This window comes from Poromitra crassiceps (assembly GCF_964638095.1).
Source record: "Poromitra crassiceps genome assembly, chromosome: 30".
Taxonomy (NCBI): domain Eukaryota; kingdom Metazoa; phylum Chordata; class Actinopteri; order Beryciformes; family Melamphaidae; genus Poromitra; species Poromitra crassiceps.
The window spans coordinates 16,084,831-16,224,830 of NC_139652.1; the positions used below are offsets into that span (position 1 = coordinate 16,084,831).

At 44.4% G+C, this 140,000-nt stretch overlaps 3 protein-coding genes across 3 annotated transcripts in view; all 3 read right to left on the minus strand.

Moving 5' to 3' along the window:
• LOC310800365 (ethanolamine kinase 2) overlaps nucleotides 1-20,524 on the minus strand; it is a gene marked incomplete at both ends in the record, with an annotated part of 48,277 nt that extends 27,753 nt beyond the window's left edge. The window contains 3 exons of the mRNA XM_083662970.1: nucleotides 2,795-2,941; nucleotides 4,963-5,237; nucleotides 20,399-20,524. Of these exons, the coding sequence (XP_083519096.1) occupies nucleotides 2,795-2,941; nucleotides 4,963-5,237; nucleotides 20,399-20,524 (548 nt within the window). The remainder of the gene's footprint in view (nucleotides 1-2,794; nucleotides 2,942-4,962; nucleotides 5,238-20,398) is intronic.
• A 25,891-nt stretch (nucleotides 20,525-46,415) lies between these two features.
• Nucleotides 46,416-109,854, minus strand: insc (INSC spindle orientation adaptor protein; the record flags this gene model as incomplete). Its single annotated transcript, XM_083663113.1, has 12 exons — nucleotides 46,416-46,581; nucleotides 49,053-49,129; nucleotides 50,757-50,912; nucleotides 51,686-51,752; nucleotides 52,078-52,256; nucleotides 57,828-57,999; nucleotides 65,478-65,603; nucleotides 82,697-82,810; nucleotides 83,997-84,120; nucleotides 84,233-84,285; nucleotides 84,861-85,227; nucleotides 109,796-109,854. The coding sequence occupies 12 exons, from the start codon at nucleotides 109,852-109,854 to the stop codon at nucleotides 46,453-46,455; spliced, it is 1,623 nt and encodes a 540-aa protein (XP_083519239.1). The 3' UTR covers nucleotides 46,416-46,452.
• Nucleotides 55,988-57,352, minus strand: LOC310800634 (spermatogenesis-associated protein 6-like; the record flags this gene model as incomplete). The annotated part of the gene is made up of 2 exons (XM_083663262.1): nucleotides 55,988-56,606; nucleotides 56,853-57,352. The coding sequence occupies 2 exons, from the start codon at nucleotides 57,350-57,352 to the stop codon at nucleotides 55,988-55,990; spliced, it is 1,119 nt and encodes a 372-aa protein (XP_083519388.1).
• Nucleotides 109,855-140,000: the final 30,146 nt, after the last annotated feature.

The window sequence follows — 140,000 nt, forward strand, 5'->3', positions numbered from 1 at the left end:
GGAGCAGTAGACTGTGTGTTCTGTTAGAGGAGCAGTAGACTGTGTGTTCTGTTAGAGGAGCAGTAGACTGTGTGTTCTGTTAGAGGAGCAGTAGACTGTGTGTTCTGTTAGAGGAGCAGTAGACTGTGTGTTCTGTTAGAGGAGCAGTAGACTGTGTGTTCTGTTAGAGGAGCAGTAGACTGTGTGTTCTGTTAGAGGAGCAGCAGACTGTGTGTTCTGTTAGAGGAGCAGTAGACTGTGTGTTCTGTTAGAGGAGCAGTAGACTGTGTGTTCTGTTAGAGGAGCAGTAGACTGTGTGTTCTGTTAGAGGAGCAGCAGACTGTGTGTTCTGTTAGAGGAGCAGTAGACTGTGTGTTCTGTTAGAGGAGCAGTAGACTGTGTGTTCTGTTAGAGGAACAGTAGACTGTGTGTTCTGTTAGAGGAGCAGTAGACTGTGTGTTCTGTTAGAGGAGCAGTAGACTGTGTGTTCTGTTAGAGGAGCAGTAGACTGTGTGTTCTGTTAGAGGAGCAGTAGACTGTGTGTTCTGTTAGAGGAACAGTAGACTGTGTGTTCTGTTAGAGGAGCAGCAGACTGTGTGTTCTGTTAGAGGAGTAGTAGACTGTGTGTTCTGTTAGAGGAGCAGTAGACTGTGTGTTCTGTTAGAGGAGCAGTAGACTGTGTGTTCTGTTAGAGGAGCAGCAGACTGTGTGTTCTGTTAGAGGAGCAGTAGACTGTGTGTTCTGTTAGAGGAGCAGTAGACTGTGTGTTCTGTTAGAGGAGCAGTAGACTGTGTGTTCTGTTAGAGGAGCAGTAGACTGTGTGTTCTGTTAGAGGAGCAGTAGACTGTGTGTTCTGTTAGAGGAGCAGCAGACTGTGTGTTCTGTTAGAGGAGCAGTAGACTGTGTGTTCTGTTAGAGGAGCAGTAGACTGTGTGTTCTGTTAGAGGAGCAGTAGACTGTGTGTTCTGTTAGAGGAGCAGTAGACTGTGTGTTCTGTTAGAGGAGCAGTAGACTGTGTGTTAAGTTAGGCGGCTCAGTCACACACATGCCTCACAATATAGCACCATCTATTGGGCCTCTGAATGTGGTGCAGTCTGGCCCCTGGAGATGCATACTGTACAGTACTGTTTATCCTTAGTGACTCTTTGTCTTGAAGAAATAATACTAACGCATAAATGCATTCAAAGTGCTGCTGCTGTTACACAAAATGTGTGTGAAACTGAAACATTACTCCTAAAAAGATAGTAAGTAACCAAAGTCATTGGTGGACAAAATAACATTTACAGACATTGAGAGATTGAACACAATAGTCAAGTTCTGGTAATTATATTTGTCCAAAATCGATACACATCATCTTGGAGTAGAAAGAAATGACCAATGATATGTTGTTTGAGAAAATGTTGGTGGTCTGTGTCTTGTCTCCTCCCTGATGTCAGAAAGGTTACCAGGGTCACACTGTCTGTCCCTCAGATCTCTGAGGGACGTCTGACTGTGTTACCAGGGTCACACTGTCTGTCCCTCAGATCTCTGAGGGACGTCTGACTGTGTTACCAGGGTCACACTGTCTGTCCCTCAGATCTCTGAGGGACATCTGTCTTTGTTACCAGGGTCACACTGTCTTTCCCTCAGATCTCTGAGGGACGTCTGACTGTGTTACCAGGGTCACACTGTCTGTCCCTCAGATCTCTGAGGGACGTCTGACTGTGTTACCAGGGTCACACTGTCTGTCCCTCAGATCTCTGAGGGACAGACAGTGTGACTGTGTTACCAGGGTCACACTGTCTGTCCCTCAGATCTGAGGGACAGCTAACTCTGTGAATCCAGGAAGCTAATACACCAGATGCGTTACGGCTGTGTTGCGGATCCGATAAAACTGCCAGATCGACTCTCACCTGAAATGACTCACCTGTCCTATTTTGGTGGGATGGCGCATACATCTGACAGATGACATGAGTGTGGGTCTGTTCATCTGTTCTGGAGCTGGTGGACATTAGCCTTGAGACTTGTTCTTATCATGAAAGAGAGCCTCTCTCTGTTATGGATGAGCCACTCTGCCACTAATGACTGTCCGTTTGCCTGAGCTGGAGAAGAAGCAGCAGTTGTTCCAAAGCAGACTCAGTCTCTGCGTGGACCTTCTCTCCACACACATAAACAAGGCTGAAGGCTTGGCTGATAAGGGAAGGCTCTGCAGGAAGTGTCCCCTCTCCCCTCTCACCACATGACCTCTCACCTCTCACCACATGACCCCTTTTCAGAGATAACACAATGTCATTGTCACTCCCCCCCCCCCCCCCCCCCCCTCCTCCTCCTTCGGGCCAATGGCAGCTCACACAGCGCTCACCTTGGTTGTGACTCTGAGCAGCACAACTTGAACCCGACAAGTTGAACCCCAAGAATATGTGTTAGTTAAAAGACAGCTGAACTGTATTGGTGGAGACTGAGGAGAACTGAGGGCCAATTTGAAGCGAGGAAGTGGACATTTGGCATTTGTGAGAAAAATAAAATGTGTCAAAGAAGGATCCGGTGTCTAAATGATCTCTAGAAGGCTAGTTAATGTTGCTAGTTTCTGTCCAAGGACTGTCTGGGCAAATCTGGACTAGAACCACAGAAGTGCTCTTGAGCAAGGCAGTTAGTCCACAGCTTGTTCCAGTGTGACTGCTGATGGCTAACAGCAAAAGATTGTGTTTGGACTGTGAGTGTGAATGACTGTGTATCTGTTGAAAAAGCTATTGTGCTCAGGCATCTTTTATTGGATAAATTCTAAAGGAAAAAAGATATTCAGACCCTTTGACCAGAGTTCTACCTTTTTGCTCACCTTTGCTGGACTGGGCGGTCGTCGTGGTTGATATTGTTGTGAATCAGCGTGAGGAACTGGGACATTTTGCTCCAGAGGAAAGGTTCAACAGGCACACCACATTTGGGCTGGATGGAGTGGATTCTCCCCATCTCCGCTGCGATCAATCTGCATGGAGAAAACATTTTCCCAGATGAGCCAGCAGGGCTGTTATTGCAAAAACAACCATTATCAGAGACCAAACACAACTCCCTTTCCATTTAGCGCTGTTATCTTGTTCAAAAAAAGGGGGCGCCGTTTCATTTGTGACCTTTTGACCTCTTGAGTGCTCGTTGTCGAGGCGTCTTAGTTTTCGGGGTATTCCCCACACAGGGTATCAGAGAATGCCAGGTGATTGATGTGTGTGTGTGTATGTGTGTGTGTGTGTGTGTGTGTGTGTGTGTGTGTGTGTGTGGGGGGGGGGGGGTTCTACTGTCCTGTGCTTAGAAGAACCATGCTGGCTTCTTATCACCAGAGTGATGAATGGAAGGAGGCATGACTCAACAGCATTGCTCAACATGAAACATGACTCAACTCAAATAATAATAATACTAATAGTTTGTCTTGTAAAATTTAAAAATTTAATAAAAATATTATTGAAAAAATAATAATACTAATAGTAATAGTAATAGTAATAATAAATAAATAAATAAATGAATAAATCGCCAGAATAAAACGTTGGCATTTTACATGTATGAAAACAAAACATCGAAAGAAAAAAAAGGTTTCTAAAACGTGCCATTTTACGTCTACAATCTCAACGTAAATTTAAAACAAAACGCAGGTTAATTAAAAAACCTCGCCGATGCAACTAAAACAACTTTGATTATTTTTAGGCAAGTAAAACAACTTGGTTAGGTTTAGGCAACTAGAGCAACTTGGTTAGGTTTAGGCAACTAATGCAACTTGGTTAACTTGGCTAGGTCCACCAACCCCACCCCTACAGTACTCCCGTGACGTACTTCAACATGAGACAGTCGTGAAGCTCAATGACATACATGTCAGTGTTTCCCATACATAAAGGAATTTGTGGCGGGCCGCCACAATAATATTTTGACCGCCACAATAAGATGTTGACAAATTTTATTTTTTATTTTTTTTCTTTATTTTTTTTACACTGCACCTGAACGCAACATGCAAGATATCCGCTGAATAAGTGTCCAATAAATGTTCATGTCATTCTGGCCAATACTTCTGTTATAGCATTTCAGTCTGGAATATGGAATATCTTTCAATAATCTATGATTTAGCTGCTAAATTGTCAAATACCGCCATCTGCTCGCTACCCAGGCACTTATGTATGTACTTAACCTAACTAACTTAACCTAACTATCCGGTGTGCACAACACTGTCAGCCTAAACTCCGGCTGACACCCCAAAAACCTACAATCCGCTACAGAAAAATGTATATTGTTTGTTTATTAACTGGCCCCTCGCCTTCTCTCATTTCACGAAAGTGGCAAAGCAAGTTGAGTATCCCTGACCTATAGGGAGAAATTTAGTTTGTCATTGTAAACCCACAGCACAGTAATGATGACATGTTCTTCATAGATCTAGCCTTTTAATTTTGCTCTTAAGCTTTCTCAAAGTACATCAAATTCATGTATTTTACTTTAAAATGTTTAGAAAAATCTCACCTAGGGGGTGTGCGGTCCCCCACCACAAATTCTCAAAATCCTGTGGGAAACACTGCATGTATAACGTTAATATTCACGTATCTAGAAACGTGACATTTTATTATGGCGACTAGGGATGAAATTATTACCGGGTTTAATGATAAACCGTGACAAAATTCCTGACAGTTAGTAGTAGTACCATTTGCAATTTTAATTATCATTGAAACCGTGTTACTGTGATTACAGCGCTTTGAAAAACACCAAATGCTGTCATTAACCAACATTAGCAACAGTCTCCCAGACGCAGACGTGCAGACTTGGTGAAATGATTTCAGTGACTGTATCAGTACACATTTTAACAATACCGCGATAATACTGATAACCGTGAACATTTTGGTCCCTATAATCGTGATATGAAATTGTAATGCCATTTCATCTCTAATGGCAATGGCGCTGGATCAGCAAACCCCCCTCCTGAATACATGGACTTTATAAAAGAAAGAAAAACTAAACAGCCAGGCTTCTGGCAAAGACCTGTAGACTGCGGGTTGGCGGAGCAGCTCGTCGTCCAGCACGGCTCCCCTCACAAACTCGTAGCAGATGCCGTTCTGGAAGCTGCAGTAGATGTTTGGGCCACAGGCGTGAGCGTGGAGGATCTGGAACATCTCCACCTCGCGCTCCCGGTCCACGTACAGCTCCGTCATCTTCCCGTACAGCCGCACCAGAACGCAGCCCGGCTCCGCCTCCTCCTCCTCCAGCGAGCCCACGTAGCAGCCCATCAGCTGGTTGGTGATGCCCTCTGTGAACAGCTGCAAGTGAAGCCAGATCAAGGGCAAAATGAACACAGAACATCAGAGATGGGAAGTAACTAAGTACAAATACTTTTCTACTGTACTTACACTCAGGTATTGACTAAATGTATACTTTACTATTTATTTTTCTGAAAACTTTTTACTTTCACTCCCTGTATTTTAACACAAATTCCTGTACTTTCTACTCGTTACATTTTAAAAACAGCTTGTTACATTAGTTTTAATGGACAACAGGTAATGATGTAACATTTGTTTGTGTCTCTTGTCTCGTGCTCTCCCAGTACAGCTTTCTTGTGCACCTTTTTTGTGGAAAATCCATATCACACATCACACAAGGATAGTCTTATACACCTAGTGAAACCTATTGAAGTAAGCCTCGTCAAAATGTGATCATTGCTCTTGCTTTTGGTTGCTTGTTTCCAGGGGCACTAATGTCGCCACGGCAGGTCAGAGTCTTGGGCTGTTAGTTGAGTGAGTTTTGGTCATTGAGTGATAACACTAATACCACTGCAGGTCAGAGTCTTGGGCAGCTAGTTGAGTGAGTTTTGGTCATTGAGTGATAACACTAATACCACGGCAGGTCAGAGTCCTGGGCTGCTAGTTGAGTGAGTTTTGGTCGTAGAGTGATAACACTAATACCACTGCAGGTCAGAGTCCTGGGCAGCTAGTTGAGTGAGTTTTGGTCGTAGAGTGATAACACTAATACCACTGCAGGTCAGAGTCCTGGGCTGCTAGTTGAGTGAGTTTTGGTCGTAGAGTGATAACACTAATACCACTGCAGGTCAGAGTCCTGGGCAGCTAGTTGAGTGAGTTTTGGTCGTAGAGTGATAACACTAATACCACTGCAGGTCAGAGTCCTGGGCTGTTAGTTGAGTGAGTTTTGGTCGTAGAGTGATAACACTAATACCACAGCAGGTCAGAGTCTTGGGCTGTTAGTTGAGTGAGTTTTGGTTATAGAGTGATAACACTAATACCACAGCAGGTCAGAGTCTTGGGCAGCTAGTTGAGTGAGTTTTGGTCATAGAGTGATAACACTAATACCACTGCAGGTCAGAGTCCTGGGCTGTTAGTTGAGTGAGTTTTGGTTATAGAGTGATAACACTAATACCACAGCAGGTCAGAGTCTTGGGCTGTTAGTTGAGTGAGTTTTGGTTATAGAGTGATAACACTAATACCACTGCAGGTCAGAGTCCTGGGCTGCTAGTTGAGTGAGTTTTGGTCGTAGAGTGATAACACTAATACCACTGCAGGTCAGAGTCCTGGGCAGCTAGTTGAGTGAGTTTTGGTCGTAGAGTGATAACACTAATACCACTGCAGGTCAGAGTCCTGGGCTGTTAGTTGAGTGAGTTTTGGTCGTAGAGTGATAACACTAATACCACTGCAGGTCAGAGTCCTGGGCAGCTAGTTGAGTGAGTTTTGGTCGTAGAGTGATAACACTAATACCACTGCAGGTCAGAGTCCTGGGCTGTTAGTTGAGTGAGTTTTGGTTGTAGAGTGATAACACTAATACCACAGCAGGTCAGAGTATTGGGCTGTTAGTTGAGTGAGTTTTGGTTATAGAGTGATAACACTAATACCACAGCAGGTCAGAGTCCTGGGCTGCTAGTTGAGTGAGTTTTGGTTATAGAGTGATAACACTAATACCACAGTAGGTCAGAGTCTTGGGCAGCTAGTAGGGGTGTCACAATATATCGTCCCACGAAATTTCGCGATAGTAAAACGTCACGATATGTATCGTTGAGATGAAATCTCATATCGTGAAAAAAAAAAAAACATTTTTTTTTTTTTTCAAAAGTAGACAAAGAAACGTCTTTGTTTGTTGAAGTTCAATGTGTGGAAAGTAGTTCAGTTGAACAAGTCTCTGAAGAGACACATGAGAAGTTATACAGGAGAGAAACCATTCAATTGAGTTTCTGGCAAAACTGTTTACTTGACAGGAAAAACTGAAGATGCATAAAAAATAGACTAAGAAAAGTCTTGTTTGAGTTTGAAGAAAAACTGAAGATGCATAATGAGAATTTATACTTCTGAGATACCTTTTAGTTCAAAGTAAATCTAAGTGACGGTGTAACTCATTCTATTTCAAGATAAGCCTTATCTCCAATCTCATGTTTTTTCTAGTTGTTATTGTAATAACAATTTCCCACAACAGCATGTTTTGTATTTGTGCATTTCAAATAAAATACTACTTTTCCAGTCATATATTGTCATTATTCAAGTTAAAAAAAATATTGTTAAAATCGTATCGTATCGTTATCGTGAACCCAGTATCGTGATACGTATCGTATCGTGAACTGAGTGTATCGTGACACCCCTAGCAGCTAGTTGAGTGAGTTTTGGTCATAGAGTGATAACACTAATACCACAGCAGGTCAGAGTCTTGGGCAGCTAGTTGAGTGAGTTTTGGTCATTGAGTGATAACACTAATACCACAGCAGGTCAGAGTCTTGGGCAGCTAGTTGAGTGAGTTTTGGTCATAGAGTGATAACACTAATACCACAGCAGGTCAGAGTCCTGGGCAGCTAGTTGAGTGAGTTTTGGTCATTGAGTGATAACACTAATACCACAGCAGGTCAGAGTCTTGGGCAGCTAGTTGAGTGAGTTTTGGTCATTGAGTGATAACACTAATACCACAGCAGGTCAGAGTCTTGGGCAGCTAGTTGAGTGAGTTTTGGTCATAGAGTGATAACACTAATACCACAGCAGGTCAGAGTCTTGGGCAGCTAGTTGAGTGAGTTTTGGTCATAAGAGTGATAACACTAATACCACAGCAGGTCAGAGTCTTGGGCTGTTAGTTGAGTGTGTTTTGGTTATAGAGTGATAACACTAATACCACAGTAGGTCAGAGTCTTGGGCAGCTAGTTGAGTGAGTTTTGGTCATAGAGTGATAACACTAATACCACAGCAGGTCAGAGTCTTGGGCAGCTAGTTGAGTGAGTTTTGGTCATTGAGTGATAACACTAATACCACAGCAGGTCAGAGTCTTGGGCAGCTAGTTGAGTGAGTTTTGGTCATTGAGTGATAACACTAATACCACAGCAGGTCAGAGTCTTGGGCAGCTAGTTGAGTGAGTTTTGGTCATTGAGTAATAACACTAATACCACAGCAGGTCAGAGTCTTGGGCTGTTAGTTGAGTGTGTTTTGGTTATAGAGTGATAACACTAATACCACAGCAGGTCAGAGTCTTGGGCTGTTAGTTGAGTGAGTTTTGGTTGTAGAGTGATAACATTAATACCACAGCAGGTCAGAGTCTTGGGCTGTTAGTTGAGTGAGTTTTGGTCATTGAGTGATAACACTAATACCACAGCAGGTCAGAGTCTTGGGCAGCTAGTTGAGTGAGTTTTGGTCATAAGAGTGATAACACTAATACCACAGCAGGTCAGAGTCTTGGGCTGCTAGTTGAGTGAGTTTTGGTTATAGAGTGATAACACTAATACCACAGCAGGTCAGAGTCTTGGGCTGTTAGTTGAGTGTGTTTTGGTTATAGAGTGATAACACTAATACCACAGCAGGTCAGAGTCTTGGGCTGCTAGTTGAGTGAGTTTTGGTTATAGAGTGATAACACTAATACCACAGCAGGTCAGAGTCTTGGGCTGTTAGTTGAGTGTGTTTTGGTTATAGAGTGATAACACTAATACCACAGCAGGTCAGAGTCTTGGGCTGCTAGTTGAGTGAGTTTTGGTTATAGAGTGATAACACTAATACCACAGCAGGTCAGAGTCTTGGGCTGTTAGTTGAGTGTGTTTTGGTTATAGAGTGATAACACTAATACCACAGCAGGTCAGAGTCTTGGGCTGCTAGTTGAGTGAGTTTTGGTTATAGAGTGATAACACTAATACCACAGCAGGTCAGAGTCTTGGGCTGTTAGTTGAGTGTGTTTTGGTTATAGAGTGATAACACTAATACCACAGCAGGTCAGAGTCCTGGGCTGTTAGTTGAGTGAGTTTTGGTCATAGAGTGATAACACTAATACCACAGCAGGTCAGAGTCTTGGGCTGCTAGTTGAGTGAGTTTTGGTTATAGAGTGATAACACTAATACCACAGCAGGTCAGAGTCTTGGCCTGAGAGTTGAGTGAGTTTTGGTTGTAGAGTGATAACACTAATACCACAGCAGGTCAGAGTCTTGGGCTGTTAGTTGAGTGTGTTTTGGTTATAGAGTGATAACACTAATACCACAGCAGGTCAGAGTCTTGGGCAGCTAGTTGAGTGAGTTTTGGTTATAGAGTGATAACACTAATACCACAGCAGGTCAGAGTCTTGGCCTGAGAGTTGAGTGAGTTTTGGTTGTAGAGTGATAACACTAATACCACAGCAGGTCAGAGTCTTGGGCTGTTAGTTGAGTGTGTTTTGGTTATAGAGTGATAACACTAATACCACAGCAGGTCAGAGTCTTGGGCTGTTAGTTGAGTGAGTTTTGGTTATAGAGTGATAACACTAATACCACAGCAGGTCAGAGTCTTGGGCTGTTAGTTGAGTGAGTTTTGGTTATAGAGTGATAACACTAATACCACAGCAGGTCAGAGTCTTGGGCTGTTAGTTGAGTGTGTTTTGGTTATAGAGTGATAACACTAATACCACAGCAGGTCAGAGTCTTGGGCTGTTAGTTGAGTGTGTTTTGGTTATAGAGTGATAACACTAATACCACAGCAGGTCAGAGTCTTGGGCTGTTAGTTGAGTGAGTTTTGGTTATAGAGTGATAACACTAATACCACAGCAGGTCAGAGTCCTGGGCTGCTAGTTGAGTGAGTTTTGGTTATAGAGTGATAACACTAATACCACAGCAGGTCAGAGTCCTGGGCTGCTAGATGAGTGAGTTTTGGTTATAGAGTGATAACACTAATACCACAGCAGGTCAGAGTCCTGGGCTGCTAGTTGAGTGAGTTTTGGTTGTAGAGTGATAACACTAATACCACAGCATGTCAGAGTCCTGGGCTGCTAGTTGAGTGAGTTTTGGTTGTAGAGTGATAACACTAATACCACAGCAGGTCAGAGTCTTGGGCTGTTAGTTGAGTGAGTTTTGGTTATAGAGTGATAACACTAATACCACAGCAGGTCAGAGTCTTGGGCTGCTAGTTGAGTGAGTTTTGGTTATAGAGTGATAACACTGATACCACAGCAGGTCAGAGTCTTGGGCTGTTAGTTGAGTGAGTTTTGGTTGTAGAGTGATAACACTAATACCACAGCAGGTCAGAGTCTTGGGCTGCTAGTTGAGTGAGTTTTGGTCATAGAGTGATAACACTAATACCACAGCAGGTCAGAGTCTTGGGCTGTTAGTTGAGTGTGTTTTGGTTATAGAGTGATAACACTAATACCACAGCAGGTCAGAGTCTTGGCCTGAGAGTTGAGTGAGTTTTGGTTGTAGAGTGATAACACTAATACCACAGCAGGTCAGAGTCTTGGGCTGTTAGTTGAGTGAGTTTTGGTTATAGAGTGATAACACTAATACCACAGCAGGTCAGAGTCTTGGGCAGCTAGTTGAGTGAGTTTTGGTCATAGAGTGATAACACTAATACCACTGCAGGTCAGAGTCCTGGGCTGTTAGTTGAGTGAGTTTTGGTTATAGAGTGATAACACTAATACCACAGCAGGTCAGAGTCTTGGGCTGTTAGTTGAGTGAGTTTTGGTTATAGAGTGATAACACTAATACCACAGCAGGTCAGAGTCTTGGGCTGTTAGTTGAGCGAGTTTTGGTTATAGAGTGATAACACTAATACCACGGCAGGTCAGAGTCTTGGGCAGCTAGTTGAGTGAGTTTTGGTTATAGAGTGATAACACTAATACCACTGCAGGTCAGAGTCTTGGGCTGCTAGTTGAGCGAGTTTTGGTCATTGAGTGATAACACTAATACCACAGCAGGTCAGAGTCTTGGGCAGCTAGTTGAGTGAGTTTTGGTCATTGAGTGATAACACTAATACCACAGCAGGTCAGAGTCTTGGGCAGCTAGTTGAGTGAGTTTTGGTCGTAGAGTGATAACACTAATACCACAGCAGGTCAGAGTCTTGGCCTGAGAGTTGAGTGAGTTTTGGTTGTAGAGTGATAACACTAATACCACTGCAGGTCAGAGTCTTGGCCTGAGAGTTGAGTGAGTTTTGGTCATTGAGTGATAACACTAATACCACAGCAGGTCAGAGTCTTGGGCAGTTAGTTGAGTGAGTTTTGGTTGTAGAGTGATAACACTAATACCACGGCAGGTCAGAGTCTTGGGCAGTTAGTTGAGTGAGTTTTTGGTTGTAGAGTGATAACACTAATACCACTGCAGGTCAGAGTCTTGGCCTGAGAGTTGAGTGAGTTTTGGTTATAGAGTGATAACACTAATACCACAGCAGGTCAGAGTCCTGGGCTGCTAGTTGAGTGAGTTTTGGTCATTGAGTGATAACACTAATACCACTGCAGGTCAGAGTCTTGGGCAGCTAGTTGAGTGAGTTTTGGTTGTAGAGTGATAACACTAATACCACAGCAGGTCAGAGTCTTGGCCTGAGAGTTGAGTGAGTTTTGGTCATTGAGTGATAACACTAATACCACTGCAGGTCAGAGTCTTGGGCAGCTAGTTGAGTGTGTTTTGGTTGTAGAGTTATAACATTAATACCACAGCAGGTCAGAGTCTTGGGCAGCTAGTTGAGTGAGTTTTGGTTGTAGAGTGATAACATTAATACCACAGCAGGTCAGAGTCTTGGCCTGAGAGTTGAGTGAGTTTTGGTTATAGAGTGATAACACTAATACCACAGCAGGTCAGAGTCTTGGGCTGTTAGTTGAGTGAGTTTTGGTTGTAGAGTGATAACACTAATACCACAGCAGGTCAGAGTCTTGGGCTGTTAGTTGAGTGAGTTTTGGTTATAGAGTGATAACACTAATACCACAGCAGGTCAGAGTCTTGGGCTGTTAGTTGAGTGAGTTTGGGTTATAGAGTGATAACACTAATACCACAGCAGGTCAGAGTCTTGGGCTGTTAGTTGAGTGAGTTTGGGTTATAGAGTGATAACACTAATACCACAGCAGGTCAGAGTCTTGGGCTGTTAGTTGAGTGAGTTTTGGTCATAGAGTGATAACACTAATACCACAGCAGGTCAGAGTCTTGGGCTGTTAGTTGAGTGAGTTTTGGTCATAGAGTGATAACACTAATACCACAGCAGGTCAGAGTCTTGGGCTGTTAGTTGAGTGAGTTTTGGTCATAGAGTGATAACACTAATACCACAGCAGGTCAGAGTCTTGGGCTGCTAGTTGAGTGTGTTTTGGTCATAAGAGTGATAACACTAATACCACAGCAGGTCAGAGTCTTGGGCTGTTAGTTGAGTGTGTTTTGGTCGTAGAGTGATAACACTAATACCACTGCAGGTCAGAGTCCTGGGCTGTTAGTTGAGTGTGTTTTGGTCGTAGAGTGATAACACTAATACCACTGCAGGTCAGAGTCTTGGGCTGCTAGTTGAGTGTGTTTTGGTCGTAGAGTGATAACACTAATACCACTGCAGGTCAGAGTCTTGGGCTGCTAGTTGAGTGTGTTTTGGTCGTAGAGTGATAACACTAATACCACAGCAGGTCAGAGTCTTGGGCAGCTAGTTGAGTGAGTTTTGGTCATAGAGTGATAACACTAATACCACAGCAGGTCAGAGTCTTGGGCTGCTAGTTGAGTGTGTTTTGGTCGTAGAGTGATAACACTAATACCACAGCAGGTCAGAGTCTTGGGCTGTTAGTTGAGTGAGTTTTGGTCATAGAGTGATAACACTAATACCACAGCAGGTCAGAGTCTTGGGCAGCTAGTTGAGTGAGTTTTGGTCATTGAGTGATAACACTAATACCACAGCAGGTCAGAGTCTTGGGCAGCTAGTTGAGTGAGTTTTGGTCATTGAGTGATAACACTAATACCACAGCAGGTCAGAGTCTTGGGCAGCTAGTTGAGTGAGTTTTGGTCATTGAGTGATAACACTAATACCACAGCAGGTCAGAGTCTTGGGCAGCTAGTTGAGTGAGTTTTGGTCATTGAGTGATAACACTAATACCACTGCAGGTCAGAGTCTTGGGCAGCTAGTTGAGTGAGTTTTGGTCATTGAGTGATAACACTAATACCACAGCAGGTCAGAGTCTTGGGCAGCTAGTTGAGTGAGTTTTGGCCGTAGAGTGATAACACTAATACCACTGCAGGTCAGAGTCTTGGGCTGCTAGTTGAGTGAGTTTTGGTCGTAGAGTGATAACACTAATACCACAGCAGGTCAGAGTCTTGGGCTACTAGTTGAGTGAGTTTTGGTCGTAGAGTGATAACACTAATACCACAGCAGGTCAGAGTCTTGGGCAGCTAGTTGAGTGAGTTTTGGTTATAGAGTGATAACACTAATACCACAGCAGGTCAGAGTCTTGGGCAGCTAGTTGAGTGAGTTTTGGTCATAGAGTGATAACACTAATACCACAGCAGGTCAGAGTCTTGGGCTGTTAGTTGAGTGAGTTTTGGTCATAGAGTGATAACACTAATACCACAGCAGGTCAGAGTCTTGGGCTGTTAGTTGAGTGAGTTTTGGTCATAGAGTGATAACACTAATACCACAGCAGGTCAGAGTCCTGGGCTGTTAGTTGAGTGAGTTTTGGTCATAGAGTGATAACACTAATACCACAGCAGGTCAGAGTCTTGGGCAGCTAGTTGAGTGAGTTTTGGTCATAGAGTGATAACACTAATACCACAGCAGGTCAGAGTCTTGGGCAGCTAGTTGAGTGAGTTTTGGTCATAGAGTGATAACACTAATACCACAGCAGGTCAGAGTCTTGGGCAGCTAGTTGAGTGAGTTTTGGTCATAGAGTGATAACACTAATACCACAGCAGGTCAGAGTCTTGGGCAGCTAGTTGAGTGAGTTTTGGTTATAGAGTGATAACACTAATACCACAGTAGGTCAGAGTCTTGGGCAGCTAGTTGAGTGAGTTTTGGTTATAGAGTGATAACACTAATACCACAGCAGGTCAGAGTCTTGGACTGTTAGTTGAGTGAGTTTTGGTCATAGAGTGATAACACTAATACCACAGCAGGTCAGAGTCTTGGGCTGTTAGTTGAGTGAGTTTTGGTTATAGAGTGATAACACTAATACCACAGCAGGTCAGAGTCTTGGACTGTTAGTTGAGTGAGTTTTGGTCATAGAGTGATAACACTAATACCACAGCAGGTCAGAGTCTTGGGCTGTTAGTTGAGTGAGTTTTGGTCATAGAGTGATAACACTAATACCACAGCAGGTCAGAGTCCTGGGCTGTTAGTTGAGTGAGTTTTGGTCATAGAGTGATAACACTAATACCACAGCAGGTCAGAGTCTTGGGCAGCTAGTTGAGTGAGTTTTGGTCATAGAGTGATAACACTAATACCACAGCAGGTCAGAGTCTTGGGCAGCTAGTTGAGTGAGTTTTGGTCATAGAGTGATAACACTAATACCACAGCAGGTCAGAGTCTTGGGCAGCTAGTTGAGTGAGTTTTGGTCATAGAGTGATAACACTAATACCACAGCAGGTCAGAGTCTTGGGCAGCTAGTTGAGTGAGTTTTGGTTATAGAGTGATAACACTAATACCACAGTAGGTCAGAGTCTTGGGCAGCTAGTTGAGTGAGTTTTGGTTATAGAGTGATAACACTAATACCACAGCAGGTCAGAGTCTTGGACTGTTAGTTGAGTGAGTTTTGGTCATAGAGTGATAACACTAATACCACAGCAGGTCAGAGTCTTGGGCTGTTAGTTGAGTGAGTTTTGGTTATAGAGTGATAACACTAATACCACAGCAGGTCAGAGTCTTGGACTGTTAGTTGAGTGAGTTTTGGTCATAGAGTGATAACACTAATACCACGGGAATCCGTGGATCCTCCACTTTCTTTTGACATCTTGTTTCACTCTTACTGGTGCAAACAAACTGGAAAAAATCCAACATTACTGCGGCCACTGTCACAGTACTTTTGTGGAGGCAGTGCCCTTGGAAACTGAGACTGATACAGACTCGTACAACATGAAACAAAACACAGATACATTCAAAGATACATAGAGATAGATGAATAGATGCATGTCAATACATATGCATAACACATAGGTCCATTGATCCACTGAAAAGCATTGCGTAGCCGCAGCCTTTCATTGGTTTTGAATTGGCTTATATTAAAGATTACACCTCCTACACAGCTCCTGCCTGTACTGCGTGTGTAGGCTACTACAGTACAATGCCACACTGGCCACTGTTTGCCTAAGGCCTCATCAGACATGTTCTGTCATTCAGTGGTTTCTCAGTAGTCTCTTATTCACTCCCTCGGTCTCCAAGGCCTTTTCCTGTGTCTCTGATGGGACCCGCATGGAACCGTTTTTTTCCATCTAGATGGAGAGCGAACAAATATGGCCGCCCCCTGACATCTGATGAAGTATTCATACTAGTGCATTGAGCACCACTTGGATGTATACCACCACGGCTTTATACGGGACATTGCGCTGGAATGCCTTTTGTCACTCTGATTTCTATGGCTGAGCAACAGATGAAAGATGTACATATTATACTGTAGCATTACATGACAGTTGATCAAATATATGTGACTTTAAACTTTTACAACATTTTAAACATGATCTGACAACCCTCCATTTAACACCTCCCAAAGTATGATTTAATCAATGTTTTAGACACTAATTAAACCTAATAAAATTATACAGTAATTGTAGTAATTGTCATATTTGCTGTATACCTCCTGGGACCTGGCTGGCAAATAATTTTTCCCCATAGTGGACATGATTCTCTGGTCTTAAAGGAACACTCCGCCCATTTTCAACCAGCTTTGTATCATTAGAACATCAGTAGTATATCAGAAAACTGTAAACGGTTTTGAAGTCTGTCATTTAATTTGACAGTTATTGAGTGTTAAAGTGTGGACCAGTGACATCACTGGTCCACACTAAGTCAAATTAATAACTGATTAACTCAAATCAACTCTCAATAACTGTCAAACTAGATGAATGATGAATAGTGAATGAGAGACTACTGAGAAACCACTGAATGACAGCAAATGTCTGACGAGGCCTTAGGCAAACAGTGGCCAGTGTGGCATATATATACAGTGAACTATATATACAGTGGCAACAATCTTCAGTTGGCAATCCTTGCCAGCTGAAAGGCCTGAACTTTGTTACACCACAAGGGACAATGCTTTAGAGAAAGTGATCTCTATACTTATTAATTATAAATTAATGAAATGGTTTCAATTGTTTGTGCTGCTAAGATTGAGTTAAATTGTAGAAAAGGAGACGTTTTCAGTGGTATACAATAAATGAACCCTCTGAATATGACACTTGTGTCAATGTCCAGTGTGATGGACAATAGGACAAGCTACCTTGCTTTTTACCTGATTTCGTAACATTTTAGGAGACACACCACACACCGTTCACTAAACAGGAGCGAATTCTTCTGAAAATTGTTGAGGGAGGTTGAAGAAGGACAAATGATACTCCCCGAAATGTAGAGGCTTTTGGACCAGAAGCATCTGCATCTCCACGTTTTCATCAGCATTTTCACATGAACCTACAACTGACATCCACTACACAAGATGTTCACATGAACCTAGAACTGACGTCCACTATACGAGAAGATGTTCCATTAAAACAAAAGTATTTCCGCCACCGCCACTTTTTCTGCCAGATCCCAGGAGGATCTTCCAAACAAACCAACACAATACATGATTGAAGGGGCTGCTGGGTGACTGAAGGAGAGCATCTACCCTTTGTGTACATTACTGGACCTGGTCTAGATTGAGAGGTCATCCACCCAATGTGCCGTCACCTAACAAATATAAACCCTATTCCTCTGAAAGATTGGACCTTGTGTTTGCACATGGGACCAGCATGGGATGATCCTGCTCAGGACACATACTCAGCCAGCACAATCCCCAGGGTTCCAAGAAGAAAATCCAACAAAGTCTACTCTTGTTGTCCAGTTACCTTGGCTTTATTGCACTGATGTTAGGGAATAATGTCTATAGTGCTGAATGCTACATAGGCTAAATACCAGTTAATAATGTCTATAGTATAATAATATATATAATAATAATAATATATTATAATAATTTAATATAATAATATAGTATAATAATGTCTATAGTGCTGAATCCTACATAGGCTAAATACCAGTTAATAATGTCTATAGTATAATAATATATATAATAATAATAATATATTATAATAATTTAATATAATAATATAGTATAATAATGTCTATAGTGCTGAATGCTACATAGGCTAAATACCAGTTAATAATGTCTATAGTATAATAATATATATAATAATAATAATAATATATTATAATAATTTAATATAATAATATAGTATAATAATGTCTATAGTGCTGAATGCTACATAGGCTAAATACCAGTTAATAATGTCTATAGTATAATAATATATATAATAATAATAATATATTATAATAATTTAATATAATAATATAGTATAATAATGTCTATAGTGCTGAATCCTACATAGGCTAAATACCAGTTAGCACTCAAATTCGTGTCACATTGTATTGTGCAGCATGACACCGATGTGTCATTGTAGCTGCAGACAGCTTTTATTACGAAAGAGAAGGCAAGAGAAAACTGTATGGACTAGGGCTGCACGATATCATATCATATTGCGATTGTACTGACAGCTATTGTGATTGTGATATGCGATATGATTTTAGTGGGAATGGCAATTTTTCTATTTATTTTTATTTATTTATTTTATTTAACCTTTATTTACCCAGGCAAGCAAGTAAGAACAATTTATTATATACAAAAGCAGCCTGACAAAAAGCAAGGGCCTTTTGGGGGAAGGGGGTGGGAGGCTGAAATAAAAAACAAGGTTATATAAATACAAGTAAAAAATTACAGTAGTAATAGGAGCATACTATATACAAACACAGGCTACAATATGAGAGAGAGAGAGAGAGAGAGAGAGAGAGAGAGAGAGAGAGAGAGAGAGAGAGAGAGAGAGAGAGAGAGAGAGAGAGAGAGAGAGAGAGAGAGAGAGAGAGAGAGACAGAGAACGAGAACTGGGGGTATGTGTGTGGTTGGGAGGAGGTCAACAGGTACAACAGTCAATTAGGATCTGTTGCAGGTTTTGCTTCAAAGCAGTGAGCGATGAGAAGGACCGTGAGTTTGAGGGTGTTTTGTAGAGTTTTTCCACACAAAGATAAAATCAAAATGTGATGTGGTTTTTACTGGGGTCTGTTACCAAACAAGCCTGTTCCCTTACATCTGGAGAGGCCAGGACGTCTCTGTAGCACCACAGCCACAATGCTTCATTTAATGTGATGTTGTGACACATTTTTCCCTTATCAAATAACTGCAGGTTCCTGTGATTTGGATATTGCACTTAGCCATATTGCGATTTCGATTGTGATTGGATTAATTGTGCAGCCGTAGTATGGACCATATTCATTAAGTTCAGTTATCCTTTATTGTTCCCATTGGGGAAATTCATCCTCTGCATTTGACCCAGTGCAGCGTCCGGTTGATTGCCAGTGCCTTGATCAGCGGCACTGACAGTATTAACCCTAACATACCTAACATTACCTTTGATGGTGGGAGGAAACCGGAGCATGCAGAGGAAACCCACACGTACACGGGGAGAACATGCAAACTCAGAAAGGACCTGGGATGGACCGGGTTTTGAACCGGGGACCTTCTTGCTGTGAGGCAACAGTGCTAATCACTGAGCCACCATGCCGCATACATACACAGATTGGTATTTCTTTGTGTACAAATGTAAACAAAAGCTGAGCTGAAACAAACTACAATACAACCATAAACTCCACCGTGACAGGAGTATAATAGGTTGCTGTTATCTTCTTTTTGGAGCACGTTTGTCACCTTGAAAAATGTATCGGCTTATCCAAGTCACTTTTTTTAGAGCTAATACTACCATGCTTCAGAGTAAAGGTTCCTCAGCAATACCAAAACCTGTGAGCTTGAGAAGGTGTGCAAAGCACCTTCCAGCAACTTCTGGATGACAGAAAGGTTGATACTTTGTCTAACATTCTATTTAACCCAGCTCCCAAAAGCTGCAGTGCATTTTGTGAAAACCAACCATGAAAGTCTTGATAACTGTGTTTTGTAGAACCACCATTGGGGGCGCTAGTAAAGGCACAGCCATGATCTAGCATCCCTTTGGGGTACCTCTTTAAGGTGGTATTATGCTCACCCTGCTGTGAAGGGCGCGGGGGTGGAGCGAGGCCCGGGCGCCTCAAATGACGTACATTTGTTGGGCGTGGTTATTCGCTACCCCCGTCGGCGCTCGCCGTGTGCCTGATTTTTTTTCTCACAGCGCGAGCAACGCACGGCTTCTCTCCAAACATGGCCGCTTTCAAGCCACTGAGCCCTGAACACTGAGCTGTGTTTTCGCCACATTTCTTGACCCATGTGGTAGGCTATAAACTTTGATTTGCAACTGTTCGTTTTTAGTCATTTCACCAAGTAAATGTGTTGTGTTGAGAGCATGATTGAGAGAGATTAAAAGCAGCACAGAGTAGGCAATCAGGGCTGAGAAGTAAAACGGCTTTCAGTAAAAACAAGTTTGGCGATTCCTTCATGTGCTGATGTACGGTCGTTTGAGAGTGAAAGTGCACTCAGTACTGCACATAATAGCGTTTCATTGCGACTTTTCACGGGCTGTTCTCACTATTACCATTGTACAATACATGCTGATCACTTCTGATAGTATAATAGCATCTTCCCCAGCGCGAGGTCCGCACAGTGACTCGTGGAGCTCCACCCCCACGGAGCTTGCTGGAGTATAAGAGCACCTTTACCCACCATCCACTCCCACAATGTGCTGAACTTTTCTCCATGCAGCCGTCTGGTTTCATTGTGCCAGCACACATCAGAGCAGCACATTTGATCTCCAGATGATGGCTGATGCATTCAGTGTGATGTCAATGATGAGTGTTCATCAACTCATGGTCTAAGGTGACCCGGAATATCACGACACTCCAGTGAAAGTCCAAACTTCAAAATCAACAGCCAACCAAACAAGAAAGATTCCTACTAGATAGACAGATACACACAGATAGATAATACATTGACATCCTTTACTCTTTCAGACTAGTATCAATAAATCCCAGAGACACTACTGATAACCCTACATTGTGAGACGTTAAACCCCAACATAACACGACACACCATAACAGTCACTTGCCTTCATCTGAATGTCCTGTGCCTTCCACTGAGGACGGAGTCTGCTGAGGAGGTCCAGGATGCCTCTACGAGGTTCCTGCTCATCAACACGAATGTCCAGATGGAGAAGCTGAGAACTACGATCCATCGTTAAAGCAGATGTAAGGCCCCAGAGCTTTTCACAGTCAAAGATCCAGGTCCAGAACTTGTTCAGAACCTCTCAGACCAAAGTCTTGTTCTGCTCTAAGACCAGATGAGCAGAGTACAGCCTCATCCACCACAGTCAAAACTTCATCCAAAGTTGGACCTTTGAGTTTAGGCGGCCCAATGTGAGTTAACATAAACAGAAGAGATTGAAATGAGGTGGACAAACAGCTCCAAATAAATCGATTACTGTCCGTTTGTACTGAAGAGAGAAGTCCTTAGTCTTAGTGAAGGTGAGTTAATCCGTTTGTACTGAAGAGAGAAGTCCCTAGTCTTAGTGAAGGTGAGTTAATCCACAACACTGATATACAGTAAGTGGTAATGTTTCAACTCTTGGCTCAAATCAAGTCAAGATGTGTGTCCACTTGTCCGTCCAGTGACTCAGCACACCGGCTTGCTTATCAGAGGCCAATGTTCCTATGGGCATCTCCATCCACACTGCTGCACCATGGACTACACACACACCATGGACACACACACACACACACACACACACAGACACACACACACACACACACACACACACACACACACACACACACACACACACACACACACACAGACACACACACACACACACACACACACACACACGTGTGTGTGTGTGTGTGTGTTACTCATTAACCACCGCTGGTTGGATCACTGGGGCAGATGCATTCTGTGTTGTCTGTTATGGTCTGTTATGGTCAACGTGTTGCAGATAATTCCAAGGTGACGAACTTGAATGATATTGTAGGTTTATTGACTGAACACGTAAACAAATAATTAAATATACATATATTTTGACTATATACTTGACATACTTTTATGAATATAATCATCTATTGTCCAAAAATGAACAAAAAGGACTGCAATTATTAAACTTTTTGTTGCTGGAAGCCCATTCAAATCTGCACTGTAGCCTTACAGTATATACAGTAGGGCCATTTCACATGACTACATGATGTGTACTGTACTGACTACATGACACAACGGATCAAACAATACATTGAGATACAGAAGGTGAAGACACCTTCAAAGGGATCCAAGCAAGGGATCTGTAAGAGTTTGTCCTTTTGAAAAGCATTTGTTCATATTTTTAGGTGTGCAAGACCCACCTCAGATACATTTTTGTTGAATGAATTATTACAGTAGGTCTCTGTTGTCTGTTGTTGAGATGAACCATTTGACCTGTGTTGCTGCTCATACATATCAGAAGAGGCCATTGCAGGTCAGGTGGTCATGGTTCAAGGTTTCCTCTGAACTCTGAAGTGACAAGGATGGTGCTAAATCCTCTGCAACACAAAGCAAGATACTCTACCTGTGTCGTTCTGACTGAATCACCTCCAACCCATTGGAAAGAGAAGACATTTAAATCTGTGCAACTACAGATGCAGCCACCTTGACAGGTCCCTGACACGGCCCATCTACTGTAGGTCCACATTAAACAAACTGAACAGAACAGAACAGAACAGAACAAAAACCAATTCAAGCCCTTAATAAACCATATAGATGTCCTTAGTTTATTGAAAGAAATGTCCCTCATGGTGGAACAAAGTTCAGTTCTTTGGCATGGCAGCCGTATCTTGTTGACTGGGGTTAAAAAGGAAATCGGCTCCATAAAGTGTAGTTTTGTGCAGAACAGCTTCATTTGTACTGCTGCTTGTTCTCATAGGTTAAAGGTAATTCAGTACATTTACTCAAGTAGGTCTGAGTAACTGCCACTTAGGCTAGTTTCCATTTTGTGAGACTTTATGCTTTTACTCCACTACATTTATCTGATGGCTGTAGTTACTTTGCAGAATATTTGTTATATACAAAACATACTGTATGATAAGCTCATAAAATATGATGCACTTTTAATGAATTCTTTTCCATTATGATATTGCTACGTTTACTTAAAGTAAAGGATTTGAGTACTTAGTCTACAGCAACAGGCAGGAGTGGAGCAGATGTGTTTGTGATGTGGTCGACACCACTGACCTAAATCATATGGACAAACCCAGCACTATTTTTTGGACTCAGGTTTTGCAGCAAAGTGTTGTCTGTCGCCATCTTGGGGTCCTTGCGCAGCTCACACAGCCTGCTATTGTGATTGGCAAGCTGCACCTCACTGTCAATCACCCCCTTATATATCTTTTATGTCTATTATTTACTCCAAACGGGCAAGTTCTATAAGAAATGACCCACCTACAGTTGTTATGAAAAGGATATAGACCAAAACCGTGTTTGGGTCCAGGCTGTAAAGATGTTTATTCACTGTTACAAAGTGGGGCATTTTAACATGAGGGTGAACGCGAACGATGGGACTGCCTCAAGTGGCCATTCAAGGAACTACAGCTTTCAGGGTTACTTCCGCCACTTCGTGGGAAAAGCTGACAGCTTCTGGTCGACACCAACGGGCAGTAGCCCATGGAGATGAAGTCAAGTCTACACTGTAGTCTACACTGGAATATTCTCATTCACAGTATTAAAAAAATTAATAATCAAATTAAATATAATGGAAGTACATGCAGTTGTTTATTTTAATTATGGATCATAATACAATGCAATTCCAAATGCACTTTTATTTTAAAAGTAGCCACACAGTGAGAAAAAAGAAAGTGAGAAAAAATAAATCATGTTTTGCAGAAAAAAGTGATGCATCGATTGAAGATGCATCGAGATGCATCGATAATCATACTCAAATCGAATCGTAGCCCTCTGAATCGTAATCGAATCGTGAGACCAGTGAAGATTCACAGCCCTAATTCACACGTGTCATTTTAGCTCCCAAATGAGTCGTACACGTCTCAAAAGTGTAGTAAGCAGCCTTGGAGTCAGATCACACACGTATTCGCCTGGAATGATTTTCTCTCGTCTAAAACTGAGCAGCCTTTGCAGAGTCAATTTCACAATTCCCCCGATGCTTGAAGCCCCACCATGTTGTTCTAACGGTAAAGGCGAGCGCCACTGCAGCATGTCCTACTGCATGTGTGTCATCAGAACTTATCATCATAACTTATCATCATGCCATTGAACTTCAGTCAGCTAAAAAAGTAAGCTCATGTCAAAAATCAGGCTAATCAGATGCCTCTCAGATGCATTACTCTTGGCTCAAATGTCAGGAGCCAGACTTTAAAAGGGTGGAGTCTATTGTCTGACCCAAGTCATCATGTCATCTAGAAGAGCCATTTAAATATCATGCAGTTAGCCCATTCAAACATGACCTTTCATGCTAGCTCAATGCCATGGAACATTTCAACACCATCACTCTGTAAACACAAAATGAACTCCATAAACATTGGAGCAGCATGTTTTCAGCCTGTTAAATTATTTAGATGTTGGGCCAATGTTTACCATTTTGCATCATTACAGTAATTGCTTAGAAGTCACGAATGCGGTGATCGTCTTGAACCGAATCTCTCTTTTTTTTTGCAAGCTTTTAGACGCAAATGAAATTCACTTGCCATCAAAGGGCGTCTCACCATCAAAGATGTTGTGTATTGAAAGAGAGATGAGTGTCTCGATTAAAAATGTAAGGGTCGGGCGGGCGGGCCGCAGAACGGAGTGGGAGAGTCAGTGTTTGCGTTAGTGCACGTACCTCTCAAGCACAGCTGAGCAAGAGGCGTGCTCAGACACTTCTCCAACAATGCACTTTTTACATCTATCTTTGCACATCTTTTTCCTTGATCCTGACTGTTAATGGGGAGGTGTGCAGGCCTTAAATAAGGTCTCATAACGTGGGCCTTTGAGCCTTGAAAATTAATGATTCATAAGAGGATCAACAAAGCGCCAATGTGTTCAAGAGAAAACATCAAAGAGTAACAAAATGTAGTTAATGTTGCTGGAGTTTCTCTTGACTTTTTGACATGAACATGTCCTTTTTAACTCGAGTCACTGAATTCCTTCTGAAATCATGTAGACAGATTTTTTTTTATGGTTGTTCGCTCTTGTTTATGCTCGTATGTCAGTTGGTGCTCTGCAAACCATTCTGATTTACAAGCATTTTATATATTATATACTGTATATATATAAAAGACAAGCATTCCCCATTCTGTTGTGATCTACACACATGCATTCTTTCAGTAGTTTGCACTGTGTTTCAGTAATGGACTCACAGTACAACATCTAAATCAGGGTTTTCAAAAGCTGTGTGTGGGCCTCTCCTCAGACAAAGCTTGAAAAAAGCATGCCCCCCTTTAGTTTACTTGCTTAGTTTCGCTCAATTCCTGGATGCCTATGGGGTCATGATTATGTTATTTGACCCCATAGACACTCAATAATTGAGCCAAGATAGCCTGATATTGCTGTTTGACATACTTCAGACTACACTAAATGTAACCTGTGTTCGATCCCCCGACCTCCCGCTTCCAAAGCGCTGCCCTAACCACTATTCTATATAAGCACCAGCTGTATGTTGCAGCTCCAGGACAGCTGATCCAGCTCCAGGAGAGGTGATCCAGCAGCATCCCTGAAGTATGCCATGAAGGAGCAGCCAGGGCGAGGCGTAGCTGCCGAGCTGTGTATGCGAGTTGCAGGGCGGGCGAGACCGCGCAGCGGGCGAACCTAGGAATCGAGCGAGCGAGAGGCCTAGTGTGGATAAAATGCCAATATGTTCAGAAATGTTACACATTTAGTAAAACACCCATTAGGGGGTATGTCAAAGATAAATGGAAAATCTGATCATCATCAGAATCATACTTCTTAACCTTCAGTCCAGATGTTTCCAAATGGCAAAAATCTCCCAAATGGAGATTAAAAAGAACATCTGTATTAACAACTTCAAATGAACGTGTCCTTCACAAGTGCAACACTATGCACCACAAAATAGCATGGACCCTTTATGCACCACAAAATAGCATGGACCCTTTATGCACCACAAAATAGCATGGACCCTTTATGCACCACAAAATAGCATGGACCCTTTATGCACCACAAAATAGCATGGACCCTTTATGCACCACAAAATAGCATGGACCCTTTATGCACCACAAAATAGCATGGCCCCTTTATGCACCACAAAATAGCATGGACCCTTTATGCACCACAAAATAGCATGGCCCCTTTATGCACCACAAAATAGCATGGACCCTTTATGCACCACAAAATAGCATGGACCCTTTATGCACCACAAAATAGCATGGCCCCTTTATGCACCACAAAATAGCATGGACCCTTTATGCACCACAAAATAGCATGGACCCTTTATGCACCACAAAATAGCATGGACCCTTTATGCACCACAAAATAGCATGGCCCCTTTCTTCCCAGTGCCTCTCACTGTCTTTCAGAACATTTTGAAAAGAGAAAATGTCCTTTCATCACAAAGCAAACATTTGTTGGTGTCCTTTCTCAGAGAGAGAGAGAGAGAGAGAGAGAGAGAGAGAGAGAGAGAGAGAGAGAGAGAGAGAGAGAGAGAGAGAGAGAGAGAGAGAGAGAGAGAGAGAGAGCTATGCATTTAACCTTTTTATGTGCTCTTACAATTGGGGCTCTCAAGGCCTTTCATTTGTGGAGTTCCTGTGGAAAAATCTGGGAGCGTGGGCTCATTTCATCTACCGGTATAATATATATTTATATTTCAGCTCCAATCAAAAACTCGCCAATATGCCATCTCTATGTACTTCCCCCCTCTGAGCCCTGCCTTAACACTATAATTTCCAGCGACATTTTGTGTGCAAATGCAGTAATAGACACATTTATCACATCAAAAGGGACTCAATTTTCTTTTCAATCATCCAGCGGTATGAATAGCACCACATCCTCTGCGGCCAACAATGAGGGGCCATTACTGTGAGCCAAAGGATGGCTTCAGCCTTCTCCACGCATCATTCACGGGGAAGTGTGTCAAACTGTGTGCCGACACCAACGCTTTGTTCTAGACAAATAGAGAAGGCTTTCAGACAGGCCAGCATCCAATTTTATTGTCAGACAAAATGTCATTTTTGTTTCCAGGGGCTCTGGTAATGATGGGGCTACCGAACAAGACGGTAGTTGGTCCATTTGTTACTGTAACTTTCCAGCCCACTCTCCAATCTTTTTTTTAAATAGTAACATTGGTCCACGGCCCCAAAAATGTCAAAAATGTCACAATTTCGCCTCAAAAATTTAAAAATTTGAATGTTTTTTTGGTGGGTTTTTGGTTAGGTTTAGGGTCTAGGTTAGTGTTAGAGGGTCTGAGGTGGTCGGGAGACCCTCTGAAGGGAGTCGGAGAGGGGTCGGGATTTTGTGTTATTATTATTATTATATGATGATAATGTATATGAAGAGTTCTAAAATCAGATCCCTCATTTGGGGGGGGGGGGGGGGGTGGCAATTTTACAAAATGACTAAACATTAAAACATTTCTTCATATACTGTATGAACCAAATCAAGTCATTGGATAAACAAAATGAGAGAAAGTAACGCACAGGTCATTGTTTGATAAAATAATAGTCTCTCCCCAGAATATCACGTTGAATCACTGCGCTCTGCATACTACATAAATGACTCTGTGCCACTTCACAGCCCCCGTGGCTGTTTTGAGGGGGGGGGGGGGGGGGGGGGGGGATGAATGACTGACAGGTTGTAGAACCAATAAGAGAGTTGTTCATTTACAAAAGTCCAGTCAGGTTGGGTGGGCATATCTATGTGGGTGGGTGCACCTGATCGCTACAGTCATTACTGATTGGTGGGTAGAGGATTCCGAACCCCACCAATCACATGGCCATGATTGCGACTGCAGTTTGGAGCTAGAAGTGTGATCTGCAGCATGCAGTAACGTAGTGTGTCAGCGTAAGAACTCTCAGGTCTGGTGTTGAGACTAACAACATAATGACACTTTTCTTCAGTGCAGACTGAGGTGTTAAGATCAAACTCAGGACCCAGAGGCTCTGCAAAAAATCTTCCACTTTTCCATTTTTTCCAATCATTTGTAGTCTTTCACAATACTTGAAGTATGGTCTGGATTTTGTTTTTGCTCTAATTATTCTGTGAGTTTGCAGTTTATTTTAATAATAAAAATGAAATAACAGGGTTACAAAGGGCTTTATAAAGGCTAAAACAACAACAAACAATCAAAACACAGACTGCAAAAGCAATTAGAGAAGGGAATATAACTCCTCACATAGTGAACACGTTTATTGAATAAATAGTATTATACTGTATGTCTGTGTCTTGTATCAAGGAGTAAGTCGCCCAAATGCTTCCACTCTGTCAAAGAAGGCAGCTGAGGATCAAGCCATTCAGCCAGTGTCAGTACCAACGTGCAGAGACCTTCTCTGTGTGTGTGTGTGTGTGTGTGTGTGTGGGGGGGGGGGGGGGGGTGTTTCCATGTGTCTGTGCGCACGTGTGTGTGTGTATGTGTGTGTGTCTGTGTGTGTGTGTGTGTTTTTGTGTCATCTCCTGCCACAGCACAGCTTATACACGGCACCTGCCTGCCAAACCGCCCGAGCCACAGCTGATGAGGTCATCTCCCGCGAACACGCGGCGGCCAGGCGCTGGACGCGGCCCTGAAAGCTTTGCTCCGTCTGATCTCCCTGGCAGAGTGCTGCTTCACCCGCTCCATCGCTCACCACACTCACCATGCAGCACTGTCTTGTATTAGCGTGCGCCCAGTCTTTCGGGCTTTGCTCATAAAATCAAATCGCTTCCCAATTTATACGCTCGGAGCCCAGCGGTGCTGCCTGACTGAGCGGGGACGGCGTACGCGAGGCGCAGTGCAGCGGTCGGAACAGTGTTTATAGAGCATGGCGGCGGCTAGCGCTGAAATGATCTTAGCAGTGCAGAACGAGCCACCAAACCACGTCAGCACATGCGCCAGAGGTATAGCCCGTTTGCTTTTATGGTAAGTAGTGTGCCGTGCTCCAGTTGTGGTCTGGCTACTGAATTTGGTTGGAAGTTGAGGAAATGAACAATCACACTCTGGGTTTTAGGCCCCCGCCAGTTGAAAATGCGTCGCTTGTTAATGGCTAATTGAGAATAATCAGTAATGCAAGTGTTAGGATGCTAAGCTAAGCAGTGATGCTTTTTTTTAGACGAATTCATTTTGCAGGCCAAAATGAGCGACAGTGGCTGCAGAAAATATATTGAAACATGTGATCGTTGAAGTATCCTGTATGTTCACATCAGTCTTTTTCTATGAAATATGTATATGATAATATCATAGGCTCGGGCCTCTGACCTTGGCTTGGGAGAGCACTGGCATCATTTCATCTTGGAATGAAAAGAGAGACTGCTGGCAATTACAAGCGTGTTAATTACATATTCACTTTCATCTCTGTCTGCCCCCAACCCAGCCGCTGGCTCTGGTTTGATGGAGAGAGAGAAAGGCCTTGTACTGTATTTAAAATCATCTGTCAAGTGGCCTGTCTAGTTCATATCTACTTGTCCTTACCTGCTTTAGCTACATGTGCTGCACCTGTTTCATCTTTGAGAGGGGGGCGTGGCTGCACCTGTTTAATCTTTGAGAGAGGCGGCAGGGGTGGGGGGGTGGGATCTTGGGTTTCTGTGACACCTGAAGGAATCAGCAGCAGAGGTGGTACATAACACAACATAAGATGTGATCGTCTATATCATCATAAAAAACACGTTATCGTGGTGAATTTCCATTGAGCCCATTATCGCGAATATCGGCACATGTGCATGAGTGACTCGAAAAGCTGTCTAGCTCACTAACGTGTGACTTACTGATTTCCTTTAACAAAACAGCACATAGAAAACTAACAAACAGCCAACATCACATAAGTAGAGAGCTCATCTTTGATTACAGCTTGTGCAAAAGTGAATAATAAAATAAATAAAATGACAAATAATCAAAAATAATCAAAAATACAGTAATAGCAAGCAACCAATAGATGACACCACAGTGGCGGCGTCCATTGTTTTTGATACAGTCTATGGTCCTATGATGCAATAAAATATGTGTCTTAACCAAATTTGAGGTAAAGTAATTCCAATTAAATATTTCATATAGTTTTTGTATAAGTTTTAATGCCATTTTAAGAGTTTTAAGTATATTTGGGCTGGCTGATTATCGGTATAATGTTGTGAATGGCAATTATTTTGAACAGGATAATTGTTACATGAAATTTTCATATCATAGTGACTGCAACCTAGACTGATTAATCTTGTCATAAGCAACAACAGTCATTATCTGATTCAGTGAGAGCCTGGTCTCCTACCTGCTCTATTTGTAAAGCGGTTTGGGATAACTCTTGTTATGATTTGGCGCTATATAAATATAAAATTGATTGATTGATTCTCAAACTTTTATTTTTTGATTTTGTCCAGAATCCCATGAGTATCTGTATTGTAGGTGGAGAGATATTGTAACAGGGACACTACAATCAAAACAGTCATCCTTCTACATTCAGTAATTATGTTAATTTCTTTTGAATGGAATAATGGTGAAGTTTAACAGTTCATTAATTTGCTGTGGAAACCTCATCAAAGAGCCTTTGTGGTCCTGGTCCCCACACCATTGATTTATAACACAGTGACATGAAGCAAGAGGCTATATCAGTCACTTGAAATGATTTTTTTTAACTCCGCTGTAAAACACATGCGCACGTGCTCTCTCTCTCTCTCTCTCTCTCTCTCTCTCTCTCTCTCTCTCTCTCTCTCTCTCTCTCTCACTCACTCACTCACTCACTCACACACACACACACACACACACACACTCACACTCACACTCACACACACACACACACACCCTCCCTCATAATAAAAGAGCCTTTATTCTGCGTACAAGTGTCTCACTGCACAGCTCTAATAGAGAGGGCTCCATTCAGCGGCGGCTGTAATTTCCCCTGTCAGCTCTGTACCTCCACACACACACACACACACACACACACACACACACACACACACACACACACACACACACACACACACACACACACACACACACACACACACACACACACCTCTGTGTTGGAGAGTGATTTACACTGCGATGGTAATGTAGCTGCCATGTTGTATGGGAGGGCAGCGGCGCAGAACAGCCCTGCCTGTCCGCGCTCACTCTCTCCCCCTCGCAAAGGAGGTCAAGATCCAGGGACTGGTTATACTGGAATAAATGGAATTAAGTCTGTGAGTAGCCACTTTACCACAGAGAGAGAGAGAAGTCTGTGAGTAGCCACTTTACCACAGAGAGAGAGAAAGCTGGCAAGAAGCGTTTCGATACTGGGAAAAACAAGACACACTCTAAATCAAAGAGCATTGTTCACTTTGTATTGTTCACTGATTGTGCCGTATCTTAACTATTGTGTGGAGATCTGGGGTAATACATACAAGAGTAATTTACAACCATTGGTAATACTACAAAAGAGAGCAATAAGGATTGTCAACAATGTAGCATATCGGGAACATACAAACTCTGTTTTTTTACACTTAAATACACTGAAGTTAATGGATATGGTAAATTTCAAAACAGCTCAAATCATGTTTAAAGCCAGAAACAATGAACTGCCGGGGAATATACAGAAGATGTTCTCTGACAGAGAGGGAGGTTACAACTTAAGAGGGGAGCTCAATTTAAAGAAACTACTTATTCACACTACCTTGAAAAGTCAGTGCATCTCAATCTGTGGGGTAAATTTATGGAATGGTCTGGAGTTGGAACTCAAACAAAGCACCAACATGGTACAGTTTAAAAGGGTGTATAAAAGAAACATTCTTAGGGGGTATAGAGTTGAGGAAGGGTTATGTTGATTGTATTTATTTTTATTTTTTTTAATTTAAGTAATTTAGTGATCAGAGTAGATTGTCTATATGATGCCAAATTCGTACACAGTATTGTATGGGTATAGTTATGAGTGTATTATTTATAAGTATTATTTATAGATATATAGTAGATAGGTAGATATATAGAAAATATATTTATATTTTATGGATTATATAATGTTATATACAGATAGTGATATATTTAAGAAATCATAGAAATTATGATATACATTTATATTTGTAATTATTAATATGGATATTGATGTTATAAGAAGGGGGGTAGGAGTATATAAGTCTTTACTTCTTCCTACTCCTTTTTGAACATGTTGAGGTTGATCAATGATTGCATTTTCTTTTTAATTGTTGTTTTTATTTTATTTTTTTGTTGCTTAATTTTTATATCATGGCTTTCATTGATATGTTTTTATTTTTTGTTTTATCTGCAAGTTCAAAATAAAGATTATCAAATCAAATCAAAGAGAGAGAGAAGTCTGAGTAGCCACTTTACCACAGAGAGAGAGAGAGAGATAAGTCTGATGTGGGTGGGGTGATATTCAGTGTGGGTGGGGTGATATTCAGTGTGGGTGGGGTGATATTCAGTGTAGGCGGGGTGATATTCCGTGTGGGTGGGGTGATATTCAGTGTGGGTGGGGTGATATTCAGTGTAGGCGGGGTGATATTCAGTGTGGGTGGGGTGATATTCAGTGTGGGTGGGGTGATATTCAGTGTGGGTGGGGTGATATTCAGTGTGGGTGGGGTGATATTCAGTGTAGGCGGGGTGATATTCCGTGTGGGTGGGGTGATATTCAGTGTGGGTGGGGTGATATACAGTGTAGGCGGGGTGATATTCAGTGTGGGTGGGGTGATATTCAGTGTGGGTGGGGTGATATACAGTGTGGGTGGGGTGATATTCAGTGTGGGTGGGGTGATATTCAGTGTGGGTGGGGTGATATACAGTGTGGGTGGGGTGATATACAGTGTGGGTGGGGTGATATTCAGTGTGGGTGGGGTGATATTCAGTGTGGGTGGGGTGATATTCAGTGTGGGTGGGGTGATATTCAGTGTGGGTGGGGTGATATTCAGTGTGGGTGGGGTGATATACAGTGTAGGCGGGGTGATATTCCGTGTGGGTGGGGTGATATTCAGTGTGGGTGGGGTGATATACAGTGTGGGTGGGGTGATATTCAGTGTGGGTGGGGTGATATACAGTGTAGGCGGGGTGATATTCAGTGTGGGTGGGGTGATATACAGTGTAGGCGGGGTGATATACAGTGTGGGTGGGGTGATATACAGTGTAGGTGGGGTGATATTCAGTGTAGGCGGGGTGATATTCCGTGTGGGTGGGGTGATATTCAGTGTGGGTGGGGTGATATACAGTGTAGGCGGGGTGATATTCCGTGTGGGTGGGGTGATATTCAGTGTGGGTGGGGTGATATACAGTGTAGGCGGGGTGATATTCAGTGTGGGTGGGGTGATATTCAGTGTGGGTGGGGTGATATTCAGTGTGGGTGGGGTGATATACAGTGTAGGCGGGGTGATATTCCGTGTGGGTGGGGTGATATTCAGTGTGGGTGGGGTGATATTCAGTGTGGGTGGGGTGATATACAGTGTAGGCGGGGTGATATTCCGTGTGGGTGGGGTGATATTCAGTGTGGGTGGGGTGATATACAGTGTAGGCGGGGTGATATTCCGTGTGGGTGGGGTGATATTCAGTGTGGGTGGGGTGATATTCAGTGTAGGCGGGGTGATATTCAGTGTGGGTGGGGTGATATTCAGTGTGGGTGGGGTGATATACAGTGTGGGTGGGGTGATATACAGTGTGGGTGGGGTGATATTCAGTGTGGGTGGGGTGATATTCAGTGTGGGTGGGGTGATATTCAGTGTGGGTGGGGTGATATTCAGTGTGGGTGGGGTGATATACAGTGTGGGTGGGGTGATATACAGTGTGGGTGGGGTGATATTCAGTGTGGGTGGGGTGATATTCAGTGTGGGTGGGGTGATATTCAGTGTGGGTGGGGTGATATTCAGTGTGGGTGGGGTGATATTCAGTGTGGGTGGGGTGATATACAGTGTAGGCGGGGTGATATTCCGTGTGGGTGGGGTGATATTCAGTGTGGGTGGGGTGATATACAGTGTGGGTGGGGTGATATTCAGTGTAGGCGGGGTGATATTCAGTGTGGGTGGGGTGATATACAGTGTAGGCGGGGTGATATACAGTGTGGGTGGGGTGATATACAGTGTAGGTGGGGTGATATTCAGTGTAGGCGGGGTGATATTCCGTGTGGGTGGGGTGATATTCAGTGTGGGTGGGGTGATATACAGTGTAGGCGGGGTGATATTCCGTGTGGGTGGGGTGATATTCAGTGTGGGTGGGGTGATATACAGTGTAGGCGGGGTGATATTCAGTGTGGGTGGGGTGATATTCAGTGTGGGTGGGGTGATATTCAGTGTGGGTGGGGTGATATACAGTGTAGGCGGGGTGATATTCCGTGTGGGTGGGGTGATATTCAGTGTGGGTGGGGTGATATTCAGTGTGGGTGGGGTGATATTCAGTGTGGGTGGGGTGATATACAGTGTAGGCGGGGTGATATTCCGTGTGGGTGGGGTGATATTCAGTGTGGGTGGGGTGATATTCAGTGTGGGTGGGGTGATATTCAGTGTGGGTGGGGTGATATACAGTGTAGGCGGGGTGATATTCCGTGTGGGTGGGGTGATATTCAGTGTGGGTGGGGTGATATTCAGTGTAGGCGGGGTGATATTCAGTGTGGGTGGGGTGATATTCAGTGTGGGTGGGGTGATATTCAGTGTGGGTGGGGTGATATTCAGTGTGGGTCCATTTCTCTCTCTCTTTCTCCACATGACACGTTACACATTAGATACACACACTCAAACACACACCACAAGAGGGCAGATACTAGGGGTGGGGGAAAAAATCGATTCACCTAAGTATCGCGATTTTTAATGTCACGATTTTTTGGATCGATCTTTTATTCCAGAATCGATAATCGCAAAAAAAAAAAAAAAAAAAAAAAAAAAAAAAAAAAATTGGGTGCTTGCAGTCAGGCCACTCACTGAACAGCAGACCAGGCGCCGCCTACTGGTTTACTAGTGGTTTTATTACTTTATTAGTTAGTCTGAAGTAATAATTACACTTCAGGGTTAAAGTGGGTGCATCTCATTGTAAAATTGGACTTCAAACGGCCCAAATCTGGCTTCAAACGGCCCAAATTTCACGCGCGTTGGCCCATATCACCCTGGCCTGCTTGGTATCTAATGCCCAGCCTGAATTATGATCCCAGTCCGCCCCTGTTTTTAACTATATCGCCCAGCCCTACTCATGATATATAATATACAGTCTCTAGTGTATGATTCAACTTTTCCCATGTTCTAATCTAGTGTAAAAAAGCAAACAAACTGAAAAAATAAAATAAAAAAATAAACAAAAATCGCAATAAATCGTAATATCGAATCGCAATAATCGTAGAATCGCAATACTTAAGAATCGCAATATAAATCGAATCGGCACCCAAGAATCGTGATAGTATCGAATCGGGAGATAAGTGAATCGCCACAGCCCTAGCAGATACACACACTCAAACACACACCACAAGAGGGCAGATACACACACTCAAACACACACCACAAGAGGGCAGATACACACACTCAAACACACACCACAAGAGGGCAAACTCACACATGAGACATTTACACGACTCAATTGACCATTGAATTGAAAATGATTGTCAATTCAATGTAATGTGCTTTAGGGATTAGCATCTAAACATCCGGAATACTGTACAGCTGTAATCAACAAAAATGACTGAAGAAGTAAACTTATTGTAAATGAAGTACATTTTCTTACCATTACAAGTGTGTGTGTGTGTGTGTGTGTTGCAGTACCCTCTTTAGAGAGATCTAGTTTACTGTGAATTGAGCACCTAAGGTTCATTTTGTGTGGGTTTTAGCAAACAAAATGTAGGTAGGCCTGTTAAAGGATGGCTTTACCGATAATCAACCCACTTTGTAGCATTAATAATCTCTGTAATATAACTAAGCACATGGGCAGTGTTTACCTTCTCTCTCTGTTTACCTCACAGAGATCTCCCATTTCCTCCTCTGGAAAAGCGCTCCATTGTGATGCCTTTTACGTCACAACAGAACTGCGGGAAGTTCTGCTTGAGATGCGGAATCTGCTCCGAGGGCGGCTGTTATCGTTTATTTTTTATTTTTTAAGTATGTGCACACATCAAGACCCTTAACAAGCCTTAATGACTTGCAGCTGGTGGGGGCGGAGTTTCTGCAGGCAGCAGCGGGAGCATTTTTCTCCATGAGGAAAACAAAGAGAGAAGGTAAACACTGCCCATGTGCTTATATTGCAGAGATGGTTAATGATACAAAGTGGGTTGATTAGCAGTAATCCTGTAATTAAAATCAATTCACTCCAAACGGAAACATACAAAGAATAAAGCAAAACAATAGAGTATTGGGAGTTGGATGCAGAAAATCAAATCACTATAGAACACAACACAGAAGAAGTCGCGTGCCTTCTGGCCTTCTGGCCACATTTTGGAGCGACGGGGCAAATTTCCACTTGTTAATACAGTTTTTGGAAAAAGACGCACCGCATGTCACTCAGAAACAAAAGCCCTGGAGAGCGAAGCGGCCGCTGCCAATCCAGAACCGTGTCAGAACACTCTGGAGCTCGTTACATATCCAAACATCACGGCTGTGTGGAGAACGGGTCGGCTACATGATCTCTCTGGTCAGAACTGTGGACACACACACACACACGCACACGCACATACACACACGCACACACACATACACGCGCACACACACACACACACACACACACACACACACACACAGCCATGGCTCAGCTACTGTCTGCTTGCAGGCATGGGCAGCGCTACAGAAACAACAAATGGACTGAGCTCTCAGCCTGAGACGCACGGTGCTGCTCGTCTGCAGGAGAAACAATCTCTCCGCAAATCCTCTGGGACGCTTAGGTGGAGCGAGAGGGAAGAGAAGAACTGGGGGGGGGGGGGCAGATAGAGGCGTTAAGGAGAAGTGTGTGTGTGTGTGTGTGTGTGGGGGGGGGGGTGTCGATGGGTCGGGGGATCTAAATTCTAAATGGAGACGGCGTGCTGTGTTGGCCTGTTAATGGCAAGGTGGACCCAACCTCGGGACTAGGGGAGGGTGGTGTGGTGTGGGAGGGTGGTGTGTGGGAGGGTGGTGTGGTGTGGTGTGGGGGTTGGTGTGGGAGGCGGTTGGGCTGTGTGTGTGTGGGGGCGATAGTGTGTGTGTGATTGTGGGTGACAGTACCCATTTATCTATGCATATACACAATATCTGCATTTGTGGATATGTGTGTATATGGGTGTGTCACGGTTATGGCATGGTCAAGCGCGTGCTGATTGGTTGTTTCTGGCTGTCAATCAAAAAGTGGGCAAAGCTTGAGTCTAGTGTTATGCCGCTGGAGTCTATATAGTGGCTGTCACGTCAGTCTGCCCCTCCCCCTTTCCAGTTTCAGACCCAAAGCCAAGATGGCGGAGGTCCACATTGATCACCGAAGCGATACTGTGATACAACGTATCTGTTTTCATGTACTGTTACTGTGTTGTTCATCAACATCATCGAGCGAGGCATCGTTATGACAGAGCGGGCTGTCCAGACAAGCAGATGTCTCCATGGTGCTATCTCAAGTCAGCTAACCAGGTGACCTGACACACGTGTGTGCGTGTGTGTGTGTTTTTACACTTAAGATTAGGGGTGCACCGATCACCGATTGCCGATCGCCTATGGGAAATATCTGCCCAACCGATCATCGACCGATCACCGATTCCCAATCACCGATCACCGATATATAAACTCCTCAAAGAAAGTTTGGAAACGTTATTTTAGGTCGATTATTTCCCCCCTTTAATAATACCAATTGGCATTGTATTTTATATTGTTGGAAAGCCTGATTAGTGATAGGGCTTTTTTTTATTATTATTATTATTATTAATAATAATAATATTATTATTATTATTATTATTATTATTATTATTTTTTTATTTTTTTTAATGTAAAAAAATATCGGCATTCAGCCGAAATATTGGCAATCAGTCAATCGCATATTTGAGGTCAAAATCGGCCGATACAGATTGCTTGCCGATCGATCGGTGCACCCCTACTTAAGATATATATAATATATATATATTCAAGGCAGTTTTCTGTACTGAAAATCATTCTGTTCCCTGAAGAGCATAGTGGTCTCTGACTGTCTACCCCCCTCCCTCTCTCTCTCTCTCTCTCTCTCTCTCTCTCTGCACACTAAAATGCAAAATACAGCACAGACATAATAAAAATAGGCTACCCTTTGAATCGACTGTGGCTGCTCAAATTTTAATCGCTATATTTCATTAATTCATTTATTTTTCCACGAGCGCGCTGCTTCCTGTCAAAATGAGCTACACGACGAGTTGTTAAAGAAAATGCCTCAAAATGGTCATTTTCCTAAATGTATGACCTTTGACTTTATAGCGTGGAAAATAAATAGTGACTGTGAGAGACAAAGAGGAGCTGCTTCAGTGCATCTTTATTTGAGTGGTTTCTGACCCACACGGAGCGGCCTCCCGCCGTGCCGGACTGACACAAACACATTAAGATGCACTCAGGCAACAATTGAACAAATTCATGGTCGTCCACCAGGACTTCTGTCCAACACACTGAGAAAAGAGTTTTTGTTTTCCTTGAAGGACTGTGAAAGTTACCCGTCTCTTACATTCTTCTGCTTTTGTGGTAAATAAAAATGTCCTATTATCTTCTCCCTCTGAGGCTACATGCCTTTACATCACAGGATCATTCCTCAGATGGACAAATCACCAGTTAGGCTACCTACCCTAGCCAACAGCAGTATGAAGCATGTCATTGGGGTTTTCAAGTGGGCACCTTCCTTCACCGATGTTTCGTTAAGTTAGGCCCACGACACCTCAAGCAGGCTTAACGGTGTAAACCAGCGTCCTGGAAACACCCCCCTCCATGCTACCACTGCACAACTCCATTTTACCTTGTATTAGTCTCGCTTGCCAGACTTCCCTCCCTTCCGGGAGATGAGTCTGGCAGCGTAGATCATTCTCAGTTCACTCATTGTCTGGACTTACGGGTGAAAAAAATGCTCTGTTTGGTTTAGCCTAGTCTCGCTTTCCAGACTCTCTCCCCACAACAGGGGATCCGATCGTTTTCAGCATATAGCAACGAGCTAGCATTGTTGATTAGGGGTGGGGGGGGGAATCCATACACCATAGTATCGCGATATTTTGCCTGACGATATTGTATCGATATTTATATCGATATAAAAAAAAAAATTGCAGGCCACCGGGCATCTGCCCGAAGTGCCCGATTTTGCAGTCCACGCCTGCAGTGGCGTATTGAGTCCAGAGAAGCTTAATAATGTAGCCTACATGTGGGGCAAAAACGAAACAAAACAAAAAAACACTGCATGTTTTACTTCCGGTGAGGTCAAGGAAAAGGTAGGAAAAGGAGTTAGACAATACATCGAAAATAAATATTGCAATATTCAATATATCGCAATATCGGCAATATCGCAATACTATCGTATCGTGACTCAAGTATCGTTTTAGTATCGTATCGTGGGCATCTGGTGATGCCCACCCCTATTGTTGATGTTGTTTCACAGCGGCGCAGGCATTTGAGATGGACCGATTCGTCACGGAGGGAGCGGAAAGGAAATCCATATATTATGGTTGTGCTGGTCTATGGTAAATGGTAAATGGTAAATGGCCTGCATTTATATAGTGCTTTTATCCAAAGCGCTTTACAGTCAGTAGGTACATTCACCCATTCACACACCGATGGCGGCAGGTTACCATGCAGGGTGCTGGCACACCAACGGGAGCAATTTGGGGTTCAGTATCTTGCCCAAGGACACTTCGACATGCAGACTGGAGGAGCCGGGAATCAAACCACCAACCTCTTTTTTCCAAAGCGATTAGTGGACGACCCGCTCTACCTCCTGAGCTACAGCCACCCCCTGGTCTAGCGCTGTCTAGCCTGGCGCTATCTTAGCCCTACTCTTAGCCCAGGGCTTAGATAGCCCTGGGCTAAGAGCATACTTCATCATAACTCTTCCTCCATACATAGTGCTTCCTGTTGCCAACACGTCTAAACCATTCAGCCCTACAGTATCCACTACAGAGGGACTGTGAACAAATGGATCATGGATGCAAGTGATGAGAATAATAGCATAGCCTGCCCTGTACACAGTATTATATACAGGGTGAGATAGAGAGAAACTCAGAGAGAGAAACTCAAAAAGTCAGAGCTACACTGACACTTGGTCCCGGTCATGGTCAAAACAAAACGATATGAAAGGAACCTGTGTTTTGAGGCCGTCTGGTTTGTTCTCCTCTGTGTCGATGCATATTTCATCAGGCCTCCTCAACAAAGCCAGACAGGAGCATCTTCTATCACAAAGGCCTCTGAACACTGTCCCATGCGTACGCTGGACAACGCACACGCATGCACACACACACACACACACACACACACACACACACACACACACACACACACACACACACACACACACACACACACACACACCCACCCACCCACCCACCCACACACACACACACACACACACACAAGGCTCAATTGTCTGGACGCTGGGCTGGAGTGTAACAAGTCCAGGCTCAGTGTAAGTGCCCTTAGGTGAAAAAGAAGCTACAGAGAAAGCAAGAAGACCCGCAACTGTGTCTCCAAGGAGAGGAAGGGTTTTTATGGGTGGGGGAAAAATAGTGTTTTTTTATCAAAGACATGGCAATACAAAGATGCCCCCAAATGTTTCTTATCACTCACTCATTTGGTAGCACTTGGCCTCATGAAACCTTAGAAAACAGCTGTATAATTACTGTAAACACATTTGTATTTATCAATCTAAATCAAAAATTGGTACATGTAGATTAATTTTTTTTACTTGTGAAAAACTGACATTTTGCTAACTGCAACAATATTCTGTGGTATTCCGCTCTACCGGTCCACATGCCTTTGGAAAAATGGAGGCTGAAATGGCAGATGTTGCCCTGGTCTTTGAGAAGACCTGTTGGTTCAAGGAGGACCAAGAAGTGGACTTTTGGGCCCAGATTCTGTGAATGTCTCTAAATGTCTCTATCCCTCTGTGAGCTTCAGACAAAGCTGTTTTCAATAGCTGGAGATCAGTGAGGCACTCCAGAGCTAAATGTAGCTACATGGACCCTGGCTGCGTTTTGAACCAGGTGGTTGCTGGCTGTAGTACACATGATGTAACAGCAATATCTCTTTTAATTTGTTTTTTCTTACTCTGTTTTCTCACCAATTGTACTCGGCCAATTCCCCCTGCTGCTCCGGTCATTGCTCCACCCCGTCTGCCGATCTGGGGAGAGTTGTAGACTAACACCATGCTTCCTCTGATACATGTGCAGTCATCAGCCGATTCTTTTCACCTGACAGCGAGGACTTTCACCGGGAGGACGTAACGCATGGGAGGATCACACTATTCCCACCAGTCTCCCCCCCCCAATGCTGGTTTACTCAATAGCAACACAGTAAATTTCAATACAATGAAAAATTCAAAACATTAGACATACAGTATGCTTCCCTTTATTCTATGCATGCCATACAATAATAATAATTCTCTTTAAATAAAAATCATTTAAAAACCCAGTTTGCTGTAGCAAATGTAATATTTGAGATTAATGGCAAATAAGTTGAAAGGAATAACTGCACCATACAATGGACTAAACCAGCCAATATATATCAGGAAAATTAGATCACATTTCCTTATGCCTCGACCAATTCTAAAATACTGGGAACTCTCACAATACTGTAACTCTTAGTAATAAAATACGAAACATAATGAAAATATGTAATAATTAATCCAACTGTAATAATTTAGGTAGTTATAAATGGTTATTCCGATAAATTGGCTGCTGATGAAAAGAAATCATAAAAAAAGAGGGCAGTTTTCTTTTTGACAAACCAACAGAAAATGCAACATGGTACTGTGCTTCCTGCTCCCAATGCTTCAGATGATGGCTTTTATCCCAGGTGTTGTACAGTAGTATCTCAAATCACATTTCTGTTTCATTTCTTTCTCTCTGCATTTGTGAAGAACCTCTCCAGCCAAAATCCATTTGAAATATTACAAGCCTTCAGATCACCACAACAACAAGAACAACAAAAACAACAACAAGAAGAACAACAACAAAAACATTGCACAATGTGTTTCATTCCATAACAAGATATACACCATTTGGATAAAGCACCTACACTTATAAAATTACTGTTTATATGAAATTAAAATTTGCTATAGAACAACGTAATGAGCTATCTGAAAACCCTTGTTTTTATAAAAACCAACATTTGGTAGAATGTGATTACTGTGATCTTCTCTCCCTTATTCTTCACCGTCTGCACCACCACGGACTTCAACTATATCAGAGTCTTGCCCGCCAGTTCTCTGATGACCCTGCTATATTTGGATGTATCTGCAGTGTTTCCCATACATAAAGGAATTTGTGGCGGGCCACCACAAAAGGATTTTGACCGCCACAAAAAGATGTTGACCAATTTTTTTTTTTTTTTTTTTTTTACAGTGCACCTGAACGCAACATGCAAGATACCCGCTGAATAAGTGTCCAATAAATGTTCATGTCATTCTGGCCAATACTTCTGTTATAGCATTTCAGTCTGGAATATGGAATATCTTTCAATAATCTATGATTTAGCTGCTAAATTGTCAAATACCGCCATCTGCTCGCTACCCAGGCACTTATGTATGTACTTAACCTAACTAACTATCCGGTGTGCACAACATTGTCAGCCTAAACTCCGGCTGACACCCCAAAAACCTCCAATCCGCTACAGAAAAATGTATATTGTTTGTTTATTAACTGGCCCCTCGCCTTCTATCATTTCACGAAAGTGGCAAAGCAAGTTGAGTATCCCTGACCTATAGGGAGAAATTTAGTTTGTCATTGTAAACCCACAGCACAGTAATGATGACATGTTCTTCATAGATCTAGCCTTTTAATTTTGCTCTTAAGCTTTCTCAAAGTACACCAAATTCATGCATTTTACTTTAAAATGTTTAAAAAAAAGTTGCGGGGGGTCATGCCCCCGCACCCCCCTAGGGGGTCTGCGGTCCCCCACCACAAATACTCAAAATCCTGTGGGAAACACTGATGTATCAACATGATGAAGGTGAATATCGTGCTGTGGTGGGAAACGTTGTCACACATGGTCTGAGCACAACCATCTGCAGCTCAATGTGACAAAGACAAGGAACTAGTGGATCTGAGGAGACCCTGACCCCGGTTTCCATCCATGGGGTCAGTGTGGACATTGTGGAGGATTACAAGTACCTGGGAGTGGGAGTGTACATTACCTGGGAGTGGGAGTGTACATTACCTGGGAGTGGGAGTGTACATTGACAATAAACTGGACTAGGCAGAGAACACTGAAGCCCTCTACAAGAAGGGACAAAGCCGTTTCTACTTTCTGAGAAGGCTGAGGTCCTTCAACATCTGCCGGACAATGCTGAGGATCTTCTATGAGTCTGTGGTGGCCAGTGCCTTCCTTCCTGTTTGCTGTTGTCGTGTGCTGGGGCAGCAGGCTGAGGGCAGCAGACACCGACATACTCAATAAACTGACCTGCAAGGACAGGGACGTTGTGGGGCTGGAGCTGAGCTCTCTGACAGCAGTGTGACGTTGTGGAGCTGGAGCTGGGCTCTCTGGAGCTGGAGCTGGAGCTGGAGCTGGAGCTGGAGCTGGGCTCTCTGACAGCAGGGTCAGAAAGAAGGATGTTGTCTGAAGAACAGAGGAGCACCTTCAGTGCAACACTGATCCCACCCAGATGCACCACAGAGTGTCACAGGAAGTAATTCCTGCCTGTGGCCATCAAACTATTGAACTCCTCCCTCAGAGCGTCTCTACCATCAGTCAATAACATAACTCCTCCCTCAGAGCGTCTCTACCATGAGTCAATAACATAACTCCTCCCTCAGAGCGTCTCTACCATCAGTCAATAACATAACTCCTCCCTCAGAGCGTCTCTGCCATCAGTCAATAACATAACTCCTCCCTCAGAGCGTCTCTGCCATCAGTCAATAACATAACTCCTCCCTCAGAGCGTCTCTACCATCAGTCAATAACATAACTCCTCCCTCAGAGCGTCTCTACCATCAGTCAATAACATAACTCCTCCCTCAGAGCGTCTCTGCCATCAGTCAATAACATAACTCCTCCCTCAGAGCGTCTCTACCATCAGTCAATAACATAACTCCTCCCTCAGAGCGTCTCTACCATCAGTCAATAACATAACTCCTCCCTCAGAGCGTCTCTACCATCAGTCAATAACATAACTCCTCCCTCAGAGCGTCTCTGCCATCAGTCAATAACATAACTCCTCCCTCAGAGCGTCTCTGCCATCAGTCAATAACATAACTCCTCCCTCAGAGCGTCTCTACCATCAGTCAATAACATAACTCCTCCCTCAGAGCGTCTCTACCATCAGTCAATAACATAACTCCTCCCTCAGAGCGTCTCTACCATCAGTCAATAACATAACTCCTCCCTCAGAGCGTCTCTACCATCAGTCAATAACATAACTCCTCCCTCAGAGCGTCTCTGCCATCAGTCAATAACATAACTCCTCCCTCAGAGCGTCTCTACCATCAGTCAATAACATAACTCCTCCCTCAGAGCGTCTCTGCCATCAGTCAATAACATAACTCCTCCCTCAGAGCGTCTCTACCATCAGTCAATAACACAACTCCTCCCTCAGAGCGTCTCTGCCATCAGTCAATAACATAACTCCTCCCTCAGAGCGTCTCTGCCATCAGTCAATAACATAACTCCTCCCTCAGAGCGTCTCTACCATCAGTCAATAATAGGGGTGTCACGATACACTCAGTTCACGATACGATACGTATCACGATACTGGGTTCACGATAACGATACGATACGATTTTAACAATATTTTTTTTAACTTGAATAATGACAATATATGACTGGAAAAGTAGTATTTTATTTGAAATGCACAAATACAAAACATGCTGTTGTGGGAAATTGTTATTATAATAACAACTAGAAAAAACATGAGATTGGAGATAAGGCTTATCTTGAAATAGAATGAGTTACACCGTCACTTAGATTTACTTTGAACTAAAAGGTTTCTCAGCAGTATAAATTCTCATTATGCATCTTCAGTTTTTCTTCAAACTCAAACAACAAGACTTTTCTTAGTCTATTTTTTATGCATCTTCAGTTTTTCCTGTCAAGTAAACAGTTTTGCCAGAAACTCAATTGAATGGTTTCTCTCCTGTATAACTTCTCATGTGTCTCTTCAGAGACTTGTTCAACTGAACTACTTTCCACACATTGAACTTCAACAAACAAAGACGTTTCTTTGTCTACTTTTGAAGATTTTTTTTTTTTTTTTTTTTTTTTTTTTTTTTCTCCACGATATGAGATTTCATCTCAACGATACATATCGTGACGTTTTACTATCGCGAAATTTCGTGGGACGATATATTGTGACACCCCTAGTCAATAACATAACTCCTCCCTCAGAGCGTCTCTGCCATCAGTCAATAACATAACTCCTCCCTCAGAGCGTCTCTGCCATCAGTCAATAACATAACTCCTCCCTCAGAGCGTCTCTACCATCAGTCAATAACATAACTCCTCCCTCAGAGCGTCTCTGCCATCAGTCAATAACATAACTCCTCCCTCAGAGCGTCTCTACCATCAGTCAATAACATAACTCCTCCCTCAGAGCGTCTCTACCATCAGTCAATAACATAACTCCTCCCTCAGAGCGTCTCTGCCATCAGTCAATAACATAACTCCTCCCTCAGAGCGTCTCTGCCATCAGTCAATAACATAACTCCTCCCTCAGAGCGTCTCTGCCATCAGTCAATAACATAACTCCTCCCTCAGAGCGTCTCTGCCATCAGTCAATAACATAACTCCTCCCTCAGAGCGTCTCTGCCATCAGTCAATAACATAACTCCTCCCTCAGAGCGTCTCTACCATCAGTCAATAACATAACTCCTCCCTCAGAGCGTCTCTACCATCAGTCAATAACATAACTCCTCCCTCAGAGCGTCTCTGCCATCAGTCAATAACAAAGCCTTGAACTACTCACTCCACCCACCTACAAATCAGATACTGTCTATCTCATAATAAAATAAAGCTCCATGTGCAATAACTGCCAAATACTGGCATTTGTGCAATATTTAAATAATCCCACGCTGTTACGGATGTTCACTTACTGACTGGACCTAATGCACCTTACTCTCTGTTATTATAACTATCATTACTATTCACACTGCTGTATATAATATATCATGTACCTCACATATTTCACATTTTACTAAATGGGTACTTGATAAGGATTGTAGGAGAAGGCACATTTTGTGACACTTTATTGTATATAGGCTACCGGATTTGATTTGATTGTTTTTATTCCTATTATATGCCTCTTGCTTCATGACTTGAGTCCCCCTCGGGGATCAATAAAGTTGTCTGATTCGGATAATTTTTTTATTAAAGCTGCACTAGGTAAGATATTTATGTCAAAATACACCCATTTGATCAGCCCTAAGCAACAGAGAAGAGCCTCCCATCCGTCCGTTTTAAACCACGCTGATCACATGACCTCACATTCTGTTTCCTTCTGCAGATCAGTCTGGCCTCTAGCCCCGCCCCCAGCCATTTGCAGAAATTACAAAGTGCACAGGCCAATCGGGGAGCTGCCTCGTCGTTGACAATATAACTGGCCAAAACAGTAATGGCGGCTCCCGTAGCAACGAGCGGTAACGTTAACGTTCGTAGAGTAAACACAGCCATAAGTGCAGCTATTGCAGAAATAGACTCAATAACAACAATTAAACAAGAACAGGAGTAGGCACCAGCGGAGTCTCTCTGCGGAAAATACGTCTTTGCCGTTCTTCTACTCAGTCCTTTACGCATCATAAAGCAGTAGGGTTTGTTTGTTGCTGGTTCTTCTACTCAGTCCTTTACGCATCATAAAGCAGTAGGGTTTGTTTGTTGCTGGTGAGTGGTGCAGCTCTCCCAGGCTTGCTCAGCATCATAAAGCAGTAGGGTTTGTTTGTTGCTGGTGAGTGGTGCAGCTCGCTCAGTGTTCAGTGGGCGGGGCCATCAGACAAAGCTCTCCTCCATGTTGGAGCACAGCAGGAAGGAGTCGACCAGCCGTGGTTTGATCAGCTGCTGCTGGTCCTTCGCCTCGATGCTGTCTGCACACCCTGCTGCCAGCCTCCTCAAGGCCGCCTGGGGGGAGCACACACACACACACACACACACATACACACACACACACGCACACACACACACACACACGCACATGCATGCGCACGCACACACACACACACACACACACACACACACACACACACGCACACACACACACGCACATGCATGCGCACGCACACACACACACACACACACACACACACACACACATCCATATTATGGTCGGGACGGGTATATCAGAGACCTTTAATATTAGATGGAGACACCCCACTCCAGGCTCCGCCCATTGTAAGAAATGGTCTCCTAAATGGGCGTGGTTAACAGCTTGTGATTGGCTGTCTGTCAATGGTATGAACCATCAGTTTGCTAAGGCATAGATACAGGAAGTCCAAAGGTAGAAGGGAGACACGCACATCCCAGCCTAGTAGGGCCGGTGCAGAACTTACAGTGATGAATGCAAATAAAATGGTCAAAAGTTTGCACACTGCAAGGGTGTTGCAATAAAAAACCTAATTGGAGCCCTTTGCAGTGTGCAAACTTTTTACCATTTTATTTGCATAGATACAGGAAGTGACTGGAAGAATAGTTTTAACTGGTGTTAGTTTGTATCTCTTTTTTATTCTTGATTGTTCTATACTGATGTTTTCCCATGTGTAGTATTGTATTGTATTATTGTGTACGTAGCGTAATTCTTTTTTCTGTTTGCCTCCCAACCGAGACCTCAGGACCACAATGGAAATAAGTTTAACGACTTTATTGTGATATCCTGATGAATTATTTTATACTGTATGATTGTTGGTGTATTGTATTTTATAATTTGTCAAATAAATTCAATCAATCAATCAACCAGATATACAGTAAGTTTAATACGTTTCACAATAAAAGCATATCTTGACGTCTGTCGGTTAAAGGAGAATTTCGGTTTTTTACACCACGGTCCTCATTTCCAGTTTAGAATATGATGTTTTACTCACCGAAATAGTTTTGCGTCATTCGGATGCCCAGGGAAGATTTTGAGCTCCGAGTACACTCTTCAAACAGGCTAGAACCGCTAGAACGTGAGCCCACGGGGCATTCTGCACGGCAGTGCACGCGCTCTCTAAATGACACTTTTTCTGTCAGATCACGGTTCATTATGGTTGTAAATATAATTATCTAGCTAATAGCTACAAGCTAGGCTAACAACAACACCGGAGTCAGCGTTGATCTGCCCCGGTGGGGTTACAGTGCGTATCGTCCCCCTCTGTGAAACCATTTCTTCAGAGAAACCACAGAAGGGGGACGATACGCACTGTAACCCCACCGGGGCAGATCAACGCTGACTCCGGTGTTGTTGTTAGCCTAGCTTGTAGCTATTAGCTAGATAATTATATTTACAACCATAATGAACCGTGATCTGACAGAAAAAGTGTCATTTAGAGAGCGCGTGCACTGCCGTGCAGAATGCCCCGTGGGCTCACGTTCTAGCGGTTCTAGCCTGTTTGAAGAGTGTACTCGGAGCTCAAAATCTTCCCTGGGCATCCGAATGACGCAAAACTATTTCGGTGAGTAAAACATCATATTCTAAACTGGAAATGAGGACCGTGGTGTAAAAAACCGAAATTCTCCTTTAAGAACACGCACTTAAGTAATACTAATTGATCAAAGTAGAATAAAGTAAATTCACACCCTACTAGGCCCGAGGCGGTATTATCATTACCACACATTGATCTTTCCAACTGTCACATGACTTGATGAGTGACATGAGTGACACGTGTGACATATCTCACATCATACATGATCTCTGATGGCTCACCAGCCTTTGAAGGTCAGAATTCAACACCTACAAATGCACTACTTAACCCTGGGCTAAAAGGATGAAATAGAATCACATGAATTTGAATAGACTGAGTAGCACGCTTACAGTGAAGACGAGGGCATTTCTCCATGCAGAGAAGCTGTCCAATTAAGCTCCTGACCATAATGCACTTAGGGTAAAAAAAATCCCCTCATCGGTCCAGGATCCAGTCTCTTAATGATTATGATCAGAATGAGAGAATGATAAAGTGCGAGCAGGAATATTATTCATGATATGTATATATTTAAATATGCAGCTTTTGAGACTTATGTGATATCGTCAGCTATTTCAACATGGCTTCAAGATACTGGGGCTATGATATATTTTCAATGTTCAATATTGCCCTGTGGATGTCATTAAATTGGACAGTTATTTGATGCGCTCATGTTATACATGCAGGCATGTGGTGTAATGGAGCTACTGCAGGTGCCTCATACTGATATCCCTACTTTATATTGGCAACTGTAATGGCTACTTTGCATGTTGAAATAACATATTTGTATTCAAAACAAGGAGTCATTTAGGCGGCATATTTGTGCACGGGTCTGAGCGCGCGCACGTGTGTGCGCACACACACACACACACACACACACACACACACACACACACACACACACACACACACACACACACACACACATTTTATACATACCAGGCAAGCGACCAGTACTGAATCGCTGTTATTTCTCTCAGCAGGGGACCGACACAGTTCAATAAGACGAGGAACAGCTAAAGACACAAGGACAAATTCAAAGTGACCAGCTCGTCCAATTCTTAGACATCTCTCTCAGCTGTCAACAGAGCCTAGAGGTGCAACCCAGCTAGCTACCAAATAGTACAGTACATGTTCAGACTAACACTATTTCTTGTAATATTGTCTTTGTGTCTTTGACTCAGGGACATTCTGCTTGAATCATACTTATTTCTAATGAGCTATTCTTTTAACTTAATTTTTTAGACCTGTACTCTTGCTGCGGTCTGAATAAAACTGAACAGAACTAGCAGCACATGTACTTGAGTGACCACTAGGGGTCCTCATTTCACCTTTGAAAGTGTCTTCCCCATAGATAGTATTATGCCGTCCCTCATGGAGAGAGTGTAAGAGGAATTTCCACTGATCAAACATGTGGCTTGATAAGTCATTCACAAAGGTGCTTCCTATGAGATACTGAATTATACAGGGGAATGTACAGACAGACAGGCAGGCAGGCAGGCAGGCAGACAGACAGACAGACAGACAGACAGACAGACAGACACACAGACACACAGACAGACAGACAGACAGACAGACAGACAGACTCTTCCTATATGAAAATGGCTCAGTGAAATGTGTTTCTGAAAGCATTTGATGCCTAAAGTAGGGCATGCAGTGTCTCCCTCTGCCTCTGTTTTGGGTTTACACTGGTTTGTTTAAAAGATTGTATACAATTTCGGGAGGCGGGGAGGCCCACAGTCTCAGACTTTTAAAACCCCTGGTTTAAAAGATTGTATACAAGTTCGGGAGGCGCGGGGCACGGACATCATTTGCATAACATAGTCTGGAGCAATACTTTATACAAATGAGGAGTGCCGCTCCATCTCTCGAAATGCCCCGCCCCCACAATGCATTGCATGGCTGCCTCCAATACACAATGAATGAGGAAGCTCACAATCTACACACACTGATTGGCCTACACACCAAGGGTCATATCTTATGCCTAGTGCGAGGGCAAGAGTTCTCTTTGCTAGTTTCTAGCACTCAAAATCTATTTATTTTTTTCTTTTAATGACCACTGGGTCACTGAAACACATCCTTTGATGTACTGACCCAGTCACTGGGTCACTGAAACACATCCTTTGATGTACTGACCCAGGGGTAATGAAAAGACAAAAAGTGAGTTTTGAGTGCTCGAAACTAGCAAAGATAACTGGCACTTGCACTAGGCATAAGATATGACCCCAGGTATATAGCTACTTATGATGTGGGTTTGAATCCAGCTGATTTATGCAGCATGTTGCATGTTTCCTCTGCGTCTTTAGTTTCACGTACCTCAGGGCTCGATTCAACATCCATTCAAGATTTTCTTCTCAATATACATGAGCGCATAAATATATATTGCGCATTTATGATAATTTCATAATTTGACTTGTTTTGTTTGGCTTAATTATTTCGTTTTTAACATATTGCTGTTGATACATTTGTCATTTGCCCCCTATTTATTTATTTATTTGCTTTCTGAATTATGTCTTCTCTCTCTCTCTCTCTCTCTCTCTCTGTCTCTCTCTCTGTCTCTGTCACATCTTACCAGCCTCTCTCAACACTACTATCTAATAAAATAGAAATGTCATGAAAATCTGATCAAAAAGCATAAAGTACCTTTTAGCTGGATGGCTGTTTGGGCCACGTCTGGGTCTCTGCTCAGACGGGCCAGTGTGACAGCGGCTTTCTGCTGGACGCGCTCGCAGGCAGCGCCCTCCGATGGACTGGGGGAGGATGGCTTCTCTCCCAGCAGTAGCAGCAGTCGCTCGACTCCTGACAGACACAACAAACAGTTTACCGAGGCAGGAGCCCAAACACCATGAAGCAACACTGTGTGAAAGGATAGAGATGGAACAAACACATTCAGAAAGGTCCCAGACAAAATGAAACTGTCACAACAGTCCCAGCCAAGTGCGAGGCATAAAACAGCACATCTGGGATACACACCACACAACTTGCACAGTCGGACACAAAACCACACACACACACACACACACACACACACACACACACACACACACACACACACACACACACACACACACCAAAATCAAAACTAGACACAAGACAGAAAGACAGACTCAAAGTGGGTCAGGGTCAAAGTCTCTAAAATTAAACAATAACCAAAGAGAGAAACAATAACCAGAGATCAAACGGAACACAAGAGAACAGAGGCAAAGATGGAGGAATAAAACAGTGATGGGAGAGTAATGGCAAAATTAAGAGATATTACTAATATAAGATGTTATAAGCAAAATCAATATAAAAGCACACACTGTCATAGTGGTAGATTTTCTCGTCTCTTACAGGCTTTACACATATATTACTGATGCTGCCATCTTGAGGAGTAAATAAGTATTACATTGATTTTTCTGTAACCTTATTGTCTCACAGCTTGTACTGTATGTCAACTTGTCAAGTAGTTCTAGTAATTTCTGGTGTAATTCGTTAATCCACCAACCGTTTTGTAACACATACAGTAAATAACCTTCACATTTTAATTATTGTTTATTTTATATTCATAAAATTGTTGGAAAATAGAGTACCTTTTTCTTGCTGGACTTCAGAAGCACACTGCTCCAAGACTGAGAGGTTTGCCAAGATTGTCACCACCTGAAAGGACAAATAATATTAACATGATAAATAGTTTGATACATATTCTTCATATATATTGTACTTTTTTTTTTTTATCTTAATTTGACCTAATAATAATAATAGATTTTATTTGGAGGCGCCTTTCAGGACACCCAAGGTCAGCTTACAATGCATATAAAAACAGTTCTGCATATAAAACCATAGACAAGAAAATTGAAAACGGAACAGCAAGCTCCAGCATGAATCAAAACATCAGAGACAGAGATGAGCAGACCGGTATGGACGGGGGGGTTTGTCAGTGAGTAGGCCAGTTTGAACAGGTGGGTTTTAGTTGCGCGTTCACCTGGTCTTTGGAGTAGGGCGTGTCGACTCTCTGGCGGTCCCTGCAGGCCTGCAGCAGGATCTGGATGGCGTTGAGCTGCAGGAGAATCTCACAGGCCATGCTGTCGAAGAAGGTGATGTTGGCCAAGGCTGCAGACGCCAGAAGAAAGACTTCACCACAGGAGGCGCTCTCACACAACTCTGGGAGGGAAAATAAAAATCACTAAGTAAAAACAAAAACATGCACACCTAGAGTAAAACAGTGGGTAGGGGGATGTTGGTGGTGGGAGGGGCCTGCTGAGGGAAGGGGGTGGGGCTAGGGGAAAGGGGCCGTAGCTGGATAGGAAGGTCTTAGGGTCATGGTTCCAGGGGTGGGTAGGGGGCGTGGCTGGACGGATGTGGGTTGTGAGTTGTTGGAGGAGTCATACAACCACAAGGTGGTTAATTCTAGTTTTATTTTAATCTTTAGCATTTATTGCTAATTTGTTGTTCACTAATGTTGTATATTGAATATTAATTAGTGTTATTGTATGAGAACGTCTTGTCTTTTTTTTCAAATTTTTTATTTTTAAATGCTTTTTATAACACAAAAACAAACAAAATTGAACAGTCTCAGCCAGGAAAAAGGAAAATATATATACACACTACACGTGTTATTATCAGCCACCTTAAGTGCTTATGTGTTTTACATAGGATCTCACACAAGGGGTCCACGGGAAACCAGCCAGGCAAGTCACCCATCACCCCTAGCCTAGTCAAGGTAGGCCAGAAATGGGTCCCAAACAGCCGGAAATCTCCCAGGTGAGCTAGTCCTCAGGAACCTGAGTCTCTCCATCCCTACAACCGAGGTCATGTCCACCAGCCACAGCTGAAAGGAAGGTGGAGAGGGGGACTTCCATTCCTGCAGTAGGAGTTTCTTGGCGACGATCAACCTCTGTGTCAGAGACTGCTGCACAACCGTAGGAAGGAGCAGAGAGGATTCAGAGCAGCCGAAGATGGCGAGTTCTGCCTCCGGTTGAAGGGTTATTTTATCCACCTTATTTTTGGCAGCCATTTTTGCCTGATCTGCATGATGGGTGCTTCTTCCGGTGTGATCCTCCCAGCCTTGTTGCTGACAGCTTGACACCCGTCTGGGCGAACGGAGCAAATCACTAATCAGGTCCAGCTTGGCAAAAAATCTCGTCGATAAATATCCCTTTAAGAGCGCAGTGCATTCATGGGTAATCGCCTGCTGTTGCTAATATTAGCCGCTAGTTAGTTATGTTAGCGTTAGTTTGTTGTTTATAACGTGGCTATATTCATAACGTTTTATATCGCGGATGCGTTATTTCGAATCCCACATAGGTTACGCCAAACCCCACATAGGTTACGCTAAAACACACATAGGTTACGCCTCGAATCCCACATAGGTTATGCTAAAACCACCACCGCAAAGCGTGTGGGTTTCAGGATGAAACAGTCTCGAGCCACTATCGTCATCTTTAGAGCACAATATTCCTGGAATGTAAGTTTAACTAAACAGTTACATGTCCTCTGCATTCTACATAAAATTAAGATATTACGGGTTGTTTTATTTGGTATGTTACATACTTATTGGTCAAGTTATGTTCAATTCAGCCAGGGTACAAGGGACTGAGTGTAGGTGGCCATCTTTTCAAATCAAGTAGCCATTTAGGAAATGGCAAGCTGCAACAATAAGTCACATTAAAGGAGAATTTCGGTTTTTTACACCACGGTCCTCATTTCCAGGTTAAAATATGATGTTTTACTCACCGAAATAGTTTGGCTTCATTCAGATGCCCACAGAAGATTTTGAGCTCCGAGTAGTCTCCTCAAACAGGCTATAACGAGAGCCTGTGGCCAGCGTGGGGCATGTGGACGGGAGTGCACGCGCTCTCTAAATGACACTTTTTCTGTCAGATCACGGTTCATTATGGTTGTAAATATAATTATTTAGCTAATAGCTAGAAGCTAAGCTAACAACAACACAGCAGTCAGCGTTGATCTGCCCCGGATGGGGTTACAGTGCGTATCTTCCCCCTTCTGTGGTTTCTCTGAAGAAGGTTTCACAGAGGGGGAAGATGGGCACTGTAACCCCATCCGGGGCAGATCAACGCTGACTGCTGTGTTGTTGTTAGCTTAGCTTCTAGCTATTAGCTAAATAATTATATTTACAACCATAATGAACCATGATCTGACAGAAAAAGTGTCATTTAGAGAGTGCGTGCACTCCCGTCCAGCATGCCCCACGCTGGCCGCAGGCTCTCGTTATAGCCTGTTTGAGGAGACTACTCGGAGCTCAAAATCTTCCGTGGGCATCTGAATGAAGCCAAACTATTTCGGTGAGTAAAACATCATATTTTAACCTGGAAATGAGGACCGTGGTGTAAAAAACCGAAATTCTCCTTTAAACCGCACCTTGTATGCACAATTATTTTTTACAGTGGGGCATTCAAAAATAAGGTGGATAGGCCTTAGAGTAACATCTTGTCTTTTTCTGTGTGGACCACAGGAAGCATGATCATCACTACAGCAATGACTAATGAGGATCTGTAATAAACAATAGACCCAACATAAAACATAAAACAGGCCTACCAGCGCAGCATTTACATTGCTGGACCAGCTACCTCATGAAGGAGAAAGTCATCTTTCTGTATGTCTTTATAAAAGACAGACTTAGCATAGCCACTTACAGATTCTGTTAGACACAGCCACTTGCATCAGCATGTTGTGCATTGTTGTTTTTTGATTGGTCATAGGCTAGCGACAGCCTTGACAACTGATTGACACGCTGTATGCGTGTCAATCAGTTGTCACTGATGAATTAGGCCAGACGGACCTAACTTCGTTTTAGTCGGCTGTCAACCAGAATATTCGCAGCTGCAAGCCGTGCAAGCGCGATGTGGAGTGAGGCAACATAAAGGAGAAGCCTCCGTTTACGTTATAAACAGACCTTCATGCAAAAATGGCCTGTGCCATTCCCCTCGCTTCTGATTGGCTTAGACAGGGCCGGTGGAGCTGAAACCCTCCCCTGCACTGTGATTGGACGGCAGACTGCTCTCTCTAAAAGCAGCCGCAGCTGTTTTCTCTGTTTAGAGAGAGGTCCGATTTGTCCCTTATAGAGCTTAGCTGATACTTTAGCATCTGCAAGCGACTCAGCCAAGCCTTAATAACCCAGAAAGAGAGACTCTGGTTAGGGAAGCTGTTCTGCTGAAGGGGATAGACAAAACCTTATTGTATTGGCACGCCATTTCCTCTGGGACTCTGGGACTTTAGGCCGGCATAACCTGTCACCGCCACGCCCTCCAACCAAGAGGGGCGGGGAGAAAATCAGCACCTTGTGGACCTGAAGGAACAACAGGTGTGTACCCAGCATGCAGTAACTAACTGTAGTGCCGTTAAGATGCACCTCCCACCTGTCAAGTGAAGGAAGGGGGGAAGCTTTCAACAGAGGTGAAACACTGCACACGTCACTCGAGGGCTTTATTCCTTTTCTCCACAACTTGCTTTAAAATGCCAAAGAATGATTCCCGGCCGCTTGTATGAAGTGGGGGGAAAACCGGGACGTCTGGTCACCCTACTACCCATGGAGAGCACACCAACAATACTTTACATATTTTATGCCTTCACAATAAAAGCCCAACACACACAGCCTTCCACAATGATCATCAGTGTCATAGACATGCTAATGAGGTCATAGACAATGTGACATCAGTCATGTCATAAAGCAACGATGATGTTCATTGTGACATCATCAGTGATGTCATAAAGCACCGATGATGTTCATTGTGACATCATCAGTAGTTAAACACATTGAATTAAGTTGGTATGCGTGTATCCACTCCTACAGACACAACATAATGGGCAGGTAAAAATCTACAGATTAGTGCACGCGCACTTTCCAGTCAGAACAGGAGGGCAGAGGTCAAGGATCACTTGAAGGTTTCCGATTGGTGGGTCTGCAAAATCCTCTGGACTCTGCTGTGGATCTGCTCCCAGTGGGAGGGACTGGGCTGACTGGTCTGGAAACGTTCTCTGAGGGAAGACTTTCGGACAATCAGAGGACTTCTGGAGCTCGATGCACCTTGGGCGGACTGAGCCGAGACAGCGCCTCTCACTGGTGTCCTGATCTGGGCTTCGTGCCTCAGTGACAGCTCTGGAGAGCCGGACCCTGATGATCTGGCTGTTCTTGGTCTGTGGCTCCCCAGGAGAGAGGAGTCTGTGAGATCAGCTGTGAAGCTGGCCGTGCGACTGTGACGCACGCCGCCTCGTTTGGGAGAGAACTGTGGAGAGGAAGGAGTTTCCATCACAGACACACTACTGTAACGAGAGACCAAGGGCAGCTGGCCCTCCGTCTCCTTCTTGAAGTGGTGAGGTCCCAGCTGGAGTTGGCTGAACCTCTGCCTGGTGTCTTCTGACAGCTGGCACATCTTGCGGTGGGTGTAAGGCGACAGGGCGCGTGTCGTGGAAGCGACTGTGGGCTGCTGGTAGCCAGGGTCTGCAGAACACCCAGGACCTTTCTGTTGTCTTTCCGTCCTGTGTCTCTGGGAACTATGGCCATATTGGGATGAAGAAAAAGAGGGACTTGCAGTGTTTGTCATTATAGCCTCAGTGTTTTGCTTTTCTTTCCCACTTTTCACAGGACTACAGGTCTCACCAGCCCCCGTGGAATACTGCTGGCTGGCTGGAGACTTGCATAGTGCTTTGGGCGATGAAGACGGTTTGTTTGGTCTCTGTCCGGGTGGGGATAGAGATTGCCTCACAGAAGAAAGGCAGCAAGGAGGTGAGGTGGCCCACCTGACCTTCTTGCTGTCTTTCCCATCACTATCCTCGATGACAGATGTGGTAGCAAAGCCCACTTTGGGACAGGTTCCAGTAAAGCAGGAGGTACTCCTCAATACTATCTCTCTCTCAGGAGCTCCATCTCCGGAGCTCAGTCTGTGTCTGGGGTACAGGAAATCTCTGGTGATCTCCTCCACCGTGGCTAGGATCTCGCCCTCTGGAGGCACCAGCTGTATCAGCTCAAACGATGTGGTGTCAGCATCTAGCAGCTCGGCCAGGTCAGCAGGGTCAATCACGCCTGGGAAGGTCTTGGCAAAGACCATGGTGTGGTGGAAGAGCAGAGGGAAGGCAGGCGGCACACAGCCTGTCTGCCTGTGCTGACCCATCATGCACACAGACAGGTAGACGTCCTGACGCCGGGTCAGCAGGACTCCTGGACAAGTGATAGCCTGGATCTCCAAGTGGACGGTGCATTTCAGATACTTCTGAGGCAGTGAGCCGCTCACCGGAGCCATTCCATTCCTCCCACCTTGTCCGTCATAGACCTTATATGCTAATGAGGTCATAAACATTGTGACATCATCAGTGATGTCATGTCATAAAGGTGAGGTTATATAAGTGGTGGGAGTATAAGTAGGAATGTTACTTACACTACTTGACTGTGAGCAGTCAACTGAATTCCTGGACTCTACACTGCTTTTCACTCTGACCTTCATCATACTCTGGCCAGAATATTGATAAATCCAGAAGCCAAGCGCGCAAAATAAGCTAGAACTGAGCGTGCAAAGTGAAGTGCGAAAATTTCATAAATCCCAGTGATGATGTCATTGGTGATGTCATAAATCCACGGATGACATCATCAGTGATGTCATAAATCCCAGTGATGTCATAAATCCCAGTGATGATGTCATCAGTGATGTCATAAATCCACTGATGACCTCATCAGTGATGTCAAAGTGTAGGGTCAAAGGTCGGCGTGAGGTCACTCACTGATGAGCGCGGTGACGATGTCGTGCATGCTCTCCAGGAAGCTGGCCAGGTGCTGCGTGGAAGTGTGGTGAGGGGAGGTGATCTGAGCGACCACAGCTGCTGCCTCGGCCCTGGCTGCCTCCGCACTGTTGTCATCAGTCAAGATGTCCGCCAGGCACAGGATCCCATCCACCTGGCATTACAGGACAAGAGGACATACACAAGTTAGTGTTAACTTCGTTGACGAAAACTACGAGTACAAATGTTACCCGACTACCTATTTTCACTGATGAAAACTAGACGTTCACTAAATCAAAACAAAAACTATGAAATCTATTGACATTTCCATCAACAAATAAAAACGAAACGAAAATGTTAGGGAGGGACGAATTGGGAAAGAGATCCAATCAGAAGAGAAGAAGAAGTTAAACAGTTAAATCTGTCTGTATTGCACATTCAAACCTTAATACCAATCCAGAATAACAGATTAATAGATATTTCCAATGAGTTTGGAAATTCTAAAGAAACAATAGTTACGGTTTTATTTGAGACTAAAATACTCAGAGACTTATAGTCGACTAAATCTTGAGTAAATAAACACAGGATGAGGTTGACTACATGTGATCAAAACTAACAGGACATTTGACACAGGACTAAGACTAAGATTAAATTTAAAAAAATTGCTGACAAAATGAACACTAATACACATTACATACTGTACTGTGTGCGTCCTATCATCCAATTGTCACTATTATGTCACCGATTTTGAATAGACGAGACTGGATATTAAAGGAGAAATTCACTCATCAGATATCTACACTCTTAGATATCCATCTGTAATTTTCTTATTTTTTTTTCATTTCCATTTTGTGTTGTAATTATTTTCTTGTTGTACCCACCTTCCCTCAACCTGCCTCGCCTACTTCTACTTCAGTTACTGATTTCCTACATTTCCCAGAATGCCTTCTGACAAACCCCAGAGCGTGAACGTGTTGCCTTCTGCTGTGGGTCAAACATGTAGCTGGAGAGAGATAGTGACTTCTGCTGTGGGTCAAACATGTAGCTGGAGAGAGATAGTGACTTCTGCTGTGGGTCAAACATGTAGCTGGAGAGAGATAGTGAGAGCAAGAGGAAGAGAGTCACGCCCCATACTCACAATGCTACATGTCTTGTGGCTACATTGCATTCTGGTCTATTGAGGCTACTGTCAGTGGAGAAATGTGTCTCTGTGCCTCTCTTCTACGATGGATTCCTCCCTGTGTGATTGATGTGCTGAACGTCGGTCCAAAACGGCACCTTTAGAACGAAGCCCTCTTTGATTCTGAAGGACTGCTTCATTGTATTCTATGCTGGACTTGAGATATCTCAGCATGACCTCATATCATCTACTTGTGGCCAGTTATCCAATAAGAAAAAATACTCCAACAAACAACAAAATGGACGCCCTTTACCAACCGCCCACCTCAGCATCCCATCATCCCCTTGACACTGCAGGGTTTGACAACACATCCATAGCATCATCATTAGGGTCGGATCTATTTTTAGAGCTTTTACCGGATCTAGCTGGCACCGAGCCAAGGTGTGCGCATCATAACTTTTAGGGAGGAGCCCCCATGTTATTATTCATCATGTGACTCCAACTGTGGCAGCTGTCTTTAATTGTCTGCTAATAGTCTCATCTGTATTGATCTCGTGTGTGTGTGTGTGTGTGTGTGTGTGTGTGTGTGTGTGTGTGTGTGTGTGTGTGTGTGTGCGTGCGTGCGTGCGTGCGTGTACTCTATGAGAGTTGGACACTGACTCAGAGGAAGTAGCCTAAAGACCATTAAAGAGGTAGGACAGATCTCCCTCCACTTGGTGGCAGTGTTGCACAGTCCATACAGACTGTTGTTAAAACTGTATATTACATCTCAGACTCGGCATCCTTCCGCAGCACTTATCCTTAAGTCTACCAGATGTCTGAGTGTTAAAAATTAGTGCACGCTTTGGAAATCCCCAACACATTTATGAATTCATAAATCCATAGTCATACAGTGATACAGTACAACCCTGAGCTTCCAATGTGGTAAAAGCACAGTCATCTACTGGAATACATCGGCAGCATCATCACACACAGATTTCAGATTTAGGTTTTTGTTAATTGCAAATCACACTTATGACTTACAGTACAGTTGGTACTATACAAGTATCATTTTGGGACTAGAGGAAAGGAAGTGTTTTTGATGCTTGACCAGCACGAAACTTCTGAGACAAACATCCAGAGAGCGAGGCGGACGCCACACCTGTCAGTCACTATATCCTCTGACGAGCATCAGCTCGCCGATCGCACGCCAATTCCCTATTTTAGTCTCTATAGACGTCAGCAGCACTGTGCCAGCGCCACCCAATGGACGTCAGCAGCACTGTGCCAGCGCCACCCACTGACGCCCAACATTCCCTCCTCCGCCACCCCCGTTCCCCCTCCTCCTCCCAAAAACGTAGGCCGTTGCGATCTCCTCATTTAGCAGCCAGTCCTAAATCTCTGTTATAACATTTCTGCATTTCAACAGACGTCAAAAGTGGAGGTTGCTTGCCTCTGCGATGCTTGTTCAACAACCCTGTTGTTCTCAAATATGTTAGCCTGTGGCCATGCCAAACAAATTCATGTCTAATCATTGCTATCTGTTGCAGTGGTAATCCTGAAGGAACAGTGGACGTTGACACCAAATGACGATTTTAAAATGTCCCTCTCGATTGATCTTACATGAGGAATTGCTGAGAGAAAGGTGTTCATCACAAAGGCTAAAAAACATGTTCATATGTTTGTTTATTAAAAAAAAATAGAAATCTCATAGATCTACATGAGAAGCCATGTATCTAGTGGTTCAGTGGTTAGCACTGTTTCATCTAACCAAAATCCCTGCACAAAAATCATCTAACCAAAATCCCTGCACAAAAATCATCTAACCAAAATCCCCGTGCAAAAATCATCTAACCAAAATCCCCGTGCAAAAATCATCTAACCAAAATCCCTGTACAAAAATCATCCAACCAAAATCCCCGTACAAAAATCATCTAACCAAAATCCCCATACAAAAATCATCCAACCAAAATCCCCGTACAAAAATCATCCAACCAAAATCCCTGTACAAAAATCATCCAACCAAAATCCCCGTACAAAAATCATCCAACCAAAATCCCCGTACAAAAATCATCCAACCAAAATCCCTGTACAAAAATCATCCAACCAAAATCCCTGTAGAAAAATCATCTAACCAAAATCCCTGTACAAAAATCATCCAACCAAAATCCCTGTACAAAAATCATCCAACCAAAATCCCCGTACAAAAATCATCCAACCAAAATCCCTGTACAAAAATCATCCAACCAAAATCCCTGTACAAAAATCATCTAACCAAAATCCCTGTACAAAAATCATCCAACCAAAATCCCTGTACAAAAATCATCCAACCAAAATCCCTGTACAAAAATCATCCAACCAAAATCCCTGTACAAAAATCATCCAACCAAAATCCCCGTACAAAAATCATCTAACCAAAATCCCTGTACAAAAATCATCCAACCAAAATCCCTGTACAAAAATCATCCAACCAAAATCCCTGTACAAAAATCATCCAACCAAAATCCCTGTACAAAAATCATCCAACCAAAATCCCCGTACAAAAATCATCCAACCAAAATCCCTGTACAAAAATCATCTAACCAAAATCCCTGTACAAAAATCATCTAACCAAAATCCCTGTACAAAAATCATCTAACCAAAATCCCTGTACAAAAATCATCCAACCACAAAATCCCCGTACAAAAATCCAATCTAATTCCATACAAGGGAACCAGGCGATGCTAACTTCCTGGTTTTAGGACTCTTTCCTGCGGCACTCATAAGTGATAGTGAAACGGAACATAATTATTTAATAATATATTAATTAATTATTAATTAATTAATTATTAAATAATTATTAATACTTATTTAATATAGATGATTGCAGTATGGTTTACGAGTGTTATGAAGTTATTTGTTTCCCTTTGTAGGGCATACTTTCTCCATTCACCATATTCTAATTACATAATGCGCCAGTAGGGGATTAAAACCACAAGTATCAGCCAATGAGCAGTGCAGGTGCGTACCGGCCCCTTCAACAGTGACAGTTGTGTCTGTCCCGCCTGAGCGCTCGGTGGGGAGCGGTTCACAGCGCCTCCTCGCCTGACAGCGCCCCCCGCGGGACACGGCTGCTAAATGTGGGGCGGACTTACTTCCTGTTAGGAGTTTTCTTTACACTCTGATGATTCACGCTGTCCCAGCTGCTCTGTATGCGAGCACAGACACCGCTGTGGCATCATTATTCACTGCAATCCACTTCTATTTGTCTTCCTGTAACACAGGTACGTCTGTTGTGTATTTGAGTTGAATTCTCGACAGAGGAGCACAAACAAACAAGGCTGTGTCATTAGCTCTCTCTTTGTTGTCCTTTTCACTCTCTCTCCCTTCCACATACACGGACACGCACACACACATACAATATACACACTGACAAGTTGCATATACACATATGTACACAGTACATATACACACACAACACACACACACACACACACACACACACACACACACACACACACACACACACACACACACACATACATCAAACCAGCCATCTAAATGTGTAACCTGACATGTCAGCTCAGAGGTCAGATCTAATGGTGTCATGTTTGATGATTCACTGTGTGAGTCTGTCTGAAACCCAGTCATCTTTCTGAAAGCTCATCCTGCTTTTCTCTCCTCCAGACTTGACTATTGTCATGCACTTTATTCTGCTATCAGCAAGTCAAGTGAAACATCCAGAGACTGAGCAGTTGACACAAAACGCTGCTGCCAGGCGTTTAACTCGTACTAAGAGAAGCCACCATATTATAGCAATCCTTTTAGAATTAACTTGAACTTGTTTCTGCTTATTTTTAAAGCCTCCAATGATCAGGCTCCTCCTCCCTATGAGCCTGATTGCTGCCTGAGATCCTCCACCTGCCTGGTGCTTTGGCTGTTTGGGACCCTCAGCTGTGGGTCTCCCTGCCTGGTGCTTTGGCTGTTTGGGACCCTCAGCTCTTGAACTCCCTGCCTGGTGCTTTGGCTGTTTGGGACCCTCAGCTCTCCAACTCCCTGCCTGAGGTACCTCAGGTAGGCAAACTCAGTATCCTCTTTTAAATCTCTTCCTGACCATACAGCTTTTTCTTATCTTTTTAAAGGGGCCATATTATGCATTTCTTAATTTTGTATCATATATATGTTGTTACAATCTTGGATGGTCATATTAAACATGGGCTAAGCTTCAAATAAATATGTGAAAGTGTTTTAATGTTACCCCCATGAACCCCCCCTCGCGCCTATGAACTCTCGTAGACGAGATGACATGGATTTATGCTGATTTTGTGCGAGAACCATAGTTCTAGTGACGTCAGTAAGGACTTGTTACCATGGTGATGCCAACTTTGCCAAGCTTAGCCCGGGTCCGCAGCGCGAGCGCCCTGCCCCTCCCTTCCCTGTTCTGACATTCCAGTAGACTGCCGCGACAGTGTGGGATTTCTGCATTCTGGCCTCATTTCAATCTAGTATTAAACATACTATTGGTTCATGTTGGAATAAAAACACTGCTTTTATCGATAAATATGCACCATTACTACTACAAAATGAAAAAATAATTTTGAAAAAGACCGAAATAACAACTTAAATCGAGATCTGTTTAGAGGGGGGAAATCAGCGTCAGGCTGCTTGGAGGAAAACGGCACACCAAACAAATCGTCACTCCTCGCCTTTGATCTCCAAGGCTGTGAGGAGTGGGGACGCTGTGTCTGCTGCAGCCAAACGTGCAGTGTCCCCTCCGTCTCCCTCTCCCTCTCTCTCCGTCTCTCTCTCCCTCTCTCTCTCTCTCTCTGCTGTTTTTGTTTGCAGTGGTTCTCAACGTGGGGTCCGGGTCCTCTGTCTGAGCAGAGGTTTGCGCAAACAGATTTTCACCCCGCTGCTCGCCTGGAGTATTTCGGAGGGTGGGGGTTCTTAAAGGGACAGGACCTAAACAGAGCGTTTCAGACAGAGGCTGAACTGAAGCGGGCAGTGAGAGCCAGTACAAGATAAACTGAGTTTTTTAAACTATGAATGATGCAATAAGTTACTCTACTGGAGGTCAACAATAAAATAATAATACATTATGTTAGCAAAATATGGGCCCTTTAAATGTTTTAATCTTGTTTATCTTAATGTTTAGGATCTCGCTTACTTGTATTATCTGTTGTTATTGTAAAGCACTTGTTTTTGAAATGTGCTATAAAGTTGTTTTATCATCATCATCATCATCATTATTATTATTATTATTACTATTATTATTATTATTATTACCTTTATTATTATTATTATTTAAGTTTCAATTTGACCTCTCCACTCATACGTGACAAAAACAAGGTGGAAACAGTCTCATGTTTGTCCCATGACAGCAGTGACAAAGCTGTAGGTGGTGTGTGAATTGACTGTCCTGATTAACAGGCTATGGGTAGCATTTTAACATTATTAAACAAATTATTACCATATTAATTATGAGACATAATTAGCCCTATAATTACTGTAAACAAACAAGACTGTCACGGAGAAGACTGTAGCCTTCACTACCAACATGTTTGATCCTCCAAGTAAAAAAGAAGAAAAAGCCAACAGGCAGAGATTCTCAGAGAACCTGCAAAGGGAAGAAACAGGCTATATTGTGCTCTCCATTTTGAGAAACCCTCACTGTAACACTGGCATGAACTACATGCTACCAGTTATCTCAACCATGCTTTCATTTGTTTGATGACCATTCTCATCCCTATGATGTCATAGCTCCATCAGTGCTTGACCATTCTCATCCCTATGATGTCATAGCTCCATCAGTGCTTGACCATTCTCATCCCTATGATGTCATAGCTCCATCAGTGCTTGACCATTCTCATCCCTATGATGTCATAGCTCCATCAGTGCTTGACCATTCTCATCCCTATGATGTCATAGCTCCATCAGCGCTTGACCATTCTCATCCTGGTTAAAACGTATTTTGTTCATCTCTAGATTTTTTCTTCTTGTAAGATACTGTAGGATTCATTGTCTCATTCATTCATTATCGTTGGCATGTCGTTCTTTACCTTCTTTTGTTTCAACATTTTAACATTTGTTGGTGCAAATAACAACACCGGAAGAGAAGTCCCCATTAATTTTCTCCCATAGACATTTCTAAAAATCCTTATGAGTTTTAAGGCTGGAATCAAGCCAACCAGCGACCTACTGAATCATGAGTGACCATAAAACATTTCACTTGGAGCAAAAATAAAAAGCAAATTTTTGACCCCACACACATACACACACACACACACACACACACACACACACACACACACACACACACACACACACACACACACACACACACACACATACACACACACACACACCCTCCCCCATTTTTTATTTTGTGATTTTGCTCCAAGTGAAATGTTTTATGGTCACTCATGATTCAGTAGGTCTCTGGTTGGCTGCGCAACTCCTCTCAGCTCTGACCAACTCCAGTTTGCATATCACGCAAAATACTAGAGAATGTGTGTGTATGCGTGCATGCGTGTGTGTGTGTGACGTGTGTGTGTGTGCGTGCGCGCATGCGATACCTTGTCTAGTTGGTTGATACCCTCCTCCACACAGCAGATAGAGGCCACTGTTCTCAGAGCGTGAGCGTACAGGTCGCTGAAGCAGTCTTGCCTGCAGATCTTAAACAGAGCCACCACAGCTCCTTCCTGTGGAACACAACAGAGACAAGTTGAAACGCAGCTTCTTTTCATTTCAGGCCTGCAGTGTTTCAGTAACAGTTACTTATGACACCTCAAACAGCCACCGCATTTCCTTCAGTGTGTGTTGAAGTGTCCTCGAGCGAGACACACCGTGTTTTAAGAAAGCCTTCATCGACACGCCTCATTTGATGCGCGTCACTCTGCTCCTATAGTGAACTGCAGGCATCAGATACCAAATACCAACAGCACAGAACCACCAGTATTTAGGAGAAAAGGTCACTAATTTATATGTAGGCAGGCACAATGACCAATAAATAAAAAGTAGTTATACTGTAGTTTTGAGCCCCTGTCAGTCAGAGGCTGTAATCGTCCTACCTGTCTGTCAGGGAGTGTGGAGGAGAAAAAAGGCATTGCTGCTGCGAGAAGCAATCCAGTCTATCCAAACTGATCTCATCATGACATGCAGCAGGGAAATCTATTTTGGTAGCCGATGTGTTTAGAAGAGCATTCTCACTTTGTTCAGACAGTCTTGCTATAGTGTAGTGTTATATTTTACTAGCTATATTTAAACTGCCGTGAGATGTGTTTGGGGAGCATAGCGAGACAAGCGGGGATGAAAGTGGGCAGAGAGGGAGAGGGGGGTGGGGTGGTCGGAGGGAGCTCAGAGCGCTTTGGTCGTTGCTGGAACCTCATTTGACGCTCCAAAAGTGAAACCGGTTGGGAGTACAGGTGTCAAGGCAGTTTCACGTGCGCCAGAACACTTTTGGTGCGTTCTGCCGTTTGAAACAATGGGTGGACTTCCGAACACGAGCGTCAGATGCTCCCAGTGCGTTTGGGGCTTAAAAAATGCTTCTAAAAGATGGTTTAAAGTGACCAGATGCAACTTTTCACCTTGAGACAGTATATTGTTACTCGTCAACTTGCCACTCATCTTCCTGAGCGGACTGAGGGCATCTGCTGCACCTCTATCTTTGCTGTCTTTCATTTCTGTTCTCTCCATTGTTGTTGTTGTTGTTGTTGTTGTTGTTGTTGTTGTTGTTGTTGTTGTTGTTGTTGTTGTTGTTGCTATGACTTCCATGGGAAATGGTTTACAGTATGCTCTAAAAATGCCCGGAGAAAATGATATTTCAGGCAAATGGATCACACACACACACAGGATCATAGACAGACTGACAATGTAAAATCTGTTTGGTTGTGTGATATCTTATTTATTTTGTTTGTTTGTTTGTTAGTTAGTTATTTAGTTAGCTATTTATAGTTATTTTCATGTGATCCCAGGCTCTGTTGTTTTTAGACAGTGGAAGTTAATTTGGGACCAGAAAAGGGCGGTTCGGTATGTAAAACAAGGTTCGGTTAAGGTTCAGATTTAAGGCATTTGAGCTCTCTCTCTCTCTCTCTCTCTCTCTCTATCTCTCTCTCTATCTGGTCCAGCTTCATACAGTACTCTCTCTCTCTCTCTCTCTCTCTATCTGGTCCAGCTTCATACAGTACTCTCTCTCTCTCTCTCTCTATCTGGTCCAGCTTCATACAGTTCTCTCTCTCTCTCTCTCTCTCTCTCTCTCTCTCTCTCTCTCTCTCTCTCTCTCTCTCTCTCTCTCTCTATCTGGTCCAGCTTCATACAGTACTCTCTCTCTCTCTCTCTCTCTCTCTCTCTCTCTGCTTTGCAGTCCAGCTTCATACAGTACTCTCTCTCTCTCTCTCTCTCTCTCTCTCTGCTTTGAAGTCCAGCTTCATACAGTACTCTCTCTCTCTCTCTCTCTCTCTCTCTCTGCTTTGAAGTCCAGCTTCATACAGTACTCTCTCTCTCTCTCTCTCTCTCTGCTTTGAAGTCCAGCTTCATACAGTACTCTCTCTCTCTCTCTCTCTCTCTCTCTCTCTCTCTCTCTCTGCTTTGAAGTCCAGCTTCATACAGTACCAACATAATGCATCAGGTCCTTACACATCGGGAGCGATGCGAATATACGGCACGAAATTGCGATGCGAGTTTTGACCCACCTGTCAATCACAGCCACAGATGTGTACACGTCGGAAGCGAATTTCTGAAAAATCGAACGTGGTTCGAAAAAATAAACACCGCAATAACGCTGGGCGAAACTTCGCCGTTGGTATGCACGGTTGCATTGACTGATATAGGTTCGGAAAATATTATTGACGTGCGAATTAATCGCACGAAAAATACGTGCTCGGTGTGTAAGGACCATGCAGCTGTGTCTTGAAACACACATGATTGTGTCAAAAGATGAGTCAGACGGCTCCTTGGTAGACGTTGCTGTAAGAACGTTGCTGTAAGAACGTTGCTGTAAGAACGTTGCTGTAAGAACGTTGCTGTAAGAACGTTGCTGTAAGAACGTTGCTGTAAGAACGCTCCAAACCAAAAGGTCTCGCAGGTCTGAGCCAAAAGCAGCTACTGGCTCGAAGAGCCCAGCAGACCCAACATGACCAATGGATTTGGCCAGCTTCTTCACTCTGTGAGCTTTGCCAACCACAGCAGCTCTCAAATGGCTCACAGACACAATTCATCCAGTCAGATCAAACCAGCCAAAATATACTTACTCGTGCAGGGGGGGGGATCATTCATTCACTACACATAATAGCTGAGCATTTTCTTTTGGGTTGTGATTGGTGTAAACAAACAAAAATACCTGGCCTGTATTGCCTGTGAGTCCACACAGCAGCGACCCTCTGACAAAAACACTTGCAGGTATTGAATTGTATTCAGCGTGGAGATAGATAGAATTACCTGGATGAAGACGAAGCCTGTAACTACCCGCCATTATCCTAATAAGGCCATTATGCTGGGCTGGCATGTCTCATATGCTGCGTGCTCAGGCCATGGTGCCAGGGGGGGTGGAGTGGCTAATCCAAGCTGACCGCTCTGCCCTGCTCACTGCCTACGCCATCAGCCTGCCGTACCCAGCCACCCCCCTTCCCCCGTTTCTGAGAGATAGTTTTACCTGCAGCTTTTGAAGCGACACGGAGTCATATTCACGCCAGGATGAAGAGGCTGCATCATGGCACCGCGCTCTTGTTGTTGTTTTTTACTGTGACGCAAATGTTGCTTTAGCCCCTCGCAAAAGAATCTCTCGTCTTTTTGTGTGCTAAGAAGTGAAGCTCTGGACAGCGTGCGGACGGGTCGAGTCTACACCTACGCTCTTTGCTTTCACGGAGTGATTCTCAAGCCTTTTTCATATCAGACCATGGGGGGCCACGGACCCCCATTGAATGACGCTTTGTGTCTCAGACCCCCAATCTGAGAATCTGTCCAGAATTCCACGACTGTCTGTATTACAGGTAGATAGATCACAGACTGTCTGTATTACAGGTAGATAGATCACAGACTGTCTGTATTGCAGGTAGATAGATCACAGACTGTCTGTTTTGCAGGTAGAGAGATAACAGACTGTCTGTTTTGCAGGTAGAGAGATAACATACTGTCTGTAGGGCTGGGTTCAAAAAATCGATTCTCCGATTTTTTATCGATTTTTATTTTAATCCTCGATTATCGATTCATATGTCCAGAGATCGATTTTTTTTATATATATATATATATTTTTATATATATATATTTTTTTTAATAAACATGCTAAAATATTATGCTGTGTGTGGTAGTTGAAACATAGTTTCAAGTTGACGTTTATGTTTGTAGTTGAAACAAAAACATAAATACTGTAGGCTACATGAATGGAAATGTTTGATCATTAATATCTACTTTTAGAAATTATATAGGCTGAAATCAAATCACTGTGCATAATTGTGAAAGTGTCTTCATTGACAGAAGAAAAGGCTGTTATTTACCCTTTGTCACCACCTGGTGAGTAAATATATGTGTAACTAAAACCATTAGTTACACATACACATATGACCTGTTGTCAATTAAAATTGACAACAGGTCTGCAACTTTTTTTCCCCATGTATCTACTTGGCTGGTTGGGAACCCCTGTGTTACATAACTGGACAGTCATGTAATTCAGGGTACAGCTCAAAAAACACGTTTTGGTATCACTAACCAAATCAATATTGAAATTGATCGAATCGGAATCAAATAAAATCGAATCGAATTGAATTGAATCTAATCGAAATTAATCGATTCGCAACCTTGTGAATCGGAATCGAATCGATTCTTGAAATTTGAACCAATACCGTTTCTTGTTTAAATGTTCTATGTAATGTATATGTATCTGTCCCTATTCAAATAAACATGAAATCAAATACACACACACAGTTGGACTTTTGTGTTCTGACAGCAACAAGTCAATATATGTGATATAATTGAGTGAATGAGTTTGTTGAAGTTCAGAAGCTGGATAAACACTGGAATGCATCTCCCTCACTTGACTGAACTCATGCTCACAGGCTTTTCATCAGAAAGCCCACGTTAAAGAGCTCATGAACCAGCTTTCTGTTAGCAATGAGCACTTTAGGCCTGTGAATCTTCACTGGCCTCACCATTCTATTCCATAACAATTCATCTGTCAAGTATAGTGCTTTACATAAATGTCTTATCGAACATAATCAATAATTTCATGTGAATATATCAATGCAGAATCATCCAGGTCTGCATCACGATGCATCTTATAATCGATTAATTTTGACACCACTACTTAGCAACAAAGATGTGCTTCTGCACTGCACGTCCCCGAGATCAGCTGTCAATCAAACAGTGTGGGCGTTTCCTCTCTCTGCACACCTGTTTCCTCTCTCTGCACACCTGTCAATCAGCCATCAGTGCACCTGTCCTCTCTCTGCACACCTGTCAATCAGCCATCAGTGCACCTGTCATCTCCACTCATCTCCACGTCAGGGTGCCAGTCATTGCTGGATCGTGGTGTGCATTTCCAGCCTCACGTTAGCCTATCTGTTAGCCATCTTTGCCCGCCTGTCTGCCTGTTCTCCAGGAACACCTGTCCGCCTCTCGCCTCGTCAGCTTTCCAAGCCCAGTCAACCGCTGACAGCCAGCCCTCACTCTGGGATCATCTCCGCTCTGCAGACCATACCTCTGCTCTCTCCCCAAGACTCCAGCCCAAGACACGCCCACATTTCCATCATCATTACTAAAGATGAAATGATGAAAACTCTTGATTTGACTGTACCTGCTTGTCCTGGGCTGCGGTCGAATAGTCTTTTTTTTGCTTAGGAGGCTTCCTAAGTGAATGAAATCACCCGGAAGTACTTAAGTGGCAGCCACGATAAGTGCTGTTCACATTCTCTAAACGCTAAGGAAAGGAACTTCAACGCTTCCCCACTTAGTTCCTTTAGCACAGGACACACTGGAGCATCCTTTATGAATTAAAAGCCGATAATGCCGCCCCACAATTCCTTGTAGCAGCTTAGCTCAGAGGAATAGCCGCATTCGCTTGCTAACGCGGAAAAACGCAATCTTCTTCACAACCGAGCAACGGATTTCAAACCGGATTTCACCAGCGTGACTTGTACTTGTAATCTAGCTAGTGTTTCAGTCACTCAGTGGCGTTTTGAGCCTGGATAAGCTTAGTGACAGTAGCTTACGTACGTAGCCTCCTGTAAGTGCAGTGGGATTCTCTTCATACCGTGATTGTCTCTTCCTAGGTCCTTATGAATTCTGCCTCACAGCTTTTGACCTCATGTTTTCCAGCAAAGTCAAGGAAAAGTGTTTAGGAAAAGCAGTTACTGTAGGATGTATTTTTTGACTATTGGACCGCAGCCCCGGTCTGCCTTTGGGTCCTGCCAGCTGCTCATGCTAACGACCCAGTTCTTCTTCTATTTATTCCAAGCAAACCACTGTTGCCACTGCCTCTGATCTGAATAATCAAATCTCCAGCTCCGTTACCAGATAGTTTGATTCAAATAATCGTCAGTTCTCAGCTCCTCTCAAGCTCCTTTTCCCCCCCGTCTCCAGTCCTCCTCTTTCCCTCTTCACAGACGGCTGGGCTTTCTCAGCTGTTTGGTTTCCCTTCCACGTCAAACAAGTCACACTTCTATTATTTCCACTCACTTCATCCTCATTCCTCAAATAAAGCCCATAAAGCGTAGGCCTACTCATGTAGGCCTACTCATGTAGGCCTACTCACCTCTGTGCATTTTGAAACGCATTTGCTGCACTAACATCATCATGGGAAACTTTTCTCGCCTAAAATGCGTCTCTATCTATGCCTTTGTTTGTTAGTTTTCTGAATTGAATGATGTGCTCCGGTCCACCGTCCTTGCTCACACAGTGGCTGCACTTTTTCAAGTTGGAACAGATAGCATGCAGAGATGTTTCTCCTTGACTTGCAAAAATAGCCTGATCAGACTAAATTGTCAAATCACACACATCCATTTCCTTCTTCAGTCTGACATTGCCTCCACTCTAACTGATTTCCATGGGGGAAATCCCAGAGGGGGGTTGGATTTTCCCTAACCAACGTATCCGCCTTCAAATAATCCAGTGGGGAGAGCGCAAAAAACATCTCATCTTTGAATAAATGCCTTCAAAGCAGAGTGCTCTTTGGATTTCAAAGTTTATTGGCGCTGATTGGCTAATCGTCAGTCCCACTCGGGGCTCATTGGACCAAATGTTTTTTCAACATGAAAAACGGCTGTTGCATGTCACGATGCTGCCAGACCAGAAGCAGTCAAACTGCTGTTGCATGTCACGATGCTGCCAGACCAGAAGCAGTCAAACTGCTGTTGCATGTCACGATGCTGCCAGACCAGAAACAGTCAAACGGCTGTTGCATGTCACGATGCCAGACCAGAAGCAGTCAAACTGCTGTTGCATGTCACGTTGGTGACATGCAACAAGTTGGTGGAGTGGTCTGGACCCAGGCAAAAGCAAAGCAAATTTTTCGTAAAATGTATTACATTTCCCAAGGGCCTGTATTCAACTACAGGTTGGCATGCATTCACAAGACTATCTGAGGTGTTGGTTTAATTGGGAAAAACAATTATTATTATTAGAGAGACGGGCTGAGAGAGAGAGAGAGAGAGAGAGAGAGAGAGAGAGAGAGAGAGAGAGAGAGAGAGAGAGAGAGAGAGAGAGAGAGAGAGAGAGAGAGAGAGAGAGAGAGAGAGAGAGAGAGAGAGAGAGAGAAGCGTGTATCCTTACAATTCTCCTTACACTGTGTAATCTTCATAATGGAGATGTCATCTGAGCGTCTTGGTGTTGTATTTATAAATGTTTCTGAACTCCGTCTGAACTGCCCCCCCCCCCCCCGCCCCCCTGCCCACGTGCTTCAGACAGAGCTGATGACGTGAAGCCTCTCACTGGGCCACACAGTTAGTGGCACACCAAGCTCCTGCCTGCAGGGGGCCACACCACGCTCCTCACACGCTGCCTGCAGGGGGCCACACCACGCTCCTCTCACATGCTGTCTGCAGGGGCCACACCACGCTCCTCTCACATGCTGCCTGCAGGGGGCCACACCACGCTCCTCTCACATGCTGTCTGCAGGGGCCACACCACGCTCCTCTCACATGCTGCCTGCAGGGGGCCACACCACGCTCCTCTCATAAGCTGCCTGCAGGGGGCCACACCACGCTCCTCTCATAAGCTGCCTGCAGGGGGCCACACCACGCTCCTCTCATACACTGCCTGCAGGGGGCCACACCACACTCCTCTCATACACTGCCTGCAGGGGGCCACACCACACTCCTCTCACATGCTGCCTGCAGGGGGCCACACCACGCTCCTCTCACATGCTGCCTGCAGGGGGCCACACCACACTCCTCTCACATGCTGCCTGCAGGGGGCCACACCACGCTCCTCTCATAAGCTGCCTGCAGGGGGCCACACCACGCTCCTCTCACATGCTGCCTGCAGGGGGCCACACCACGCTCCTCTCATAAGCTGCCTGCAGGGGGCCACACCACACTCCTCTCACATGCTGCCTGCAGGGGGCCACACCACGCTCCTCTCATAAGCTGCCTGCAGGGGGCCACACCACGCTCCTCTCACATGCTGCCTGCAGGGGGCCACACCACGCTCCTCTCATAAGCTGCCTGCAGGGGGCCACACCACGCTCCTCTCACATGCTGCCTGCAGGGGGCCACACCACACTCCTCTCATAAGCTGCCTGCAGGGGGCCACACCACGCTCCTCTCATAAGCTGCCTGCAGGGGGCCACACCACGCTCCTCTCACATGCTGCCTGCAGGGGGCCACACCACGCTCCTCTCACATGCTGCCTGCAGGGGGCCACACCACGCTCCTCTCATAAGCTGCCTGCAGGGGGCCACACCACGCTCCTCTCATAAGCTGCCTGCAGGGGGCCACACCACGCTCCTCTCACATGCTGCCTGCAGGGGGCCACACCACGCTCCTCTCACATGCTGCCTGCAGGGGGCCACACCACGCTCCTCTCACATGCTGCCTGCAGGGGGCCACACCACGCTCCTCTCATAAGCTGCCTGCAGGGGGCCACACCACGCTCCTCTCATAAGCTGCCTGCAGGGGGCCACACCACGCTCCTCTCACATGCTGCCTGCAGGGGGCCACACCACACTCCTCATAAGCTGCCTGCAGGGGGCCACACCACGCTCCTCTCATAAGCTGCCTGCAGGGGGCCACACCACGCTCCTCTCATAAGCTGCCTGCAGGGGGCCACACCACGCTCCTCTCATATGCTGCCTGCAGGGGGCCACACCACACTCCTCTCACATGCTTCCTGCAGAGGGCCACACCACTGCCTGCATATATATATATTTAGAACACGGCTCTCTTGAATACTCGATTCTGATTGGTCAATCAACAATATTCACCGGTCATTATTTCTCGACAACCGACCGCTGCTCTGCCACACCTGGATTAATCAGTTGATAAGAGCTTTTTGTCAGCAAGACAATACTAATTAGGCCAACCAGTTGCAGCTGTGGTGTCTTGTGTGCCAATTACGAATGAAACCGCTTTGTCGTTGAAAACGCTATTAAAAAATCTATTTGAATAATTATTTTTGTCAGATTATTGAATGATTTAGTTGTAGGCCGTGTTCTAAGCAGGATAATGTATATTGAGGCGGTGATTACTGGGAAATAATGACCTTCAGGTGGATTGAGCCCTCCGCTGGCGCGTCGGGCTCAATCCACCTGTCGGTCATTATTTCCCCCGTAATCACCGCCTCAATATACATTATCCCTTACATATATATATATATACATATATATATATATATATATATATATATGTATATGTATATATATGTGTGTGTGTGTGTGTTGCTTGCGTGTGCGTACATCGTAACTGCACTACAGTAGGGCCCGTCAAACCTGCTTGCACTGGGACCCGTCATGACCAACTCACACCACTGCTGCAGGCTTAGCATTCAGAAGAGCAAAGACATGCGTTTGCTGAGTCTGCCAACACGGACACACTTACATCCATCTCCATCAGGCCTGCAGGTAAACACTGAGACAACTTGGTAAATCACGGCCACTCGCTGTTTGGTTTGACGTATGTTCACACTAGAAAATGTCAACTTGTTTCTGTGGATTAAATCCAGCAATTTAACATTCACAAACGTTTTCAGCTGATTAGTTTAGCATTTATTCTGATCATATCATGTCTATGTATCTGACAGAGATGCAGGATGCCCTCGGACGTCAAGGTCAAGGACCAGGGATCGTCAGTTAAGGGCAGACATGCGTCGTATTTGCCAATAGGCTTAATTATTAGTGTTTGTTTAACCCCCTTGGTGGAACAGGTGGGTGGGGTTCAGCTATAACAATAAATATATTTTTTTAGGGCACATTTTATTATGATGAGTTCATGAGATGGTATTGTGTGTCCAGATCGACATTCTGCCATTGATTTGGTTAATTAGGATACATAATACTGTTCCCTAGTTTATACTTCATGGACTAATTTTCCTCGTATGCGCGCACAATTTCATAATGTGCAAACACATTAATTAACTAAAGCGTGTGCTTGATTTAGGTGCTTTTAGCAACTTTCAAAATGATTTTACTCACATGCTGTAATTAGCTGCATTTGGTTTATTTGGCTGCACATGATATTTTGTTGCATAGATTAGTTATTTATTGAATGAGACTTTGATATGGTATAATGTAATTAAATTTTACTTCTGGTGCACAACTCAGGATGAGTTATCAAGGCATTACCTAATTACAATGCTGCCGTGCAAGGTGTTAATACAGTATTAGTAAGAAAACTGACATTTGACATATTGAGAACAAATGAGCGCTACTATGTAGTTGAGTATCGATAAATAAGCTATCAGATAAGGGCTTGGTGCACTGGTGCAGTAACACTGGCTCTATATTTTAGATAATTATGTGCACGTGTTTTATATCTGCTCACACACTAACTCAAAGGCATGCTAAGGCAATTTAATTCTTCATTATGCAGTCCCTCCAGGATTTCGCAGATTTGTTTTTTGGTGATCGTTGCGATAAATGCGTGATTTTGCATCAGCTTTTCTCAAAAATTGCGATGTAATTTGCAAGGTTTTATGTGACTTTTTTGCAGTAAAATTGCCGGAACTGGCAAAAAGTTGAGGAAAAGAAAAGTTTTTTTTCTAAGTGCTACAGTACCTAATGGGAACTTTTCTCAAAAATTACAATGGCCTTTCTGAAGTTTTATGTGAACTGGCAAAAATTGCAAGTTCAGGAACCTGTTTTGCCATTTTTACAGAGAAATCGTGGGAATTATAATTTTATTTTTTTTATATTTGATTTAGATTTGTTGAATTAGAATTAATTATTGTGATAGCAAAATCACAATGCCCTGGAGCGACTGATACACCGTTTTTTCCCCTTTCAGGTTCAGGACATTAGTGGGCATTACTGGGCTGGTCTAATTTGACAAACTCCACCATTCTAGTGCTTCTAGTAGGATAAACCAAGCAATCTGCAAAGACTATTTGACTACACTGAGTAGGCTTTATTTAGGCTATCATGCTGCCTGCTTCACTAGCACACACATGACTGTATGTCCTGTCTCTTCTCCCTACACAGCACACTGCTCAGTAGTCTCTTCTCTCTACACAGCACACTGCTCAGTAGTCTCTTCTCTCTACACAGCACACTGCTCAGTAGTCTCTTCTCTCTACACAGCACACTGCTCAGTAGTCTCTTCTCTCTACACACCACACTGCTCAGTAGTCTCTTCTCTCTACACAGCACACTGCTCAGTAGTATCTTATCTCTAACAGCACACTGCTCAGTAGTCTCTTCTCTCTACACAGCACACTGCTCAGTAGTCTCTTCTCTCTACACAGCACACTGCTCAGTAGTCTCTTCTCTCTACACAGCACACTGCTCAGTAGTCTCTTCTCCCTACACAGCACACTGCTCAGTAGTCTCTTCTCTCTACACAGCACACTGCTCAGTAGTCTCTTCTCCCTACACAGCACACTGCTCAGTAGTCTCTTCTCTCTACACAGCACACTGCTCAGTAGTCTCTTCTCTCTACACAGCACACTGCTCAGTAGTCTCTTCTCCCTACACAGCACACTGCTCAGTAGTCTCTTCTCTCTACACAGCACACTGCTCAGTAGTCTCTTCTCCCTACACAGCACACTGCTCAGTAGTCTCTTCTCTCTACACAGCACACTGCTCAGTAGTCTCTTCTCTCTACACAGCACACTGCTCAGTAGTCTCTTCTCTCTACACAGCACACTGCTCAGTAGTCTCTTCTCTCTACACAGCACACTGCTCAGTAGTCTCTTCTCTCTACACAGCACACTGCTCAGTAGTCTCTTCTCTCTACACAGCACACTGCTCAGTAGTCTCTTCTCTCTACACAGCACACTGCTCAGTAGTCTCTTCTCCCTACACAGCACACTGCTCAGTAGTATCTTCTCTCTACACAGCACACTGCTCAGTAGTCTCTTCTCCCTACACAGCACACTGCTCAGTAGTCTCTTCTCTCTACACAGCACACTGCTCAGTAGTCTCTTCTCTCTACACAGCACACTGCTCAGTAGTCTCTTCTCTCTACACAGCACACTGCTCAGTAGTCTCTTCTCTCTACACAGCACACTGCTCAGTAGTCTCTTCTCTCTACACAGCACACTGCTCAGTAGTCTCTTCTCTCTACACAGCACACTGCTCAGTAGTCTCTTCTCCCTACACAGCACACTGCTCAGTAGTATCTTCTCTCTACACAGCACACTGCTCAGTAGTCTCTTCTCCCTACACACCACACTGCTCAGTAGTCTCTTCTCCCTACACAGCACACTGCTCAGTAGTCTCTTCTCCCTACACACCACACTGCTCAGTAGTCTCTTCTCTCTACACAGCACACTGCTCAGTAGTCTCTTCTCTCTACACAGCACACTGCTCAGTAGTCTCTTCTCTCTACACAGCACACTGCTCAGTAGTATCTTCTCTCTACACAGCACACTGCTCAGTAGTCTCTTCTCTCTACACAGCACACTGCTCAGTAATCTCTTCTCTCTACACAGCACACTGCTCAGTAATCTCTTCTCTCTACACAGCACACTGCTCAGTAGTCTCTTCTCTCTACACAGCACACTGCTCAGTAGTCTCTTCTCTCTACACAGCACACTGCTCAGTAGTCTCTTCTCTCTACACAGCACACTGCTCAGTAATCTCTTCTCTCTACACAGCACACTGCTCAGTAGTCTCTTCTCTCTACACAGCACACTGCTCAGTAGTCTATTCTCTCTACACAGCACACTGCTCAGTAGTCTCTTCTCTCTACACAGCACACTGCTCAGTAGTCTCTTCTCTCTACACAGCATACTGCTCAGTAGTCTCTTCTCTCTACACAGCACACTGCTCAGTAGTATCTTCTCTCTACACAGCACACTGCTCAGTAGTCTCTTCTCTCTACACAGCACACTGCTCAGTAATCTCTTCTCCCTACACAGCACACTGCTCAGTAATCTCTTCTCTCTACACAGCACACTGCTCAGTAGTCTCTTCTCTCTACACAGCACACTGCTCAGTAGTCTCTGCTCAGTAGTCTGCTCCCTACACAGCACACTGCTCAGTAGTCAGTACATACTCATCTGTCAACTAACAACACACACAGGCAGAGAGACATGGGCTGGAGGGAGGAGGAGGCGGAAATATCATCTCTCCGCCCGAACATTAGACAGCTAATCACAGTTATTCAAAACAAGCCAATGAGGAAAGTCAGCAGAGTGCGCAAAATGGCAATGAGCGAAGAACTCGGACACCGGCCAAAAGTTACGCAATATTGCAAAGAGAGAGAGAGAGAGAGAGAGAAAGAGAGAGAGGGAGGGAGGGTGTGGTGGAAATTAATTAATTCAGATCCCTGGCAGGCGACAGATGTATTGTGTCGGGTATTCATTAGCAGCCATTGGCAGGTAGGCTTCCTCCAGCCGGCCAGTCTTCTGCGGAGAGGGCGAAGACAAGGATAGACCTTTTTCACAGCAGCCATTTTGTGTCTAAAAGCCAGGGTAAACACAGGTGCAACCAAAACATTAATGGGGGTTTTCCAACTTCCAATGCATGTAGTTGTTAGAGTGCTGGGGCCCTCATTAATGTTTTGGTGCAACCAAAACATTAATGGGGGTTTTCCAACTTCCAATGCATGTAGTTGTTAGAGTGCTGGGGCCCTCATTAATGTTTTGGTTGCACCTGTGTTTACCCTGCCTTTAAAAAACAAAATGGCTGCTGTGAAAAGGGCCCATCGATGGCAAAGACGCTTTGCTGATCGATGCTCACTCTTAATGGGAGCTGACAGTACTGATCTGATGATCTGGCAGTGAGGGAAGTGTGTGTGTGTGTGTGTGTGTGTGTGTGTGTGTGTGTGTGGCGGGGGCATCAGGAAGAGTCTTATCAAGAGTATACTGGAAACGGTCAGTAAACTAATAGCAAATTGAGACAATTGCTGTCTGGACTGTCTTGTGTTATCTCAGGGTGAAATAGCTTTTTACAGCCATGGATAAAGAGATGGATAGGAGATGGTACATGCAGGTCAGCAGAAGGTGATAGGAGATGGTACATGCAGGTCAGCAGAAGGTGATAGGAGATGGTACATGTAGGTCAGCAGAAGGTGATAGGAGATGGTACATGCAGGTCAGCAGAAGGTGATAGGAGATGGTACATGCAGGTCAGCAGAAGGTGGAGGAGATGGTACATGCAGGTCAGCAGAAGGTGATAGGAGATGGTACATGTAGGTCAGCAGAAGGTGATAGGAGATGGTACATGTAGGTCAGCAGAAGGTGGAGGAGATGGTACATGCAGGTCAGCAGAAGGTGATAGGAGATGGTACATGTAGGTCAGCAGAAGGTGGAGGAGATGGTACATGCAGGTCAGCAGAAGGTGGAGGAGATGGTACATGCAGGTCAGCAGAAGGTGATAGGAGATGGTACATGCAGGTCAGCAGAAGGTGATAGGAGATGGTACATGCAGGTCAGCAGAAGGTGATAGGAGATGGTACATGTAGGTCAGCAGAAGGTGGAGGAGATGGTACATGCAGGTCAGCAGAAGGTGGAGGAGATGGTACATGCAGGTCAGCAGAAGGTGGAGGAGATGGTACATGCAGGTCAGCAGAAGGTGATAGGAGATGGTACATGCAGGTCAGCAGAAGGTGATAGGAGATGGTACATGCAGGTCAGCAGAAGGTGATAGGAGATGGTACATGCAGGTCAGCAGAAGGTGGAGGAGATGGTACATGCAGGTCAGCAGAAGGTGGAGGAGATGGTACATGCAGGTCAGCAGAAGGTGGAGGAGATGGTACATGCAGGTCAGCAGAAGGTGGAGGAGATGGTACATGCAGGTCAGCAGAAGGTGATAGGAGATGGTACATGGAGGTCAGCAGAAGGTGATAGGAGATGGTACATGCAGGTCAGCAGAAGGTGATAGGAGATGGTACATGCAGGTCAGCAGAAGGTGATAGGAGATGGTACATGCAGGTCAGCAGAAGGTGATAGGAGATGGTACATGCAGGTCAGCAGAAGGTGATAGGAGATGGTACATGCAGGTCAGCAGAAGGTGGGGCTGGACTGCTCATAAAAGAGACGTGTGTCGAGAATGAAAGGGAGGAGTTTTGTGAAATAAAGCTGCATGTGCCTAAAATGTGGTGGCGTGTTTAAAGGCGGGACTACACACCTTGGTCAAAAAGAACGATTTTCCCTTTGAATAAAGTGGAATAAAAAAAGGTAATACAAGGGTAATAATACCGTAATACAAGCGATAAGCATACAGCTGGAAAACAAACAGAGGTACAACTAAAGGCAGATGGAACTTGACCTAAAAGTGTGTGCCAAACCATATGAATGCCCAGACAATACAAGCTGTCTCCAAAAGAGGCAAACAAGTAATAAAACATGAGTCAAAATTACAATTTGGAGTACCAGATTTGTGGGGTTTCCCTCTTCAGCTTTGATGTCAGCTTGTGCCACCCTAGAAGAGTTTCCAAATCCTAACCCATTTTGAAAACAAATTGTACCACACACATGATTTCACAACTTTTTCTTTCTTTCTTTCTTTCTTTCTTTCTTTCTTTCTTTCTTTCTTTCTTTCTTTCTTTCTTTCTTTCTTTCTTTTGGGGGGGGGGGGGGCGGTATCTCAAGCATAACTATCCCTGCACTAGACCAGAGCCGTGTAGATAGAAGAGTCCCGACATCTCCATTCACTCCAATGGACCAGTTTTTTACTCTCAAGAGTTCCAGGAAGTAAGGTCCTGGATTAAGCAGCACTGTCGAGTTGCAGCAAAATAGACAGTTTGTGTTGTACTCTGAAAGGGTTTTTCCCCCCTTGAAATCAAATTGTACATTATCAGCTTTATTTTAGCATGCAAAAGTAGCGCGAGACCCATTCCTGGCTGTTCATTGGCTAATGAGTCTTGCATTTTGGTCCTCCGCTGACGCCACTCTCTCTCTAGAGGACACTACACACTAGACTAGATGATTAGGCAAGGATGGGGTATCCCACAATCTAACAGATGATGCTTCTGATTGGTCACTGACATCAGGACATGCACAATCCAATGCATCAGTCAGTAGAGGCAGAAAGGCTTTCAGCTTGTATCCGGCTCACCTCACTGTCTCTACTCGGCTCATTGACTATTGGCAGTCTCTTTGAGTGGGGGAGAGAACGGGTTGCTTTTTAGTACGGGCTTCCCAGTGCAAATCAAACGTGTGACCAAGGCAGTGTTGCTGGTGAAAAAGTAGAGTGTAATTTTTGTGGAGATGTGGGTGCCTGTACTTTTGTTTGTGCTCAAGGCGGTGTTTCTGCCATGCTGCTACGTCCATTGAGAGACACAGAGCCATCCCTCACTATTGACAGTTCCTCAGTTTCCCCCTCCCCTCAGGTCAAGAGTCTGGGTGTCATCCTCGATAGCTCACTCTCCTTCAAATCTCACATCAATAATATCACCCGGTCTGCTTATTTCCACCTACGCAACATCAATCGTCTCCGCCCTTCCCTCACCCCCCACACCACCGCTATTCTTGTGCACAGCCTTGTCACTTCCCGCATCGACTATTGTAACTCCCTCCTCTTTGGTCTCCCTCAGAAATCCCTCCATAAGCTCCAACTGGTCCAGAACTCAGCCGCCCGCATCATCTCCAAAACCCCCTCCTTCCATCACATTACCCCTGTCCTACAGCAACTTCATTGGCTCCCAGTTAAATTCCGCATCGACTTTAAAATCCTCCTGCACACATTCAAAGCCATCCACAACCTCGCCCCTCCTTATCTGTCTGACCTCCTCCACACTGCCACCTCTACCCGCTCCCTCAGATCCTCCTCCTCCATCCATCTCTCTGTCCCTTCTGCCCGGCTCACCACCATGGGGAGCAGAGCTTTCAGCCGCTCTGCTCCCAAACTCTGGAACTCACTCCCTCCTGACATTCGCAACATTGACACCCTCCCCCTGTTCAAATCCAGCCTCAAAACTCATCTCTTCAAATTAGCTTATTCCCTGTAATGTCCATGGTGTTTTCTCTGTTTATTGTTTATTTTTTTATTTTTGTTCTATTTTATTTCCCTTCCACTCTTTTTATATTTTATACTGTTTGCTTGCCTGTTGCTCTGCTTCTGATTTTACCCTGTAAAGTGTCCTTGAGTGACCTGAAAGGCGCTTTGAAATAAAATGCATTATTATTATTATTATTATTATGATAGTGTGTCTCAAGCAGACCTACCTTGAGACACAGAGCCATGATAGTGTGTCTCAAGCAGACCTACCTTGGCGATGATGCTGCAGAGCTGCGGCCCGTCCTGGGTGAGGGACAGCAGGTTACTGATGGCGCTGCCGATGGTGTACACACTGTCTGATGACTCAATCTGTTTGATCAGCACCTGCAAGAAGGACATTTAATAGGCATATAAATATATCTCGCTATCCAAGTTTGTGAATGGTGTCCGTCTCTGATCAAGGCCACGCCCGTACTTAAAACTCAACGACCTCTATCTTACACCTGGCCCAAGGCGGTGCAAAGAACGTGTCATTGCTACTATACCTTATAATCTGCACAGTTGCCAATCTAACGGCCTGCGCCCCACCACCAACATACCAAGAGGATCTGTGCCCATCTGTGCGCTGTAGTGTAAAAATGAGGCGTGGCCAGCAAAAACTCTGACGTTGAGCTATCTTCTGGTGGATTGGAAACGACTGCGCTAAGATCAACTCAGAGCTGGCTGTCTGTTGTCAGCGAGATTACGGAAAAACTACTGGGCCGATTTTTATGAAACTTGGTGGAAGGGTGTAGCATGGGCCAAGGAAGAACCTCTTAAATTCTGGAGCGGATCTGGATCCGACTCGTGCAATACTCCTATTCCACATGCAGCCAAAGCAGCCTGTGAAATAGGAGTATAATAGCACAAATAAGCAATAATAGCATGTCTTGGCAGAGGTCTGTGCTCTCTGAGGGCCCGTCTACATGTAGTTGTAATCATGGATTAATCATGTCTTAATTAGAGTGGAATGTGAAGTCTGTTTACATTCTGTCCTTATTTCTCCAAGTCAGACAAAGATGATGTAATCCTCCATTAGTGCAGTGACCATATACTGTAATACTGAAGCCATGTTTACCTTTACATTCAACCACTTACTCCCCCAAGGAGGTTCTGTTTTCACTGCCGTGTGTTTGTCAGCAGGATTACGGAAAACTACTGGCCTGATTTTCACGAAACTTCGTGGAAGGGGGTAGCATGGGCCGAGGAAGAATCCATTACATTTTGGAGCGAACAAGCCTCACGCACAAGCCTCACAAACGAGCCTCACGAACAAGCAATAATACCACAAATTATTGAATCTGCGTGCTTTGAGCCAACATTCATGTTGGCAGTTGTTGGAGAATGTTTGATTGGTGCTATGGGCTTAAAACAATACACAATACCTCAGGAGTATCACTGACCATGCCTGGGTGTGACACACACACACACACTTCAGTTTTGAGGGAAACCGTGCTGTGATGTAGGTTCTCCCTCACTGTTTACATTGCTGGACGGGGGGGAAGCTTGGGTTCAGCTCAACGCTACATACCTGGATCTCATTGGCCAAGGCCATGTCAATCATGTTGCTGAACGAATCACTGACATCGGTGAGGATCTCGTGGATGGCTTCCCTCATGGACTTGAGGAAGAACTCGTCATCGGTATGAAGGCACCTGTGGATCGTGGCACACACAGGTTGACAAAACAGAAACCAACATGCTCCACATCAATCTACCATCAGTTTGTATGATGACTGTTGTCTTTGTTTGCTTGTTATAGTTGTACCTCTCTGTGATATTGGTCAGCTCCATACACTTTTCCAGGAGAGATTTCTCATACTGTAACAATAGAACAAAACAAAACGATCAAGAATACTGTGTGACACAAACGTTCAGCCCCAGAGTGAACTACTACAAGTGCAGAGGAACTTTCATCTCCTTTCATATGGACGAGGTGGACAAAGCCAACGTGTCTCAGGAGAGGAGGTGACGAGGTCAACTTTGGACTTTTGGACCCACTTTGGAATCGTTTGGCTACAGATGAGTTTGATTTGAATTGACAGCCTCCATGTATTGTGTGTAGACATTAACGACAACAAATGTCTCAGCTCCTTGTCCTTTCACCAGCCCCATAAAGGCTAACGAACCATAAATTGAATGACATTTTAACTAGAAAGGGATCAATATATATAACTTATTTAATTGCATGAGTTTGAAGTTCTACACAGGTTTGCACTGAAAGTAGAAGGACACACAGGAAGCTGAGATCTTTGAGAGTTATTTCAAATTCAGTTGATGGCCTTTCCACCCCAAGAAATATAATGAATCGATTTTGTTCCACAATGAGATATCTGACTTTTGATGTTGCACCAATGTTAGAAGTGTAGCTTGTGAGGCCCATGATCGCCCCTCACCTTCTGCATCTCTGGCGGTGTGTTCCGGGCGGCACCGTACTCGTGCACCAGTGAGCGCACGTGGCAGTTAGCCCTTACAGCCGTGCTGTGCACCCTCTGCCAGCGCCCCTTCTCCAGCCGCTGAAACATCTTGCCCAGCTCGGTGCTGACCACCAGGGCGCGCCGCAGCAGCGTCTGCAGGTTGTTCCTCGCCACGTGGTCCCCGCCCCCCACCGCCGACGCCACGATCAGCTCCCCTTGCAGGCCGTCCTCCTCCACGCCGATGGGCTTGGCCTGCAGAACGCACATGCACTCCACCTCCGTCATGTGCCGGAGGTCCTCCATCCAGCGCTGCACCGAGTCCACCTGGAGAGACTGCATCCGGGTGCTGTGGGAGGGAAAGCATAAAAATGAAGCCAGTCAGAATTAGACTATTCAGGTCAGGTTTCCTGCTGAGAACTTGGTGGATTTCCTACTCCGAGTCCGTACCTCAAGTGAGGGACTTCAGTTATCTCAGGGTCTAGTTCTCGAGTGAGGGGACTACGGAGTGTGAGATGGGCTGCAGAATCCTGAGCAGCGGGAGCGGTATTGTGTTCGTGTTACCGCACTGTGGTCACTAAAAGAGAGCTGAGCCACTATGGGTCATGACCGAAAGGACAAGATTGTGGATGAAAGTGGCCAAAATGGGTTTGGGTGGCTGGTTCAGTCACCTGTGAGGGACTCAGAGTGGTTCTGGCTCAGTCACCCGTGAGGGACTCAGAGTGGTTCTGGTAAGGATGCCGCTTGGTTGAAAACCAGGTTTCCGGGCACGTCCAGCTGGGAGGAGGCCATGGGGCAGAGTCAGACAGAGGACCAGGTGGAGTGATTACTGGTCACGTCAGAGCTGGTTAATGGGGCTAGGGAAAGGGAAGTCTGGGGTCCTCTCCTGAAACATCTACCTCTGCTATGCCACCCAGGATAAGCGGTTGTGAACGGATGGATGGACGTTACACTGGAATATGTGGCACGGTGGTTTCAGTTGATAGTTCTGTTTCCTCACAGCAAGTAGGTTGATTGATTGATTGATTGATTGATTGATTGATTGATTGATTGACTTATGTGTCATGCACTCTAGGTGCCCAACCCCCATGGGTTTACAAGACACAACAATATAACAAACAGTAAACAACACAGCAATGGTACATTTAAAATACAATACACAAGACAGCAGTGGGCAGGACAGCAATACAGGCTCTGGGATTGATTCCTGGCCCTTTCTGGTTGCATGTTTGCAAGGATTTTCTTATGATAATCTAGTCCAAAGACATGAAAATCAAGTGAATTGTAGACGCTAAATTGAATATACAGTATATGTGAATTTAATAGACTGTACTGTAATATCACAAATTCGTTCATTCAGTCTTCTTCAGCTATTTGCATTGGAGCAGTGTGTCATTCAGTTGCATTGCATACAAATGTCACATGGGGGGAAAAAGAAGCCAGATGAAAAGACTGGAGTTCATTGATATCCACAGTCGTTTGGTCAACGGCGTTTCCTTCCTCTGGGTCCATTTACTGAGAGGAAATCACAATGGATTGGCTGTTTTCTCTCCAAATTGTCTCGCTATTATGGGAGTCCATCTGAGAGATCCAATTCCCTGCACACACTGAGCCACACTCACACTGAGCCACACTCACACTGAGCCACACACACACTGAGCCACACTCACACTGAGCCACACTCACACTGAGCCACACTCACACTGAGCCACACTCACTGAGCCACACTCACACTGAGCCACACACACACTGAGCCACACACACACTGAGCCACACGCACACTGAGCCACACGCACACTGAGCCACACACACACTGAGCCACACACACACTGAGCCACACTCACACTGAGCCACACTCACACTGAGCCACACACACACTGAGCCACACTCACACTGAGCCACACTCACACTGAGCCACACTCACACTGAGCCACACTCACACTGAGCCACACTCACACTGAGCCACACTCACACTGAGCCACACACACTGAGCCACATTCACACTGAGCCACACTCACACTGAGCCACACTCACACTGAGCCACATTCACACTGAGCCACACTCACACTGAGCCACACACACACTGAGCCACATTCACACTGAGCCACACTCACACTGAGCCACACTCACACTGAGCCACACTCACACTGAGCCACACACACACACTGAGCCACACTCACACTGAGCCACACACACTGAGCCACACTCACACTGAGCCACACTCACACTGAGCCACACACACACTGAGCCACACTCACACTGAGCCACACACACTGAGCCACACTCACACTGAGCCACACTCACACTGAGCCACACACACTGAGCCACACTCACACTGAGCCACACTCACACTGAGCCACACTCACACTGAGCCACACTCATGCAGTAAATTCACTCAATATGACTCAGGAGTGTGTGGAGGACAGTGTCGCCTGACGCCCAGGGAGTCATTTGCACCGACTGTCCTGCCGACTATAAGCTCGGACAGAAATATGGCAGAATGATCTCTGCCTACATTAAATAACCTGCTGAATGAGGAGAAAACTCAGGAAGTGTTACTCATACAGGAAGTTACTCATACATTTGGAGTGCTTGTTAGGACAATGAAAGATTAATCTATTTGAAACAGTCAATATATAAAGTTGGCTGTTTTATGACTCCCACTCCGCTCTGCACGTCTCTTTCTCCTACTTTTTCCTCTTAGTTTTTATGAGATTGTCTATTGCCTATTATGAAATGAATATACACTCAGCGAGCACTTTCTTAGGAACACCTTCTTACCACAGTGCTGGGTAGGGATGCAGCGGTATGAGTTTTTGACGGTATGATACCTTGGACAAAAATACCACGGTATCACGGACCACTTGTGTTTTTACAATAGCCGAAATATTCCCATACAGCCGACGTCGTCTTTTTAGATGGGGGAAAGTTTAGGGGGGTCCTTGCGGCTTCTCTCTACTGTGCTCTAGTCTAGGTAGGCATGCAGCCAGGAGGAGGGGCCACGTAAGCTGCACTCTGCAAGTGACCTGGACACTTTGTTTTGGGGAAACAGCTGATACCGTGGGGAAGGTATGACAGCAAATCTTAGTGGTTTTGATACCGTGACGTTTTCAAACCGCGGTATACCTTCCAACGGTATACCGCTGCATCCCTAGTGCTGGGTGGGTATCAGCTTTCAGCTTGGTGTCAACCGGCTACCAAAGTCACATCCGCCCCCAGGTGTCAAGAGGTTATCTGAGTTACTGAAGCCTTTCTGTCAGCTCCAACTAGTCTGGTCATTCTCCCTCTGACCGCTCTCATCAACAAGGCGTTACCATCCGCACAACTGCTGTTCACTGGATGCTTTTGGTTTGCTTTTGCAACATTCTGTGTAACCTCTAGAGACTGCTGTGTGTGGAAATCCCAGGAGATCAGCAGGTTCAGAAATACTCAAAGCAGCTCGTTTTCCCCATCCTGATGTTTGATGTGAACATGAACTGAAGCTGACCTCTGACCTCTGACCTGCATCTGCATGATCTGATGCATTGCACTGTTGCCAGTTGATTGTCTAAATGGATAATTGCATGAATAAGCAGGTGTACAGGTGTTGTACAGGTGTTCAGGTGTACAGGTGTTCAGGTGTTGTACAGGTGTTCAGGTGTTCAGGTGTTGCTAGTTTAAAGTGCTTGGTGAGTGTATACTAGCTGATCACTGTAACTGTGGATGTTTACAGGCGTCTCTCAAGGGGAATCACATCATTTCAAAGACGTTCAAATAAAACACAGCTTAAAAATGTATCTTATAAAATAAACAAATTATTGAAAATTTATCCGTTTTTCACCTGTGCAGCTACTGTATGTGAACTAACAATTCTATCAGATGGCCTACTAAAAATCATAACGCATAATGATAACCCCCATGTAAGCAAATTAAACCTACAGTACACTCGCTGCCTCTCATGTAAAACCCCATTAATGCAACGCTACAAAGTGTCGAGGGCCACTGCAAACATTAATGCAACGCTACAAAGTGTCGAGGGCCACTGCAAACATTAATGCAACGCTACAAAGTGTCGAGGGCCACTGCAAACATTAATGCAACGCTACAAAGTGTCGAGGGCCACTGCAAACATTAATGCAACGCTACAAAGTGTCGAGGGCCACTGCAAACATTAATGCAACGCTACAAAGTGTCGAGGGCCACTGCAAACATTAATGCAACGCTACAAAGTGTCGAGGGCCACTGCAAACATTAATGCAACGCTACAAAGTGTCGAGGGCCACTGCAAACATTAATGCAACGCTACAAAGTGTCGAGGGCCACTGCAAACATTAATGCAACGCTACAAAGTGTCGAGGGCCACTGCAAACATTAATGCAACGCTACAAAGTGTCGAGGGCCACTGCAAACATTAATGCAACGCTACAAAGTGTCGAGGGCCACTGCAAACATTAATGCAACGCTACAAAGTGTCGAGGGCCACTGCAAACATTAATGCAACGCTACAAAGTGTCGAGGGCCACTGCAAACATTAATGCAACGCTACAAAGTGTCGAGGGCCACTGCAAACATTAATGCAATGCTACAAAGTGTCGAGGGCCACTGCAAACATTAATGCAACGCTACAAAGTGTCGAGGGCCACTGCAAACATTAATGCAACGCTACAAAGTGTCGAGGGCCACTGCAAACATTAATGCAACGCTACAAAGTGTCGAGGGCCACTGCAAACATTAATGCAACGCTACAAAGTGTCGAGGGCCACTGCAAACATTAATGCAACGCTACAAAGTGTCGAGGGCCACTGCAAACATTAATGCAACGCTACAAAGTGTCGAGGGCCACTGCAAACATTAATGCAACGCTACAAAGTGTCGAGGGCCACTGCAAACATTAATGCAACGCTACAAAGTGTCGAGGGCCACTGCAAACATTAATGCAACGCTACAAAGTGTCGAGGGCCACTGCAAACATTAATGCAATGCTACAAAGTGTCGAGGGCCACTGCAAACATTAATGCAACGCTACAAAGTGTCAAGGGCCACTGCAAACATTAATGCAACGCTACAAAGTGTCGAGGGCCACTGCAAACATTAATGCAACGCTACAAAGTGTCGAGGGCCACTGCAAACATTAATGCAACGCTACAAAGTGTCGAGGGCCACTGCAAACATTAATGCAACGCTACAAAGTGTCGAGGGCCACTGCAAACATTAATGCAACGCTACAAAGTGTCGAGGGCCACTGCAAACATTAATGCAACGCTACAAAGTGTCGAGGGCCACTGCAAACATTAATGCAACGCTACAAAGTGTCGAGGGCCACTGCAAACAGCAGCGCTCAAGCTTGAAACACGCCAGCATTCCTAAAATCAATGGTGTGGGCGTGAGCTCAATGATCCACCGATAACTGTAACTGCTGCTGTCCACACTCGTTAGTTAAAGGGGCCATATTATGCATTTCTTAATTTTGTATCATATATATGTTGTTACAATCTTGGATGGTCATATTAAACATGGGCTAAGCTTCAAATAAATATGTGAAAGTGTTTTAATGTTACCCCCATGAACCCCCCCTCCCGCCCATGAACTCTCGTAGACGAGATGACATGGATTTATGCCGATTTTGTGCGAGAACAATAGTTCTAGTGACGTCAGTAAGGACTTGTTACCATGGTGATGCCAACTTTGCCAAGCTTAGCCCGGGCCCGCGGCGCGAGCGCCCTGCCCCTCCCTTCCCTGTTCTGACATTCCAGTAGACTGCCGCGACAGTGTGGGATTTCTGCATTCTGGCCTCATTTCAATCTAGTATTAAACATACTATTGGTTCATGTTGGAATAAAAACACTGCTTTTATCGATAAATATGCACCATTACTACTACAAAATGAAAAAATAATTTTGAAAAAGACCGAAATAACAACTTAAATCGAGATCTGTTTAGAGGGGGGAAATCAGCGTCAGGCTGCTTGGAGGAAAACGGCACACCAAACAAATCGTCACTCCTCGCCTTTGATCTCCAAGGCTGTGAGGAGTGGGGACGCTGTGTCTGCTGCAGCCAAACGTGCAGTGTCCCCTCCGTCTCCCTCTCCCTCTCTCTCCGTCTCTCTCTCCCTCTCTCTCTCTCTCTCTGCTGTTTTTGTTTGCAGTGGTTCTCAACGTGGGGTCCGGGTCCTCTGTCTGAGCAGAGGTTTGCGCAAACAGACTTTCACCCCGCTGCTCGCCTGGAGTATTTCGGAGGGTGGGGGTTCTTAAAGGGACAGGACCTAAACAGAGCGTTTCAGACAGAGGCTGAACTGAAGGGGGCAGTGAGAGCCAGTACAAGATAAACAATGAGTTTTTTAAACTATGAATGATGCAATAAGTTACTCTACTGGAGGTCAACAATAAAATAATAATACATTATGTTAGCAAAATATGGGCCCTTTAAGCCCCTCGTTTGCCCTCAGCACAGAGCTGCTATTAGCAAACACTTCAATCTTACCCACCATTGAGCTTAATGAGCGCAGGCGTAAGAGAGGGCGATCCAGAGACCTCTGCTCAATGAGTCAAAGCCTCAGGAAAGAGGATTGATCGATGGCAGCAACGCCCTCCTCTACTCTTGAGTAAACACACGACCCCGGGTCACTAATAGAGCTGCAACCATGGTGGGATTTACATGGAGGCCATGGCCTCTGTTGCCCCTCCCTCTGGCCCTGATGCCCTGAGATCCCTAAGAAGGCCACCTTGGCAGTGCCCTGCTACCAGCCTGCAAAAACATGGAAGTGTTAAAGGATGGCTTTCCCGTGGGGAATATGAATATATATTAAATCTCACGCCCCTAAGGTTTTCGAATCAGTTGAAATTTTTGAAATTGGTTGTTTACAGCCAGGGATATCAACCAAAATCCACTCTGTGTGTGTGTGGGGGGGGGGGCTGGTGGGGGGGAGGGGCGGGTGCGGGGAGCCGAAATCCTACAGTTCCCACAATGCACTGGGCTCGCGTGGCCTTAGATTCCACGCCCACCCCTCAGGCATTTGGCTGATATCAAACTCCAGTAGGTGGCGGTAATGCACATATATGTTTGCCAACCGCCATAAAACTCAAAGAAGAAGAAGAAGGCTTCGACATAAAAAAATTATGAGAAGAAGAAAAAATCTAAAATAAAATTGCCTCCAAATTGCACCAAATTTAAACCGAAGTATATATGTCGAGAGATGTCTTCATAAATTTTTTTTCATGCATTTTAAGGCATTTTCCAAGGAGTTACGCGCATCTGATGTTGTAACTATTTCATGTAAAAATGTGTAAAAACGGGTACATTGCTCAGCGTTGATTTCGTTACTTCAACGCACCTACTACTAGATGTAAAATTTGACGAGCTTTCCAATGCCGCCAGTCCCGTGTCTGGACGTGCTTCCGTTCCCGAGATATGGGCCCCGTTCCAATACCCATACTTGTACTTCTTTCTTGTAGTATGTACTGCCGCTGCCCTCACAAAGTATGGATTGTAGTGTGCAGCATGCATGCAAAATGCATACTATTGGGACACACTACATCTGTCGTCACGTGAGCTTCCTGAACTCCGACCTCTTGCTCACTTCCGCCGACGTCCGCAGCGCCACATTTGAGTTTTTTTTTTTTTTAATTCAATAAACAAAGTCTGGCAGTAACAAACAGTACATTATACAAAAAATTCAGACTAAACATTTACAAAATTGGAACAGACAATCAAATAAACAAAATAAAATAAATAAAGCAAAAACATTAAGTCAGAGATCTAAACAGGAATCAAGATATGCATGTTTTGGTACACACCATGCTTGTTTGGTTTTAACATATTTCAAGGCTTTCTTAAAGTTAATTATCTCATTCATGAACACGCAGCTCAGTCAGTGCGACGTAACTCCAGTAGGTGGCGGTAATGCACAAAAAGTTGTTTGCCAACCGCCATAAAACATTAGAAGAAGAAGAAGAAGACATAACTTCCTGCTGCGCAAAGGATTGTGGGGAAGTTTGGCTGAAGCAGCATGCATCGATGCATACTCCGAAATAGGAGCTGATGTAGTACAACATCCTGGTACTCTTGGCATACTGCATCTGACATACTATGTATTGGGACATACTAAATCTTTTTTTGCCTACTAAATAGTATGGAAGTATGGGTATTGGAACGGGGCCCTGGTCTCTTTGCAAGGAGCTATTGGAAGCTAATATTAGCTACCGTAGGCTAGGCGGTTGAAAAAGATGGCTGCCTTTTGTTTTTCTTCAAGACCTCTGAAGGGGCGTGGAGGACCTCTAGAGGCGGGACCATGGCCCACATGGCCCACAGGCCCACAAGTAGTGTAGTTCATAGGTGCTCGACTTCCGCAAGGCTGGACTTGTCGCCCGACGCGTTTTGCGTCAGAGCGTCATGGAAATAATGTGAGAGATGGTTGATATCTCTGGCTGTAAACAACCAATTTCAAAAATTTCAACGGATTCGAAAACCTTAGGGGCGTGAGATTTAATATATATTCATATTCCCCACGGGAAAGCCTTCCTTTAAGGAGCTTAATTGATGACACTGCTGAAGCATGTCTGTGCTATTTTACCCAATGAACCTACAGTATGAGCATTATGTGTAGAAGACCCAACTGAACAACACAGAAATAGAGAAAATATGCAGATTTTGTTGTTTTTCGGAGTGCTACTGTAAAATGTTTACGTTTATTAGTTACTGTATGTGTTATAAACTGTCCAAAAGTGGCTGTCTAACAATGTGAGGACTGAAAAACGTTCAAACAGCCAGATCATTCTGTGTTTCAGGGACAGGGTCAAATTCTTCTGTAGGCCTAATATACATGATAGTATTCTATGGCATATATGAGACTAAATGTGACCATTTCATTCAAACCATTTTCCATGGTCATATAACAGCTTCGCATATTGTGAATCCCATCTAGATTTACACATCAAACAAGCCACTAGACGATGGAGCGGACGAGAAGAGAGGATGATAAGAGGTTTGTTTTCCAAAGGAGGGGATGATGCAGCTCGCAGGGAAGGACAAATATTTACATGCAGGGTCAGAGGTCAGGTACGGCCAGGGCTCTGCTACACACACACACACACACACACACACACACACACACACACACACACACACACACACACACACACACACAGGCATGCAGGCAGGCAGGCAGGCAGACAGACAGACAGACAGACAGATAGCTACTGTCAATACACTGCAGTTGGTAGAAGTTAACCGTTAGCCGTTGTTCCTATCAAAAATCATTAGTGCAACCAACAATTCATTGATGTTTTCTTTGCAGCCTCATCATGTCTCTTATCATGTCTCTGTGTGGCTTGATTTGATTCCTCAGTACGGCAATAACTGCTTTTATTACACAACTTTGTTGAATACTCGATTCCGATTGGTCAATCATGACATTCTACCCTCTGTTATTTCTGTATAACAGACGGTTGCTATGGACACCGTTCTTAAACTCTGGAGGACCACGTCCAGTCGTATCAATACGCAGAAAGAAGTCAGGTAAATGTAATTGTTGATTTAGCTCATTTGTGACACCCGCTGGCAACAAACAAACAAACGATCAAACAAAACTTTTAATTGAATTCATTTAACTGAACTCAACTGTTCTGAATTTAATTGAGGTAGGTGTGTGTGTGTGTGTGTGTGTGTGTGTGTGTGTGTGTGTGTGTGTGTGTGTGTGTGTGTGTGTGTGTGTGTGTGTGTGTGTGTGCGCGCGTCTGTCTGTCTGTCTGTCTGTCATGCAGTGACAGAAGTAAATACTGTAGGAAGAAAGAACTCTTGAATGAACTAAATTATGAACAATGAACTGAGTTGAGATAGAGTGACATGCGGAATTATTGTTCATGAGACAAAATCGCTACCAAAACAAGCATGGATGCTGATTGGCTGATCACCAGCATCACGTTGTAAGTGTGAATCCCAGATTTGCATGCTTGACTGTGTGTGTGTGTGTGTGTGTGTGTGTGTGTGTGTGTGTGTGTGTGTGTGTGTGTGTGTGTGTGTGTGTGTGTGGCACATTGTCCTAACTACAGTACGTGTTGTTGAACTTGAAGCTTGTCTCAGGATGAGTCAGTGCTCTGCTGCTGCTCTGCTGTGTGGGACTCTACATGTGTGTGAGGAGAAGGGAGTGCAGAGCCTGTTAATGGGACCCAAATAAATAGCTGCTTGTAAATATGCTCTGTCTATAATTTCTCCCCCGGATTCCATTTATGATCTAATCCATTTATGATTTCCATGTGCAGAGCTCCCGACTTAGCTTCTGAAAAAACACAACTCTGGGAAACGTTGTGAGAATAACTGTGTTTCAGTGCCTCGTGCAAGGTTAAGTCACAAAACTAATGACGCGGTTATGAATTCAATGACTGCTCACTTGTAGCCCACAGCTGCATTTGACAACGTGTTTTTATCGGTAGACTAAGCGAAACACCATGGAATGAATATAGTTCATCCTGTTCACTGCTATGGTACTGGATTCAATTCCACGGGATTATAATTATGGAATTTCAAGAAAATTCATTATGGTTACAGAAAAACACAGTAATTAGTACAGTAGAAAGTTACTTGTTGGATCACGCCGAAACAGGATTCAAGAGGCAATTTTACATACAGTATTTTGAAATAACTAGGAATCTCGTGAGTGACAGACACCAACCTAAGCTCCGTCGCCATTGGCTCAGTTGCTCGAGTGACATCACTGATGCCCACACAACAACAATTGCTCGAGTGACATCACTGATGACATCACAATTGCTCAAGCGACATCACTTATGACATTGCTGATGACATGCTAGGCTATGCATGCTACAGCCATATACAGCCATGCTACAGTAGCACAAGAGAAACGGTCCCCAGGCAAGAGAGAAAAAACAAATCAAAGATGAAAAGAAGGAAAACACACTTTGCTGCACACACAGACTTCTTTCATCACCAGCAGTGAGTCATTTTGTTTCAGGCTAAAAACACCTTCCATGTCTGCATGAAAGCATTGACATGCTATCACGTCACGGAAGATAATGGAAATAAATGAAAATACGACTCAACTTTCAACCTCAATGGCAGCCACAGCCTTTAGAACAGCAGCCTATTTTAGCGCTTTGCTAGTTAGCGTGTAGTAAACAGCAGGTTCTAAACCCAGCGGTGGTAAGTAGAGCACCTGGTGTCACTCAAGTATGGAAACGTTATTGGACAGAAGGAACTAATTTGTTCTTCAGGGGTGGTTGGCCATAACGTGTGTGTGTGTGTGTGTGTGTGTGTGTGTGTGTGTGTGTGTGTGTGTGTGTGTGTGAGAAATAATCTCAGAAATATTACGGGTTTCAACAAATGGCTAAAAGTGGAGAGAGATTCTTGTTTCATGATGATTTCTTGAAAGAAGTCATACTAGTGATTTCTTGAAAGAAGGCATAGGTATAGGGTGTTATAATAATAATAATAATAAAAATTCACAATAATGTAAATTTCAGGACATTTACTGGACAAAAGTGAAACAGTCTTGGAGAAAGATTATTTGTTTCACGATCTTCATTGTTTCATCATGATTTCTTGAAAGAAGTCATATTGGCATGTAGTAGAAAGAGAGATTTATTGAAATGAGCAAGATCATCTTCCAGTGCAGCCAGATAATTGGATTAAAGGTATAGTGAAATAAACTTGATAGGTCTAAACAAGTTCAAATCGTTGTCATTTTCTGCAGCGATCCTCTTAGGTCGCTTTCACTACAGTATAAGCTGTTTAGTCCGCTTTAACCGCGCCAGAGTTCATTTCCTCGGATAGTGCGGTTTGTTTGGGGTGGTGTGAAAGCGCAAACGAACTCTGTGGCGGAACAAACAAACAAACTCTGGTCCGCTTGAAAATGTGGGTCTCGGTTCGCTTCCAAGTGAACCCTGGCACGGTTCATTTGTTGTGTGAAAGCAACCCGGACTAAACACAAGAGCGCCAGTGCATCTGATGCACTCATGCAGTGCATCATGAGTAGAAGACGGTAGAAGGGTGCGAAACAAACACTGCGGCGTGCACACATGTACAGTACCTGCACGCCGCGTCGTGACATACGTCATCATAACAACAACACATTTCTCAACAGCTCTCCTTCGGTACGTAGGCTACTCTCATCTGTAGAATGAAATGTTCAACAGCTTGCTGCCTCATCTGCTGCTCATATTGGGCACATTCTTGTTAAATAATGATTTGATAGTAACACCAAAGTAAAACCAGAAATCCCAATATCGCAGGTGGTGTTGCTCCATGGTTTGTGTTTTGCAGATTCACTTGTGTTGTTCAGTCAGCCCTCAGCCAGGCAAGAAGCCTGCTGAAGAGAGGAGAGATTTCCCTTCTCTATTCTGTCCAATAGACGAGTGACTGTTTTGACCACCTGACATTGTTCAGAAAGTTTGGTGCGTTTGTGACAAATTGCTGTGTTAAAGCCATTGACCTATATATAATGGACCAACATACTGTAGCTCATTGACTTTGACACAGCAAAATGAAGCTCACTTCCGGATATTGTTTGATTTCGTTTGATTGGTTAAATGAATTAATGCTACACGGAAGTACGAGGGGAGGGGGCGGCTGCCGGGGGAGTTTCCGAATTTGCTCTGTCTCCCTTATCGCCGTAATGCATTATGGGTAGTCAGCTACTTTGGCTAATGTAGTGGCTAATGCTACTTACTTTACATTGCAGTAAAACGGCACTGAATGACCAAATTGATTTAACTTTTAACCATTTCGAGTAACACTGTTTCCATACGGACCCCCAGCGTTGGTTAGTTGTTTATAACGTGACTATATTTAAAAAGTTATAACGTACTCCGGTTTCTGTGCTGAATCCAATGGTCTGAATGGTCTGAATACAGAGAAGGCTTGAGGCTTTATCTAACGGTATAAATAACGTTAAATGGTCCGCCATGTTATGGACGTTAGATGTATGGTATCTATATAGTTACGTGTGTCTACTAACATTATTAAAATATCATAAAGTAACGCTATTTTCTGATAATTTGCTCAACTATTACTTGCTACCTGATGCCTTGCGGCACATTGCTGCCTCTACCGGTCGGAAGTATTACTGTTCTTATTATCCGATGTTTGTCGTCAATTTTCCTCGAAATGGGGCTATAATTTGGAAAACGGAGCACGTTAGAGCATGAAAAAGACTTGAAATTGTTTTTTCAGACCATACACTAATTTGGAAAGTGTTTATATAAGACATAGACCGAGAGAGAAGTTGGCTCGTTTCCCATATAGTTGAATGGATGTTCCCCCGGGAGTGCTACACAAGCTGCGACCCCCACTGGCCAAAGAATGCAATTTCCGCATAGGTGTCAAAAATAGGCAGGCTGAAATGCCCACTGGTTAAAGCGAACCGAACCAAATGAAAATCGCAACAATGTTGCAACTTCACCCCCCGAATCGCACCGAGTCCACCAGCTTATGTGTGAAAGCGACCTTAACACATTCACTGCCAGCCTTTTTTTTTTTTACTGTAGGTAGGTTCTGCCAGAGTTTTTTTTTTGAGGATTCTGGCTCATTTTACAAGAGCCGAGGATTATTTTCTGCTTGGAGTTTGTGAACACAAAGTTCACAAAAGTACTAATAGAATGTGTGCTTTCTCTGTCTAAAAGAGTTCGTTTGTAGAGTTAGTAGTTATGTAGATATTAGCCGTTGAGTACAGCATGGTTTCAGCGTCTGAGAGTGAAAGCTGAGATAATCGCAGTTTTGTGAAATTCAATCAAACAGGCAGAACAGTCACTTTAACCATTTATTTTTGGCATCAGTGAGAGATCAGACATCTAAACAATATAGTTCTGAACGCCCTCTCCTTCAAACTCCTCCCTCCGTGGGCGTGTCTGGTGGCTTTCAGCCTGCGTTTGTCACAAGCGAGTGTTCTGCTGCTGCTGCTGCTGCTGCGAGTTTGAGCAGCCTCCCTCCCTGGCAGCGAGTGTGGATAGGGCTCACTTGTTTCTTGGGTTTGAGAGCTTTGATGAAGCTTTGTGCGATTCTAGGCTTTATGCTGCGTGTTTCAAACTGTGTTTTCCACCCAGTCTATTTTTGGAATCCCCCACCGCCAGCTCCCAGCGCGATAATGCGCGAAAGTGAAAGCGTTTTCGCCAATCCTTTTTACAGTAGAGAATGGTTTCCTCGCGCGTTACCCTACAGTTTTGGCTCTGCTTTTCCTAGTGTGGAGAGCACTGTCGCCACTTAGTGGGTCCGTGGAATGGGTTGTACACGTTCGCTGACTCCAATATTTTTATAGGAGACGGGGGGAGCGTTGATCCACGCCCGACCGTCAATTTTTTTTTTTTTTTTTTTAAGACGAGATATCTCGTCTTTGGCAGTCAACGGTTGGATTCTGTAAGACGAGATATCTCGTCATTGGCAGTGAACGTGTTAAAGAGACATTTTCTTTCCTCTTGCCCCGCCCCCTCACCACAGGGAGGCCAGAGTGCTGAGGCAGCGCTCTCTGAAGCTGCTAGGCTCAGCTCCCAATGTTTTGATTGATTTAACCATGCCTTAACTCCAACCTTAACCACTTTGATTTGTTGCTAAACTCTAACCACAACCAATGTTGTTGTACTTCTCTTAACTGTCAGCTAGCTTTTTCACATGCAGAAACACATGAAAACATTCCAATTTGTACTATTGTCTTTCATAGAGAAGGAATATAATCTCCCACATGATTTGTGTCCACAACACAATTTGCTTGTCGGAGTTTGTTCATTTCACAGACGTTTGACAGACGTCTGCTTGGCTCAGTAGGCAGAGTGTAGCATTCACACAGTCGTTCTCTGGAGTTTGTTTCCTTCTGGGGCCCTAACCCTAACCCTAACCCTAACCCTAACCCTAACCCTAACCCATAGTACAAATTAATGCACTCATGGTACTGTAAGGGGGTGACAACGTCTGGAATTGTCCATAGACAGCATTCACATCAATGGCAGGCCTTGCGGCTTGCTTGGAAAGAGTGCACAGCTAGCAACATGTGTTAGTTCACATAATAGATTCTGTTTCGGATCTGACCGCAATGAAACGCTAAGGGGTAAAGATTCAGTCCACATTTATCTGATAAGGAAGTCACTCCATGCCCTCGTGGATTAATAAAGTCGTATTGAATTGAATTCAACACAAGTCTACGAGCAGGAAGGAGCTGTCGACCCAGTGTCTGCTTTTCATGAATGTCACTGTCTCTAATGCCTGTCGTCACAGAAGAAAAACTGCAAATCTTTCTCAAATACCACAGAGTCAAATACCACATGCAGCACAACCACCGCAGTCCAAGGGGACAGAGGGAATGGAAATGTGGGCAGAATGAGCTGCGAGAGTTTGAGGACCAGGCCGCTGTGGCTTTAGCTTTGGCTGGAGGAGACAAGGAGACTGTTGTCCTACAAAGAATTCAATATGACGGCATAATGAGACACCAAACAGGATGCTAATGTATTCCTATTCTGTTAAAAAAAACACAATATATTTCAACAGATTTCCGGCCGTCCAGGTAGTGCAGCACTAGATGATCCAGGTAGTGCAGCACTAGATGATCCAGGTAGTGCAGCACTAGATGATCCAGGTAGTGCAGCACTAGATGATCCAGGTAGTGCAGCACTAGATGATCCAGGTAGTGCAGCACTAGATGATCCAGGTAGTGCAGCACTAGATGATCCAGGTAGTGCAGCACTAGATGATCCAGGTAGTGCAGCACTAGATGATCCAGGTAGTGCAGCACTAGATGATCCAGGTAGTGCAGCACTAGATGACCCAGGTAGTGCAGCACTAGATGATCCAGGTAGTGCAGCACTAGATGATCTGCCTACCAACACGAGGGTGGCAGGATGGAGCCTCCATACAGGCACAGTCGGTCGTGTCTGCTGGTGGGGAAGGTCGAGTATCCTGGTCGCTGCACTAGCTCCTCCTCTAGTTGATTGGGGTGCCTGTTCGGCAGGGAGGGGAACTGGGGGGAATAGCGTGACCTGCACACGCTATGTCCTGCCGGTGAACTCCTCGCTGTCAGATGAAAAGAAGCAGCTGGTGACAAAGAGGAATGCTAGTCTACAGCTCTCCCCAGACCAGCAGAGGGGGTGGAGCTATGACCTGGACAGCAGGGGGAATAAATGAGGAGAAAATGAGAGAACCCCCCCCCCCCCATCAAAACAAAACAAAATGGTGAAGCAGATCTCTCCGTGCACAGCGTAGGGTTAGGGTGAGAGACGAGCTAGGCTAATGGTAAAAGCATATGGCTAATGGAGGTTTAAGTGTGCGAGTCACGCCTTGATTTTCTGGGCGAAGGTCAGTCGTGCTGCAGTCTAGTCCTCCTGAGGTAGCAGAGGGTAAGGAGACATCAGGCCTGGCCTCTGTCTGCTGCAGTCTACTCCTCCTGAGGTAGCAGAGGGTAAGGAGAGACATCAGGCCTGGCCTCTGTCTGCTGCAGTCTACTCCTCCTGAGGTAGCAGAGGGTAAGGAGACATCAGTCTAGTCCTCCTGAGGTAGCAGAGGGTAAGGAGACATCAGTCTAGTCCTCCTGAGGTAGCAGAGGGTAAGGAGACATCAGTCTACTCCTCCTGAGGTAGCAGAGGGTAAGAAGACATCAGTCTACTCCTCCTGAGGTAGCAGAGGGTAAGAAGACATCAGTCTACTCCTCCTGAGGTAGCAGAGGGTAAGGAGACATCAGTCTACTCTTCCTGAGGTAGCAGAGGGTAAGGAGAGACATCAGTCTACTCCTCCTGAGGTAGCAGAGGGTAAGGAGACATCAGTCTAGTCCTCCTGAGGTAGCAGAGGGTAAGGAGACATCAGTCTAGTCATCCTGAGGTAGCAGAGGGTAAGGAGACATCAGTCTACTCCTCCTGAGGTAGCAGAGGGTAAGGAGACATCAGTCTACTCTTCCTGAGGTAGCAGAGGGTAAGAAGACATCAGTCTACTCCTCCTGAGGTAGCAGAGAGTAAGGAGACATCAGTCTACTCCTCCTGAGGTAGCAGAGGGTAAGGAGACATCAGTCTACTCTTCCTGAGGTAGCAGAGGGTAAGGAGACATCAGTCTAGTCATCCTGAGGTAGCAGAGGGTAAGGAGACATCAGTCTACTCTTCCTGAGGTAGCAGAGGGTAAGGAGACATCAGTCTACTCTTCCTGAGGTAGCAGAGGGTAAGGAGACATCAGTCTACTCCTCCTGAGGTAGCAGAGGGTAAGGAGACATCAGTCTACTCTTCCTGAGGTAGCAGAGGGTAAGGAGACATCAGTCTACTCTTCCTGAGGTAGCAGAGGGTAAGGAGACATCAGTCTACTCTTCCTGAGGTAGCAGAGAGTAAGGAGACATCAGTCTACTCTTCCTGAGGTAGCAGAGGGTAAGGAGACATCAGTCTAGTCATCCTGAGGTAGCAGAGGGTAAGGAGACATCAGTCTAGTCATCCTGAGGTAGCAGAGGGTAAGGAGACATCAGTCTACTCCTCCTGAGGTAGCAGAGGGTAAGGAGACATCAGTCTACTCCTCCTGAGGTAGCAGAGGGTAAGGAGACATCAGTCTAGTCATCCTGAGGTAGCAGAGGGTAAGAAGACATCAGTCTAGTCCTCCTGAGGTAGCAGAGGGTAAGAAGACATCAGTCTAGTCCTCCTGAGGTAGCAGAGGGTAAGGAGACATCAGTCTAGTCATCCTGAGGTAGCAGAGGGTAAGGATACATCAGTCTAGTCATCCTGAGGTAGCAGAGGGTAAGGATACATCAGGCCTGGCCTCTGTCTGCTGAGGTAGCAGAGGGTAAGGAGACATCAGGCCTGGCCTCTGTCTGCTGAAGGGGGATCCTGGCTCTCAGGGAAAGACATGTGACTCCCAGATGTTTCACACAGCCAAGACCTGCTTCACCTCAAGCAGAAACTCTCTCCATCGCTCTCTGGTTTGTCTGTCTCAAACTCTTTCCCTCAGAAACAAACCCACACTTGTGTTCCTACATGTACAGTTCGTACAGTAGAGCAGTGATTCACAACATTTTTGATATCTAGGACCCCTAAATTACTGCACATTAGCGCCATGGACCCCCATTTGTCTCTCGAACCCAAATCGGGGAATATTTTAGATTATGATTTTGTCCAGAATTGTATGACTATTATCTGTATTGTAAGCAAAGAGAGGCTAACAGTGAAACTATGATCAAAGCAGCCATTCTTTCCCATTCTGTAACTGTGTTAACTTCTTGTAAATGTATATTGGCTAATGAAGTCTACAGGGAAAAGAACAGAAAACCGACACTCACGAGTCAAAATGTTATTTATTGGGGCAAAGAAGCGAACGCAGTGTATAGAAGGGCGAGCTTCACATGCCAACCAGTGGAGAGTACATGATTAATCACAGACAGAAGGTGTGGTAACAACATTTAGGGGGGAGGGAAGATAAAGCAATGTCAATAATATTGATATTAATAAAATATTAATAAAAGTGGCTAAGCATCTGCAAAAAATTGCCACCACACATTGAGATATAAAGATTAACCTCTAATGAGGGGGGGGGATCTTTGTAATAAAATGTATAAATACACTCAATGTTTGAAGAGAACTATTGGCTAAAACCATTTAATAACTGATCTCTGAGAAATCTGTGATAATCCTTTCAGGGATTTCTCAGAGATCAGTTATTAAAGGGCTTAAGATTCCAAACGACTTACGGTAGTTTCTTTGCTCCAATAAATAAGAACAAATTGACTCGTGAGGTTTCTGGTTTTTTTCTCTCTCTCTCCTGTTGACACCCGACAATGTTTCATGTTTGGAGCTGTGTGCGCTGCAACCTTCTAATCTACTGCATCTAATGGTGAAGTTGAACAATCATCAAATTGGTGACCTGGAACCTCCTCAAGGACCTCTAGTGGTCCCCAGACCCCACGTTGAGAACCGCTGTATAGGACCAAAGCAGCATTTCCCTCGGACTGATCTTGCTGTCCTTCTCCTAATTCAGTTCAATTCAATTGGTGCTTTATTAGCACTGCCCAAGCAGAAGGTTACAGTCACCATTAAGCTTAATTTATACTTATTAGAAAGTGTCGCTTCTAATAGTATACTTCAGTGAATGTTCGCCTCGGTTCAACGGTCACGTGACACCCGAACGCTATAGTGCTGCAGACAGCCAAGGCAAGAGAGGGAATGGAATGCACAGTGAAACCACCTCAGAGGCTAGATGTAACGTACTTGACTGCAGCCGCATATAAACGACACACAACCACACAACTCACATCCTCTCTCTGGGAAATTGGTCACGATGTTCTTTGTGATTTTCATGAAGTCATACATCAAGGACAGGCTGATCAAAATAGCGGGGACACGTTCATTCATTTCAATCGAGCCAAAACCAAAACAAGGAAGTCAAGCGCGTCCCGGCTATATAGCCAATCAGACTTGCGCGATACTATCACGTAGTCAGCGACACTAGACATTTCACCAGGTAGCAGACACTGCTCGCCGACACTTGAAAGTGTCGACTCAAGTCCTCATTTCTGTCGGCGACCATTTCAAAAGTGTCGGCAGACAAAGCATAAATTGGGCTTTAGTCTCAGTAAGTTACAGCGATCGACAGAACAAATAGCCACTGTACTGCTTTCAATACAATAACTGGTGTGATTCAGTGATGGTAGTCATTTCTGTGTGTGTGTGTGTGTGTGTGTGTGCGTGCGGGAGAGAGACAGCAGTTAACAAATGTTGCCGTTTTTCCCTGAGTTTTCTGACCACATAGGGACGTTTCTGTGGCTTGCGGAGTCTTTCTCTTCTGCAGCTCTAAACTCTTCTTGGTTTGTTCTCTCTGTCTCTCTGTCTCACACTCTTTGCATCACATAAGCAAACACAAGCATAATGCATCTTTTCCACTGTTCCTACATGATGCACTGTAGGCAAAAAGTGGAGCTTTTTTCTTCCTCAATTCAATTCAGTTGGGTTAGGGTTAGCGTGACACGAACTTGATGCTGCCAGATGTGCTTTCTATCACAGAACCATCTGAGAACTCCATCTTGGAAACAAACTGGTTAAAAAAGGGGCGGGCACAAAAAATACTTGGCAGGTGATTGGATGAACCATCTGTCTATCACCATCTAGTGCATCTAGTCTAACGCATATCTTGCAACATGGCAAGGTGGATTTGTCATGTGATCGCGAGGTGAGCGTGACGTAGAGATTGTACACAAAGCAGAAGGTTACAAGATAGTCCACATTCATCATAGTAAAGTTACAGCTATCGGATCAACAGATGGCTTTGTACTGTTTAACACTGTACATTTTGCAGCTAATGTTGGACAGTGAGTTGTCCCCACTACATAAAGGATTTTTGTAGGTTGTGGAGATCGTAAACCTGTATCACCTTCTCTTGTTCTCATAGTCGTACCCTCTCTGTACCCTCTCTGTACCCTCTCTGGCTACATCTCTTCTCTCTGTACCCTCTCTGGCTACATCTCTTCTCTCTGTACCCTCTCTGGCTACATCTCTTCTCTCTGTACCCTCTCTGGCTACATCTCTTCTCTCTGTACCCTCTCTGGCTACATCTCTTCTCTCTGTACCCTCTCTGGCTACATCTCTTCTCTCCGTACCCTCTCTGGCTACATCTCTTCTCTCTGTACCCTCTCTGGCTACATCTCTTCTCTCTGTACCCTCTCTGGCTACATCTCTTCTCTCTGTACCCTCTCTGGCTACATCTCTTCTCTCCGTACCCTCTCTGGCTACATCTCTTCTCTCTGTACCCTCTCTGGCTACATCTCTTCTCTCCGTACCCTCTCTGGCTACATCTCTTCTCTCCGCTTGATTTCGGGGACAGAGCCTTCTCCAGGGCAGCTTGCAGGCTCTGGAACTCCCTCCCCCAAGACATCAGAGACTCTTGAGTCCCTCACAGTCTTTCAAGAGCCATCTCTTCTCCATTGCGTTCTCTTAGCCCCTCCCTGCTGCTGCCCCTTAGTGTTTAGTGTTAAGTGACTTTGAGTTCTAGAAAAGCACTATATACATGCCATGTATTATGATTATGATTATGATAATAAGTATTATGATTATTATGATTTGTTCTCTCACACTCTATCATGGGACTTCTCCAATGTTCCTACATGCACTGTAGGTCAAAAGCAGAGCTGCTACTGTACATACTGTAGCTACATAGACAGCCAGGCCACACACACACACACACACACACACACACACACACACACACACAGAGGCACACACACACACACACACACACACACACACACACACACACACACACACACACACACAGACAGAGGCACACACACACACACACAGAGGCACACACACACACACAGAGGCACAGAAAGTGGGTTAACCTGCTTGCAGTATCATGGCTGTCCGTGGCCCGTGCCGTGTAACCTGAGACAAGCAGATGGGGCAGAGCAGCCAGTTGTGTGGTGGAGATGTTTGTCAGCTGAGTGCGTGAGTGCATTCCATCTTTGTTTGCCATTTAATTTAATATACAATTCAGTCATCCAGGCCCTTTCAAGAGCTGATTTACTGGCTGTACAGTATGTGAGCCATATGCTACGCAAATATGTTTGATGTTAAGTCAGTTTGTGTACTGTCTGTGTGTGTGTGTGTGTGTGTGTGTGTGTGTGTGTGTGTGTGTGTGTGTGTGTGTGTGTGACAGACCGAGAGCGAGTAAGTGAGAGGGTCTGTGTGTCTATCTATAGGATGGCAGCCTTATTGACTTGATATGCAAGGACACTGCACGTCCTCTCTTAATGCTCTGTAATGACTTGTGAACACATAACTGTCCAAATATATTCACATTTACTAACAGTGAATAAATGCCAGCTGCCCTGGAAAAAGCTCTGTATCCACCTTATTTTTGGCGGCCATTTTTGCCTGATCTGCATGTGGGTGCTTCTTCCGGTGTGATCCTCCCAGCCTTGTTGCTGACAGCTTGACACCCGTCTGGGCGAACGGAGCAAATCACTAATCAGGTCCAGCTTGGCAGAAATCTCGTCGATAAATATCCCTTTAAGAGCGCAGTGCATTCATGGGTAATCGCCTGCTGTGGCTAATATTAACCATTTCGAGTAACACTGTTTCCATACGGATCACCAGCGTTAGTTTGTTGTTTATAACGTGGCTATATTCATAACGTTTTCTATCTCGGATGCGTTATTTCGAATCGCACATATGTTGCGCCAAACCACACATAGGTTACGCCTGGCGCAACCTATGTGGGTTTGAGGACGAAACGGACTCGAGCCACTAACGTCATCTTAAGAGCACAATATTCCTGGAATGCAAGTTTAACTAAACAGTTACATGTCCTCTGCATTCTACATAAAATTAGGATATTACGGGTTGTTTTATTTTGTATGTTACATACTTATTGACCAAGTTATGTTCAATTCAGCCAGGGTACAAGAGACTGAGTGTAGATGGCCATCTTTTCAAATCAAGTAGAATACATTAGGAAATGGCAAGCTGCAACAATGAGTCACGTTAAACCGGAACTTGTACGCACAATTATTTTTTACAGTGGGGCATTCAAAAATAAGGTGGATACAGTTTACAGTATACAGTAAATAGCTAGCGTTAGCCTCTGGCGTTAGCTAGCTGTTAGCTGTTAGCCGCTACATTTGCGGCATAACTGTTTCCGGTATTTCCAGTGTAGGAGTAGACAAAGAGTTTAATCAAGACAAGACACGAAGCTGTCTCAGTCATTATGCTGCGTTAGTGGAACAAGCTATTAGCCTTCGTTTCTTATGTTATCTTAATGGTAATGTAAGTTATTTGGCACAAAGAAAAACACTGCGCACACTCTATGGGTGTATGGGTCTATGGGCCAGACCAGATATCTACATATATATATATGTATATATAGGGATGTCCCGATCACATTTTTTTTGCTCCCGATCCGATCCCGATCATGTGATTTTGAGTATCTGCCGATACCGATTTTTCCCGATCCGATCTTTCGGCAATGCATTAAGAAAAAAGAAAAGAAAAAACTGCAATCAAGTTGACCCTTAAGATTGTTTTTTTATTTAACAGTATCCAACTAACTATCCTTATCCAACATGGATATGGCTTTTTTATTTAACAGTATTCATTATATCCAACATGGATTCAAAATTTTAAACAAAATAAAATAAAGCTTATCAGTGGTGCACCACAAAATAACCATGTAAACTAAAACAAATGATGTGCAGAATAGTGCAATAACAATGTAAATCAGGAAATGCGTTTGTTTTGGTAAATTCTTCTGCTCTGTGCGACACTAAATAAATGAATGATGATATGTAATTTAAAACCAAAACTAAGGCCTCAGGATGAGTTTAAGACGTGAACATGGTCATGTTTGTTGAATAATTTTTTTTTTTTTTTTTTTTTTTTTTTTTTTTTTTACTCCCAATCTTTTCCCCCCGATTCCGATCTTCTAAAAATCACGTGATCGGCCCCGATCTCCGATCACGTGATCGGATCGGGACATCCCTATGTATATATATACACACTCTATGGGTGTATGGGTCTATGGGCCAGACCAGATATCTACATATATATATATGTATATATATACACACTCTATGGGTGTATGGGTCTATGGGCCAGACCAGATATCTACATATATATATATGTATATATATACACACTCTATGGGTGTATGGGTCTATGGGCCAGACCAGATATCTACATATATATATATGTATATATATACACACTCTATGGGTGTATGGGTCTATGGGCCAGACCAGATATCTACATATATATATGTATATATATACACACTCTATGCGTGTATGGGTCTATGGGCCAGACCAGATATCTACATATATATATATGTATATATACACACTCTATGGGTGTATGGGTCTATGGGCCAGACCAGATATCTACATATATATATGTATATATATACACACTCTATGCGTGTATGGGTCTATGGGCCCGAGAAGGAGGAGTCGAAAAAACTTTCATTGGAATGAATGGACGGGCATTTTCAGTGCCATCTCCAGTGAAGTGAATCCAGAAGAACCTGATTCTATACATGAAATAGGACACATTTATATGAAAAGGGACATGAATTATTCAGGCTGTTATTTAGGCTGTTAGAAACTATTCTTGGCAGGTCCAGCCCTCGCAAAAAAGTACATTTTCAGAACCTGCTCAAAAGTAACAACTGAAGCTAAATCTACTGCTGCACTCACTGCAAGTGGCTCTCCCCGGCAGCCAAAAGTCTAATATTTTAATTTACGTACGTGCGTGTGTGTGTGTGTGTGTGTGTGTGCGTGTGCGTGCGTGCGTGCGAGTATTTGTGTTTTCCACCGCATGGATTGTTGAACACCAAATAAGCCCCAGCTCCTTCCCCACAGCATTGTAATTGTGTTAGCAGCCATGATGCATTGGTCCCCTCACAACAAACAGCAGAGGAGCAGCCTGCCTCTGCCTCCACTGTCACCTCCCTCTGTGTGAGAGAGAGCCTGGCTGACATCAGCGTCACCATTACAGGGCATTATCAAAGGGACAGAGAGAGGAGCCACAAAGCACGCCACATTTTTCAGGCCCCCATTTTCAGATGAAACGGGAGGGTTTTTTCTTCTTATCATAGCTATTACTGTCAGTAGTCTTTGTTTGTGTGTGTGTCTCTGTCTCTCTATTTCTATAGCTATGGCGACACACAAACATCCTCATAAAGATAGAACAATTTGAAAAATCTTCCAAAGAGAGGAGATTTGGTCACTTTTCACTTCTTTAATAGACTGGTTTCCAGTTAGAATTAGAGTTTGGGTTTAAAATTGCACGAGGATTAGACAATAATAGACAATGGGGTTGGTGTTAGAGGATGAGTATAGTCACTGTGGGTCCTTACAAGTACAGTAATACTACATTAGATCATGAGTATAGTCACTGTGGGTCCTCACAAGTACAGTAATACTACATTAGATCATGAGTATAGTCACTGTGGGTCCTTACAAGTACAGTAATACTACATTAGATCATCCTACTTGCCTCATTGGAGATGAAGAGAGGGAGCTGCTCTGCCTGGAGCTGCTCTGAGGAGTGGCCATTGTGTCCCAGGCCGTCGTCCTACTTCAGCACAGCACCTGAAACACAGCATGCACGGTGTTATCGTCAAGGTTACGAGGCCTGAAACACAGCATGCACAGTGTGATCGTCAAGGTTACGAGGCCTGAAACACAGCATGCACAGTGTGATCGTCAAGGTTACAGGCCTGAAACACAGCACGCACGGTGTGATCGTCAAGGTTACGAGGCCTGAAACACAGCATGCACGGTGTTATCGTCAAGGTTACGAGGCCTGAAACACAGCATGCACAGTGTGATCGTCAAGGTTACGAGGCCTGAAACACAGCATGCACAGTGTGATCGTCAAGGTTACAGGCCTGAAACACAGCATGCACAGTGTGATCGTCAAGGTTACAGGCCTGAAACACAGCATGCACAGTGTGATCGTCAAGGTTACAGGCCTGAAACACAGCATGCACAGTGTGATCGTCAAGGTTACAGGCCTGAAACACAGCATGCACAGTGTGATCGTCAAGGTTACGAGGCCTGAAACACAGCATGCACAGTGTGATCGTCAAGGTTACAGGCCTGAAACACAGCACGCACGGTGTGATCGTCAAGGTTACGAGGCCTGAAACACAGCATGCACGGTGTTATCGTCAAGGTTACGAGGCCTGAAACACAGCATGCACAGTGTGATCGTCAAGGTTACGAGGCCTGAAACACAGCACGCACAGTGTGATCGTCAAGGTTACAGGCCTGAAACACAGCATGCACGGTGTGATCGTCAAGGTTACAGGCCCGAAAGACAGCACGCACGGTGTGATCGTCAAAAACACCTTGCTCCATAAGTTGTGACAGTGACTGATATGGTTTGATATGGTTGATATGGTTTTAGAGAAGTTCAAAGTCCCACATTTTTATGTTGAAAAATGACTTTAAAGGTCCTTACACATCAGGAGCGTTTTTATTTTATTTTCCGAGCCTATATCAGTTAATGCAACCGTGCATACCAACGGCAAAGTTTCGCTGAGCGTTATTGCAGTGTTTATTTTTTTCGAACCACGGTCGATTTTTCAGAAATTCGCTTCCGACGTGTACACATCTGTGGCTGTGATTGACAGGTGGGTCAAAACTCGCATCGCAATTTCGTGCCGTATATTCGCATCGCTCTTGATGTGTAATGACTTTAAGTCTGAAAGTTGGGGTGCTTTAAAAAACACGTTGCTCCATAAACTCTGTTTTTACGCGGACCGATCATGTTCACTGTCGTGCGTAGTCACCCCCCAAAGGCTTGTTCTCTGAGCCATGAAAAACCCTGCACACACACACACACACACACACACACACACACACACACACACTGTACCCTCCTGGCCGTGTTGCTTGCCACAGCAGCGTTATCCACTACAATATCTCCTTATTGATCCGCCTCCAAGTCATTCTATTCTTGTCTTGTCTTTTTTCCCTCCAAGTAATTCAATTATCAATAAAGCTCTGTTGTGTTTTAAATAGCCGCAGGCCCCTGCTGTGCCAGTGGAATCATATTTCTTATCGTCTAATTTATTGGCTGGCTGCCAGCCAGTGACTCTCTCTCCTCCTACTTTGAGCCTGAGCGAAAGGGGCTGACGCTCTTAAGTGCCCGCAACTTTATTCCGCCGTTTTTATTGATGTATCCCATTTAGATTAGGCCATTTTCAATCGGGCAAAGCCACGGACGCCCCCCCTCCTGCCTCAACTACACTCTAATCCTTTTAGTTAATGATATCCTGCAGTGGTATGGTTACAAATTTCATGTTTACTGGGGAGTGTAATTAGCAGGTAGTTACAAAATGACTCTCTCTCTCTCGCTCTCTCTCTCTCACTCTCTCTCACACACACACACTCACACACACACACTCACACACACGCACTCACGCACGCACACACACACACACACACACACACGCACACTCACACACACACACACACACACACACACACACACACACACACACACACACCCAACCCAGAAAGCAGTGTCACAGTGTCACAGCCCTGCTGTTTATGAAATGCTTACAGAGTGTTATTATGGGCTGGATGGACGTAAACAGGAGAAGTCACTGAGAGTAGAGAGGCGTGTGTGTGATGCGCGCCGGACGTCACTCGCCCCGGTCCCCACGTAGGCCCGGCTCTCCAGTGCCGCAGTGTTCTGGACTCTCAGAGCGAAACTGCACGATGACAGAAGCACCGGTTCACTCCGTCGTCGTCGGTACTGTACAGTATTTAGAGACAGAGATGGAGAGGATCAGGCAAAAGCAGTGCATTAACGGAGTCACTGCTTCTGATTTACCGTCGCTTCGATCGCTCCCAAAATGCCTGGCTTATGGAATGATGAGCGACGAGGGAACTATTTGGATGAGAGAAAAGAGGAGCGACAGAGTGAGTCAGTGAGCGAGGGAGGGATACACACTGTAGACACCCAGATGATAGATAGTCATACGTAACTAAATACATAGACAAAGAGAAGGAGAGAGAGAGAGAGAGCAAGAGTAACAACAGAGGAGAGGAGGGAGGAGGGGGGTTGTTTCCTTTAACTGCAGTCTTGGCTCGGCTCCTCCAGGGCCATTTTCAGAGAAAGCATCCCAGCGGACTAGAAATGAGACGGTTGCTGTGCCAGGACCCCGGCCGTCTGGACGCGTGCCTGACAGCAACCACCGCAGGGTGGGAAAAAACCCACATCCATTAGACTTGGCACGCTTATTACTAATATGAAAATAGAACAGAACAAAACAAAACAAAATGCAATAAAACTGAATAATGATTTGTCTCTTTGCCCCAAATCAGAGAATATGATTATGATTTTGTCCAGAACTCCATGACTATCTGTATTGTAGGTAGAGAGAGATAACAGATCCATGACTATCTGTATTGTAGGTAGAGAGAGATAACAGAGACACTGTGATCACAACAGTGACTCTTCTACGCTCTGTAACCATGTTCACTTCCTATAAATGAAAGGTTTCACACAATCAATTTGCTGGGGACCCTGGGGAACTCCCTTAAGGATTCCCGGTGGTCCCCGGACCCCACTTTGAGAAGCACTGGCCTTATCTACTGGGCATCCGTGCTAATATAACTGCGCCATTAGTACAACATAGGCCCGGATAAAATCTACTGGCCATATCATTGAGCACAGGGGTCAGAGCCATGAGACACAAAGCCAGCAAATTCCATTACATGTGCATCCGGTTGGTTTGCAGCGCTCCTCTGTGGATTACCATACAAATTAAGGTGAGGTGTCTAATGTGCCCAATCAAGCAATTCAGTGGGAGCACTTAGAGTAGTGCCGCTAAGTGCCGTGTTAAGGACCGCGGCGTTGAGACTGATCTCTCTCCTTCTGCCGTTGAGTGGCCGCCGTCGCAAATGATGCATGAGGGAGAAGTGTTGTTAAAGTTTACAGCGGGTTTCTCCCCCCGGAGGCTGTGGTGCTCTCCCTCCCTGCCTCCCGACTGGCTGATTGAGTTAGGCTGCAGGCCGTGGTCGGCCATGTTTAAAGTGTGATGGTGTCATACGTGCTGCTGTAGCAAACAACGCTAGAGAAACTCACATGGTGCAGTTCTACCCTCTACCCCTCCATTCACTTAAGTGGAATTTATGCTGGGACATTAAATTGTTTTTGGAGGCTTAACCAGAAATCGCCGCCATGTTGGTCCGTCGGGAGAAAAGTCCATGGGGTTTTAGAATGGGGGATTTCACTTAAAGCAGCTACGAGCAACTTTTTCGATTGTTATTAAACAGTATAAATTTAATATCAATGCATCACATCTTACCTCTAATAGTCGACGAGACCAAAGCCGTGTGTATCTGAGATTGCTCCCTTAGGTGATTATTAAGTCTATAGTCTGTCTAAACTCGCGCCAACAGGGGGCTCTCTAGAGCGACCGGACCGGCTAACCCGGAAGTGAAACGCGGAAGTGAAACCAGGAAGTGAAACGCAGCTGCCTGCCTCGCCGTTTGCGCTGCCTAGCAACATAACATAAACAATGTGAACGCCACGCATACTCGCGGGAACATCTCTCGTTATATTCTAACAGGTTTTTGGAAGTTATTTTGTGGTTATGGCCGAAGTGGCTACTGCAAACCGTTTCATTTCAATTCCTGATCTGCCCTGGCTACAGACACACTAACACTGGCCGATTCACTCGGGGTTCAAGCGAGACTACTCTGCGTTGATCTCGTCGACTATTAGAGGTAAGATGTGATGCATTGATATTAAATTTATACTGTTTAATAACAATCGAAAAAGTTGCTCGTAGCTGCTTTAATCCATCAAATACATTCTGTGGTTAACAAAAGTGTATGGGTGCGTGAATTTGGGTTCAGCAGGATAATCTTCACAAACGTTAAGTGTTTTCTAAAAGTCACGTTAAAAAAAGAACGCATTTACGTTCCAAAAGTCTTCAAAGTTATTCACGTTTGGGAAGATTATCCTGCTGAACCCAAATTCGCTCTCCCATCAACTTTTGTTAACCACAGACCTTATTTTATGCATTTAAGTGAAATCCCCATTCTGAAATTCATTCACTTTTCCCCTGAACGCAAGCTGCTTCAGACTCCTTCCTGCTGTGCTCTATCTGCTGTGCTCTATCTGCTGTGCTCTATCACTGCTGTGCTCTATCTTCCTGCTGTGCTCTATCTTCCTGCTGTGCTCTATCTTCTGTGCTCTATCACTGCTGTGCTCTATCTGCTGTGCTCTATCTGCTGTGCTCTATCACTGCTGTGCTCTATCACTGCTGTGCTCTATCTGCTGTGCTCTATCTGCTGTGCTCTATCACTGCTGTGCTCTATCACTGCTGTGCTCTATCACTGCTGTGCTCTATCTGCTGTGCTCTATCTGCTGTGCTCTATCACTGCTGTGCTCTATCTGCTGTGCTCTATCACTGCTGTGCTCTATCACTGCTGTGCTCTATCACTGCTGTGCTCTATCTGCTGTGCTCTATCACTGCTGTGCTCTATCTGCTGTGCTCTATCTGCTGTGCTCTATCTGCTGTGCTCTATCTGCTGTGCTCTATCACTGCTGTGCTCTATCTGCTGTGCTCTATCTGCTGTGCTCTATCTGCTGTGCTCTATCACTGCTGTGCTCTATCTTCCTGCTGTGCTCTATCTTCTGTGCTCTATCACTGCTGTGCTCTATCTGCTGTGCTCTATCTGCTGTGCTCTATCACTGCTTTGCTCTATCTGCTGTGCTCTATCTGCTGTGCTCTATCTGCTGTGCTCTATCTGCTGTGCTCTATCTGCTGTGCTCTATCTGCTGTGCTCTATCTGCTGTGCTCTATCTGCTGTGCTCTATCTTCCTGCTGTGCTCTATCTTCCTGCTGTGCTCTATCTTCTGTGCTCTATCACTGCTGTGCTCTATCTGCTGTGCTCTATCTTCCTGCTGTGCTCTATCTTCCTGCTGTGCTCTATCTTCTGTGCTCTATCACTGCTGTGCTCTATCTGCTGTGCTCTATCTGCTGTGCTCTATCTGCTGTGCTCTATCTGCTGTGCTCTATCTGCTGTGCTCTATCTGCTGTGCTCTATCTGCTGTGCTCTATCTTCCTGCTGTGCTCTATCTGCTGTGCTCTATCACTGCTGTGCTCTATCTTCCTGCTGTGCTCTATCTGCTGTGCTCTATCACTGCTGTGCTCTATCTGCTGTGCTCTATCTGCTGTGCTCTATCACTGCTGTGCTCTATCTGCTGTGCTCTATCACTGCTGTGCTCTATCTGCTGTGCTCTATCACTGCTGTGCTCTATCTGCTGTGCTCTATCTGCTGTGCTCTATCTGCTGTGCTCTATCTGCTGTGCTCTATCTGCTGTGCTCTATCTGCTGTGCTCTATCTGCTGTGCTCTATCACTGCTGTGCTCTATCTGCTGTGCTCTATCTGCTGTGCTCTATCACTGCTGTGCTCTATCTGCTGTGCTCTATCTGCTGTGCTCTATCACTGCTGTGCTCTATCTGCTGTGCTCTATCTGCTGTGCTCTATCACTGCTGTGCTCTATCTGCTGTGCTCTATCTGCTGTGCTCTATCACTGCTGTGCTCTATCTGCTGTGCTCTATCTGCTGTGCTCTATCACTGCTGTGCTCTATCTGCTGTGCTCTATCACTGCTGTGCTCTATCTGCTGTGCTCTATCACTGCTGTGCTCTATCTGCTGTGCTCTATCTGCTGTGCTCTATCTGCTGTGCTCTATCTGCTGTGCTCTATCTGCTGTGCTCTATCTGCTGTGCTCTATCACTGCTGTGCTCTATCTGCTGTGCTCTATCTGCTGTGCTCTATCACTGCTGTGCTCTATCTGCTGTGCTCTATCTGCTGTGCTCTATCACTGCTGTGCTCTATCTGCTGTGCTCTATCGGGGAGAAAATGGGGGAAAATCGGAGAAAAAAAGGGGAGGGGGAAGCTGAGTTAAGCTGAGTAAGGAGATCGCTTTTATTTCACCAGATCCGAAGGCAGCAACACAAAAGACTGATGGAAATAACATAACAGAAGAAGGTAAGCCCCACTAAACTGGTATGCAGCTTCAGTCAGTAGATTAAACACGATTCTGCCTGACCAATCAGTCGTCTGCAGTGTTTTCACGTCACCGTATGAACCCGGGTTCACAGCGCTGGAACCTCTACAGAGCAGGGACCAAAAGCAGCACGACTCAACCCCGACTCAACCCGGGCTGTCCACGTTTTTGATCGGTGGAATGAGACAAAAAAGCGAGACGAGCTGGGCGGGGCCGTGTTGATACCAGTGGTGGAAATGGGCCATTACAGTCCTATTACAGTCCTCTTACAGTCCGCCTGATATTGTCAGTAAAATGCTGAAAAGGTGAGCTGCAGGCAAGAGCTGCAAGTGCTTGTGGGCTGCAAGTGTCACAGAAATATGTGTTTCCTAAGCAGATGGCAAAAGCTCCGGACGGACTCATTTTCTTGCTGGGCTGGACATTTCTTTTCATGTCTGGGGAGAAACCTGAGTGGCCCGGTGGGTTTCCCGTTCGGTTGCCGTGGAGAACGTGTTGAGCCAAACAAAGGACACCTCTGTCTCAGCCCCATGTCACATGTGGGCTAAAATAACAGCCGCCCGGTGGCTTGTGTGTGTAAGGACCACTAAGGGAAATCAGCAGGGCGTGCTTTCCAAATTTACTGCTGCACTTGTATTTATTCTTTGCGCGTGTGCGTGCGTGCGTGCGTGCGTGCGTGTGTGTGTGTGTGTGTGTGTGTGTGTGTGTAGAAGGAGGGGGTGTGCATGTGTGTACTTGATTGCGTGTTTTTGTCACTTGCATTTTTCCAATAATGTCTCATGTACTGTCGTGTCTGTCTCTTGTATCACGCCAACCGCTGCACTCTGATGACTCATCTTCATCATTCCATTTCACAATCCCATATGATGCAGATATTGCTCATCTTAAGTGGGCTCAGGGTAATTGCATTAGCCTGATATTATCAGACTGAATTGTCAACTCGTTATACTCCATTTCCATCTTCTAGTCTGAAATTGTCCCCTGTTCAAGCGATTTCCATGGGGGGATTCCATTTTCCCTAACCAATCACTAGAGACCAATATATCGACGTGGATCTAACATTAGTTAATCCGGTCTGGAGAACGGGAAAAAAAACACCTGCCCTTTGAATAAATTAACTTGAAAGTGAATGGTAGTTTTAATTGAATTAAAACAGCCTCAATAGCAGCGTCTATCTCATCTGTGGCAGTCGCCATTGTTGTTATTAGCGCACCTGACAACCACTTGTCTTCTAGTCTGAGGTTGCACTCTGAGTCATTTCTATGACGAGATCCTCCAGGGGAATTCCAACCAAGTCCAACATCGGCCTGAATCTTAGGTTACTCCAGTCGGGTGAACGTAAAAAGAAAACATCTCCTCTTTGATTAAATGCCCTCCAAGCAGTGTGCCGTTCGGATTTCGAAGTAATTGGTACTCGTAATCAATTTAAAAAAGCCTTGACAGCAGGCAACGGCCACAGCCATTGTTGATTCTACTCCTCTGGGAAGCGTTATTATGGATCCCGCCGGTCTTGGGGGGCAACAACCGCACTTGACACCGGCTGGTCCCGCCCGTTGGGCTGTTTATTGATGCTGATTGGCCAATCGTTAGTCCCACTTGGTGCTCACTGGCTCGGAGGGTTAGAAAGCCGGAGAAAATACAATTGCATATGATGATGCCAGACCAAGAGCAGCAAACTCAATTCCACGGAGTGGGCGGATTCGAGGGTCTGGACCCAGGCTAGCAAAAATAAGTAAGTACTGTATACAGTATGTACAATACAAAGCCTTACACTACTTTGACAAATATTTTGACTGCAAGTAGTTCTTTTTTTCTCTTAAAAAAGACTATTGTGGAATGAATGATCTCACATGTAATGTAGTCTTAACATACAGTTACACCGGCTTCTCACATGTAATGTAGTCTTAACACACAGACTTACACCCGGTTCCAGACAAAGATTGCATTGTCTGCTGACCTCACTGTCTGTGGTCTCCATAAAGTGCAGAGTCACTGGGTAAAAATACAATTCCAGTACTTTTTAATGTTTTGTGGTGAAACAGTAAATAATCCCTTCACAGATTCTGGGTCAGACCGCCAAATGGATACAAAAATTGGTCTGCAGGAAACAAAATAGCGCGCGCCACGGTGGTTTAGCTTCATTGTTGTGCCAAAAGCAATGAATTTCTGTTGGACAAAAACAGAGGAAATTGAACAGTGAGGAAATCAGGAGAAAGAAGCGAACCCACTCACCATCACGAGAGGCCAAAACCGCTTAGGATTTGTACAGTGGAGTTCAGGACAGAGTGAGCCAGGCTGTGCGGGACCTTTAACATCCTGCTTGTTTCACAATGCCCATTGCCTCGGTGTGTTTGAAGTTTAAAAAGTGAAGAAGTTCCATTTCCGTTGCCTCAACTCAAATTTTGGCTTATCACGACTTTAAGCCATCCGTCATGATTGTGTCGCTCAAACCTGACACAGACTGGAGGAAGTGTCTGCAGGAGAAGTCGTCTCTGTCCTCCCTCGCCCTTTAAATACAGTGGATGAGGCTGTGTTTGGACGAGCAGGCAGTGCCGCGTGTCTCCCATGTCCTGTCATTGAGCTGGAGACGGGCTTCACATGGAGACAGTGGTGACAGTCTGCGCCACAGAGCGGGGCAGGAGGGGGTGCTGTGCTGTATGGGTGGCTGTCTGGTGGGAACCAGCTTGGGAGCAGGCTGAGCAGAGCCATGGGCCCGGGCATTCCCATCCCACACACTGTGGGCTGGCTCAATGTGGGCCCTTGTCTTTGGAAAAGAGAGACCCACTCAGCAGCTTAGATAACGTGCTGATGCAGACTGCGAGCTCCGTTTGGAGTCGCTTGAGCGTTTTGGCGAGTCCGCTCACGTTTCTCCAGGTCGCACGTAAAAAACGCTTTCTGCAACTTTCTCGGTTCTGATCTCACGGTGAGGAAGAGCCTGACAGTAGAATAGCGTTGCTGTCTGGGGAAAACACTGGCCCATTCTTACTGTGACCCCTCAGTTTAGCAGTGCTTGGCCCCTTGGCCTTCAGAGCGGAGCCACAAGGGGGTAGGGGTTGAAATCCTTACCTAGGAAATGGGACACCACTCATTTCATCATCACTTTGCCAAACTGGGATAGTAAAGCTATTTCTGGTTCAAACAGATTGAATGAAGTCAGATTCTCATACATACAGTAGACTATTTTGTCATCATATTGCATATTTCCACAAATTGAAAATTGAATTGAAAATCACAGAATTGTCTTCTATTTTGGAAACACTGGAGGATGAACTTCAGACAATTTTGTTCAATGGCTGGATGCAGAATTGTCAACTTAGCATTAGGGCTGTGCAATAAATATCGATACAGCAAAAATCGATACAGCAATATATCGTGATATTTTTTTCTGCAATACTGTATCGATATTTCAGAAAAATATTGTGATGTATCGCTATATCGATTTTTTTGCACAGCTGTCTGTTCAGTGACACAATAAGAATACTTTTTTATTTCAGTGCGTTTAGTAAGACACTCAGCACTCAGTAGTTTTGACTCAATTTGTCCACTTAGTTGTCAATATAAAGTGTTGTACATATTATTACACTACCTGGGTAGTACACAGCCAGTTGTATTTTCAGCTTTATTTCTTCATTAGTAGTTAGTTTAGTTAGTTTATTAGAGTATTGCAATATATCGCAATATGTATTGTATCGCAATGTATGGTGATACAATCGTATCGTGATCAGTGTTGGGGATAACTCATTACAAAAGTAACATATTACATGTAATATAATACTTTTAGCAGTAACTCAGTAATATAACTTATTACCGTAAATTCCGGACTATAAGCCGCGGCTTTTTTCCCGTTTTTTGGCCTTTTTTGCCCCCTACGGCTTATATAACGGTGCGGCTTATCTATGGATTTTTTCAGCAAACGGCCACTCGGGAACCTCCAAAATCTATGGATGTTGGTATGAGGCAGAACGAGAGCAAGACAGACATTACGAGAGCGAGACCCTGATTGGATGATGTTGCAAAAAATGTGCCTCGCGACCTGATTGGAGCACTGTGCCACTACTCTCTCTCAGCCACTACGGTAAAACACCCTCGCTCCGGGGAGAAAAAAGCAGCGATTGAGCCTGAAAGACAGTCTGAATGAAATTGAATGTAACATTCCCAATTCTATGTATTACATTCTAAAAAACTAACGGCAACATTTTGGAAGGCTAAGCCACACAACTAGCTCGTTGTAATCTAACATCATGCTTCAAAAGATGGAGAACTGGCTATGTTACGACGATGGCGGCGAGAAGAAGAAGGAAAGAAGGAAATCGAGCAGCAGCACGTAACCTTGGCATCAGGGTGTTGACACAGAGAGCAGACGGCCGAGGTGCCGTTCAGATCCGACTGAAGGCTCAAGTTTGCCAGTGGATCCTGACAGCGTGGAGGAGTGTCAAAACATCCACGATCACCAACGGGTTCCGAAAGGCTGGACTGCTGCGTGATGAAGAGGAGGACGCCGCCACAGCTGAGGGCCTTCAGAGGCTGTTCGATTCCGACAGTGACGAAGAGGAGTTCGTTGGTTTTGAGAGCGACAACGAAGGAGAGAGGAGAGTGGCTGACGAAGCCACCCTGAGCCTGTTCGTTTCCGACACTGAAGATGAGGACTTTGGTGGTTTTAGTACGCAGGAAGAAGACGAAGATGAGGATTAATGACTTGACTTTTCTGGTTACAGCCGTGTACTGCACCTTAGCCTAAAAGATGAAGACGAGGATTAATGACTTTTCTGGTAGGCTGATTACCGTATATTTTAAGCAGCCGTGTTACTGCAACTTTAGGCTTACGCGCTTACTGTCGTGTTACAGGCACTTTATTTTGCACTTAAAAAAAAACACATTTAATTTAGCCATTGATATTGCCTCGTCAAGCGCTGTAGGCTTTGTTTTTTGTTATGGTACTACTGTAGGCTATAATGTAGATCAGTGGTTTTCAACCTTTTTCATGCCAAGGACCCCTAAATTTACACAGCACAGTACATGTTCTGTAGCTACTATTGCACTAAATGGTAACACTTGAATACGTTATGCAAATATGCAACTTGTTTTGTTGAAATGTTAATAAATGGGAGCTTCCCCAAACAGCCATCTCTTTCCCGACAATCCCCTCTGTGCACGAAACCTTACATATGGTAATTAAACATCAAAACACCCGCGGCTTATAGTCCGGTGCGGCTTATATAAGAAAAAAATAGTCAACTTTGAAGGTGCGGCTTATAGTCCGGAATTTACGGTACTTATAGGATTTCAGTAATATTATACCAGTTACTTTGTCAAGTAACTCAAGTTACAAATTGAGTTACATTTGATTAAATCAAAGCACATATTTAAAAAAAGATACAATCATTTCCTAATCAAACTGTGTTTTTATGCAAATAACCACTATAGATGACAATAACAAAGGAAAAGAATAATATTTAGAATTTTGGATTGTTTACACTGACTTCATGGCGGTTGAAATTATTTTTTCAGGATGGTTCTGGGCCAGCGATGTCATTCTGCTGCTGCTGTTGTTTTGATAAAAGTAATGCAAAAGTAGTGTAATAAGTAACGAGTTACTTTACACAGAAAGTAATATTGTAAAGTAACGTATTACTTTCAAATGAAAGTAACTAGTAATATGTAGTATATTACATTTTTAAAGTAACTTGCCCAACACTGATCGTGATACATATCGTATCGTGAGGTCCTTGCCAATACCCAGCCCTACTTACAGTAGCATACATAGCGGGCTTTGTACAGATGTTGGGAATACATAAACAAGTTCTCTCCAGACCAAGCTGCCCTCATATTATCTCCAGTGAGTCTAAATGCAGTGCTGCATTCCTTAGATAACATTGGCACAGACAGCTTTATTTTAAGTTTGTTTTGCCAGGCTGACACTGGGTTAAAATAACTATGTAACATTCTAACATCGTAAAATTGTTGTATAGGCTCCTCAATTTGGGAGTGTGACCTCATAAACTGGCTTCACAGATTCTGTTGCCAGAGCTGATGCCTGTAGACACATTAGAAATCATCATAATTCTTTAGTATTTTCACTTTTGGGACATGGTTGATATTGTGGAATAAAAAGCCCCATGGCCTAACTGAACTCTTAAGTAAAAATACACATCATTTGCCACTTGAGGTGGATCCTTCTATTGAATATCACTTTTCTCAACTTTATTTCTGAAGGTAACGTCGAGTGAGCATGCTTACATGTATGGTGCGTTCACACCATGCCTGTTTGGAGCAGTTTATTGTGATGCTTTAGTTCAGTTCGTTTGAGTATTCACTGCACTGAGACACCTGAACAACATACAGATCCATCCTCTTTCAAGCAAACTGCAGGTGTATGTAAGGGATAATATATTATATATATATATAATATATATATTAATATAATAAATTATCTGCTGCAGAGAAACATTTCCAAAACTCAAGATTTCTCTTGAGGTTGACAGGTTCAGCTGGGAGTCCCCAGCAAAATGACTCAATTGTGTGATTTCACTACGATTTCAATGACTAGAAGTTAGCCCAATTAGGGAATGTAGTGCATATGCTTGGTAAGAGCTTTACTCTCTCCTGTTATCTCCCCATCTATATTAAACTTTTGCTCTTCACGTCAGGTGCGTCGAGTCATTTTCGGGGAGCCACATGCCAGCTGCGCCGGCAGGCTCATCAGCCGCAGCGTAGGCAAAAGAAAGACGATATTAAGGTAATGACAACACAGTGTCAAAGTTATCTATAAAACTTATTCAATGGGGGAAAGCGGGGGGACATTGGGAAAAGTATTAGAATGTCAGTTTGGAAAGGCTTCTTTCTGACTAAAATGACCCATTATGGAGAAGGAGGGAGAGGGAAATCACTCAGTCACCTTGACATTTTAACTAGCTGACAGCTGAGGCTTCACACTTGACTCTATTCCACTTCTGTTACTCAGACAGTATCTAACAGGCAGGATTTCCACGGCCTCGTCAACAGCACCTCCAGCACAAACGCTTCACTTTGCTTTCTCTTTCCTTTTGGAGTTTGTCAAGGCAAAAGTTTTCGAACTTTTTTCAACCAGCCATCAGCCAAGCAGAGATTTAGCACTTGTCTCGCTAGAGTGGACATGCATGCAGGACAATGTCATTTCCATCTTTAGCAACACAGACATACACACATATTCTTAGAAGTGCCTACTGTAAAACCTCTAATAAAGTTTATTCTTAGAAGTGCCTACTGTAAAACCTCTGTCTAATAAAGTTTATTCTTAGAAGTGCCTACTGTAAAACCTCTAATACAGTTTATTCTTAGAAGTGCCTACTGTAAAACCTCTAATACAGTTTATTCTTAGAAGTGCGTACTGTAAAACAACTAATAAAGTTTATTCTTCGAAGTGCCTTCTGTAAAACCTCTGTCTAATACAGTTTATTCTTAGAAGTGCCTACTGTAAAACCTCTAATAAAGTTTATTCTTAGAAGTGCCTTCTGTAAAATCTCTAATAAAGTTTATTCTTAGAAGTGCCTACTGTAAAACCTCTAATACAGTTTATTCTTAGAAGTGCCTACTGTAAAACCTCCAATAAAGTTTATTCTTAGAAGTGCGTACTGTAAACCAACTAATAAAATTTCTTCTTAGAAGTGCCTACTGTAAAACCTCTGTCTAATAAAGTTTATTCTTAGAAGTGCCTACTGTAAAACCTCTAATACAGTTTATTCTTAGAAGTGCCTACTGTAAAACCTCCAATAAAGTTTATTCTTAGAAGTGCGTACTGTAAAACAACTAATAAAATTTCTTCTTAGAAGTGCCTACTGTAAAACCTCTAATAAAGTTTATTCTTAGAAGTGCCTACTGTAAAACCTCTAATAGAGTTTATTCTTAGAAGTGCCTACTGTAAAACCTCTAATAAAGTTTATTCTTAGAAGTGCCTACTGTAAAACCTCTAATAAAGTTTATTCTTAGAAGTGCCTACTGTAAAACCTCCAATAAAGTTTATTGTTAGAAGTGCGTACTGTAAAACAACTAATAAAGTTTATTCTTAGAAGTGCCTACTGTAAAACCTCCAATAAAGTTTATTCTTAGAAGTGCCTTGTGTAAAACATCTAATAAAGTTTATTCTTAGAAGTGCCTACTGTAAAACCTCCAATAAAGTTTATTGTTAGAAGTGCGTACTGTAAAACAACTAATAAAGTTTATTCTTAGAAGTGCCTACTGTAAAACCTCTAATAAAGTTTATTCTTAGAAGTGCCTACTGTAAAACCTCCAATAAAGTTTATTGTTAGAAGTGCGTACTGTAAAACAACTAATAAAGTTTATTCTTAGAAGTGCCTACTGTAAAACCTCCAATAAAGTTTATTCTTAGAAGTGCATACTGTAAAACCTCTAATAAAGTTTATTCTTAGAAGTGCCTTCTGTAAAACATCTAATAAAGTTTATTCTTAGAAGTGACTACTGTAAAACCTCCAATAAAGTTTATTGTTAGAAGTGCGTACTGTAAAACAACTAATAAAGTTTATTCTTAGAAGTGCCTACTGTAAAACCTCTAATAAAGTTTATTCTTAGAAGTGCCTACTGTAAAACCTCTAATACAGTTTATTCTTAGAAGTGCCTACTGTAAAACATCTAATAAAGTTTATTCTTAGAACTGCCTACTGTAAAACCTCTAATAAAGTTTATTCTTAGAAGTGCCTACTGTAAAACCTCTAATAAAGTTTATTCTTAGAAGTGCCTACTGTAAAACCTCTAATAAAGTTTATTCTTAGAAGTGCCTACTGTAAAACCTCTAATAAAGTTTATTCTTAGAAGTGCCTACTGTAAAACCTCTAATAAAGTTTATTCTTAGAAGTGCCTACTGTAAAACCTCTAATAAAGTTTATTCTTAGAAGTGCCTACTGTAAAACCTCTAATACAGTTTATTCTTAGAAGTGCCTACTGTAAAACCTCTAATACAGTTTATTCTTAGAAGTGCCTACTGTAAAACAACTAATAAAGTTTATTCTTAGAAGTGCCTACTGTAAAACCTCTAATAAAGTTTATTCTTAGAAGTGCCTACTGTAAAACATCTAATAAAGTTTATTCTTAGAAGTGCCTACTGTAAAACCTCTAATACAGTTTATTCTTAGAAGTGCCTACTGTAAAACCTCTAATACAGTTTATTCTTAGAAGTGCCTACTGTAAAACCTCTAATAAAGTTTATTCTTAGAAGTGCCTACTGTAAAACCTCTAATACAGTTTATTCTTAGAAGTGCCTACTGTAAAACCTCTAATACAGTTTATTCTTAGAAGTGCCTACTGTAAAACCTCTAATACAGTTTATTCTTAGAAGTGCCTACTGTAAAACCTCTAATACAGTTTATTCTTAGAAGTGCCTGCTGTAAAACCTCTCTCTAAGAAAGTTAGCTGGAAATTAGGCCAGTTTTGATTTTCTTTAACATAACTGCCCTCTGCTCTGGAGCAGTTGCATGCACCAGTTTGGCAGATGAAGTAACTCCAGTTAGGGAAGACTGGATTCACTGGACTACAACAGGACTTCCTTGTAAGGCCAAAAGCCATGCAATCTATCTGGGCCTCTGAGCATTCTTTCCTTAGGCATCATAATATGGAAGTTAAACGCTAAGGTCACTATGGCAACCTGCGTCCCTTATGTAAGTCGAGATGAGATCAGATGGGGTCAGGTTGCACACACACACACACACACACACACACACACACACACACACACACACACACACACACACACACACACACACACACACAGGCCTGTAAACCCTTGTGGTGTGAGGAGGTCAGCTGTGAGATGTCAGGCTAACAGTCATGGACAGATCACTATGTTGATATCAGCTACAACTCAAGGCAACAGTAATCCCGTCAGACCGCTCCCAAATCTCATTATTCCAACACCAAAGCAGCTGAGGACGCCGTTTCCCCCCTCAAACATTAAGCTGGGCTTCATAAATAACTCCATCGCTTCACCACAAGTCTGCTAAAGCGAACACACTGTCATCTTGCTACTTTATTGTCAGCCATAAAAACAGCCATAATTTTCCTTTTCCATCACTATGAAGAAAAAAAACAAGAAAAGGAAAAGATGATAGCAGCACCATACCTCCCGAGAGCTGAATGAGGCCGGACACCACGCCAAGAGAAATATCCAAATGCATTTTAAGATTCCCCTCTTCCATCGACAGCAGAGAGGAGAGAAGCCAACAACATCCAGTGCTAAGAAAAGGCCCTGCTGGAGTGGAGCTGAGCCACGGGGGGAGCAGAGCAGGCCAGAGCTGGAGTGGAGCTGAGCCACGGGGGGAGCAGAGCAGGCCAGAGCTGGAGTGGAACTGAGCCACGGGGGGAGCAGAGCAGGCCAGAGAGAGTGGAAGTGGATCCCCGGGCGGCGCAGGGTTTTTGGTCCAGTGGAGGGGATCGACCGTGCGGGTACCTGACACCGGAGTCAGTGACGGCCAGCACAACATCACACGAGCTGTTTAATCATGAATGAGTATAAGGCCTGTTAGCGCTCACACACACGCACACACACACACACACACACACACACACACACACACACACACACACACACACACACACACACACACACACACACACACACACACACACCACATGGCTACAGAGTCATGCTGACATAATGTGAGCCAGGCACACAGCGTGGTCAGGTAAAGTATAGGGTAGATCACTATAATCAGTCAGAGAAACTCGACACATGTTGCTAACAATGTAGTCTGTCATCAGCCTCCAGCACGCCACACGTTACACACGGCAGACTGCGAGGACATTTAGTAAAGCTAGCTGCTAGTCTAGTATAGTCTAGCCTCGTATAACTTTGTCTGCACTTTGCCTCTGCTACTGCAACGCCTGTAAAGCAAAAACAAAGGCGTGACGTACGCTGAGCCAAGTGCCATTCAAAATCCAGAGTGTTTGTATTTTAGCAGTCAATTAGAATCCAGCGTGTTGAAGACAACAGGGTTCTATGGGTGTTGTCGAGTGTAACTAATCGCTGCTGTAACCACCTTGGACAGGGTGCGTGGCTAAAGATGTCATCGGTGTTGCCGAAGGAATGGGGGAAACCCAGTCGCTCCCCAACTGTCCGTGCGCCAGCTCCCAAAACAAAAGCACAATTCAGGATTATTCCCTTATGAAAACATCTGCTGAGCCAGACTAAACCGTTCAAAGATCACAGAGCATCAGTTGGGAGAAGCTGGAAGAGAAGAGCGTGTGAATTACAGGAGAGCTCTGTGTCCCTGAAGGCAACGTTTACAAAACTTAACAGGGCTTGTGATCAGAAGGCTGCTGGTTCATCCTGCCCCCCCCCCCCCCCCCCCCCCCCCCCTCCTCAGCGACTAGTATCAAAGAACCTTTGAGCAAGGCACTTCACCCCCATTTTCCCCATTGGAGCTGCTCAGTTGCCAATGGCAGCAGATGTAACCAGGTGATGCTGAAAATGAGCTCAACAAAACTCCTCTGGACATTTAGAGGTTACAGAGCAAGAGAAGAGTTTGTTTTCTTTATTGTTATACAGGTCTAATAGCTGTCAATCTAAGCATGGTTGTTAGTGAGGGTGACTGATCATTAAAAAGCTCAGATGCGTATCGGGATTGTACGATTTTCATCGCAGGTGAAATTACACTTCCAGTTGCATTTTTGGTCAGCCGTTTTTATAACACCTTTCTTGTTTTTAACACCTGCACAATCTGTCTCTCTTGCACGTTTTACCATTTTTATATGTGCAAATAAATGATCTCCAGACTCTGGAAGACACTCAGGAAATAACCGCATTCTCAGGCTGCATTACCTAAGCGCACAGTAAAAACCAATGCTTTTACGGCATCCTCAAAAAATATTGTGGCCAAAAAAGTTTAAAGTTATTGCGGAACTCTCGAGAAATGGGTCTCATCAGCTTCCAGGCCCGGAGCACAGGCACGGAGCCAAAACAATTCTTTGAAGCGAGATTCCCGACAGCGGCTCTCTCTCTCTCAACCCTCCGCATCATTCTCCCCGATCTTCTCCTGTCAATCAGCCAGGGAATGACCTCACTGGCATTTATGTCACACGGCTCCTTCAGTTAGATGGAGTGCCTTGGAAATGGCATTGGCCCGTGGTTACTGCCGTACATGTCAGAGAGAGCAGGCCACTACAAAACACGCCCGTCAAGCACGATCCATAAGCACAATTTATAGCCAGCTGTCCGTCTATCCATCTCCGCCCACGGGCACCCACCATGTGAATTACTGACCTCATATCCAATGCCCCCGACCATAAATATTAGGGGTGGGAATCACCAGATGCCCACGATACGATACTAAAACGATACTTGAGTCACGATACGATAGTATTGCGATATTGCGATATATTGAATATTGCGATATATTGAATATTACGATATTTCGATATATTGTCTAACTCCTTTTCATACCTTTTCCTTGACTTCACCCGAAGTAAAACATGCAGTGTTTTTTTGTTTTGTTTTGTTTTTGCCCCACATGTAGGCTACATTATTAAGCTTCTCTGGACTCAATACACCACTGCAGGCGCGGACTGCAACATCGGGCGCTTCGGGCAGATGCCTGGTGGCCTGCCATGGCATGGCCTGCATTTTTTATTTTTTTTTATATTGATACTTGGCGTCCAAATATCGATACAATATCGTCAGGCAAAATATCATGATACTATGGTGTATCGATTCCCTCCCCCACCCCTAATAAATATACCCCCCGGGATGGAGAGGCTTGGATGCCGCATTGGAGCTCCTCAGTGGAGCTGACCTGAAGGTAGAGGGCCTGCACACAAAACCATGGAGCAAAAAGAGGGCAGAGAGGAAGGGAGGGAGGGAAGAGGATGTAACTGCACTGATTCTTTGCACGTCAACTCTACAGCTGTTTGACATTAGGAGGCGGGGCTGAATTAGGTGGGGGGGGGGGGGGTTGGGTTTAAGAGAGTAGAGTCCTGAGAGGGGCGGAGGGTCGGTCCAACGCCCAGATCTAAGCCAACAAACACAGGCACTACTTCAGGGCAGGGTGGAGCCTTTGGGGGTGCTTTCCTCTCCCGAGTCTTATTCATGCAGCGCAGAACCAAAAGGCGCACGCTAAATGGGACACACATGGGGTCAATGTGATAAGTCAATATCGGCTGCGAAAATCGCAAGGTATGCAAGAAAAAGCTCTGCATGTGCCCACCGAGCGCCGCACACATGGCACTTCAAAAGCCATTTGGGTGCTATTTTTTCCCACTGTGGGCGCACAAAGTCAACACGTGTGAGAGTTTTCTGTGTAATTAGGTCTGGGGCACCGTCTGCCTGCCATGTCTCATCTGATACACAGAATATTATCCCGTGCATCAAATGAGGGGTGTCATTATAAAATGAGATGTCCATCATTTGAATTATTTCACACCTACTCTGACAAAATGATTGCTGCTTTAAGACCTCTGCTTACAGAATATTCACATTTTAGAAGCTTTTTGGAAATTGACCTATGAAGTTCAGGTGAGATGACAAGGAATAATTTTGGAATTACATTTTCTAACGCCTCCTCCGAATTGCTATTGCTGCTAAGCGGTACGAGCCATGTGCTGACGGCAGTAGCGAGGGCGGCGCGCGGGGGGGGTTACCCAAACAGAAAGCGACACCACTCGAGTGAAGGGAGCAGTTACTCCTCACGATTCCCCAAGGAGGAGCGGAGTTACGACCTTTCTATCTTCTGTGAAGAACACAGCAGCAAAACAACGCTCAGAAGTAACCGGAGCCTCTCTCTCTCCATCTCCCCAGTGATCCATAATAACCTTGGGCCACAAAGCAAAAGACACTAGATGCACTCACACGAGACAGACAGACGGACCGAATGCCAGTAAGCCATGGCCTTGCTCCAATTAGTAGATGGAAATGGGTAGCAAAGGAGAGGGAGGAGAGATGGACGGTGAAGAAAGAGAGGTTGAAGAAAGAGAAGCTCCTCCAAGCCCCGGCTCTAATTCAACCGGTCTGATATTGATTTATCTCCCAGCCTGGGGGCCCCCGGAGTGGCTGCCATATTGGGCCCACCTACGCAAAAATTTATACCTGCACTCTCTTAATTGAGTCCCCACTTTGAGAGGCGCGATTGAGTCATGAACACTATCTCTCAGTGATGTGTCAACAGTCCCACAATAAAGCAGCTTCAGAGACGTACAGCGTGACGCACGTGATGTAAGACAGATTCAACTGAGACGAAAGTCTTTTCATAGCTGCTGCTTCATCTTCTGGTCAACATCAATTAAAAGCTATGTCAAATGATAGGCTAAGACCTAAGCTAAGACCTAAGCTAAGACCCAGGTTCAACCCAGATTCCAGGACTTTCCAAGTACAATTGGGGAGAAAATGGGAGAGAAAAAAGACAAGAAAAAAGATGCAGGCTAACTCTCGATGAAGCTGGTTTGGGCACCAGCTTGTTAGTATCTACTAATACTAACTATACCAAAACCATTGAAAGTGGGCTTCAGACTGTAAGGTTTCCTGGGTCAAATCCCCAAGCTGGGAAAATCTGATAAGAGGAGAATGACTTACATGTACACTCCCCTATCTCAACAACTGCTGCCTAAGTGCCCTAAGGCAGAGGTTCTCAAATGTTTTTCAGCCAAGGACTTACACGATAGAAGATATACTGGGGACCCCCTCATTCTGATTTGTGATTTTGGGCTAAGCTTAATTGTTTCCACTGTAACATGCTTGACTTTTAAATTGATAGGTTTGTTAGATTAGAATGTAATCCATGAACCATTTTAGATTCAAAGCATAAAATATTTGCGTTCAACTATGAAGCTTTTGCAAAAAAAAAAGTTTTTACTTTTATTTTCCTGAAAACTTTTCGCGGACCCCCTTGCAAAGTGCCACGGACCCCTGGGGGTCCCCAGACCCCCATTTGAGAACCACTGCCCTAAGGCATGGTGCTTAAACCCGTATCTGCTCCAGTGCAGCTGATGTAGTCGTGAAGAGTGTTTTTGTACTGGGTAGAGGCAGCCCAAGCTGACAAAACCACGGCAGCAGTCCCTCTAACATCCGGTTGGCTCCAAAAAGTGTCCAAACTCCATGCAAGTCAATGGGAGCACAGCGTCACAGCCCAACTTCTCACTGATAAAGTCAATAACTTTTTCTTGTCTTTTTTGACAAGAGGTTATGGTCTCAGTAGTTAATTTCACTTTTTCTAATGTGTGTCCCTATGGAGATTTAAAAAAATAATTGTGTCATTAATAGGATATAACGGATACAAAACCTGGTTGTTTCCCTAGTGATTGACAGGTTGCCTGACCAGTGATTGACAGGTCGCCGATTACACCCAAGCGCCACCCCTCGCTTTGGCTGTTCCACATGGCTGCAAAAAAGGCGACAGACAGTAAACCCAATCTGATCAGCCAATAGGTGACATCACACTCACTTCATCCATATTTTTTCTTTTTCTTTTTTTCAGTGTGAGTAACTGTACGAATGGAAAGTGTGACTGAAAAAGTGCTAAATAATTTGTGCTCAATATTGATCATTATAGTTATCATTCGCTTGATATAGTAAATAAAGATTTTAAAATTATATATAGCAGCAGTTTTTTTTTTAGCAGCCATGATTACCGTAGATTGCAGCTGGTTTTAATAGGCTTTCAGATAACTTCCTTAGATGGTGGCTGGCTGGTTAGCAGGTCACACCAGCTGAGTCTGTGATGAGTGTTGGAGACAGGCCACTGCCTCCATGCTGAGGATGATGTTGTCTCTCCTCCACCAAGGTCAAAGGTCAGCAATAAGAGCTAGCAGCCAGCCAGAGCCACTATGGTGCTGCAGCGTGGAATCTTCTCCATCTGTCCCAGAATGGCCTGGCTCGTAGCTCTGCTGTCAATGGCTCTGCAGTGCTGGACACAACTCAACAGTCTGTGTTTCTGCTTTGTTTATGTTTCTGTGTCTCTCTCACTTAAAGCTGCACTATTTAGCAAGATGGCACATTGGCACCGAGAAGAAAGTGGTTGAAACGGGTTTGAAGTCATCGTGTGACGCCAGTAAACTGCCCACAGAGGGATCCTGTTTACCAAGCCGGCCGCTCTGTCATGTGCTCTACCAAAGGAAAACATCTAATGCTGATGAGTCCAGCTTTCTCTGGGCTGCTGTTTAGGTCAGGAGATAGTTTGGATTGCATTCTAAAGTTTAGATCTTCCTGTGGCTGGAGATCTTCTGCAGTGTGCAATCTGTGCATACCTCAAACCAGAATTGAATTGGGGGCAATTATGGCAAATCCATGGCGTCTCAATACGGGAGATGGGATGCTCTCTTCAGACTCAGCCTGCTAAGTGTCTTCTCATAAGTAGCTTATAGTCAGGCTAACATGCGGCGTGTGTGCGTGTGGAGTGACACTTCCTGTTTCATGTAAATAACTTTTTGGCCATCCCTGCGCCTCGGTTTTTCCATACCACACATTTCTTGTCGTACCGATTTTCTTCAATACACATATTTTGAAAAACCATCTCTTTGCAGAGGCATGAGGGGGAAGCACTTAGACACACAGGGGTGTTGCTTTGACAGAAACATGAATGCTGTATCCCCAGCCAATGCTGAGTCGCACACACTATCTGGGAAAACACAGGAGTTATCAAAAATATGATCCATCTCTCCCACCAGCAGCCAAACACCCAATGATGGGACTATCCATGAAAGACTGGTGTTGCCTTGTTATTATTATTATATTATTTGTTTGATCCAGGAAAGGGTTTTGCTGAGCATGTGTGTTCTTCTTTAGTAACTGTTCTGCTTTACACTGATACACACAGTGACAGTTGGGAGCTGCCCCGTTTTGCCCAAGAGGATCTGCAATGCTAGATGTTGAAAGAGGGGAGAACAAGAAGTCTTGTTTCCTCCCAAATTTCCCTGTTGATCCAGGGAATCAAACCAGCAGCCTCCCGGTAAGAAGACGCCTTGCCTTTAGGCTAATATGGCAGCGACTTAGTACAGCAATAAGACACTTGTGTTGGTAGTTGTCTGTATTTGCTTGGTTGATTGATACTGGACTGTATATTCACTGAACAACAGTGTAAGTAGATTTGAAATACTATAGGGCAAATTATGAAAGAAACAACAACAACAAACAATAACACTGTTGTTTTCCCTGAGTAACACGGCTCCAGCTTGCAGGCAGAGCTGTGAGAGAAATCACTCTTGACTAGTGGGAGGAGAACCAAGTGACCGAGCCCTGACTCCAGCTAGGCCACACAGGCACGGAAAAACAGCAACAGACAAAGAAAGAAAGCAGCTCACTCTGAAGAAGGAAGCTATTACTGGAGAATGATGGACACTTGCCAGGTTCAACTCCAAAAGTACATGCTGGTCCTCCTTGGCCCCTTTACCCCTGAATGTCAGTCAACCTATTATCAGCGTCTATATTTGTTGCTAATCAACTATACGGAGGCAAATTTAATTTCCTTTCCTTAATCGATTAATTGGTCATGTTAACTATCAATGAATGATTATATTAAAAAAAAAGTTTTTGACGTACAAACTAAAAAGTACAAACCGTGTGTTTTCACACCTGTCTTTGGGCCTGCTCAACAACTTAATCAACCAACCAAACCTGCATTATGTCATTGTGCTTGTAAACATGCTGCATTTCAACATTGTATTACAATGTTTACAATGAATACTGTCATCTTTTTGTGTGTAATTCTCCCACACTGGACTTTTTGCCTACTTGCTTGGCTTTCTTCTTCCTCTGTATTTGCGGTGAAAACTTTGGTTTTGTGGTGTTAAATCATTTCGGCAAAGAATGAGGAAAAAATTAGTCCGCAGGGCTCCCGTCCGGACGGTTCTCGCCTGGTCGTGCACACCCCGAATTTTGTAACGATACGGATGCGGCTGGGCAGGAAGACTCGCGCTCACGTCCGCGAGCAGAAACCCGCACAGAGTATAAAAGCTCCACACGTTTTCTCCTCAGGATTCTGTGTCTCTCATTTCCGTGCGGCCGGGCCAAACGTCAAGCATATTCCCAGCTTGAGTCCTAACTCCCTCTATAATGTTCGCTGACTCACTGTGACCAGAGTTGGTTGGACCAGAGTTCAGAGTGTACAACACAATGCTTGTAGCTAAGCCAGGCATGAGATGAGAGGCCAAGTCAAGCTCCGTGTTTCCAACTTTAGCTGCATGTGGTCACAAAGTTGAGTCTCGCCCTCCGTGACAGTCCCTGCTCATCAGATGGTCCCACCCTCCATGACAGTCCCTGCTCATCAGATGGTCTCACCCTCCATGACAGTCCCTGCTCATCAGATGTTGAGTCCCGCCCCCCATGACAGTCCCTGCTCATCAGATGTTGAGTCCCGCCCCCCATGACAGTCCCTGCTCATCAGATGTTGAGTCCCGCCCCCCATGACAGTCCCTGCTCATCAGATGTTGAGTCCCGCCCCCCATGACAGTCCCTGCTCATCAGATGCTGAGTCTCACCCTCCATGACAGTCCCTGCTCATCAGATGGTCTCACCCTCCATGACAGTCCCTGCTCATCAGATGGTCCCACCCTCCATGACAGTCCCTGCTCATCAGATGGTCCCACCCTCCATGACAGTCCCTGCTCATCAGACGGTCCCACCCTCCATGACAGTCCTCCATCCAAGCATTTTCCTGATGGTTCAAGACAAAGGCTGTGGGGGTGTGACTGAGGGATAGATTAGCTTTTTACAGCGGAAACCCCTGAATGACCCCGCCCGTGGAGAGAAGCTAATTAAACAGTGTGGCAGCCACACCTACCCCTGAACATGTGTGCTTCATGTTAACTGTGCCACGCCCCTGCCCAGCTGCTCAGCAGGCAGAGCAGAGGCCACGCCCCTGCCCAGCTGCTCAGCAGGCAGAGCAGAGGCCACGCCCCTGCCCAGCTGCTCAGTAGGCAGAGCAGAGGCCACGCCCCTGTCCAGCTGCTCAGCAGGCAGAGCAGAGGCCACGCCCCTGCTCAGCAGGCAGAGCAGAGGCCACGCCCCTGCCCAGCCACTCAGCCAAGCCCCCAGGAATAGCGCTGGGCTTTGAAGCCATTTGAACATGCTGGCGAAGCTCTGTATTGCAAGTCACGTGACGCCATGCAGCCCAGAAAGGAAAATTCTCATCCACTTGCATGGGGACCCCGGCAGCTGTTAAACCCAGGGGAAATTTTTCCGGGTGTCACTCAAAGTCTAAAACGACTCTTTAATTATCAAATGTTTTTTTATGGGGCATTTTTTCTTCAGAAGCCACTAAGAGCCGTATACGGGTGGATTTTCTTCATCTACATCTACATCCATGGGTGGGAGACGTCATGGAATACGTCATGGCACACATGCACACTTCGCCTTGGGCTGCATGCTCAGGAAGTAAAACCAGGAAGAAAAACCCCCCATGATGGCTTCATGCGCCAGTGAGCAGCCTCCGTCCGAATGCATGGGTGGGCGTGGCACGTCCCCTATCCAGTTATTTTAATACATCCATGTACTCAGCAGGCAGAGCAGAGGCCACGCCCCTGCCCAGCTGCTCAGCAGGCAGAGCAGAGGAGAATGTAAGGCAGAAACTGCCAAGAGCTCAGGAGTTAGCCTGCATCAACCCTGCATGTCTTCTCACAGTACCTACAAGTGCTAGCCAGATGTTTGCAGGAAGGTCATCATGGTCATGTGTTGCTGCTAAAAGACCAGTGGAAACTCATTGCATTGCATAACATAGCATAGTGCTCTTTTGTTGAAAGTTGAAATGTTTTCACCTCTAACTGCTAGTAGGTTAACAGATACAGTACATTTCAACAGCAGCTAGCTGTGTGTGCAGCAATGTAGGAGCTGCAGATGTTTCCTTTGTAGTTTATTTGTGTTTTGACTACTTCCTGGTCCCACTTTGTCCAAGTCCTCAGAGTAGCAAAAAACAGCAAATATTCAGATATGCTTGGACACTCGTACATTTGCATCATCCACACACACACACTCGCACACACGCACATGCACACACACACACACACACACACACACACACACACACACACACACACACACACACACACACACACACACACACACACACACACACTTAAAACAATAGAGAGGCAAAGTGACCGCCTACTTCCTGCTTCAGCACTGTACCAGAGATTTTCATCCGCCATTTATTTTCCCATAGACATTTCGTAAAATGCTTATAAAAATCGTTTTACTTGTTCAAACCAAACGGTTCAGCTATATTTAGAAACAGGAGAGACCACATAACATTTCACTGAGACCAAAACGTAAAAATTGCGGATTTAAAGAAAATGTTTTTTCGATGTAGTTTTTTAAAGCAGCTACGAGCAAGATTTTCGATTGTTATTAAACAGTATAATTACAATATTGATGCATCACATCTTACCTATAATAGTAGCTGAGACCAAAGGCGTGTGAATCGGAGATTGCTCTCTTGATGATTATAGAGTCTGTGTCTGTCTAAACTCGCGTCAACAGGGGTCTCTCTCTCTCTCTCTCCTTAACGCCAGACTACTCTGCGTTGGTCTCGTCTACTATTAGAGGTACGATGTGATGCATTGATATTAAATTTAGACTGTTTAATAACAATCGAAAATCTTGCTCGTAGCTGCTTTAAGTGTTGGTCCAAGTGAAATGTTCTATGGTCTCTCCTGATTCTAAATATATCTGAATCGTTTGCTTTGAACAAGTAAAACAATTTTTATAAGCATTTTACCAAATGTCTATGGGGAAATAAATGGCGGATAAAAATCTCTGGTACAGTGCTGAAGCAGGAAGTAGGCGGTCACTTTCCCTCTGTATTGTTCACACTCTTATAAACATGCAAACACACCTTCCATCAGCTGTCACACACACACACACACACACACACACACACACACACACACACACACACACACACACACACACACACACACACACACACACACAAGCCTGTAGTAAAGATGTAGTAGCAGTAGCAGGGTCCTCGTCATCACAGCCTCACTGTAGTCTTTGTTGTTTTCCACAGCGTCACAATCTCAGCTTCCACTCCCACACAAACACACTAGAGGAGCCCAGATACTGCCACCAGCTAGAGCCACTGTGGTGTGATGACTCAGGGCAAGAACATCAACTCTTTTTTCCTATGTGAGAAGAACACAGAGCATTTGACGCACCGACATTTACATTAGAGGTCCCATTTTATCTCCAGGTAAATGCAACTTTCGATAGAACGAGTGCAAGGGAGGTAGCATGCTGAAAACAGCAAAGAATACAGGTTTGAGATGTAAATGCAAAAGAGTTCAACAAGTGCAGCGATCAGCAATAAAGTACTAGAAGGGGAGAAGAGATGAAGAACACATGTCAAGTGGCTTTGATAAAAGAGAATCGTGCACAAACGCTCCTAGCAGTCTGCTGTAAAGGCCTTACATGACTGTGATTGCTAATTAGATGCTTAACATTGCAATCAGTGATGTACCATTCAGACACATGACCTCAGTAATGTAATAAAATCACTTCTAGTTAAGTTTGGATTGCATTATGTCCACAAGCAATGTAGACCATTTATTCCAACTAGAAACTGAGCGCGCTCCTTTCTAGTCTAGCGTGCGTCGTCGTCTTCCTCCTTCCCCTCGCTCATTTCTGCCGTCCGTCGTCATATGCAGCTCGGCGGCTACAGTACGCCCCCTCGCCTGCAGGAGGCAGCACGTAGACAGTTCTCTGTGTGTCTGTTCCCTCTTCCAGTCCAATGTTGCAGGCGCAGTTGGGCAATTGTGGAGCAATTGTGGGTCACCACGCCACCGATTATAGGTGTGAGATTTGTCATTTTGATATTTTGTGTTCATCCCGTGCAGCAATCTACAACTATGGTCAATGCTTCTTCATTTTCTGATTTCCCCCCCATTTTTCTCCCCTATTGTACTTGGCCAATTTCCCCCTGCTGCCCCGGTCGCTGCTCCACCCTCTGCTGGGGAGAGCCGTAGACTAGCACCATGCTACCTCCGACACATGCGCAATTGCCAGCCGCTTCTTTTCAACTGACCGTGCGGAGCTTCACTGGCAGGACGTGGGAGGATCACGCTATTCCCACCAGTTCCCTTCCTCCCCGAACAGGCGCCCCGACCGACCAGAGTGTCGCGTTAGTGTCACGCCTAATCCGGCATCCCACTCGCAGACACAGACAATCGTACCCTTATGGACGCCCGACCAAGCCGGAGGTAACATGGGGGCGCGAACCTGTGACCCTCGTGTTGGTAGACAGGGAATCTGCCGCTACACTACCCGGACGCCCGATGCTTCTTCATTCTTGAAATGATTTCCACTGGCCTTCCTTTTTAACCATCTTTTTTCATAAGTATCTGTATTCTGATGATTCTGTTTTCATCAGTAACTGTAACAGATTATACAGACAAAACAGACAGACAAAAGCAATTTTTGTAATCTGATTACTGTAATCCCATTGCATATAATCCATTTCTGTTCAACCCTGGAAGGCACTGTTGTCATAGGGATTAGCTGAACTCTGTATGACCTTAAAATGATATACAACTTGTCATTTGTCCGGTTTTTCCTCATGTCTCTGCACAATCTGGCAAGGATAATACTGTAAGATTAAAAAAGCAAAAAAGTTAGTTATCACTTGAATCCAAAAAGCACCTGTCTTTTAGAGTCCAGATGTGGTCAAATGATGTTTCATGAGTCTGTGTGTCCATGTGCCCTTTAAAGAATCTGCTCGCTCCAGATTTCTTAAAAGCACATTTCCACTGGTCAGTAAAAAAGTGAACCGATTTATCTTTCATGAGAAAAATGACCTTCACAGCACTTCAGTCATCGCCCTTTAAGTGCTCGAGATTCCCGTTCAAATCACCTTGCGAATCTCACGACAGCATTGGCAGTGGGAGAAGACCCTCTATTGTAACCGGTGTTTTACTCCCTAAAGCTGTGAGCAACCAAGTGGACAAGGATGTCCTCTGTTACCTGAGAACTTTGTGTTGAGAAGTTGTAAATCATCTCTGAATTGAATGACTGTAGTAGAAGTTAGTCACACGACTCAAAGCTCCTCGCACGTTCCCTTTCTTTGATCATTCCCAGGAGTGGAGATTAGAGAGTGTTTTGCTGGACTTACCCGTTCTCTAGCTCAGCGCCTGAAAGGTTAAGTGTTCCCGGGGGGATTCATTGTTGTGTCTCGTGGGTTCTTCTTGTCCTTCTGGCCTACAAACTCCTCTCTCTCTCTCTCTCTCTCTCTCTCTCCTCAGAGCCTGACTGGTGCAGCCACCACTGGAGCCTGCTGGAGTAGGACTGCTCAAAGTCTTAAACGTGACTGGCCTTTAAGTTTGTCTTGAGGAGGAAAAAAGCCCCACATCCCACTGTCAGTCAAGCGGCGGAGCATAGTTTCAGCTGGGCCGCCGTCCAAACAGACATGAAACTATTCTATTTCGGTCGGCCATATGAGCAGTGGCGCTACACGTTTTCAGAGGCGGGTGGAGGGAGGGTGGAGGGAGGGAGGGTGGAGGGGAGTATTTCTGTGGTGCAGTGGGTAATTGCAGAGTGACCAGTTATGGTGGAGATGTAATTGCAGGCCTCATCAGATGGAGAGAAACTGCCAACAAGACAAGGTAAAGGACTTTTGGAAGGAGGCTTTGAAACAAAAAAACAAAGCAAGACCACATAAATAAATGAGGAGCTGGGATCCAGATGTGGCAGCGAAGGAAGGG